Source organism: Panthera pardus, unplaced genomic scaffold (genome assembly GCF_024362965.1).
Source record: "Panthera pardus isolate Hobbes unplaced genomic scaffold, ASM2436296v1 HiC_scaffold_26, whole genome shotgun sequence".
Classification (NCBI taxonomy): Eukaryota; Metazoa; Chordata; class Mammalia; order Carnivora; family Felidae; genus Panthera; species Panthera pardus.
Window position 1 is genome coordinate 4,320,886 of NW_026526832.1, and position 144,179 is coordinate 4,465,064.

The window sequence follows — 144,179 nt, forward strand, 5'->3', positions numbered from 1 at the left end:
TATGTATGTATGTATGTATGGATGGATGGATGTCTTATTGCCTTAGCTAGAACTTCCAGTACTATGTTGATAATAACAGTGAGGACAGACATCCTTACCTTGTTCTTGACCTTAGGTGGAAAGTGTTCAGTCTTTCATCATGAAGTTTGATGTTAGCTATGGTTTTTTGATGGATGTTCAAAGCTGAGGAAATTCGCCTCTATTCACAGTTTTCTGAGAGTTTTTGTCATGAGTAGGTGTTGAGTTTTGTCAAATGTTCTTTCCGCATCAATCGCTATGATCATGTAATTTGTCTTCTTTCACCTATTGATGTGGACTACACTGATTGGTTTCTGAGTATTGAACCAACCTTGCATCTCTGAAATAAACCCCACTTGATCATGTGGTATTCTTTGTGTGTACTGCTAAGCCTGGTTTATTGATACTTTGTTAAGAATTTCAGCATCTATGGGCACCTGGGTGGTTCAGTTGGTTAAGCGTCTGACTCTTGGTTTTGGCTCAGATCATCATCTCATGGTCCGTGAGTTTGAGCCCTACATCGGGCTCCGTGCTGACAGTGCGGAGCCTGCTTGAGATTTTCTGTCTCCCTATCTCTCTGCCTCTTCCCCATTCTCTCTCTCTCTCTCTCTGTCACTCTCTTTCTCTCTCTCTCTCAAAATAAATAAGCTTTAAAGAAAAAAGAATTTTAGCATCTGTATCCATGAGTTCTATTGGTCTGTGGTTTTCTTTTTTTGTACTGTCTTTGTCTGATTTCATATCAGGTAATACTAGATTCATAAAAATCAATTGAGAAGTGTTCCCTTCTTTTCTGTTTTCTGGAAGAAATTGTGGAAATTTGTGTTAATTCTTTTTTAATATTTGTTAAAATTCCCTTCACTGAAATAATCTGGGCCAGGAGGTTTCTTCTTAGGGGGTTTTAAAATTAAGAGTTAATTTCTTGATTAGTTAGTCTGTACACTGACCTGCTTCTAAGCCTAGAATCACCACGGGTCTGCCAGCTGTAAATGCAGACCGAAGCAGGGACATGGGGCCGGTGACTGACACGCCTGGAAAAAATGTGTTTGTGCCCTGAGTGTGCAGACTGGAGACTGGACCTTGGGAAGGTTTCAAACAAATCAAAGTACTATCTTCCCTTGATGTATACAGTGGTTGACTCCTGGCAGATTCAGTGTATTTGAAACTGTAAAAAAAAAAATACACAATGTTTACGTGTCAAATGGAGTTCGGTTCAGGCTCAGGTAATACTGAACAGATTTTCACCTACACGGATGTCAAGGAACATGTTTAAAAATCATGTGGGCGGTGGTGGGATTCTCTGTGTTATGAAGGAGTGTCCCCAAGGAGACCTTACCCCCTTGCTAAAACCACTTGCATGAATGAGATATTTTGGAAAGCATAAGAAGTGGGCTGCAGATACCACAGCCTCTGTTGGGTAAAGGGACACTTCTCTCTTTCCCTCTGAGGACACGTGAGCATTCTAGAAATCTAGACACTTGTTTTTAAAGTTCATTTATTTATTTTTGAGGGAGAGAGAGAGAGAGGACAGGCAGGGGAGGGGCAGAGAGAGAGGGGGACACAGAATCTGAAGCAGGCCCCAGGCTCTGAGCATAGGTCTCTGTCAGCACAGAGCCCGACATGGGACTCAAACCCACAGATGGTGAGATCATGACCTGAGCCAAAGTTGGCCGCTTAACCAACTGAGCCACCCAGGCGACCCCCTCCTTTTTTTTAAAGTAGAAATCTAGACACTTCTGAGGCCCATCCAAAATTAGTTATTTTGAAACACAACATGTTACAATGGTTTTCCTGGACAGGTGATGTTTTTCTTCTTATACTGCTCAAAATAAGAAAATGACTGTTGTGTTCCAAAACAACAACCAACGAAAACACCCTCTGAAAAAATGGGTGCTTTAGATGGCCAGCTGCTCGTAGCTCCAGCACTCATATAAATGCTGCCAATTTTTAAATTTGGGGGTGTGAAATATATGTTTTACAAGCCCCAATCACCACATGGGCAAAGGCAAAATTCTGTCTTTGGCTTCCTTGGGTCACCCTGTGTTGTCAAAAAACTTCTGATCCAGCATCTGGCTGCAGGTGGCATGACAAGAGAAAGTGCTCAGGCTCATTTGCTGATCAGCAGTTCTGGGAACCCTGAGACACTCTGATCCATAGGGTTTCGAGTGTGAAAGGATAAGGGGACCCTGTCCTTGGCCAGGCTGGGATATGTGCCCATCCTCAGTAGGTGTCCCCAGCAGGGACTGGGGACAAAGCTGGGAGACATTCAGCCTGCAGCTTCCCAAACTCCTTCCCAGCCAAGAATCCAGACCCTCATCAAAATCCTACAGGAGAAAACAGGCAGCAACCTCTTTGACCTCAGCCACAGCAACTTCTTCCTTGGTATGTGTCCGGAGGCAAGGGGAATAGAAGCAAAAATGAACTATTGGGACCTCATCAAGATAAAAAGATTCTGCATAGTGAAGGAAACAATCAACACAATGAAAAGGCAACTGGCAGAATGGGAGAAGATATTTGCAATGACATATCAGATAAAAGGTTAGTATCCAAAATCTATAAAGAACTCAACAAGCTCAAAAAAAAAAAAAAAAAAAAAAAAAAAAGAACTTACGATACTCAACACCCAAAAACCAAATAATCCAGTGAAGAAATGGGCAGGACGTAAGTAGACATTTTTCCAAAGAAGACATCCAGATGGCTAATAGATACATGAAAAGATGCTCAACATCACTCATCATCAGGGAAATACAAATCAAAACCACAGTGACATATCACCTCACACCTGTCAGAGTGGCTAAAGTTAACAACTCAGGAAACAACAGATGTTGGTGAGGATGTGGAGAAAGGGGAACACTTTTGCATGGCTGGTGGCAATGCAAACTGGTGCAGATACTCTGGAGAACAGTATGGAGGTTCCTCAAAAAATTAAAGATCGAACTACTCTCTGACCCAGCAATTGCACTATTAGGTATTTATCCAAAGGATATAGGAGTGCTGATTCGAAGGGGCACATGCACCACAATGTTTATAGCAGTGCTATCAACAATAGCCAAAGTATGGAAAGAACCCAAATGTCCATTGACTGATAAATGGATAAAGAAGATGTGGTATATATGTACAATGGAATACTCCTCAGCAATCAAAAAGAATGAAATCTTGCCATTTGCAACAATGTGGATAGAACTAGAGGGTATTACGCTAAGAGAAATAAGTCAACCAAAGAAGGATATGTGATTTCACTCATACGTGGCATTTGAGAAGCACAACAGATGAACATAGGGGAAGGGAAGGAGAAATAAGATAGGAACAGGGAGGCAAACCATAAGAGACTCTTAAAGACAGAGAACAAAATGAAGGTTGCTGGAGGGGAGGTGAGTGGGGGGACAGGTTAAATGAGTGATGGGCTTTAAGGAGACCACTTGTTGGGGTGAGCACTAGGGGTCATATGTAGGAGATGTATCACTGGGTTCTATTCCTGAAGTCAAGACTACACTGTATGTTAACTAAACTTGAATTAAAAACAAAACAAGAATCTAGACCCTCTGGGAGCTGATTCTTCCCCACCAAGAAATTAGTTTGCATAATAAAAGTTCAGAGCTTGAGTTTAAGGGCTTGGCCTGGTGATACCTGGGGAGGAGAATATGTAAGGAGCGGGAAGTTGGTTGCTCACAGGAAAACACCTTCAAGTGATGAAGTCCTCCTGGAGCATCCATCAGCCATGGGCTGTGCTTTTGAAGCACGCCTAAGAGCGACAGCTACCTGTGCTCCAGCTGCCAGTCCTGGCTGCTTTCTGTACCACCCAGCTGCGAAGCCTGTGGTAGAGCTGTGCTTTCCAGAAACTTCCAGAGCCAGTGTTGTGAGACCTCCTGTCCCAGGGAAAGCCCTCACCCAGCCACGGGCCTTCCCCAGCATTGCAGATCTGAGTTCCATCAGGGGAGTTCCAATATTTCTCCTGTGTGAGGGAGTAAGAACCCGAGGGCCAACACAGGCCCCTCGGTGAAGCAGGCCCTGGGCCGAGCCCAGCAAGTAGGGAGAATGGGTTGGTGCTCAGGCTGAGAGTGGAGGCTGCATGGCCCTCCTGCACCCTCATTTTCGGTCAGAAAACCTGCCTGAATCATGTACTGTCCTCCTGGGGCTCCTGAATCGTGTACTGTCCTCCCAGAATGCTTTGAAGACAGAGGTGGCCCTAAAGGGACTTGGGGGGCCTTAGACCACCCACATACTCTCCTTCCCATCAGTGGCCTGGCACATCTGAGGGACACTCACTGGATAGCTGCAGCTCTCCACTTCCTGGTGTGGCAAGCTGGCATTTCCTGTCCTGTGGCAGGTGGGGCATGTGACTAGTTCTGCCCGGTGAGTCATGAGCCAGAGCGAAATAGTTAAGTATGGGTGTGAGACCCTCCGGGTGAGTTGTGAGCCAGAGTGACACCGTTAAGTATAGGTGTGGGGCCTTCCGGAGCCCTCTCTCCTCCAACATTGGGCCACATTGGAGGTCAGGTCCCTGAGTGGTCCCAGGGAGCACCAGAGGTTGGGGCTACAGTTTCAAAATGAAGACCCTCCCAGCCCTAGGTAACTATGGGGTATTTGGCAGGGAAAGCCAAGCCAGAAGAATTGGGCGTGCAATATTACTCAGAGTGATGAAGCACCTTGCCAAAATGTGACGTGGCTAGAAGGTGGGGAATCAGGCTTTGAACCCCAACGTTGCCAGAGGACAGGTGTCCTGCCTCCCAGCCACTGACCTGTGGTCCCCAGTGCAAACAGCTGTGAAGTTGTGATTAGGAAAGGGCCCCGGGGTTGGTGACAGAGGCTGCTTTCTGGAGTGCCCAGCTCTCTGGACACATAGTGGGTCTATACTTATTTGGGGGCAGAAGACACGCCTGGCAGGAGGACTGAGTGCCATTGAGCACTGATTCCACGCTTCACCTCAACTCTGTGCAGGCAGCACTCGCCCCACTGTGTCACAGAGAAAGCCCACAGGTTGGAGCGTAGCTCAGACTGGGCCAGCCCATGTCACCTCTGCTCACTCTCTGGCTTCAGCCCTGCACCACAGGAAGTGGGAGCGACTTTAGGCAATCATTGCCTGGGTTAGGAGATTCCTCTCACATGGCTAGCTATGACATGGGTCTAATCTATTATCGAGGCTCTGCCTGGGCAGGAACCCAGGTGGGGCTGTGCAGGGGAAGGGTGACATGTTTGGGGTGGTTGGCAGGGCAGAACGAGTAGCTTAGGCACGTGGCTTCCAACACGCTGCTCAGCTCTGATGTGTGCATGGATTAGCTAGAATCTTGTTGAGAGGAAGATTCTGGTTTGGAAGTCTGGGATGGGGCCTGAGACTCTGCATTTGCTCCAAGCTCTCAGGTGGTACTAATGCTGTTGGTCAGCATCCCAGTTTGAGGAGGGAAGGTGAGGTGTCCCGAGCTCCTTCTAAGAGCGGTGAGTGCTGGTGGATGGAGAGCCAGGCGCCTCCCTGCTGCAGGTCCCCGGTTGTCCCTGGAGTGCCACTGTTGGTTTGCAGTGTTCTAGTGATGGTAATAGCTGGTAAGAGACTTTAATGCTAGGCCCTGCACAAACAGGTTTCAGAATAGCCTGGATTTTATTCTGGTCTCTGAAATTTCTCCAATTTGGCCACAGAATAGGTCGTCAGCTCCAAAATAAGTTTCATTTTCTGGCATATTGAAATAATTAGAAATAAGGGATCCTTTCCTGCTCTTTTTTTTTCTTTAATTTTTTCCTGTTTTTATTTATTTATTTATTTATTTATTTATTTCAACGTTTTTTATTTATTTTTGGGACAGAGAGAGACAGACAGAGCATGAACGGGGGAGGGGCAGAGAGAGGGAGACACAGAACCGGAAACAGGCTCCAGGCTCCGAGCCATCAGCCCAGAGCCCGACGCGGGGCTCGAACTCACAGACCGCGAGATCATGACCTGGCTGAAGTCGGACGCTCAACCGACTGCGCCACCCAGACGCCCCTGTTTTTATTTATTTTTGAGAGAGGAGAGACAGAGCATGAGTGGGAGAGGGGCAGAGAGAGAGGGAGACAGAAGCCGAAGCAGGCTCCAGGCTCTGAGCTGTCAGCACAGAGCCCGACGTGGGGCTCGAACCCACGAACCATGAGATCATGACCTGAGCTGAAGTCAGCCGCTTAACCAACTGAGCCACGCAAGCACCCTCTGCTCTTATTAAATAAAGACGAGAATGAAGTAGGTGATCCAAGGCCAAGGCATTGTGGTAGGGGGGAATTCTAAGATGGCTCCTGGGATCCCTGTCCCTGATGCACACACCTTGTCCAGCTATTCAATCCAACACTAATCTAGGTGCTACCATGACAGGGTTTTGAGGATGTAATTAAGGTCTCCAATCAGTTGCCTTTAAGGAGAAGAGATTATCGCGGGTGAGCCTGGACTAATCAGGGAGAGATTTGATGTGTGGGAGAGATTCTGTGTGACGGAGGTTCTCCCTTGCTGGTTTGAAGGTGGCAGGTGTGTGTGTCTGGGGTGTGTGTGTGGTAGGGATGCGTGTGGCATCTAGGAACTGAAAGTAAGCCCTGGCTGACAGCCAGCAAAGAAACAGGGACCCTCGCTCGTCCTGCAACTCATTCATCCATCAGCCTGAATGAGCTTGCAGGTGGAATCTTCCCTAGAGTCTAGAAAGAGATGCTGCTGTCTAATACTTTGCTTTCAGTCTTGTAACAAACATCCCGGGGCAGAGCACCCAGCCACTCCAGCCAGGGCCTTCTCACCTGGTAACCTCTAAGCTGACACATGGACGTTGCTTAAGGTATGAAGTTTGGGACGATCTGATGTACTGAACTAGAGAACGAACGCAGCCACAACAAGAGATCTTTAGGACCTTAAGAGCACATATGTTGTAGAGCTCTGTGCCCATGTGAGAGCAGTGCTCACCTCTTTACACTGACTTTATGGGTCAAAATTGTCACACATCAGGTGCTTGAAATCTGAAAGGCATAGTTTTTCTACCTTAAAGCTAATTTTTATTGTAAAATTTGCTCTGTGTCTCCCTCTTCTTATATGGGTGCTAACCACATCGTGAGGCCACCACTCTCGTGACCTCACATAAAATTTACTCACCTCCTGGGGCACCTGGGTGGCTCAGTCGGTTAAGTGTCTGACTTCAGCTCAGGTCATGATCTCGCAGTTCATGAGTTCGAGCCCCGCGTTGGGCTCTGTGCTGACAGCCCCGAGCCTGGAGCCTGCTTTGGATTCTGTGTCTCCCTCTCTCTCTCTCTGCCCTTCCCCTGCTCACACTCTGTCTCTCTCTCTCTCAAAAATAAATAATAAACATTAAAAAAAATTAAAAAAAAATTCACTTACCTCCCAAAGACCACACCTCCAAACACCATCATTCTGGGAGTCGGGGCTTCCACATATGAATTTGGGGGGAACACCAACATTCTCTGTAGAAACAGTTGCTTAGATAAGAGGCATACAACAGCGTTAATGCCCAGACATGTTGGGGGTAGCATTTCACACAATGGCTCTGAGGAAAGACTCCTCAGAGGCACATATGTGCTCCTCTGTGCTCCCCACACCCGTCAGCGGAGATCTCTGACCTGCCTGATATCAGACTTTCAAGACTCTGAAAACGTCTCAGTGATGGGATTTGAATGGATGATCTTGTCAACCTGCAGGCTCAACACAGTTTTCAAGTAGCCCAATATCATTTTTTGTTATTGCTGCTTCATAATTACCATGATAATTATGTGTTTAAAAATGTGTATTTATTTATTTTGAGAAACAGAGAGAGAGGGAGAGAGAACATGCATGTGCATGAGTGGGAGAGGGGCAGAGAGTGAGTGAGAGGGAGGGAAAGAATCCCAAGCAGGTTCTATGCTCAGTTCAGAGCCCGACATGGGGCTCGATCCCACGACCATGAGATCATGACCTGAGCCGAAATCAAGAGTCGGACACTTAACTGACTGAGCCACCCAGGCGCCCCAATGATTTATGTATTTTAATGGGGGGCCAGATGGCTGATTTTGGGGAAAGTCCATGTTTTAATCTTTAATTACAAGTTGAAGTTTCCCAAAAGAACTGGCTTACTTTTAGGGAGAATACTTCAGCCCCTCTTTGCCACCTGTAAGTTCATCTTTCTTTAGTCCCAGTTCTCTGGCCTATCAGAGGAAGTTAATGACCAGACCTAAATTTAGGGGGGGTTAGTTGTGAGGGATAATTTCAGCAACCCATGTCCGGTGCTTGATTGCACATCACTGAGGGATCTGTCTAGACTCATCTTCAGGCAGAAGGCTGGGGAGAAGTTGGGAAAGGAGTGAGCAGACATGCCTCAGCTGGGAGTGACGTGACCCAGTTGGAGAGGTAGCAAGTCCCATCTACAGCGAGGTGCAGAGGCCTTGCTGATTTAAAGGACCGCAGGGACTGGAAAGCAGGAGCCCCACTTCAGAGAAGGGAGCCTGGGGGGCCGAGATGAGGGCTTCGGTGGTGGACTGGAGGCAGGTGGTGACGAGGACGGAGGAGGTGGCCTGACTGCAGGGCCTCTGGCCAGGGGCCGTGGGCAATGGAGAAATAAGGAAACACAGCAGAAAGGTGTGGCTGGAGGGGGCTTCAGTTAGGCTCCAGACCTGGTGTATCGGATGTGCCGGGGACAACCAGCTGGAGAGAGCTAAAGTCTGTTGCGAAAAATGTCTTGAGCCAGGGATAGAGGTGAGGATGGGCTATGGAGAGTCACTGGTGACTATACTTTCTAAAACTCATTTTCGTTATCCTTCCCCGCGGACCCTCCCCTTCTGTATCAGTTTCCTGTGGCTACTGTAACAAAACACCAGACTTGGTGGCTTATAATCACAGAAGCCACCTCTCATGAGAGGTCAAACGACCTCTCATCATGACCTCTCATCGTTTTAGAGGTCACAGGTTTGAAATGAAGTGGGCCATAGGGCCATCTTGGCCCTGAGGCCTCTAGGGGAGGATCCTTCTTTGCCTCTTCCAGCTGCTGGTGGTGGCCAGTGATCCTAGATCCTCCTTGGCTCCCAGATGCACTACTTGAATCTCAGCCTCTCTCTTCACGTGGTGTTCCTGTGTGTCCTTGTCTCTTTCCTCTTCTTATAAGGACACTGGGCCTATTGCTTTTGGGCTTCCCCTAAGGCAGCATGACCTCATCGTAACTATTATGCCTGCAAAGACCCTCTTTCCAAAAGGACACATTCTGAGGTCTCATGTGGGCATGAATTCAAGCCAGTACACCTTGCTTACAACTTACATTTCAAGCTCCACATCAGCAAAACGTGGCTACTAATTTTAGGGCCATTATTGCACAACTACATGATAGTATTAACATTTGCATGCATAGCGCCAGGCAATCTTGAGGTGAGGATTGCCCGTTTGTGTGATAGAAGAGTAAAGAATGTAGGTTAGGGGAGCCTGGGTGGCTTAGTCGGTGAAGCGTACGACTTTGGCTCAGGTCATGATCTCACAGTTTGTGAGCGTCAGATCCTCTGTCCCCTACTCTCTCTGCCCTTCCCCTGCATTCTCTCTCTCTCTCTCTCTCTCGCTCTCAAAAATAAATACTCTCTCTCAAAAATAAATAAACATTAAAAAAAGAGTAACACAGGTTGGCTCTGATACTTTTTCTCCACCTAAGACCAGACACACAACTCAGTGCCTTTCCAGCTCCCCCAAAAGGAGCCAGTCTCACAAAAACATTACGCACCACAGAAATTCCACCACAAATCCTCTGGGGAAGGTATGATCCCCAGTCCCTCGCTGGCCCATTCACACTGGTCCCTGCAGCCTGGTTCTATTTCTGACCCCACCCCACCCCAGCCTGGCTTTGGCGGCTGGTCTCATCCTCCAAGACTTCCCTCTCCCTGAAGAGATTCTCACGTTCCTCTTCCGTTGAGTGGAGTTGGGACGGGAGGCCATGTCCCTGGTCCCCCTTGCATCTAGATGGGGCTCCTTGGCCGGTTCTCACCAGTGAGATGGGAGTGGGTGAGGTACGGGGTTTCTTCTTGACTCAAATGGTCGTCTGCTGGCCAGAGGCCGCCACAAGTTGGAAGGATCCTGGACACTGAGATGCCACGTGGAAGGTGGCCTGCTGAACGCTTTCATTGAATGGCCTGTGAGCAAGGAAAATCTCTGGTGAGAAGCCGCCGAGCCGGGAGGCTTATCAGCCACAGCACTGCTGTTCCCCTCTCATGCCACCCCCTGACATGACTGGCAAGTCTTCATGCCTCGGTTAGCGGGGAGTGAGTCAGTTCCGCCCCCACACAGCCCAGCCCCGTGGTGCTCAGAGGGACGCCCCTGGAGCAGGCCTCTCCTTAGAAGGTGCCAGGTAAGAGGACATCACAACTCAGAACTCTTCTGGAGAAAGTTATACTTAGGTAGATATGGCGCTTCAGGATAACTGGGGATGTGCGGGGAGGGGACAATCCTACAGCCTCAAGGGCCGGAAGACTGCTCTGCGTGACCCAGTCCTGCTCTTCTCTAAAGCTTCCAGGGTTCCATCCTGTCCCTCGGAAAATACCTGCATCACCTTTATCCCTAATGTGACCTGATGTGACTAATTCCATTCTCTAACGGAGCATGGGCTGGAGTATCTTTTTATTTATTTATTTATTTATTTATTTATTTATTTATTTATTTATTTAATTTAAAGGCATGCTTCATGTTCTTCACCTGCCCACCTGAAACATTCAGTCCCAGGTACAAGACTACGGTATGTGAGCAAGGCTTTCCACCCCATCTCATCTGGACCCAGGATCCGTCCCAGGGGGTGCTGTGTCACCAAGAAGCCTCTTGTCAGCACTGCAAAGCATCACTAATGCACACAGCGGGTGCTCGTTTCAACACACCGCTGTGATTTTTCAAAAGCCTGTGGTTTTGGATCCCAACGTCCATTTAACATGACGTCCTCTTAACGGTGGCCGCTTTTCCTTTACGCCAAACGGTGCTTTAATATATTTTATAAGGCGTCAACCAGTTCTGCGGGCAATTTTATTCACTGGTTCATGCATTCAGCAAGTATTTATTGAGCAGATAGCTTGTCCCAGGAACTGTTAGAGTCCTGGGGATCTAGCAGAAAAGAAACCAGACTGCCCAAAGGTTGTTTTCTCCTCCCCTACTTTGTAATTAAGTTGTAACGAAGTTTACAGTAATTCTTCTTACCTTCCTGTTTGCATTCTGCAGCTGTGTTTGACACCGTGAGAAGGTGACTCCTTCAGAGCCTGGCAGGTGGGGCCTGGGATTGCCCCTCTACTCCTGGGTTTTCCGTGGGTGCTGCTGCGGCCTGTCTGTGTATGCCAGGTGCCTCGTCAGTGAGAACCAGCCAGTGAATGACTTGCTTTTTTTAAAATTTTTTTAACGTTTATTTATTTTTGAGACAGAGAGAGACAGAGCATGAATGGGGGAGGGTCAGAGAGAGAGGGAGACACAGAATCTGAAACAGGCTCCAGGCTCTGAGCCATCAGCACAGAGCCTGACGCGGGGCTTGAACTCACGAACCGCGAGATCATGACCTGAGCCGAAGTTGGACGCTTAACTGACTGAGCCACCCAGGCGCCCCAGTGAATGACTTATTTGTATCCATAATACATGACCACTTTGCATTTTGCAAATCAGCTCATGTCAGTGCAGAGTAATCACACCGTGTTTGGTTTATCAGCTACTTAAACCAGGTGGCTCCGTTTCCAAGGCAACAGCATCCTGGTCCCTCTACCCCTGAGGCTGCTTCTTCCTGTTCCTCACCTGTCCATTCATGACTCAGCATCATTAGGTAGAAGGAAAAACATGCTTTGGGGCAATGTCCTGTGAGCCCTGCCTGACTGCTGAGGACAAGGGAAGCAAAGGACTAGATTTGGCGGGGAAAGGACAGTAAGGCCACCCACCAAAGCCCAAGGCAAAGCTTCTATTTGTTTCCATTTCAGAACAGAACCACTGTCATGAATTTTCCTGAGGCCCGTCCTCACTCTTAAAGGGCTGGAGTGTAGATACGCTGGCATTCTCACATTTGCATTTGCTGATTTAGAACTGAAAAAGATGTATATACTTTTAAAAAACAGAATGTGATTATTCTAGCTGTGATTACACAGCCAAAACCATTTTTTTCCCATATGGCTGGGACTCTGTCACGGGGCACCCCTGGTAGATGGAAAATGTTTTTGTGAACTTGAACCGACTTGGGTTAATTTGTTGCACCAATGCTATTTTGCAGGCACCTGGTTCTATATAGGTGACTAGGGTTCCAGTTCCCCTTTTATATCAAAGTGTTAGGAAGGAAAGGTAAGGAAAATCTTGCTGCCATAAAAATTACTTCACTCACTTTGAATTGACAGGTCTTTATTATATTTTTTTAGGTTTACATTTCCTGATGATGCACACAATGCATGTCTACCTTTCAAAATATGAAAATCAGCGAAGCACCAAGAAAAAGGTAAAAATCTCATATAACCTTACCTAGGAGTTGCATTCTTACCCATTTTATTTGGGGCTCCCTTAAATCATTGTTTTTCACCTTCCCCTCTATCCCTTTAGAGTGATAATTCTTTACCTTTTTCTCCTTGGAAGTCTCCTGACTGCATTTGCCATCTCGGCCAATTTTTTAAAATGTTTATTTATTTCTGGGAGAGAGAGAGAGAGAGAGAGAGAGAGAGAGAGAGAGAGAGAGAGAGAGAGAGAAGGGAAGGGGCAGAGAGAAGGAGACACAGAATCCGAAGCAGGCTCCAGGGTCTGAGCTGTCAGCACAGAGCCCAACGCGGGGCTCGAACTCATGAAAGTAAGATAATGACCTGAGCCGAAGTCAGACGCTTAACTGGCTAAGCCACCCAGGGGCCCCACGCTTGTCATCCTCTCTTAGGATGTTCTTGCTGTTGCAACTCAGGGAGGGAAGTGACTCCGAGGCCTTTCCTGCAGAGGTGAGCTTTAAGCTAAGTCTATGTGGAACCCCCTCCCAGACTCCCAGGGAAGGCAGACCTTGTTATAAAAGGACATTCAGGGCAGCTCCCAAGGACAGAAAGAGAGGATGCTCAAGGACCTGGGAGGACACACCATAATAACAGATGGGGTCTCTGGGAGGCAAGTGCTGGTTTAAGTGCTTGACAAGAATGGACTGGATGACCCAGCAGGTACTGTGATTGTCCTATTGCAGGTACCATGGGGAGGGTGTGAGAACGGCTGGGCACCCAGGGGGACCTCCAGTTATAGCCTTTGGCTGGCTGGGATGATGCCCTGCCTGTGAACCCTGGTGTCAACACTCTGGTATGGTACCTCAGTGCATGGCAAATAGTGAGGACCTGATGGTCATTTAATGGCTAAATGTATGCTGTTTTTAAATATCATCAATAATTGTCGTGCTTGGGTGGCTGAGTCCATTAAACATCCAACTTTGGCTCAGGTCATGATCTTGCAGTTTGTGGGTTCGAGCCCCATGTCGGGCTGTGTGCTGACAGCTCAGAGCCTGGAGCCTGCTTCAGATTCTGTGTCTCCCTCTCTCTGCCCCTCCCCCGCTCATTCTCTCTCTCTCTCTCTCTCTCTCTCTCTCTCTCTCTCTCTGTTTCAAAAACCAATTAAAAAATATTGGATGGTTTGAGAACATGCTTGCGACTTAAGTTTAAATTAAACAGAAGATACAAAATTGCTTCTGTTAAAACCCCAAAATGCCCCCACCCCGTGTCTGCTCACACATCCCTGCAGTAGCTGAAACACTAAAATGCTCACTGTGCTTGTCCACCGATAGTAAGTCTAGGCATGATTTAAATTAAAAAAAAAATTTTTTAATATTTTCCAAAATGTCATCAGTAAGTATGTGTTGCCTTCATCACATGAAAATCAACCTAAAGTAAACAGAAAATCAAATATTGCACATTTTCTTTTGTGAATAAAACAGAGAGTCACAAAAGTCAAATAAATAGCGGAGAAGAGTGGGACCCTCAAAGGTCGGGAGTACTGGGCCCAGAGCGCCCACGTACATGACTTGGTGGTTGGAGGTGACGTAGGGGAAGAATCAAGAGGTTTATTTGGATTTTGGAAGCACCAAAAACAGGCGCAGGTGACTCCTCTAGCACGGCCTGGCCATGTGTTGGACACACACTGCTCCTGCAAGTTTGGTTCTGTACTTTGCAGCACATTCTAGGTGCAACCTACCGAACTATGCACTGGGCATCTTAGCCACAATCTGTTCAGAGTGAAATGTAAGGCAAAAGTCAGTCTCGGCTGTGAAGTTTCTAAACACTGAGGAAAAACAAGCCTTGTCAGGCATATTCATGCATGGCAGCAAGACCACAACTGATACTGTCCTCTGTGCCTAATATGGCTCAGAAAAGGCCATTAAATGGAATTCTTGGATTCCTCTGGCTGATTTCAAACTTTTGTTCCAGAACCGCACACTGGAGAGAGCCAGACTGGCTGGAGTCTGCCTCAGGCCCATGGGCTGTGGTGTCAACAGCTCCAGAAACGTTGGTGTGGGGGCCTCAGTTCTTTGTGCAGATGCCAGTCACCGTGCCTTGCAAGGTTGCTAAGAGTCAGTGAGGACTCAACACACAATAGCTTTCTTATTTCCTTTTTCTTCCTGGATAGAGCTGGTATCTAATTGTAGGGGTTCTTTATACCCTACTCGTCCGCTTTCTTTCATATTGAAATACCTTTATCCAATTATTCTTTTCTTCTAATATGTGCCTTTTTGGGCTTAGGGATAGCCAAACAGAATTTTCTGGATCAGTTGTTTCCTTGCAGACATGAAAGTCTCAAGTTACATTTATTGGGTATCTACCACGTGCCTTTGTCTGCCTGTATACCATTGAGGAATACAAAAAAAATTGGGAGATGATGCTTTTCAAAAAGGAGTTTACCTTCTTATTTTCCCTACCATAGTGCCTGAAATTAATACCATTTCAATAAACCCTTGGTTCAGTAATATTGTCTATAACTATTGCTACTGTCACCACCGTCACCACCTCCACCATCATCACCGCCATCACCATCATCACTGCCATCATCTCCGCCAACACCACCACCACCATCACCACCGCCACCACCATCACCGCCGCCATCACCTCCGCCAACACCACCCAACCATCACCACTGCCATCACCATCACCGCCGCCATCATCTCCGCCAACACCACCACCACCATCACCACCGCCACCGCCATCATCTCCGCCAACACCACCATCACTGCCATCATCATCATCACCGCCATCATCTCCACCAACACCACCACCACCATCACCACCGCCACCACCATCATCGCCACCATCATCTCCACCAACACCACCACCACCATCACCGCCGCCATCATCTCCGCCAACACCACCACCACCATCACCGCCGCCATCATCTCCGCCAACACCACCACCACCACCACCGCCACCACCATCATCACCACCACCACCACCATCACTGCCATCATCATCATCACCGCCATCATCTCCACCAACACCACCACCACCATCACCACCACCACCACCATCATCGCCACCATCATCTCCACCAACACCACCACCACCATCACCGCCACCACCATCATCGCCGCCATCACCTCCGCCAACACCACCACCACCATCACCACCGCCATCACCATCATCGCTGCCATTCACTTCCGCCAACACCGCCACCACCATCACCACCGCCACCATCATCGCCGCCATCATCTCCGCCAACACCACTACCACCACCACCACTGCCACCACCATCATCATCACCACCACCACCACCACCATCACTGCCATCACCATCATCACCGCCATCATCTCTGCCAACACCACCACCACCATCACCACCGCCACCACCATCATCGCCGCCATCATCTCCGCCAACACCACCACCACCATCACCACCGCCACCACCATCATCGCCGCCATCATCTCCGCCAACACCACCACCACCATCACCGCCACCACCATCATCACCATCATCACCGCCATCACCATCATCACTGCCATCACCATCATCACCGCCATCATCTCCACCAACACCACCACCACCATCACCACCGCCACCACCATCATCGCCACAATCATCTCCGCCAACACCACCACCACCATCACCGCCACCACCATCATCGCCGTCATGATCTCCGCCAACACCACCACCACCATCACCACCGCCATCACCATCATCGCTACCATCACCTCCGCCAACACCACCACCATCACCATTATCCCCCCCACCACCACCACCATCACCGTCATCACTGCCATTATTACCACCACCATTACCATCACCATTATCTCCACCACCATCTCCACCTCTACCATCACCACTATCACTCCCCCTCCAGCCACCATTACCATCACCACGTCCACCACCTCCACTAGAATTAACAACCACCACTATTTGTCATTACCGCCACTATTGCCGTCACTTCCACTACCATCACCTCCATCACTGCCTCCATCACCAGGGCCATTAATGGTAACACCACCACCACTAACAACACTGTCACCACCCTCATCCCACATGTGGATAAGACATCATAGTAAAGGTTTCCAAATTAAACCTGCGAAGACCTCAGCCTCTGATGAACCCCTGAAGGGTGGGGTAGAAGTGGGGATATGCAGCTCACTAAGCACATGGGGTCCTGGGCCTTCCTCTTCCACTCACGCTTCCATCATGAGCATCCTCATTATTTGCTTTTCATATTCGGATTCCTCACAAAATGCCCCCTGAAGAGTTCCAGATTTTAAAAACTACTTTAAGTCATGGCAACAGGGGTATGGTAGATTTGTTTATCGTTAGAGAGCAGAGTTGCCTTGGGTGGTGTGGGGAGAGGACAGGACTCCACGGTCTTTGTTGGCATCATAGATGGCAACTGGAAGGATGTGAGAGGGGAAAGGAAAACTGGAAGGCAGCAGGGTCAAACATTGTCTTGTTTCCAAGTATATTCTGGGTGAGATTAGGTTAGTCTAAGTTCAGGAAGAACAGTTGAGGAGGCTAGGAAGTTTTCCTGCAGACTCTGTGTGATGACAAGCATTCTCTCCCCGTATGCAGCCCACTGCCCAGTCACTCCCTTCCAATGCCAGGCCCAGGCAGACGTCTCTGGGAGGTTTTATGTCTCAGCACTCCCTTCTGACACATCTTACCTTAGGGATCAATGGCATGAGTCTTCTCTCTTTTGGATAGTTAAGTGTTGGAGAGTCTTATTGGATAATTCCCTCCCTTGAAATTTTCCTCTCTGGGGGAAAATATATACTCTCATTAGACATGAAACATATCAAATCCAGCACAGAAACAGGTCTGAGGCTTACAAACAGGCCTAGCGCTGATGATAAATCCTTCATTATTAGTCAATAATAATTCCTTGCATTGCTGTGTCAGACATGGAAACTCTGTGTTGGCATTCCTCAAATTCCAGATGCTAGCTGATGTTTTCTTTCTTTTTTTGCTCTGGGGGACAACTAGATGGATATAGGGGTGAGGATAGGGAAGTTGAGGCAAGAGAGGGATATAAAATGGAGAGAACCAAGCTCCAAAGTCTGCTTCTGGGGGGTGCGAGCTCACGTGCCTAGAGGCAGGTGGCAGTGGCAGTGGGCACCTCTGAGGGCTAACTGTCAGGCAGGGGGGACCAGGTGCTGTGGGGGACACAGAGCTCATGCCCCATATCAGCGGAACAAAGCCACTCAGCTCCAGCTAGGCTTTGCTATGGGAAAATGAGAGCCTATTGTTTCCAGATTTTCTGACCCCTGACTCCAAAGCTATAATCAGAATTTTTAAAATGCAAAAATGCCTGATTGTAAAACGTTGACCACTTATAAATTAAAAAAAAATTATAAGACTATGCAGGTCAAATGAACACATTTGGGAATAGTATCTGGCCTCCAGGGGTCTGGTTGGCTTTCTTTGTTCTATCCAATGAATGATTTCTTGTCTGCAAGTGAAGGTACAGAAAGCATCTTGGAGTATCTTTGTCTAAAGAGGAGTTGCTTGATGAAGATCTATTTTCCCCACCAGCAAACCTTTAAGAATCTGTTGAGGAGGAGCCCTGGTCTGAGATGGTTCTGGTAGGCTGGAAGTTCAAGGCCCTTTCCCCAGGGCAGAAAGCAATTTGTGTTCAGACCACTGGCTGTGGGCAGGGTGCGGGGAGGAGGGAGCATTTTATTTTGTTAGTTTTATTTTATTAATTTAATTTAATTTAATTTGTTTAGAGAGAGAGAGAGAGAGAGAATACCAAGCAAGAAAGAGAGAGAGAGAGAGAGAGAGAGGGAGGCAGCCTCAAACTGCTTCCCCCCCCCCAGGCCATGGACAGGCTTATCAACCTGTAGCCTGTCTCTTCCAGAATCTTCACTCTATTTTTCCTCACGCTCTTCTAAGAGCCAAGCTTCTCGGGACACACATTTGGGCAGATGCCTTTAAAGAAGAAGACTTGGCCAGGGCAGTTTCCCAACTTAAAAAGTAGAGTGGAAAATTCAGACCCCCTAGGCAAATCCTCTCCAAAGGTAAAGCGTATTTTCCTGGTTCATTCCCCCTTCCAGTAAGCAGAGAAATACAGCTTAAGGAAGTCTGCAAGAATGAGAGACATGGTCTTGAAGGAGGCACGGGTCCAGGTACTGCTTGGCCATCATTCGTTAGTGAAGATCCCACGTTCAGTCCTTCGGACGTTGATGGAAAGAACGAGAGGGATTATGTCCTGTCTGGCAAATAGGGCCCTGGGGAGTGACGGTTGTGTTCCATGTAGTTCCTCCTGCTGTGCGTCTGGCTTTCACAAAGGTATCGACTCCAGGAGGACGAACGTGGGGAGGACCGACAGAAGGAGACAGCGTTTGGAGTGAGTTCAGTGTGTGCAGGCACAGGGCTCGTCACCCACAAACACGTACTTTTGTGCAGTTACAAATCACAACTGTCCTTTTGCTCTCTGTTCTTCGTCCTCCGAGCTGTTGTGATCGTGATGAGGAGAGCAGCTATGAACAACGCTGTAGGCGGATTCCTTCACTGAACCTTCATATGACTCTCGAGCAAATCATCTGAGGACCCCCCAGGATGATGGAGCAGCAGAGGTGGGAGGAGGAGATTGGAGCCCCCAGCCCTGCCTGTCGCCTGGGCTGTGCTCAAAGCCACTGATGCTCTTATTATGCCAATTCCTGTTTATCCTCCTGGTGAGTAGTATTTGTGGAGGGCTCTTGGTATCCCTGTCCCGAGGACCGCCTCCAGAATCCTTGCTTCCTAGGGGATGACTGCACACATGAAACGTGGCAGGGGTGGCCTTTCGGGGTGGCTGCGGCCTGGATTTCCCTGAGGCCTCTCTGTCCTCACTGCCAGTCCCGGTCCCGGTCCCAGGAGGGTCTGCACTTCGCCCTCATCAGGGCTGAGCCCCGTAGAGGTTCCTGGTTTGCCCTGTCAGCTCCACCTTCTCTGGCAGATTCTGGGTTGACTCAGAAGCCGAGTGTCAGGGCTGTGAACACCAACAGTCATCTGATGGCCCCTCCCTACGGACTGGATGTTTGTGCCCCGCCCCCCTTACATGCAGTAAAGCCTAAACTCCAGATGCCATGGTATGAGGAGGTGGGGCCCTTGGAAGGTGATGAGGTCGTGAGGGTGGGGCCCTTGTGAATGGGGTTAGTGTCCTTTTCAGAAGAGGCACAGGGACATGATTTTGCTCGCTTTCTGGCATGTGAGGACAAAGCGAGGAGATAGTTGTCTGCAAACCAGGGAGAATCTTCTCAACAGATACCAGATCTGCTGCTTCAGACTCCCAGCCTCCTGAACAGCAAGAAATAAATTTCTGTTGCTTGAACTGCCAGTCTATGGTATTCTGTTACAGCAGCCTGAACGGGCTGGGACACCCTGGGCTCTACTCTGCAGGAGAGAAATGCAAACCTAGGTCCACCTTTCGCTTTCCATGGGCTCTCTGGGACCTCATCACTCTTGGAGCTGCAGGAGGCAGCCACATGGACAGTGACTTCTCCAGGTGCCAAAACCTAAGGGAAAGAGAAGCAGGTGCTGGGTGAGAGCCTGAGTCCTCTCTGGGACTCCTGGGAACCAGAGGCTGCCTGGGAAGTCAGGGAAAGAAGAAGCTCAAGACAGGGTAGGAAGGGGCTTCCCGGGGCTGGAGGAGCTCTAGAAACTAGGAAGCCAGAGGACAGTAGCGTTGGTGGTTCAAGGCCTCGGCCCAGCCTGGAGTTGGAGTCCAGGTGGGATGCTACAGGAACCTTCCAGCAGCTTGGGTCTGTGGTTCTGAGCTGATCCATTGCTCTCAGATGTTTTCTCTGGCCTAAACCGCATACTGTTTTGCACAAATGACACAAAGCAAGACTTAGAAATGATTATCCCTGAGAAAAGAAGTTTGTCTTTCCCTCTCCCATCCCTTCAGCCACCCTCCCCAAATGAGCACCATCTCGTGCTCTGTGATTTTCTTTGGAAGAGCACATGTCACAAATGGGAGAACCCTACAGGGGCCCTCACCATTTTCAAGTTGAGGTGGGTTTGGTGACCACCTCCTTTAATTCCTTTATTTCGTAGAGGGGCCTTTGAGGACTGGCGGGGCAGGGACACTGACCAAGGGCACACAGTGAGTTACTGGGGAGAGGAGCCGAAGGGTGGAGTCAGGCACTCACCTGGGGTCATAGCTGTGCTATTTATTAGTTACATCCTCTCGGGAAAACCACCTGAGCTCCCTAAAACTTGCTTCTCTCAACTGCAAAATGGGAGTAATCATGGCATCTACCCTAGCATTTTGGTGAGTATTGAATACGTAAAAGCATGTTCCATGCTTAGCACTCTGCTTGGAATAGTGATAGTTCTTATTCAGCCGTTCTTAGTGGTTTCATTGCCTTACTCATTTAAACCATTGGTTACTCCTGCTTATGGGTTTATGACTCAAACAAATATTTACTGGGTTCATTCTGTGCATCTAGTAATTTGTCCAAACACATGATGAATTGAAAGCCTTAGCCTGGCCCCTGGAAACCTGCAGTTTCCACCCGGAAATGGTGGTCAAAGAGATGGCAGTGGTGTGGCTTGAGTGTAGAGGGGCAGAGAATGAGCTGGACCTCTGGTATGAGGAGGTGCCAGGGAGGGAGGCTGGGAAGGAGTGATCCTTGCATCAGGAGAGCCAGGAGAGAGAATGGAACAAGAAGGCAGGAGATTTGAGAGGCAGAAGGAGGAGGTCAGGAGTTTGAGGAGTGGGTAGAATAATGGGTTTGCCGCCCACTGACTTGACTCTATCAACCTCAAAAGGAAGGATAGTAGCAGAAAGGTACCAGAGGAGGGAAGAAACTGACACAGACATGGAAGGTGTATTCTCACACCATCAAGTCAAGATTTGTTGTGTTATCTCAAGGGAACAAGGCAGGGTGGGGCTTGTCCTTAGAGCTTATACCCTAGCTGGGTACCCAAGAGCCCTTGGAAGTGGCTTTATGCGCTTGGGGGTAGGAAGCCTGGCTCAGCCTCTCACTTGCTATGTGGTCTCAGGTAATCTCTTTGGCTCCTTTGAACCTTAGTTTCCATACCTGTAAAGTGGGTCACTAGTAGCACTGGTTTTCTAGGATGTTGAAAGGACCAAATGGGAAAATACATGGAAATGACTGCAGCCCACGCAGGATAAGTGTTTTATACATGCCTGCTACCACTTTTGAGACTTCAGTGTTCTCATATTTAAAAAGGAAGATTACAATAGCCCTTCTGCTCTGGAAAGAAAACAAAAAGGGCTACGTGTGTGAAAGTCATTTGGAAATGTAAACTTGCAGTGTAGTATTTTTGTTGGAGGAACCTTCGGTTCAGTTTGTTGGGGAAATGGAGGGAACATTAGGGACATGGGGAATTTTACGTGTTGAGTTAAGAAAATAAGATAGAGAATCTCATGCTGGGTTTCAAAAGAAAAAAAAAAAAACAAGGTCTTAAGTAAAGCTGTGCATTTTCCCAACAGATTTGTGGAAAGAACACAAATCCCCATCACTGGCCTCTAGTTTTATGAAAGAAAGGGAAACTGGATTTAAGGGGCCCGCTGACCCCATCATCAATGTGGTTAACATCGGTGAGAGTAGAAGGGAAGCATCCAGGGCGAACTAAACTTTCAAAATGGGAGCAGGCTTCCCGTGTCTTTAATTCATTACCAATGTGTGCTAATCTTGAAAGTAATCCATTAAACATTTGTGAAACGATGATGCTAGCAGTGATGGTCAGTGCACATACTACTGAATGAGGCTCACATCTGTTCTGCCCATCATGTTATTTTTTTATTTATTTAGAAAAAATTTTTTAACATGTATTTATTTTTGAGAGACAAAGAGAGCATGAGTGGGAGCGGGGCAGAGAGAGAGAGAGAGAGGGAGACACAGAATCCGAAGCAGGCTCCAGGCTCTGAGCGGTCAGCACAGAGCCGGACGCAGGGCTCGAACTCATAAACCGTGAGATCATGACCTGGTGTGAAGTTGGATGCTTAACCGACTGAGCCGCCTGAGTCCATCCCATTGTTGTGATGAATCTTTCAAGACTGTGTTAGGTTATCTGCCCCTCATGCTAACATTGCCCAGTTAACACCCTCCTTTTAACCATCTGGCACCATGTTGAACACAACCAGGAAGCATCTGAGCTGGAGAAGGTGTGTGGTGGTTACTATTGCATTGAAAAACAGGTGTATGATCAGAAAAAGTGTTGAAGTAGAGGCTAAGGCACAGGATTGGGATACTTCATCCAGGGGCTGGGAAGGGTGGAGGGCAGATCCATTCTAACACAAATTCTCTGACACCTACTAAGTGTCCTACAGTTCAATCTGACATTACCCAGAATTAGTGCAGACCTTACAGGTTCAGGGGCTCAGTTCCATGGGACTGCCCACCATTTCAGATACCAGCCACAAGTTCCAGCTCGCTAGGGCACTCACAGTTCTGTCCAACTTGGCTACAATCTGGGGGTTCCCATGGTCCCTCCTTCAGGTTCCATAACTTGCTAGAATGACTCACATGGCATTGCTCAGCAAAGTGCTACACTTACAATCACCATTTTGGTATAAAGGATACCACTCATCAGGCAGGTGAAGAGACATACGGGGCAACAAGGTCTGGGTGCTGGGGAGGTGCAGAAGTTTCTGTGCTGGTAGAGTGAGGACGCACTGCCCTCCCAGCACATTGATATGTCCACCATCCAGGAAACTGCCTCGTGGCTTCAGGTTTGGTCTGGAATTTTACTCCATAGGCACGCCTGATTAAATTACTAGTGTGGGGACTGAACTCAGTCTTCCACTTCTCCCTGGAGATAGGGGGTGCGGCCAAGAGTCCCTACTCTACTCGCATGCTGGACAAGGCTCTGCCCTTTCTGAACCTGGCAGTCTTCATGGGTAAGGTGAAGATGGTGATAGGACCTGTCTTTGCGGGTTGTTATCCAAATCTGAGGGTTAAGGCTGGTGAGGGCTTTATATATCGCTTGGCACTGTAGGAGCTCAAGAAATGGCAGGATTCAGGGTGGTGGCAGTGAGGGCAAAGTGTAAGGACAACATCAATGCCACCTTGTCGATTCATCTCTACCCCGGCCCTGAACGGTCTAAAAAGGTAAAATTGGGACAAATAACTTGGTCAACATTTGGAATTTGTTGCCTTGAGAGATGATCAAAAATCTAAATAGTTTGGAGATCAGTAAGAATGACGATTGCCAGCACTAAGACAGACCTCCCTGGCGATCAGGGAAACAAGGATGCTTTAGGGGCCACCTCTGTAAGCTTTTGGTTCTGAGTGGCCAGGTCCTTCTGTAAACATCTCACATCCAGGACTATGAGTGTCATACCCTGGTTTCTATAGCCCGTGGGCTTGACCTTGATGACGTTTCTTAAGTTACTATAATTGTCTTTATCACATTCACTGTTTCCCAGTAAGAGAAACGATCTCTGAAGATAGCTTTGCCACATTTCATTCTTAGGAAGTTGAATTGTAGTTGTGATCAGAAGTCTCTCTTGGACATGATGTGTATGTCAGGTCGCACCAGGTTTTCTCTTATTTCATCTTCACGTGGGCAATGTCACTGTGGAGACCTTTGGCAAAGGAATCTTTGCACAGCTTGGCCAACAGAGAGGGCAAGGATGTAAGGAGGTGTGGCCCCCAGCCCCCGCCACACCTGGGCATGCCTGAATACCCTTGGAAAACAAATCTCCAATTTCTGGGCTTTGGTTCCTCATTGGAAATGGAGAGGATCCAACAAGATGACATTTAGTCTGTTGTTTTCCAGTTCTCACCTCCATGAGGTGGATGATCCTTCCCCTCCCTGGCCAGTGATGTTGTTTACTGAGCATCTACTATATGCCAGGCCTGTGTCGGCCCTTTTCACACCCAGTCTTGTTTCTCCCTGGCAACAACTTGAGGAAGCTGGTCATGAGGGAGTTGGGTTGGAATCCAGTTGTGCCTGAGTCCACCAAATGAGAGAGAACAAGCTAAGGAAGAGTTAAAGAAGAATTGGCTTCATAATAGCTGAAGACTGATGTAGGGATGCCCCAACGGGAAGGGCAGGGTTGATATAAGACATATGGAAAGACATAGAAGAAAAAGGAGTGAGAGAGAGCCCCCCAATCTTTAGGATAAGAGGCACACCTCCTCCTCTGCCTGGCCCAGGGCTGGCCATGGGCGTCCTGGTCATTGTCTGCCCAGGAATAAAGGATGGTCCCATAGTTACTTGGGAGCCATGATGATGACCCTTCAAGAAGAAACCATTTAGACCTTTGCCCTGTGGCTGATAATAAAATAAAGAAACATTCAAAGAAGGTGACACAGAACAGAAGTGAGAACGACGGCAAGGTTATCCCGAGAAAAACAGAGCAGGTTTGTCTGTTGGCCGTGGGAGGACAGAGCACTAAAGATTGCTAACCTGCTCTCTGCATGGCTTGTCTGCCAGAATTATCTTGAAGGCAGCAGGGAGGAGAAGGAGCGGGGAATTGAAACCATTTGGTCTCAGGGCTGAGATTGTGTTTTGCGGATTTGGCAAAGACATTTTTAGGCATTACTTTTATTAACCCTTACTCGGAAAGCAAAGGGCAACTTACTTGTGTGCGTTGTCCACTTCTGTGGAGACCCAGGTGGCGGACGAGGAGCAGGTACTTGCCGCCCCTCAGGCTACGCCCAGAGCCCCACCCAGCTCCCTCATCCAGGAGACACACGTCCATTTCCTTGCCTTTTTAGTAGATGCCAATATTGTGTCACCTCGACTAGAAGGTAGGCCGAATATGCAGATGGTTGCAAAAGTTAAGACGTGTCCTCCTCAGTTTTGCCTCTAGAATGGCTTACTTCCCTAACTCATGTTTCCCAACATGGCACCCCCCACCCCATCCCCTGACATTAATCACCTGCTTGCCAACAATAAACGTGAACCGAGCCAGGAATAGTTGCACTTGCAGGCTCTGTATGAGGGTTTGGGCCAGCGCTGGCCTACATCATGCAGAAATCTGAGTGCTCCCTGGAGGTGGCAGACCCTAATGTCGCTGCACTGGGGAGAACCCGAATCCAAAGCTGGTGCAGTGGTAACCTCAGAAGCACATGCTGTGGTGGTTGGTAGCAGCTTAAAAAACATAAAATAGGGGCGCCTGGGTGGCTCAGTCGGTTAAGCATCCAACTTCAGCTCAGGTCATGATCTCATGGCTCTTGGGCTCGAGCCCCACATCGTGCTGACAGCTCAGAGCCTGGAGCCTGCTTCAGATTCTGTGTCTCCCTCTCTCTCTCTGCCCCTCCCCTGCTCATGCACTGACTCTCTCAAAAATAAATAAACATTAAAAAAATTGAAAAAACCTAATAAAATAATAAGATCCCAAAGTAAGATTCTTGGAGGAGTGATTTATCCATAGCTTTGTAGATAAGCATTAATAGAAAAGAGGAGAAAAGCACAGGTGTCTTTTTTTAAAAAAAAAAAATTTCATCTTTAATAAAATTTGTGAAACTCCTCACCAACTGGAGACTGTAGGCGGGCGAGGGGCTTGAAAAACTCTTATGAATCATGCGAGTTGCATCCTGAGATTTTCTTTTCTCTCTTTTGGTAGAAAGTTCTAACGATCTTACATGTTTTGCAGCATATGCTGATCAGATTTGGGGGAAAAACTCAAAACTGTTCTCTTAGGTTGACTGACTTCTCTTTCTCTTCTAAAAAAAAGGAACTTTTGCTCACCAAAAGTTGGGGCAAAATAGAATCAAAAGGGTGATGGCAGTTCAGAGAGACATCCAATGACAAATGGAAGGTCCGTGGTTGACAGCCAGTGTCTGTTTAGGAAGAAACAACAGATGCCGTGAAGCAGCATCCCTGGACCCTGGGCTCTCCTGAAATAAAGCAGAGTGGTCTGAGGCTGTTTCCGCAGGTCAGTAGAGAGTACATCTGTCCGTGTTCTGGGCCTATTTGCGCCTTTATTGACCAAGAATCACTGACACATCATTTTTGAACAAAAATAAGTACCAGAACTGTGGTTTCCCTGTTTGGAGACTGTGGTTGTGCAGGTGGGAGTGGGTAAGGGGCGAGTTGGTGCAGGGCTGTTAATGGAAGCATCCTGGGCGAGTTCTAGTTACATCCCCCCAACATGTAAGAATGGGGTCTGTGCTAGTCACTGAGCTAGCCTCATCAGGCTAATGTATTTAAATCACTCAACAGCCCAGTCAATAGATCTAAGTAGCCAGGTTTACAGGTGAGAAGGGTGAGGTTCAGAAAGTTGAGCAACCTCTTTGAGGTCACCCAGCTGTGAGGAGTGAAGCTGGGACTAATCTCAGGTGGTCTCTCTGTTTCCCGGGCTGCTGGTCAGCATGTACCGAGCCCCCACCTTCCCTGCTCTTAAGGCAGGGTCATCAACGACACTGAGGGCAGCCAACCCAGGCAGATACTTAACCCTTGGGGTTTGGTTTCCACAGTTGCCCCAAGGACTTGATGCATGTTTGGGTCTCCAACACCAGAGCAGGGGAATGTGGGCAGGAACTTTCAAAGATGAGAATGTGATTTGCCTTCGTTTTCATGGTTCAGGACTCAGGGTGGCTAGCATGTTCCGGTGTGGGAGGCAGGCATCAGGCTCTAACAAGATTCTGAGTGTGGAAACTCTGTAGCGGTAAATGTGCATCGGGATGAAGCATCAGAACAACGGTTTTAGGTCTTGCATTGTTTTGGACGACGTTTTTCACTTACACAGAACTTTGTATTGTGATGGCTGAGACATGAAATTTTGTAGACACGGTCTAGAGAGGACTATGGGTGTGTACCAACAATGGAGACCCATCTTCCCTTCCCTGGGAAGGTGATCCGTGAGGCAACAGTCGTCCTCCACTTCAGGTATGGCATCACCAGCCCCAGATGCTCAGCAACCATATTATCCGTTTATTTCCTTGTCCCGATGCAAGCGAGGACTTCCAGCTTTAGCATATAAAGCAGCCGTTCCCTTTGTGGCCATGCTTTTTGATGGAGCTGGTTCCGTCAGTTGCAAATTCAGGGTGACTGTGGGTGACTTGGGAGTGGCACTAATAGATGGTGCACTAGAAAATAATGGGATTACTAACCGCAACGCAACCGATCTGTAACGTATTCCAAATTGTGCATTCGCTTCTTTACCACGATTGAAAGTTGGTATCTTAGAAATCCCCATAAATGATAAAGACAAGGTCCCTTTTGGAAAAGAAACAGCTATCCCCGAATGCAGAGCATCCCAGTTTGGAACAGTTCAGGGTCTAGTGATTTAGGGTGGGATCCCTGGGCCAGTTTACATCTGTGTTCCCACAGTCCAGCCCTCAGAAGAAGCAAGGAATACTCATGTGAGCCCCCATCCATCAGCCTGCTTCTGGAATGCTCCAGAGAAGGAGGAGGGAAGAGGGCTTCCGAATAGTACCAGTTAGGAGGACAGTTCTACCATGACACTGATAAACTGCTTCTGGAGGCAGATGCGAACAGCGTCAAGTGGTTGCGGCATCATCGACCAGGGAGCCACCGTCCCACGGGCACGACACCTGGATGGTGGCGAGAAACACCAACACCGGCGATCCTTCTTACCTACTGACAACAGTCTGCCTGGACAAGTTCTCCCTGAAAACCCTTTTTTTCTAAGGCTGGTGGTAATTGCATTTTATAGAACAAAGAGCAGGTCTTGTGGCTGGGATTGAATAAAACTTTCCAAAGCCAACGTGAACCTCTTGAAAGGAACATCATTTATCGTTGGTGAAATTTTGTGTTTGTGGTCATTTCCATAAAAAGCTTGCCACTCGGGCGCCTGAGTGTCTTAGTCGGTTAAACATCTGACTTTGGCTCAGGCCATGATTCACGGTTCGTGGGTTCGAGCCCTGCATCAGGCTCTGCGCAGACAGCTCAGAGCCTGGAGCCTGCTTCCGATTCTGTGTCTCCCTCTCTCTCTGCCTCTCCTCCGCTTGCGCTCTGTCTCTCTCTCTCTCTCTTAAAAATTAATAAACATTAAAAAAAGCACTTGCCACTCATTATTTTATTAGCAATGTGATGTCTCTTGCAGGAATGGGAGGGAACTGCAGCATCTTTCTCTGGAACACACCTTTTCTCCTCTGTGCATGGCTTACGTGCACTGGATTTGAAGCCCTGAGGAACAGTTCTCCAGAAATGAACCCAGTCTTGCAGAAGCTGACCTTGGGGATCTGTAGAGGTAGCTTGGACTTGTGTTATCAGGACGTGGTATAGTGTAGATGTGAAGCATGTGTATCGAGTCCCAGCTCCGTTAGTAATTAGCAGTGGAAACTTGGCCAGTGCCTACATTTTTGTACCCCGATATTCTCATCTCTAAACTGGGGATAATGATGGTAAAATATGCTTCATAGGCTTCTTGGGGGGGATTGAACAAGTTCATAACATTTAAACTGTGGAGAGCACTGCCTGACGCTTGGTGCACACTCAGCTGTGCTCCTCAGCGGTGACTGTCGAAGAGGTTGTGACCATGCCAAGCAGTGGCGGAGTCGTGTGCTCGAGTTTCGGTGTTGTCCGCTTGCCTTCCGAAAGCTGCCTCATATTCCCCCCTGGTCATGTTCAGAGACGCTTTTTAGTCAATTCTGTGTACATTCCTGCCTTTTGTGCTATCAGAAAGAAAGGAGTTGGAGATGGTTCAAAACCATGGGGAGGAGGCAAATGAGATAAAGTTTTCCATGTGGACAGAGTCAGGCCTTCTAAATGGTCTGTCTCTGATCCTCGGAGAAGCAGCTGCTCCATCTCAGCGGGACCAGCCCGTGATCCCTGCTGGCAAAGTTGATGAGAGGCGAGTCTCAGTCTTGCCTTCTGACTCCGCTCGTGAGTTCTGCTCAGCCTCACTCTCACCTGCACCGCCTTCTACTCACACTCCTCCTGCCGGTGTCTGGATGGCCTCTCCGGTGATTTCTTGGCGACCCTTAGAGTTTAAGTAGAACATGCACAGGGAACAGTGTGCGCAGTGTGCTAAATTATTGCGGAGTCAACACGCCAACTAGATAAAGACGTTGAGCCTTACCAGCACCCAATATGCTCCCTTCGTGTCTCCTCCCAAGCATCACCTCCTCCAGAGGTTACCACCCGTCCCAACTTGCCTCACAACAGATTTATTGTGCCTGTTTTATTACGCTCTGGGTAACTGGAACCATACAGCAGGTAGTCTCTTGAGCTTGGCTTCCTTTGCTTAATACTCTGTGAGATTCCTCTGTGTTGTTGAAAGCGGCAATCCTTTCTTTTCCATTGACATATAGAACTCCCTCGTATAAGATTTTTTCTTTTTTTTTAGAGAGAGGGAGAGAGTGCATGTGGGGGAGAAGGACACAGGGAGAGACAGAGAGAGAGAGAGAGGTGGGGGTGGGGGAGAGAGAGAGAGAGAGAGAGAGAGAGAGAGAGAGAGAATGAATCTCAAGCAGGTGCCACACTCAGCATGGAGCCCGAGGCAGGGCTTGATCCCATGACCCTAGGAACATGACCTGAGCAGAGATCAAGAGTCTGATGCTCAACCAATTGAGCTACCCAGGTGCCCCGTCCATTGTATACATTTTTTCATGCAGCCTACCTATTCATTCATCTATTCTCCCTTGATGGACATTTGAGTTCTCCTCAGTTTTGGACTATCATGAATAATGGTGCCATGAACATATCCTTTGGCAAATATATGTAGGCATCTTTGTTGGGTATGCATCTACGACTGGAATTGAAAGGTCACAAGGTATGCTTACCTTCAGCTTTAGTGAATATTGTCTAATCGTTGTCCAAACAGTTGAAAATTTATATCACCACTAGAAATATATGAGCATTCCTTTGTAGAACATCCTCACCAATGCTTAGATTACTTTTTGGACTATGTGTAACAGTATCTCATTGTGGCTTCAATTTGCATTTCTCTGATGATTAAGACTTTGATTGTGTGCTTTTTAGATGTTTTTTGGCCCTTTGGATATCTCTTTTTGTGAAGTTCCTGTGTACATCATTTGCTCAGTTTTATTTTAAATGAGAGAGAGAGAGGGAGAGGGAGAGAAGAGGGCATGAACAGGGGAAGGGCAGAGAGAGGGAGAGTGAGGGAGGAGAGAGAGAATCCCAAGCAGATTCCCTGCTCAGCACAGAGCCTGATATGGGGCTTAGTCTCATGCCTGTGAGATCATGACCTGAGCTGAAATCAAGAGGTGGACGCTTAACTGACTCAGCCACCCAGACATCCCTATTTTCTCAATTTTTAAATTGGGTTGCTAGTCTGTATCTTATCATAAGATTTTTTTTTTATATATCCTGGATATGAGCCTTTTGCTAGACATGTTTGCTACACCTATCTTCTCCCACTTTGTGATTTACTTTTTCACTTTTCTGTGCAATCTTATAGAAACTTTATTGTTTCATCTTTCTCATTTGGGTTTTTACTACCCCTAGAATTGTTCAGTTTATTTCTGGAATTTCAAGTCTAGTCCATTGATTATTATATCTATATGTCTAGTCCTATGCCAGTACCACACTGTCTTGATTACTGTACCTTTTTTTTTTGATTATGTAGATTTTGAAATTTGAAAGTGTGCTCCCTCCAGACTTGTCCTTCTTTTTCAAGATTCTGTTGGCTACTTAAGGTATTTTGAAATTCCCTATGAATTTGTGGATCAATTTGTCTATTTCTGGAAAAAGGCAGTTGGAATTTTGATAGGAATCACATTGAATCTGTAAAGGAACTTGGGGAACATTGCCATATTAACAACATTAGGTCTTTCTATCCATGAACACAGGATGTCTTTCCATAATTTAGATTTTTAATTTTGTCCAAGAAAGTATTGTTTTCCACATTTGAGTTTTACGCTTTTTTTGGTGACTTTTTTCTTTTGTAGTTTTCTTTTCAATACTATTGTAAATGGGATTGTTTTCTTAATTTCATTTTTGAATTGTTCATTGCTAGTATATACAAATATAACTGCTTTTTGAATATTGATTGTGTATCCTGTAACCTTGCTGAACTTGTTTATTAGCTCTAATAGATTTTGTTGTTGTTGTTGATTCTTTAGGATTTACATAAGATCATGTCACCTACAAATAGATAACAGTTTATCTTCTTTTCCAGTAGGATAGCTTTTATCTCTTTTCTTCATAAGATTTAGTTGATTTTCTTGACTGAAGGATTTCTGGATTATCGTAAGCCTTTGGTTAATTCCCAGAGTTCTGAAAAAGTTGAGTTTTGAGAAATTTTCCCTGTCTTTTTATTTTTTTATTGCTTTTATGGAGGAACAAACTTTTGGAGGTCTTTACTCCTTCCTTTTTTGCTGATGTCACCTCAGGATTTTAACTGGAACATTTGTTTTATTCCCATTTTAGATAACTATAGCCATCTTATAATTTGTTCTCTATTTGTGTCATCTGTTTTACATTTCTTTTTCTCTCCCTTCTTCCCTCCTTTTGTATGAATCAAATATTTTTATTATCCAATTTCTCCCTTTCCATTAGTTTGTTAGTTTTATATTCTTGGCCTTTTACACTTGAATATAAATGAATATTTTTATTAGTTTTCAGACAGTGTTACCACCTTAAAACACTAATTTTCTTTATACCTCTCATGCCATTTGTGCTATTACAGTATTCATGAATTTTAATTCTACATGTATTTTAGTTTCCATAAGTCATCATTATTGTTTGGTGCAATTAATATTTGTTTACATTTACCCACATGTTTGGCTTTTTGCCTAGGTCTTCTTTGTTTCTGGTTTGAAAAATATTTCACTGGGTATAGAACTCTAGGTTGTGAGCTATTTGCTTTCGGGACTTTGAAAATCATTCCATTGTTTTTGAATTCCATTGTTTCTATTAGAAAAGTAACTGTCAGTCTCATTGATGCTCCTTTGAAGGTCATATGTCTTCCTCGCTGTGGCTGCTTCCAGAACTTTTTTTGTTTTTTGTTTTCCATAATTTTCATAAAATTCCAAAATTTTAATTTCCATTATTTACTAAAGATGCTATCGACGCTCCACATGTTTTCCCTTGGGTCCTTCCACCAATAGGTGATCAGATTGAGATCAAAGTAGAGACATACCCAATGACAAAAGCATTACAACACTTCTCATGATTAATAAGTTTGAAATAGCATCAATTAAGGTTTATTTCCATGTGAACATTACATCCTGTAGTTCTAGAGAAATGATGAGCCAAGTCCAGTTCTTGGCATATAATTAGTGCTTGGTAAGTATTTCTACAAATGTTTCAGTAAATGTTTCAATGAATGAATGAATGAATGAGTGATTGGACGGAAGAATCAGACCAAATTGGGGATCAGACCACATTGCAGATCGGTGGACTTCAGCTTTTCATCTGACAGTCATCTAGTTTTCTTGTACAGGTCCCTGAAATGCAATTTGGACCATTTTCTCCAGGTCACTTGCTTCACCTGTACAGGAGGGCATAGATGTGAAGCATCTTTAGGCTCTCTTGTAGCTCAGCAGGTGTGCCAGATGTCTGGAAAGAAAGCCTCTCTGTGCACGGAGCTCTGCAATCAACCATCTCGGTGGCTTCTGAGCTTGTCTCAGGGCTTCCAGAGAGAAACTTGCCTAATTTGTAAGATTTTCTCTATGATCTCCTCACCTCTGGGAGTTAGGAGACAATGCTGGCTGCCTTGCTCCACCCTAGATCAGACATTTCCTGTGCTCCCACAGCTCTGAGTCAGCACCTCTGCTGTGTCACACAGCTGCACAGCCATCCTCATGTGCTGCTGTCTTCACCTCTGCATGGCTCCCAAGTGCCTGGTGTGATGTCTGACACATGGTGGGCACTCAGTGTGTCATAAGGGAAGGAATGATGTTATTATGTAGCTTCTGTGAAGGGAGGAGCTCCACAGTCCAGTGTTTTCATCAGATGGAAACTTCTTTCTCTTCTCAAGAGGTAGTTTGTATGTAATGGTGGGAAAGAGATTGCTTTTGTTTTGTTTTTGTTTTCTTTTTCCTCTGGTGCAAAAAGGTGGTTTTATTAAAGCATGGGAAATGACTGCTTTAAAAAGAAAGGTAACCAGAACTGCTTAATAGCTCTTTCTTGCATGTAAAGTACTGACTTACGGAGAAAGGGGAGAAGGTGCTTGGCTCAGCTGCCTTCCTCTGATTATACTCCTCCTCATCTCTTCCATGCCCTGCATTCCTGCTCTGGACACCAGGTATCTCATACTCAGGAGGCAAATGGGTTCCTGTACTTATTTGGGAGAGGGCTGTGTGCAGGTGCAACTCGGGGCCAGCGTGGGCTCTTGTCAGCTCACCCAAGAGAGCTCACCCAGCCCCTTATTTGCAGCCTTCAGCAGCGCCTGTTCCTCTTTTGGCTTCTTGCATTTTCCTTGTTCCAGTCCCCTGACAACCTGAGAGACCCATCTGCCCCATCAGTTCAGCCTACCCGAGGTAACCTGGTGGCTGTCTGTCACCTACTTTTCAAGTAGGAAGTCCTCTGAATGGCAACCTTTCCCTACATCCACTTTCCTCAAACTTGCCTCATTTGAGGAAAAGAGTGTGGTTTTCAACTTCGTGGCTCCAGCCACCCCCATCCACACGAATGACCCTTGGTAATCCGTGACAAGGATTCCTCAACTGTAACAACTATAACAGCACCATACAGGTGAATGCTTCTGGCCCCTGGCTTCAAACCTGGACCTCATGGTCCACTAACTGAGGCACGTTAGGACAGAAACCTGTCTTGGCCTCTGTTTCTCCATCTGGATAATGGGAGCTTATGCCATTGCCATGAATAATAAGTGAGATGATACATGTGATGGGCATAGCAGAGAGCCAAACTCAATACATGGTAATGGCTGTTATTTCTATGGCCTCTGAGACACGGTATGTATTTAATATCTACCTCCTCCTTTCTCTCTGACCTAGAGGTGTTTGATAACAAGTCATATTCTGATTTCTCTCTTTATTTCAGGAATCCCAGGAAGAACGTAAGTGCGAAAGTCATTTCTTCTGATGCTCCCAACATCACGTGTTTCGCAGCCAAGGTTACCAGCAGGGGCCTGATGGAAAAACCATTACACTCTTTTGGGAACTCTTTCTTAATTTGTTATTTGCTGAACTAAAAGGTTCTTCATTCCTGGGATTGACTACATTTCACATAAATTGTGGATGTACTTCTTTTAAATAAAAAGAGATGTTTCCTTTGGAGACCAACAGCCGTGATATTATGGGGCCATTGTATGAGTCTTCATAGAAAATGAAGGTCCCTCCCTGGGCCATGGCTGCTGTGTCATGACTGCTGTTTGCAAAAGGAGGAAATAACACCAAATATGAAAAACGAAAAGTCATTGAGGGATTAACATAGGGTGAAACCCCTTTTGTAATTCAGTAGGTCACACTCTGAAAAACCATGGTTTATTACAATGGTTCTTATTCCATTTTAGAATTCTGAGAATTAGTGACAAAGAAATGTCACAGCCTGTGCCTCTTTGTGTCAAATCATGATTTTTGTGATGTTTGTAATCTTGATCTTCCTCAGATAGTAAGAGAAACCACACCACCCATTAAAGACTCTTTTATTTTCTCCCTCCAATTAAGCAAAGACTTTAGATTTTAGATTCTTACATGCTTTTCTTGACTTCTTAAAAAAGGATTTTTAGGATGATTTGTTGAAGCCAGTGGCTTAGATCTCCCATGGGAGGGAGTGGCAGGGGGTGTGGACTTTGGTTTAACCCTTTCTTAAGTGGCACAACCTTTCCTGTGGTCCTGGTCCCTATTGGAGCTGCTAGTTTATGTCAAGCGTTGCCAGCACCTAAAACCAAACAGTTCTAAATGATTGCATAACCAAACCAATGGGAAGACATTCCTATGTCAAAGGTACCTGGGGCCACTTGGCACAACCATGGAGTAGCAAAAGATGGCCAGTGAGTCACTACTCTGTGTGTGCATGAGTGTATGTGTGTGTGCGTGTGCGTGTGTGCATGCTTTAGGGGACCAACAGTTATTTTGCGGCTCTGTGTGGGTCCCTGGGCCCTGGGGAAGCACCACTGCAATGTAGTTTATGGACAAGCTCTGAAGTCTGATCGGTTTGGAGTCCAGTCCCAATTCCCCTCTTAGGGGCAGTGTGATGGTGGGAAAAGGACAGAGCTTCCCTCCTCCCATTCTATGAAATGGAGATGATGACACCAGTTGCTACTCCCCAGGGCTTCAGTGAAGATTAAACATGATCATGCGTATAAAACAGCCAGCACAGGCCTGTACCATGCACGCATCACTACCATCTGTATCCGTTTCTATTTCTCATATAACAAACCACCACAGACCCTGTGACCTAAAACAATACATGTTTATTTTCTTACAGTTGGAGGTCAGAAGGGCAACATGGGTCTGACCAAGTGGAAATCAGGATGTTGGCAGGGCTGTGTTCCTTTCTGGAAGGTCTAAGGTAGAATCTGCTTCCTTGCTCATTGTGGGCTGTTGACAGAACCCAGTTCCTTGTGGTTGTAGGACTGAACCCCCTGTTTTCTTGCTGGCTATAAAGCGAGGGCCGTTCCCAGCTTCTAAAGGGTGCTGATCCCTTGACTTGTGACATCTTCTTCTATCTCAAAGCCAGCAATGGTGGACTGAGTCCTTCTCACATCACATCCCCAGTAACTCTTTGCATCCCTCTTTTGTTTTTATTTTTTAAAAATTTTTAAATTTTTATTTTTTTCTTTTATTTTAGAGAGAGAGAGAGTGTGTGTATGAGCAGGGGAGAGAGACAGAGGGAGAGAGAGAGAGAAGAGCTTAAGCAGGCGCCACACTTAATGTGAAGCCCAACATAGGGCTCAATCCCATGACCCCGGGGAGCATGACCTGAGCCGAAATCAAGAGTCAGATGCCTTATCAACTGAGCTCTCCAGGCGCCCCCCTGTTTTGTTTTTAATAGTTCCTGTGACTATATTGGATCCTCCCAGATGTGATTAGCAACCTTAAATCCTGCATTTTTCCATGTTGTCATATTCAAGGTTCTGGGAATTAGGAGGTGGGCAGCTTTGTGGACTGTTATTCTCCTAGCACACCATCATTGCTAACAAACCCACCCAGGGGTTTGTTTAAAGGGGGTAGATGCCCACAGGACTCAGCGTGTAGAGGAGCACAGATACTCAGCGATTGGGGGCTTTTTGAAACCAGCAGAATAGACAATGTTGGGGCCTGTGCTGGAGGTGGGGAGTGCAGGGATGGGAATCAGAGGCAGGAGTCTGAGGCACAAGTGGGAACTGAGTAAAGCCGGTCTTTCTGGCCTACATCCTCCACGCTGCCCATCACTCCAGCTTTGCACACACTTCTCACCTTGCTCCCCCCACTTTTAATGCCCTCCTGGCCTTTGTCTTGGGAGGAGGTAGTGTTGCTGTTCTTTATAGTGGTTCTGCTTAGGGCCAGCCTTGTAATGGCTGCTTTGTCTATACCACTTCACAGCCTGTCTACATTCACACAGACTAATATGCTTAGCCTCAGATTATGCAGTACGTTAGTTAAGGTTGTGATGGCTCAGGCAATAAACAGGGATTTACTGGAGGGCTGTGGAGCTCATTTCCAGATTCTTGGGGAAAGCTGAAACCAGCAGGCCTCGGTAGGAGCAGGTGTCTGAGGCCTTGAGGAGTCTTGTGGCACAGTGACAGGCCTTCCAGCTAGAATGCTGCCGGGAGCCTGCCTGGGGTCCAGGAGGTCCCTGGCTAGGAGCTACGCCAGTCCCTTCGTATTCCAGGAGTGGGACCTGACAGCCATGCCCTTAACATGTTCATGTGAGGCTTTTGGACACTTCTGAATCTGGTTCAGAAGCAGATAAAGCTTGGGCTTGTACTGGGATTCCCGTGAGAACAATTCATACAGTGAAAAGGAAGGTTTGCTACTGGCTAGTTGTCATACTGTGAAGGTGGTTGGCCAGATGTTTCTCCCCAAATTCCATCAGCTATGGCCAGAGAATGGGTCACAGAGCCCCTGACCCCTGGGGGAGGTGGTGTGACTGGGAAGCCACCCCAGTGATGACTACCCTACAGCTAGTGAGGGGGGAGTAGTAGTTAAAATTTAAAACTTTTCAAGAAGTTGAGCCCCCACCCCCCAGCTCAACTTCTTCCACAATTTTGTTGTCCAGAGGAAAGTCAGTGTGATAGGCTGCTGTCCCCTTATTAACTAAGCTTCTGGTGCTTCCAACTAGTATTTTCATCATGAAGATGACCGTAGGAAGAGGCATCTGATGCGGGTGGGGTTCCTGACTCTGGGGCTGCTGGGGGGTGGGTGGGTAGGTACCGTGCCTAACTTGTTACCACAGTAGATGAACCATGGTCAACTTTCTCTACAGGAAGGCTCAGGAGGAGGGGAGATCCCGGTTGTGGTGCAAGAGAGCTGGTGGGCACTAGCCTGCAGCTGCCCCCAACACAAGGTTGGCAAGTCTGGACACCGACTACATGACTAGATTGAATATAAAAACAAATTTCCTGGAGATGGGATTGTGCAGGCTTGTATGGACTGAGAAGAAATAGCATTTTTTGTTTGTTTCTTTAATTTGACGCTAAAAAGGGGGCAAACATAGCCAGAAGTAGAGGAAGGTGGGGAGAGGGCTGTCTGAAGAAGCCTGGAAATCTGGTGCTAGCTGAATCGACCTGGGTTCAAGAGCCACCACAGCATATGGAAAACTTTGCCCTAAAGGGAAGTATGTGTGTAGGGGGCTGGCTTAGTCCCTTCATTTTGGCACCAGTAAAGACGGTGTTCCTGTACATTTAGGTGGTGAGATGCAAAGAGATGTGGGTCCAGAACCCACCCCCTAGGTGGCTGGAATGATGCATCCCCAGGCTGGTTGTCATGGCATGGACTTCACTGCTCAGTCCTGAGCCATTCTGGAAGGACTTGCAGATAGCTTAGCTGGCATCTTTATGTGTGAAAGTTGACTCATTGGACACACACACACACACGCACAGAAAAGGGCCTGATTAGGAAATACGAGTCATCTAGAGGAGTCTGAGATTGAGTACAGAAGGTGGACAAATTATAAATCTACAAAGTATGCTTATTTCAAAGAACTACCAATATCGTGCTCTTAGTAAGTGTCAGGCTCAGGGCCAGGTGCCCTCTGTGCATCAGTGCACTTAACATGTTACAAAATCCTGCAAATATTTCCCCCATTACCAATGAGAAAACCAAGAGGTAGGAAGGTGAAGAGTGGAGGGTGTTGTTAAAAGTCCTACAGCTTGTAAGTGGTAGAACCGAAGCAGAGCCTTTGTTGGGCACAAGGAAGAGATGACCTTAAGATACAGCACAAAGGATTTAGGTTAGAAATGATGCTGAATTGGGGAAAATAAAGCTCACAGCAAGCCTTTGCAGTGGGCCATCTTCTAGATGCCTTTAGAAAAGGCATAGGATGACATTTGCAATAACTGAAAGATGGAAGCAACCCTAAGGTCCATCCACAAATGAACGAATAAACAAAATGTAGTATATACATAGAATAGGATATTATTCAGCCTTGAAAAGGAAAGAAAGTTTGAAACCTGCTGCAATATGGGTGAGTCTTGAGGGCATAAATAAGCCAGTCAGGAAGAGAGATTCTGTATGATTCCGCTTACGTAAGAGCTACCTAGAGTAGTTGAATTCATAAAGACAGAAAGTAGAACTGTGTTGCTGGGGGCTGGGAGTGGGGCAGGGATGCAGGGAGTGACTGTGTAATGGGTCCAGAGTTTCACTTGGGATGATGGGAAGAGTTCTCTGGGTCGATGGAGGGATGGTGCGCAATAACATGAATGTACTCAATGCTACTGAACAGTACCCATCAAAATGGTCGAGATGGTAAATTTTATGTCCTGTGTATTTTACCACAATTAAAAATGAATAAGATGGTTAGATTCAGTACTTCCTGAAAGTAAGGGCTGGTCTCTAGGACAGGCTGTTGTGCCCTCAGATGCCTTGTGGCTGGCGCTGAGTACTGATATAACTGTCATGTCTTCCCCTGGTCTGGCCCATTCCCCTGACGTTCTCTTGAGTGTTAGCTGTTAATTCTGCCTCTTCTGCTTAGTTCTTAATGTCTCATGTGGTTGAGCACCCACCACCAGGGCTTGGCGCCTGGGCCCCTGGGGGTGGTGTTTTCGTGGGCAAGCCCAGGTCTGTGGTTTCTAAGACGTTGGCTAGGTTTCATGTTGCAACTCTGGGATTAGAAAGCCTGGGTGCTTTTTGCATGAAAACGTTGTGGCCTGATTCATACGTGGGGAAGTTTTCAAGAGTAATTACATGTAAGACTCAACTGCAGAATGTGTGATCCCAAAAGGAAAACAAAGTGTGATTGTATTTGTGATGCAGATGGAAACTAAAGAGCTGTGCTGCTCTCAGAGTTCCAGCAGAACTTTGGAGGCACAACACAACTTGTTTTGGATCAGAGACCCTTTAAGCCCCGATTCAAATTTTGGGGGGAGATCCTTGGAGAAAGTCTCCTTTCGGCACATCAAAATTATTTTCCTCCATCACTACTTTGCAAATATCCTAAAAAGGTTCAAGTGCAAGGGTTTGTGTTTTTCTTTGTCCTCTCTCTTCCCTACAAATAGGTGGAGGTAGCAGGTTTCAGTGAAGAGATTAGTGAGGCTGGCATCCTTTTTTATATTCAGCGCCTGCTTATATTTCTCTTTGTACAGATTACCAATTCACCTCCTCCTGTTGAAAAAAAAGGGGGGTGTTACCCTGTTGTAATATATATACAAAAGTTGGTAAAAGTGTAGATTCTAAGAGTTCTCACCACAAGGAAAACAAAATCTTCCTTCCTTCCTTCCTTCCTTCCTTCCTTCCTTCCTTCCTTCCTTCTTTTCTTTTGAATTTTTGTATTTTGGGGGTAAATACCCAGTAGTTTTATTCCTGGATTGTAGGGTAGATCTATTTTTGAGGAACCTCCACACTGTTTCCCATAGTAGCTGCACCAGCTTGCGTTCCCACCAACAGGGCAAGAGGGTTCCTTTTTCTCCTCGTCCTTGCCAACACCTGGTGTTTCTTGTGTTTTTGATTTTAGCCAGTCCAACAGGTGTGAGGTGATATCTCATTGTAGTTTTGATTTGCATTTTCCTCATGATGAGTGATGTTGAGCATCTTTTCATATGTCTGTTGGCCATCTGTGTGTCTTCTTTGGAGAAATATCTGTTCATGTCCTCTTCCCATTTTTAATTGGGTTATTTTTATTTGTTTGTTTTGTTTTGTTTTGTTTTTTGTTTTGTTTTTTTTTTTTGGTATTGAGTTATAGCCGTTCTTTATATAGTTTGGATACTAACCCAAACTAACTCTAACAAATCATATAGCATTTTTTGGGGGGATCTATGTCAGACCGACAGGAGGCTTCAAATATTACTTTGCATTATGTAGAAATTAGGATAGTTTCTCATATGGGACATTAACTTCATGTGTCCACAAAGTAAAGCAATCTGCAGAGATTGTGTTCTAATCAAGCAGGGGGGCACTTAGAACATGATTACAAAATCATTTTAGAAGTTATGTGTGGTGAGATCTGCATCTCTATGCAGACAACTGTTCATCTAACTCTCCAAGACTTTCATTTTCTATCAGCATAATATAGTCAGGGGACCTGTGGGTTTTGGAAGGTGTATTTCCAGTAGTATGGAAATAGTGGCAAGTCTGTGTAGAAAGCTAAGGGGAAGGGATGATAACAATCATGGAGCTGGTTATGACCCTCCTTGTGTGGAAAAAAAAGAAGGATTGTTACTTTTCTCTGATTAAATTATTTATAATTCTGGATGCTAATTCTCTGTTATGCACGTTGCATATATTTTGATCCATTCTGTTATTGTTAAGCTATATTTTCATGGTGGTTGTACATAATTGAGAAACGTACATAGTCCTTTATAGCCTTTGGTTTTTATTTCTAGTCTACCCTCAATTTACAAAAATATTAGATATTTTGTAATGCCTTTATAGTATTTGTTTTATGTTTCTTCTTTGATTCCTTTGGAATTCAATTTTGTGTGTGAGGGTGTATGGCAGGTATCTGAACTTAATTTTGTTTTGATAAATTTTATTGATTGGCCTAATAGAATTTATTTAATTTCCTGTCACCTTCATATTCACTTGCTTACACATGCACTCACTCATACACACAGCTAAATTCTAAATTTTTTTTTTTTCTTTTTTTTTTTTTAGGGAGAGAGCCTGTGAATGGAAGAGAGGGACAGAGGGAGTGAGAGAGAGAATCTTAAGCAGGCTCCACACTCAACACAGAGCCTGATGCGGAGCTCGATCCCATGACTGTGAGATCATGACCTGAGATGAAATCAAGAGTTGGATGCTTAACCCACTGAGCCACCCAGGTGCCCCTAAATTCTAAATTCTTGACTCCTTTTTAAGAGTTATTTATCTAACTAATGATCTAGGTTTTAAGAAAAGAATCTTTGTTTTCATTGGGCAAACATGTATTTATGCTTTTGGATTTATTAATTCTGCACTTCTTTGTTACTTCACTTTTTTGTCTTTTGCTTCTTGAGTTGCATGCTCAATGGATCCATTTCATTAAACTTTTCCCCTAATATTTGCATTAAAGACTGTAAATCTTTTTCAGAATACCTCTCTGACTTCAGTTTACAGGTTTTTATTTTATTTTATTTTATTTTATTTTATTTTATTTTATTTTATTATTAAAGACAATTTATTGTCCCATTGGTTTCCATACAACACTCAGTGCTCAGCCCAACAGGTGCAGGTTTTTAAAAATTTTTTTTTAAATTTTATTTATTTTGAGAGAGAGACTGCACTCACAGGAGAGGGGCAGAGAAAGAGGGAGAGAAGGAATCCTAAGCAGGCTCAGCACTGCCAGCGCAGAGCCTGACGTGGGGCTCGAACTCATGAACCATGAGATCATGACCTGAGCTGAGATCAAGTGTCAAGATGCTTAACCAACTGAGCCACTCAGACACAACATTCACTTTCTGAGTTAGAGTACCATTCTGATCTTGAAAACCATAGCAAATAGTTTGGTGAAGCAAGAGTACACTAAGTCCTACATATATATTTTTTTATTTTTTAGTGACTGCACCTCCTTGTTTTAGGTGTAAAGTTAGAAAATTTATGGTACATTTATCGTACATGGCCTACTGTATCCTAAGTTCTAAGCACACTCTTTCCTCAGAAGTTTTGTATTCAACATTTTAAATCTAAAGAGAGTTTGATGATACAGGTTTTACTTTAAAAATTTTTAAAAATATGTATTTATTTATTTTGAGAGAAAGAGAGTAAGGGGGAAGGGAGAGAGAGAGAGAGAGAGAGAGAGAGAGAGAGAGAGAATCCCAAGTAGGCTCCACACTGTTAGCACAGAACCCGACATGAGGCTCGATGTCACCCACCATGAGATTATGACCTGAGCCAAGATCAAAAGTTGGATGCTCAACTTCTTTTTTTACTTCCTTGAAAGCCCTTTTAGAAGAACTAGCAAAATCAGCAGTCTTATTTAATTGAAAAATCTTAAATGCACAAAAGAAGGGTCATGTAGAAAATGTGCCATAAAAAGATACTGATTTTAAGAGTAAAAGAATTTGACAAGCTTCTGTTATGTTCTGTACAGCCAAGTTACTTCCACAAAATTTCAGTACTATAAAGATAAGCAAAGGATACCCATACCCAAATACCCTCTGACCATAATTCTCAATTAAGAACCAGCATACTGGATGAAGAGCAAAATTGTTGCCTAAAAATATTCATATCCGATCATCTAAGCAAATCCAAAGGGATAGACATTCTAAGAGGAGAAAAGAAAGACCACTGAGCAGCGGTTGATGTTAAGAGCCGCAGTCCAGGCGGAGAGAGTGAATGATTGCTGTGTCTGTTTTTCTCAAGTTCTTTTAAAGTTCTCAGATGAATTGAGGTTTTGACTATTGCTTTGCTATTAATTTATATTTTATGGAATTGTGTTCAAGGAAGGTGCCCTATGAGATTTCTGCTTTGAGAAACCTGTTGGGATGATCTTTGAAGCCTGATAGCAGCCAGTTTTTGTGAGGGTTTTGTGTGTTTGAAACTCATGTGTGTTTTCTGCTTGTTGGGTACAAAGCTCTCTATTAAATCATTCCTGTTTATTAGATTATTCATATCTTCTAGGTCCTCACTTTCTTGGGTCTGTTTTAATCTGTTGAGTTTTGGAAGAGGTGTGTTAATGCATCCATTGTGAGGTAGATGTGTCCTTTTCTTTTCTTTTTTCTTTTTTGTCTTTATATCAGTTTTTGTATCCAATATTTTGGAATTAGTTATCAGGCGCAGCAAGGTTGATGCCTGTCATATAGATTTTACTTTTTATTAATTAGATATATTTTTTTCTGTGGCCTCTTTGATGCTTTTATCTTAGAATTCTATTGTCTGGAATTGATATCGAGTCAGTATCTATTTGTTAGTGTTTGCCTGCTATGTTTTTTTAAAAATCCTTTTCACATTATTTTGTTTCAGGAGTGTCCCTAATTTTAAAGTTTCTGCTTTTACAGAAGAATTTAGCCTTGAATTTTTACTGATCACTGATGTGTTTGAATTCATTCCTGCCATATTATCCTATGTTTCATCTGTAAAATGCTGCCTGTTTTTTTTTTTTTTTTTTTTTTAATGAAAAAAAAAAAGTCCTTTTTGGGGCACCTGGATGGCTCAGTTGGTTAAGCATCTGACTTCAGCTCAGGTCATGATCTCACAGCTCATGGGTTTAAACCCCACGCAGGCTCTGTGTTGACACCTCAGAGCCTGGCGCCTGCTTCAGATTCTGTGTCTCCCTCTCTCTCTTCCCCTCCTCCCGCTCATACTCTCTCTCTTCTTCAAAAATAAATAAACATTAAAAAAAATCCTTCTTGCTTCTAGTTGGATTGTTATCCTTAATTTTCTTGCTTTCTTTTTTATTCTAATAGATTGAAAGTAATATATCTCAATTCTATATTTTTCCCGTGATTACCCTTAAAACTTTAATTCATACATTGACAGTTATTTTCCCTGATCAATGTTGATTTAATCACATCTACATCCCTCATCCTTTCTTGTACCATCTGAACAAGACAAGAACTTTAATTTCCTTCCGCTACCATCACCACTGCTCATTTGGAGATCATCTGGAATGGTCACCAAGATTATTAACTTTTTCTTATAACCAATACCTATAGAACTATATATTTTATTCTTTTCTTACTACTTTTGTTGTTGTTGTTGTTGTTACTTGTCTCTTGGATTGTACTGTATTTTGCTGAAGGAGATCCTCTGGTAATTCTTTCAGAGGAGGGGACTGAAAAATTCAGTAAGCTTTCTATGTTTGTCTATTAATTTGGTGTTGCTGCATTAATGCTACATAGCAATTTACCCATGGTCTTGTGACTTATAATGACAAACATATATTTTGCTTGCTTGTGGGTCTGTGGATTAGCTGGGGTTTGGCTCCTTCTGGTTAAGCTTGGCTGGGCTTGGCTCCAACTGTAAGTTGGATTTGGATTGGATCCACGTATCTTATTATGGGAGAAGCAGCTCCCTGGGGCATACTCTTTTCATGGTGAATCAGAGGAGCTAGAGAGGCTGGGCCAGACAAGGCAAACACATTCCAAGTTTTTGCTTACGTATCATTAGTCAAAGCAAGTCACATGGCCAAGCCCAAAGCCAATGGGGTGGAGGGGGGAGTATACCCTCTTCTTTCTGTGCTGGGAGGTACTTCAAGGTACCACAGCCAAGGAAGGGAGTGAAGAACTGGGAACAGCAATCCACTTTACCATGACGTAACTGGAATTATTTTTTTCCCCTCACACTTGAATGATAGTTTGCTTGGGTATAAAATTTTCTGTTTCTTCCCTCCTCCTTCTTAATGAAACCTATTGTTTTACACCTGGAAGATTGTACTTATGTTCTTTTTAGTAGTTTTTACTTAAAATTTGTAAAATTTCTGTTTGTGAAAGAATATGTACATGCAACTACCATAAAATTAATTACATTTATTTTTAGGTCTTCTGCTTCCTGTTAATTCTTTTTCTGGGGAATTTATTCTTCCACTCATGAGTTCAGTTCTTCCTTATGATCATTTTAAATACTTGTCCTTTTGTGGATATGTTTTCTGGTTTTGTGTTGGAGGTTGGCTGAATGCTGTATCTCCTTTGCTACAATCTAGTGATGGGGTGTGGTGGGGACAGGGCAGGATGTGTGGTGAACAGGCCCACTCTGGATGTGGTCTCTGACCACATCTCTCTGATCTCATCTCTCATGGGGTCGTGTAAGCTTCTGGTCTTCTGAGCACCCCTGTCCCTTCTGGTTATTTAGCACAGTCAGGAATTGTTTTCTTGTATAAAGCATACTTTATTGTCATCTCTAGAGACGTGGGATGAGACAGAAGGCAGGTATGCATGCTCTGGCTAGTTTATTCTCAGATGCTTTTCTGGGAGCAAGTTTTATAAGGGTATGAGAGCCTAACGACCCAGGAAAGAGGGTCAGGAGAGGAAGCCAAATGTTAAAATCTTCTACACATATCCCTTCCTGATATATAGCTTAGGCTCTTGGACCATCACTGGGAAGGGGTATGGGTAAGGTATGCTCTTTCCCTTCTCTTCCTTCTGCATTTCCTAGCCTCCTACTCCCCCTTGCTAGGGCAGGTTGAAGGGTAAAGCTAGCCATGGTTCTGGACCTTTCTCCCCTGGTTTTAGCTGGCAATGAGCACCCTCTCTTTGCTTGGTTAGCATTCACATTGAGGGTGTGCTTTTTAGAGAACCCAGAAGACCCCTCAAATGCACACTTCCCTGATGTGGGAGATCCTCTTGGGTTCAAACACTTTAAAAACTGTATACTTGGGGGGGCCTGAGTGACTCAGTTGATTGAGCATCTGACTTCAGCTCAGGTCATGAACTTGCGGTTCATGAGTTTGAGCCCCACCTCAGGCTCTGTGCTGACAGCTCAGAGCCTGGAGTCTGCTTCAGATTCTCTGTCTCCCTCTCTCTCTGTTCCTCTCCTGATTTTACTCTGTCTCTCTGTCTCTCTCTCAAAAATAAAGGATAAAATTTTTTTTTAATGTATCCTTTATACCAGAAAGGACCTGGAATTCTTTGCCACCTGAACGATGCATTCATTTACTTATCAAACATTTGGTGGGTGTTACATGCCAGGGATTTAGGTGAAACACTGGGCATACGAAGATATTTTACAGAGGTCCTGCCCTGCAGGAACTTCCATCCAATAGAGAAGGACCTTCATGTAGGGTTATAATAATTACAAAATATACAATATGTGTCATTTCTGCTTGCTGAGGTTGGGAGATGGATGGTCAGGTTGGGAAAAGTTTTATAGGGGTTAGGAGTCTTAACTGAGTCTTGAAAGGTCAGGGGTATTTTCTGAGTGGTGTAAAGGGAGACAGGAGCCTGGGAAGTGAGGCTTTGAGATAGATGGTGGGTCCAGACCCCCATTCTAGGCAGTGAGGCAGTAAGTCCTCAGACACTTCTGACCAGGGGAGATGCCGTTCTTCTTGGTTTTGGGGTTTCTGAAAGACCCATCTGGTTGCCTGGGAAGGAGAAATTGGGTGGAGCAGATCAGATGTGGGGGCACTTTTAAGAGGCTGTTTACAGTCTTGAGAGCTGGTCAAGAAAAAAGTGCCCATGAAGGCATTCCTGTTTGGGAACCTCTGTGCACATTCACATAAATGTGTACACACACACACTCACACACACACTCACACACACACGCGCGCACACACACATGCATACTCGCCCACTCTAGATGCAGACACTGCTGGACCAGAATCACTGTTCAGGCTGGTGCCAGGCCACACACACTATGGAAGGGCAGAGTTCATGGAAAAAAACAGCTCCTGAGAGCCAATTTCCTTAAAAAGTGTCCTTGGAGCCCTGGGGACAGAGACCTAGATGAGCCCGAGAAGTGTAGTAGGGCCTCAGGATGATGTAGTTGCCCAGCTCATTTTGTGGTAGGGTGGGAAAGAGGCTTCAACGGTCAGATGATCATCTGGACAGTTCAGGATTAATCCGTGTACTTGGAAGGGACTGCTGATTCACATAAGGAACACTTTTTTATTGTGCATCCGAGGGAGACAGACAGGAGAAGGAGGGAGGTTTGTCCAGTCCTGATGTGTGTGCTGTTAACAAAGATTTTATGACCTTGCCCAAAGGCCCCTAGGAAATCAGGGTACCTTATTATTTCAGGGACCCATCTTGAGTCCAAACAAGTGAGTTTGAAGTATTTGGCAGTCATTTATTTTTGTCCTGTTAAGTCACACATGTCTGCTTACCAGTTAGGCTTACTTCCAGGCCTGCAGAGTGGTCTTCCAGGTTTCCTTCTCAGTGATAGAATGTCCCTGGCACAAAGCCTCATCATTAAAATCTGGGTCCAGGATAGGAGTGTTCTACATTTTGGAGATGGTGTTATCCAGTATATAGTTAATGCTTGTCACAGTTGGCTTTAATTTCCAACAAAACTCAACTGAGAGCCCCTTTTCGCCTTCAGACAATTAAGGTACCCATGGCATTGTCAGATTTGATTTTGGGTTGAAATGTCTTATGTTTGATTTTGGCACAGAAATGATTTCTTTGGGAGAGTGTTTTAAAGAGCCTTTCAGCTGTTTTCTTGTCATAGAAAAGTAGAAAAAAAATCTTCATGTTAGTGTACGTTATCGCCCTGCCCACAAAACAAAAAGACTTATTGGGTCTATGTCATGAGCTTAAAACTCTTCGGTGTTATATGGGTGGGTGGGGTGTTTACAAAACACATGCAAAAATGCTTCATTTTGTTCACAGTCCACTTTTCTAGCAGCCCCGACTGTCTGGAATGCTACCGACAACAAGAATGTAGTAAAAACAATCACCGAACTGCCAAAATATTATCAAAACTCCCAAGTACCCAAGCTCTGGCTGGTAACGCCTAAGTCTGTTAGGTGCTCCTCGGACTTCATTTACTCTTAGTTTAGGTGCAGTAAAAACAATCTTGGCCACATGATTTCCTTGACCCTCAGCAAATCCTCAGTAAGGATTGAAAGGAGGAGCCTTCCAAAAGTAGGTACCCTGAAGTCAGAGGGATGGTCGGCAGGTGAACAGCAAGGCAGGAGGAAGGATGGCCGTAAAAGTGGGCGTACTGAGCTGGAAAAGCAGGAGACAGAAAGAAGGACAGCAAAGGATGGAGGGTGGCTGCAAGAGGGGCTCAGGTCATGATCTCTTTAGTGACGGTGTGATCCAGAGACCACTCATCCTGCGATTAAAATAATGTCCCCCTGGGAACTGCGGATTACAGGAACATTCACTTTGGTGAAACTTAATCTTTCTCAAGGGCTCCAGCTGAGACACTGACAGACGTGTCGCAGAGGCAACCCATCGGCGTGGTCACAAAGTCCATGGGGGTCTGCCGCTCTCTGGTTGGTTGTGGAAGTTGCACAGAATGGGCATGAAAAATATATGTTAGCTCTTCAGTTCCAGAACAAGATGGCATATACTCACTTTCTCCTGTTCCTCCCCTCTACATATGACCAAATACACAGGAAATTCTTTTTTTTTTTTTTTTAATGTTTATTTATCTCTGAAGGAGAGAGAGACAGAGCATGAGCAGGGGAGGGGCAGAGAGAGAGGGAGACACAGAATGTGAAGCAGGCTTCAGGCTCTGAGCTGTCAGCCCAGAGCCCGACGCGGGGCTCGAACTCACGAACTGTGAGATCATGATCTGAGCCAAAGTCGGGCACGCAACCGACTGAGCCACCCAGGTGGCCCTAGAAATTCTTCAAAAGACGATCGTACAAGGGCTCTGAGGGCTTGAAGGACGCCGTAGGTGGGAGGGGAAGCACTGGCCTCATTACCACCAGGCTGTGGTAGAAATCCTGACTCCCCACTCTCCACTGAGACTGCCAAAGCAGGGAGGGAATCCAGCCTTCCCAGTGGTCTCCACTGACACCAGGTAGTGGTAGGGGTGCTCCTTATTGCTCGGTGAGGACAAGCGTCCCGGCTCTCTACTCACTCTTCTCTGACACCATGCTAACAGGGCATTAGGGCACCCACTTTCGGCCCAGTGAGGGTAGAAATGTAGGCTCTCCATTTGATCGTTGGTGTGGGTAGGGATGGGGCCACAGTTTTTTCTATGGAATTTGGTTGGAGTAGGGTGGTTATTGTCTAAAAGTGTTCTGTCTTGCTAGATTGCCCTTTTCCTGGTCCTTTGGCTATCGATAGAGTAGGCTTTTGTTGAGGCTGTTTTTGTGTGTGTCCATTGGTGTTTCCAGTTTGCTGGTTTCTTCAATTCCAAGTGTGGGTGGGGTATGTGGGCCAAAAAAGTTAACTCAGAAGACTCATTGTTTTGTTACTTGGGTTCTGAGTTCCCTAGCTTATTTCCTTCTCTCAGACCTTTCAGAGTCTCTCATTCTGTGTCTTAGTGTTACCCTTAATGTCCTGGTTTCTTGTTGGACTTAGCAGGAGGCACACAGAGACTCATCTTCTTGTGAGCTGAAATTCTGGCATCACATTTTTAATTATAAGAAACTTGCTCATTTTAACTTCCTTGTGGTAGATTGCCATGTGGTGGATTATTAATTTTATAAACGTGCTCAAACCCCAAATACAATAAAAACATCATTGATGGGGTTGGGTTCTATATATCATGCACCAATTACCCTGATTTTTATAACCGTGACCAGCTTCTGTGAACACATGTTCTAAGTCCACACCTTCACTGTAGCTTTCTTCTTAGAAATCCATGTTGAGAAATGCTCTACTCTACTGGGCTTAAAAGCGAGACTGGCATCTGAACATGTTGCTTAACAAAGCTCTATTTCTACACAAACTGCCTTATATCAGGAAATCTACTTGACATTTCTTAAAGGAACACAACCAACCAGCGAATTCATGGCAAGCACATACTTGGTACACTTGAGTTAGCAGAGGGAGAAAAAAATCATTCAGTAAAAATGGTGAGTCTGTCCTATTAGGTGCCAGAAGATGGCAAAGGAGGAGTCCCCGATCCAACAAGTCACTGTCTAATGGGAGGAAGATATGCAAAGAAATGGTTCCAGTGCAGTGGGACAGGTGCCATAGTAAGCTTATTTATTTATTTTGAGAGAGACAGAGAGAGCGTGAGCAGGAGAAAGGTGGGGGGGGGGGGGGCAGATTTCAAGCAGGCTCTGTGCATGGTCAGTACAGAGCCCGACATGGGGCTTGAACCTGTGAAACTGTGAGATCATGACCTGAGTTGAAATCAAGAGTCAGACGCTCAACTGACTGAGCCACCCAGGTACCCCGACAGGTGGTATAATAGAGGGGAGAAGAGGTCTGGAAGCACCATGAAGGGGTCAGCTAAAAATTTTACAATTTTTATTTATGTTTTCTCCGCATATCTTTTTTAAGCCCTTACCAGAATTATCAGCCCTTTTGCGATTGGTATGATTCCTTTAGAGCTACACTGGGAACCTGCTATGGGTTCAGCTGGATGAATTCTTCCATGTGATCTAGAGTGGACCATGTTCCTGGCATGCCCCAGGATCGAACTTATTCCAAGTTGGTATCATTTGACTCTGGGCTATTCTCTCCTATTGCAGACTCAGTATTTTAAGTGAGGAGAGAGCTGAGCCAGCCACGGGGGGCGGGGCGGGGAGAGAGGGGGGCAGCAGACGTAAAACATACACTTTACAGGAAATGGTGCGCTTTCCTTCACTGACTCTTTTCTCACACATTCATTTTCCTTTTCCTCTTTCCCTTGTCTCCTACCCAACCCTCCTTATTTATTTTTTAATTAAAAATTTTTTATTTTAGAGAAAGAGAGAGAGTGCAATCAGGGGAGAGGGGCAGAGGGAGAGAGACAGAGAATCTTTAAAAAAAATTTTTTTTTTAACATTTATTTATTGTTGAGAGACAGAGTGCAAGCAGGGGAGGAGCAGAGAGAGAGGGAGACACAGAATCTGAAGCAAGTTCCAGGCTCTGAGTTGTCAGCACAGAGCCTCTGATGTGGGGTTCACACTCACGAACCGTGAGATCATGACCTGAGCTGAAGTCAGACACTCAACCGACTGAGCCACTCAGGCTCCCTGAGAGACAGAGAATCTTTTTTTTTAATGCAATTTATTGTCAAATTGGTTTCCATACAACACCCAGTGCTCATCCCAACAGGTGCCCTGAATACCCATCACCCACCCACCCCTCCCTCCCACCCCCCAGAAACCCTCAGTTTGTTCTCAGTTTTTAGGAGTCTCTTATGTTTTGGCTCCCTCCCTCTCTAACCATTTTTTTCTTCCCCTCCCCCATGGTCTTCTGCTAAGTTTCTCAGGATCCACATAGGAGTGAAAACATATGGAATCTGTCCTTCTCGAGACAGAGAATCTTAAGCAAGCTCCATGCTCCGTGTGGAGCCTGATGCTGGGCTTGATCCCACAACTCTGGGATTGTGACCTGAGCCGAAATTAAGAGTTGGACGCTCCACCACCTGAGCCACCCAGGCCCCCTCTCCCTCAGCCCTGCTTATTAATAACAAGGGCAAAAACAAATACTAGCCAACACAGTGGATATTTGCAGTGATCGGGACAACGTGGTGCATATTCAATCTCCTTAACAGCCGCAGGAGTGACTGGGGCGCCTGCCTGAGCTTGTGGAGTGTGGTACTTCTGACTCCCGAGCCTGGGTCTTAGGGATCTCATTTGTGAAGGCTCCTTTCACCAAATAGTGCCCCCCTCCCTCCTTCCTACCAAGATGTTTGGGGATGTCGGGAAGCTATGACTGTGAAAAAGGTTCCATCACAAGTGAACTGTCATAGGCTGAGCGTGCCCAGCTTGCCTGATGCTTCTGCACCACGGAATGACCGCCCCTCCGACGCCCATCACGGTAGGAAGCTGCAGCTGTTCTTGAACTCCTTGTAAGTGGGATCAGCATTGTCCTCTTTTACATCTGGTTACTTCTGCTCAGCATCTGTAAGATCCATCCAGTGGTGTGCTGGTAAGTTGGCTCTCAATAAAAGGAAAAAGAAGAAAGGAAAAAAAAAAGAGAGAGAAGAAAGGAGCTGTTGGTAGTGTTTGCAATTTCAGGGGTATAAACACTCCCACCATGGCTGATTTCAAGCCACCAATGATTTAATACTCAGCTTGAAAAATTCCAAAATATTTCAAAATCAGCTCTTAGGAGCCGGTATGAGCCGGCCCCACTCAGCCGCAGGATTCATTCATATTGTAGTGTGTAGTTGTACATCGTTCATTCTCGTTGTTGTTTAATATTGTTTGTGTGAACAAAAGTCACCGGTTTTCAGGAAGAGCCTCTTTGGGGGATCCATTTACATAGCTCATTGCTGCTGGGCGGTGGAGACATGAGCTCTGGAACCAGAAACCAGCATTTCCTGTCCCATCTCCTCCGGTACCTCTCCTGACCCAGGTACATAGCCTCAGCTCTGTGGACCGGAAGAACCATGCCTGCCTCATAGGCTGTGAGTGCACTTGGCACTCAGTAGGTGCTCAATAAATGCTTCCTCCATCCCTTTATTTCACTTGTTCATCTCAAGGAGGGTGACCGTACTTTGGGTGAAATCATGAAGAGGAGGAGGGATCTGTGTTTGTGCACAGATCTCTGGGAGTTTTGCTCTGGTGCCCAGAGTACCTGCAGGATCCCTCCGCGTTATTTCTATTTGGTCTCTTTGAAGAAGAAGAGGAGGAAGAGAAATAGAAGGAAGGGAAAGAAGGAAGGAAGAAGGGAAAGAGAAGGGGGGAGGAGGGGAGGAAGGAAGATAGGAAAAAGGAAAGAAAGAAGGAGGAAAGGAAGGAAGGAAAGAAAGAAAAAAGGAAGGGAGGGAAGGAGGAAGGAAGGAAAGAGGGAAGGAAGAAGGGAGGAGGGGGGAGGAAGGGAAAAAGGAAAGAAGGAAAGAAGGAAGGAAGGAAAAGGGGAAGGAAAGAAGAGGGAAGGAAGGGAGAAGGGAAGGGAGGAAGGAAGGAAGGAAGGAAGGAAGGAAGGAAGGAAGGAAGGGAAATAGGAAAGAAGGGAGAGAGGGAGGAAGGAAGAAGGGAAGGAAGGAAAGAGAGAAGGAAGGGAGGAAAGAGGGAAGGAAGGAGGAAAGAAAGAAGGGAAGGAGGGAGGGAAAGGAGGGAAGGAGGGAGAAAAGAGGGAAGGAAGAGAGGGAGGAAGGAAGGAAAGAGGTAAGGAAGGGAGGGAAGAGGGAAGGAAGGGAGGAAGGAAGGGAAGAAGGAAGGGAGGAAGGGAGGGAGGGAGGAGAGAAGGAAGGGAGGGGTGAGAGAATGAAGGGAGGGGGGAGAGAAGGAAGGGAGGAAGGGAGGGAGGGAGGGAGGAGAGAAGGAAGGGAGGGAGGAGAGAAGGGAGGGAGGAAGGGAGGAAGGGAGGGAGGGAGGGGGGAGAGAAGGAAGGAAGGAGCAGGTAGGCCTGTTAGTTTTGTCACCGTGGGCCTGGCTGGGAGGAAGAGCTGTGTTTACAAATTGCCAGCCTGATTTGGCTGGCTCTGATGGGCCTGAGAAATCTGTTCGCATTCGGAAATGACATCTACTATCCTCCAGAGCTGTCTTCCTGCTTCTAAATGATCACTATGGCCCAGGCGTCTTCTGGAGAGAGAGGCCCCATCTCCAGTGGACTATGAAAGGAAACCCAAGGAAAGAATGACAGATAAATAACACAAGCGCAAGAGAAAAGCGTCATAGACTCACAGCCCGGGTACCTACAAGGTTTCAGAGTGGAGGGGGGTGAAGACTGGACCGTGGAGGGGCCCCCGGGGGCCTCCTCTGGGGCCTAGTGCCCGGGGGCCTCAGGGCAGAGTGAGCAGGCTGACGTGAGCTTGCGGCCGCCCAAGGCCGGTGTCCACCACCGCGAGCTCTTCCTGAAGGGGGAGGCAAGAAACGTCTTCCATGTAGCTGGCACCAGCGAGCTTTCTGTCTGCGGCAGGCAGGAAAGTCATCTCTTGCCTCCCTCGCTGACGGTGAAAACACGTGGATCGTGGCCAAGTGAACTAAAAATGCCCCTCTCTACCTGCGAGCTCAGTCCGGTCCCTCTGACAGCTGGGCGTGATGGACCACAGCGTCTGCTTCCAAGCCCGTGACTGTTTGCTTTGGATTCCCCTCCAGCACCCCAGTCCCAGGACTTGGGGCCTCGCAGTGAAAGCGGCTGGTTTCTGCGACCTTCTGAATCGACTTCTTGTGTCCCAAGGGCAAAGACCATGTTCAGGTTCCCAGCTGAAGCCCCATGTCTCAGCCACCTGTCTTGGGTTTGTGCTGCTGCTATTTTCCCAGGGTTTGGGGGAAGGATAGTCTAGAAGAGACAGCCTGGTATAAGGAACAGAAAAAGTAATGATCCCAGAATGGGCTGGACCCAATTTTGAATCCTGGCTCTGCAACACGCCGTCTGGCTCTGCAACACGCCGTTTGGGTGACCCTGGGCAAGTGTCGGCTCCCACGTGTCAGGCCCAGTGTGATTCCTTTGAGAGTCCTGCAGGCTCAGGATTTCAACCCACTTTGCACGAGTGCAGGTGGAAATGGATTTGAACCTGTGTTGGTCTGGCCACAGAGCAAGCACCTTCTGTTTCCTAGTCCACACTCCCGGTGCGGGGGGCCGGGGATGCGCCCCAGCACTGGCACTCCCGTTAGGTCCCCTTGTGCTCTCTCGGTGGGCCAGGTGAGGGGCGCTGAGGGACCTTCTGTTGACATTGTGGCATGGTTATTTACACATTCTTTCACAGTTAGATCTCGAGGTTGCTTAAATTTTTTACTATCATAAACAAGGCTGTGTAAAGCATTCAAGATGGTAAGTCTTTTCTACACTCCTATTTCCTTATGAGACATATCTAAAAGCTGAATCACGAGGTCCCAGGGTATGAAAACTTCAGGCTTTAAGTAAAATACCTGTTGCCAAATTTTTCTCAAGAAGAGTTTCGGTGGCTTATACTTCCCTCACTCAGGGACTTTTTCCTGACAGCTGGAGGGCCTTTCTAAGTTAAGATCAGCTATTTTGATCCTTGGTTAATGCTGACAAAATACCCAATATGTGCATGTGTATGCTGGGGGAAGGGAGGGCTGCAAAATCATTTTCTATTAAAAAAGGAAGTCCTCAAATCCATCCTTTCTGTCCTCCTAAATCCCTTTGTACACAGGCGATGCACAAAGGCTATAAGGGAATTTGTTAAAACATTAAATTTGTTAAAAACATTAAAAAAAAACAGAAAGGAAAAAAAAGTATCTTGCCAGGATGGAAAGGTTATGGGAGGCTTTCCTTTTCCCGCCAACCCATTTTTACTCGAAAAATGGAAGAGGAGGGGTATCTTATCCTTAACCAGAAGATGAACCCGACTCTCTTAGACAGTAAACGTATCAGTAGAGACACTGCCTGTCAATTAACTTTCAGGCTGGAAGAAATGGAAGTCCCTTTGATCCACTGGGGAACCCAAGTCCAAATCTGGCCCGTCCGTCCTCTGGCCCAGGCAGGTTGGTGAGTTTGCTCTAGCCGCATGCCCTTGTGCAGGTGCCTCCCAGCTGTCCCTCTAAGCCAGCCTCGGAAGCCACGCTGGGATTCACCGCAGAGGAGGGGAGCTCCCGGCTGCTGAGGGGGCGCTCCTTGGAGCCCTGGTGCTTGAGCTCTGGCTGACTGTGCAAACCGGATTGGGAACGAGCCAGTAGTGTCTTTGAAGGACAGACGGGCGATGACCGGGGAAGCCCTGTTACTCAAAGCCCTGGGAGAGGAGGTGGTGGCCTTTACCAGATTACCTTCCGATTCTAGAGCCAGACACGGAGCTTGAACTCAGGAGCCTTGAGATCATGACCTGAGCCAAAGTAGCCCGCTTAACTGATTGAGCCACCCGGGCACCCCTAAAATCAATTTTAAAGTAATACATGTTCAGTGGGGGAAAAAAGTTGGATAGGAAAACTAAACAAGTACCAAGAAAAATGTAAAAAATGTAGTCTCTTCCATCAGGAAATCACTAACATCTGTTATGGCCTGAATTGTCTCCCCTAAAATTCCTATGTTGAAGTCCTCACCCCCAGTACCTCAGAATGTAAGCTTATTGGACATAAAGCCTTTGAAGAGGGGACTGAGTTAAAATGAGGCCATCAGGATAGGCCTAATCTGATCTCACTGGCATCCTTATGAGAAGAGAACACAACACAGAGAGAGTCCAGGGGCGTGTACGGAGGGATCACCGTGAGGGCATGATAAGAAGATGGCCGTCTGCAAGCCAAGGAGAGAAGTCTCAGAAGAGACCAGACCTGCTAACTCTCTCATCTTGGACATCCGGCCTCTGGTTCTCTGATCTTGAACAACCAGCCTCAGGAACTGTGAGAAACAAAGGTCTCTTGTTTAAGCCCCCCAGTGTGTGGTATTTTGTTATGGTGGCCTGAGCTAAGATGGCACCCCTCTCCTCTCTCACTCATGGTTTAATCACATGGGAGGCATTCTGTGCAGACGGCTTTCTACCATGTTTATTCACTTGCCTTTGCCCTGTGGGCACTTGCCTGCATCCCTGGCTCCCTGCTGAGCAGGAGGATAAGGTTCCATCTTTGTATCTGGGCGTTGGAGACATCCATGGATGGCCCTCGACCCAGTGAGTTTGCTAGACTCCTTCCCTCTCTTCTACTCTTGCCACCGGCCTCCCCTAAAGGTGCTTCCCCTGCCATCCTGACCTGCAGCTACGTCTCCAAGAAACCTACTAACAGTGCGTTTAGAAATCCACCTGTGTCCCCAGCACTTAGCATGGTCCCTCTACATACTCTGTTTTCAACCAGTTTTAGATGATAGTGACTTTTGAAAAAGTGAGGATTGAGGATTTGGGGCAGAGTTAAATTATTCATTAGCCTGTCTCCTGTTTCCATGGATATTAGAGAAAGGATACAAAATGATGACCAAGTTGGGTTTATCCCAGCCATGCAAGCCTGGCGAAGTGTTAGAAACAAAATCAACGTAACTCTATCAACAGAACGAAGGATTAAAATGATAAGATCATTTCAATAGATGGGAAAACCATTTCACAAAGTTTGACATCCTTTCATGGTGAAGACTGTCGGCAAATTAGGAGCAGTAGGGAATTTCCTCCAACAGTAAAAGACATTTTCAAAATTCCTACGGCCCGGATCTCACTTAGAGGTGAAAGCTTGAATTTCCTGAGCCCATTCACTCCTCCCTGGGAGTGAAGCTTTCCTGACCCCCTGACCATGTCATATGTCCATTATACACCACCCCCCTTCCCATTATTCATTTTCCTCCAGAGCAGTGGTCACAATGGTGATTGAAACCATGTTTGTGCTCCTATTTGGTCCCTGTTCCTTTTCTCATCTGGGCCATGAGCTCATTGATGATGGCATTCTGCCACTTGGCACTGAGCTGTGTCCACACCAGACTGAACGAGTGACTGAGTGACTGGTGGGCACGGGCCTGCTTGCAGAAAGCTCAAGGACTGGGGCAGAAGATGCAGCAAATGAGCACATTTGTATCCCTGTGAACTCTGCAAGAAAGCCCACACTTGTGGTTCGCTTGGGGCCGCTCCCCAACGGAGAATGGAAGCTAGCGCTTGACTTCTGGCTCGAGGCTGTTGGGGGTCATCCAGACCTATCACTGCCCGCCCCCCAAAGCAGATGACGTTACTGGGGCCCGGATGTGAAGCATGTTACACCAAAAGAACCACAAGGCCTAGTTCAGAACGAATAGTTGTGATAACTGCAGAGGGCGTCTGTGTGCAGCAAGTTCAAGGTGGTGGGTCTTTCTAATGAACACCCCGGGTGGACGTCTGCAGTTTGGAAGAGCTGGCGGGATGCGGTGACTCCTAGGACCCTGGGGCAGAGCCCCTGCCGCCTAGGCTGCCTGCCCACCTGCCTTTACCCTGGTTGTCAGCAATCTGGCTCCTCTGTGCACAGTCACCAGCCCAGGACACAGGCCCTGGCCTAACCCCTTCTCCTGTCTGGAGGTGGACTTTCTCTTTCTTTCCAAGAATGAGGAGGCAGCTCCACACTGGTAAAGGGGAGCAGCACCAACTCCAGGATTTCTCCATCCGATGGTTGTTGGGGGCAGGGGCAGGGGCAGGGCTAGAAGCTGAAGCTGTACTGGCACAGACTGTTCGAGATTGAGAAGCCGGCCGCTGTCCCCCCTGAAGGATGAGCGGCCAGGGCAGGAGCTGGGAAGGGCCAGGAGAAGCCAGGGATCCTTGGAGTGGCCCCTGGAGAAGTGTGTAAGGGAGAGGTGAGTATGGAAGAGGAGAGGTGAATAAGGAAGAGGAGAGGTGGACTCTGGATTAAAAGGTGAGACAGGCAGGCGCCCCAGCTGTCCAGGGCACGTCCTGGTAGGCTCGTGCCTCTGCTCACCAGCCTGGACATGTTTCTACTCTCTTCTTTTATTTATTTATTTATTTATTTATTTATTTATTTATTTACTTACTTACTGTGGTGTGTGTGTGTGTGAGTGAGAGAGAGAGAGAGAGAGAGAGAGAGAGAGAGCAGGGGAGGGGCAGAGAGAGAGAGAGAGAGGGAAAGAGAGAATCCTAAGCAGGTTCTGCACTGTCAGCACAGAGCCTGATGCAGAGCTCGAACTCACAAACCACAACATCATGACCTGAGCTGAAGTCAGATGCTCAACCGACTGAGCCACACAGGTGCCCCATTTATTAATGAGGGAACCAGTAAGATGCTACAGCCAGTCCAAAGGAGAATTGAAAACACCACAAAGTCATTGGCAGGTGGGAATGCTGAAGGGAATTTACAAGTGGATGCAAAACTGACACTGGCCCCTGGACGGAGTCCATTTGTGTGTCTATGGACAAGAATGGTGTGCATTCCAATGGGTGTTCTACAACTTCCTGAGCTGTCAAATAGATCCCAGATAAGGAAGGGCAGGGAGGGCCAGGAAGAGTATTCTTTCTTGTCCATTTTAAATCTTTTGCAGATTTGGGGAGGGGTGAGAGCAGAAGAAAATATGGGCATCTACTTCACCGAAACGAGAGAGCTAAGGCAGGAGGCAGGCTTAAGACAAACAATGACAAACCAGTGCACTGGACTCCCTGATATACGTGTGAAGAAGAAGTGGGCACTGGGAAGAGAGAAGGAAAGGGATAAATAGGAAGTAAGTAAGTTTGTAAATAAGAGTTTATAAAGGGAATAAATAAATAAAAAGATAAACAAGAGGGAAAGAGAAGAAAGAAAGAAAGAAAGAAAGAGAAAGAAAGAAGGAAGGACAGAAAGAAAGAAAGAGAAAGAAGGAAGGAAAGAAAGAAAGAAAGAGAAAGAAGGAAGGAAAGAAAGAAAGAAAGAAAAAGAAAGAAGAAAGAGAGAAAGAAAGAAAAAGAAAGAAGGAAGGAAGGAAAGAAAGAGAGAGAAAGAAAGAAGGAAGGAAAGAAAGAGAGAGAGAGAAAGAAAGAAAGAAAGAAAGAAAGAAAGAAAGAAAAGGAAATAGACAAGCAAATAAATAAGAAGTAAGAGGAGGCCTAGAGGAGGTAAGAGAAACACCATTTTGCTCATTCACTCCTTGGCTCATTTTCTCGTTCATTCACTGAACAATGTACGGGGGCAGTGTGTCCACCTTGGAGTACAAGTTCAACCAGGTGCACTTGACCCTTACCACCCACATCTTAGGGGGAAGGACAACACTGTGTGGTTGATGGGGTAATGGCCCCAGAGTTGTCCATGTCCTACTCTCTGGAATCTGTGAATGTTACTATACATGGCAAAAAGGATTTTGCAGATGGGATTAAGTTCAGGATCTTGAGACGGAAAGATTATTCTGCATCATCTGAATAGGTCTGATGTACTCACAGGGGTCCTGATAAGAGGGAGGCAGGTGATCAGCGTAGGGGAAGGCAAGGTGATAACAGAAGCCAAGATTGGCTTGATGTGGCCACAAGCCCGGGAGTTGTGGCAGGCTCTCAAAGCTGCAGGAGACAAGGAACACATTCTCCTCTGGAGCCTCCTGAGGGAACCAGCCCTCTAGCACCTCCCCTGTAGCTCTGTAGGACCCAGACCTCTGACGTTTAGAACTGGAAGAGTATACATTTGTGTTGTTTTCTGCCATTAAGTCTGTGGTGATTTGTTATGGCAGCAATAGGACACAGACACACACTCTGAACAAGGGCACTGTAGCACGATTGCCATCCAGAGCCCTCTGATGGGGAAAATGGAGCTGCCACCTGGTGTCCTGGAGCAGAAGGATCCCTGAGGGTTTTGGAGGACTTGGCCAGCAGAGTATCAGGCTTATTTTGGGTAGGGTGGGAGGGATGATGGGGTCCCAAAGTGTACCAAGGAGGGAATAATCTTGCAGAGGCCTGGAAACAATGTTCTCTGACATATCAGGGGCAGAGGGAGGCTAGAGGCAGGGACCACTAATGTGTGGTTGTGGTGGTTTGTGCAGGGCGTACAAGCCCAAACCCCATGACTGGGGTGAAAAGGCAAAGGGGAAGAATTTGCAAGAATTTTAGAAGGCCTTTGTAGGAAGGCGGGTGCTATATAAATTCAAGGTGGTGGTTTTAGACCAAGAGGTTAAAACCATTAACTAATCATTTGCAATAAGCATTAACTTGGGTGGGTGGCACCATGGAACTAGCTGGTGGCCTCCCCATGAAAGCAGCCCCAAACTCCCTTCTCTTGGTGTCCTTAGTAAAGGTGAACTTAGAGGCACCCACATTGCCTGACAGGGTCTGTTAATGACTGGGTAAAAAGAAAAGTCAAATTCACCACTGCCTTGATTCTGTGACTAGCCTAAAACTCTCTTGAAACATCTAGAAACCATTTTGTTCATCTATACATCTGACGGCCACACAGGCAGAAACCTTAGTAGCTGTGGACCAACTGCATACACCCTGTGAAATCGATGGTCATTGTGGACATCATGATTGGCCGAGTTGTGCTTCTTGGAGTATTAGTGGTCTGCCTGCCCATTTGCTACCTAGGGAGCATGTCTTTTGGCCAGCACATGGGGTACTTAGTTGTGATTGTTTATTTGCTCTTTAATGCTCAGATCTCCCATGATGAACGTTTGTGAGCCAAATTACTTGGCGGGAGACTTTGGTGTCATGGCCAAATGGGGAAAAGCAGAATCAGTGTCTTCTAACAACTCTCCTCCCATTGGCCCTCTCCTCTTTCTGCTTGCATAACATGTCCTTTCCACAGTCCTAGTGGCTGTCAAACACACCAGAACAGCCGGTCCCGTGGCTCAGATTCTCTCCCCTGGGCCTGATCCTGCATTGGCTCATGCTTCTTTCCTGGATGGTATGTGATGGACCCTTTCTCTTGATTCCCCATATTCTTCACCTAAATTTTCTGTTTCTTATTAATTTATCATTTGTAGTGTTGGTTCTGTTTGGGGGATGCTTGAAAGCTGCATCTGGTCTCACAATGAGTGAGGGATCCACACTGGAATCCTCATGGAAGTGAGTTTTGGATGATTTATAACCCATATAGTGGAAAAGTCCAGAACTGAGGGATGTAGGCCAATATGAAAGACCCGCAGCTTTCGGAGCCATCTGCCCGAGGGGTCATATCCCTGGGCGGCAAGAGGTCCCCACAGAAGTGCTTTGTAAAGTTTGCTCTAATCATTCTGACAAACATTTAATTTCAGTCTCTTATTTTTTTTAAGTTCACTTATTTATTTTGAGAGAGAGAGAGTGTGTGCACACATGTGTGTGCATGAGAGCAGGGGAGGGGCAGAAAGAAAGGGAGAGAGAGAATCCGAAGCAGGCTCTACATTGTCAGCACAGAGCCTGATGTGGGACTTGATCTCACAAACCGTGAGATCATGACCTGAGTTGAAATCAAGAGGTGAATGCTTAACTGATGAGACCATCCAGGCATCCCTAACTTCAGTCTCGCTTAGAGTCAGTACCAGGTCCTGAAAAATTTGGGAAGTGCCCACAAGCATCCTCTCCCTATGGCCTGCTCACACAAGGAGCTGAACTTGAATGCGTTTTGTGCACCTCCCACATTCTCAGCTTTCCATGTTGGGCCAAGTGTGTTGCTGATCATGCAGGGATCAGCCTTTATCTGGACATTGACACTCCTTACTCATGTGACAACTAAAGTTATTTTCCAAAATCAGTAAGCACCACATTCCTTCATTCTGCTTACTAGGCCATGCTCTTGTCCAGGGAATCATTGTTTTCCTCTCCTGGAATAGATTAGATTAGAATAGAGTAGGTCTTTCCATCTTCTATTTCCTCCTCCCCTGGGATGATGATAGGCATCAGGATGAGGGACTCTGCATTTTCACGGGCGTTTGTGTTCTGGTTGACACTGAGATGAGGTGGGTTCATGGTACCCCATGTTGAAACAGGTCTTGCTGAGGCTTGTTGGAAGTAGGTCGCCCCATATACCCTGGATTTGTTGGAGCCCCAATTTAGAAACAATTTCTTGGCAATGCTCTTGATCTCTTGATCATATGTGTTGTAATTAAGTAGGTACAAGAATTTCAGAGCCTTGGAGACCCAAGACCTTCCATAGAACGAGCATGCATATTGTCTCCTACATAAGGAATGCTATTGGGGGTCCAATGACTGGGGCTCATGATAACCAGATGACTTGAATCAAGAATGTGAGTCAGGAAGTGAAATTCAGGAGGGGTGGATTGACTGTGTTGGTCTGTGGCCTCAAACACAGGCCTTTCCTGTCTCTCTTCCTTTGACAGAAGGTCTGTCTGGCTATGGTTTCATAATGTTGGGTGCCCTGTCTATTGCCACATGAAGAGCCTGGGGGCTGGAAGCTATGGGCTGGAGAGGACTGTGGGGGGTCTCCAAGGCCCCGTCCACATACCCCACCTGCAGACCAGAGTGGTCAGGGCTTGGGTAGGTTGCAAATGATGGAAAACCCAAAAGGGAGAAGTTTGCAAGAATTGGGGTTTGCTCTTTCTGCCTGCGAGAAGTCTGAGTTGTTGGAAGTTCAGGGCTGTGTTGGAAGTTCAGGGATGCTGACGCTGAGGCTTTGATGGCTTCTTTGACCTTCTCCTTAGGGTCATCTAGAAGGTGGCTGATACGGGTGGTGTGGGTTGGAGGGAGCGGTGGGCTATGTGTCTGGCACACCCTCTCTACCTGGTCATTCTGTTATGCAGGCAACCGTTTTGCGAAGAGTTAAAGTGCACTCATGCCAACGGGACAGACTGGATTCCCAGGTGGGAAAGGGAAGTCCCAAGGCATGTGGGAGTTTTGGTGGGACTCATACTTCTTATGCTCCCGTGAGCTCCTCAGTCGTCCTGCTCAACAAGGCCAATGTCATCCTTTCCAACACAGTCGCCACCTGGCACTCTGTTCAACACCTAGATGCACCTGAGCCCTTGGCCTTACAGAGCTCACCCTGACTGCAGACAACACAGTGTTGAGGTGAAGGTGGAAGCAGTGGTTATCTAGGGAGGCCCAGCATCCTGACCTTTGGGAATTGCCATGGGACAAGACGGTGGCACGGCCCCCACCACTCGTTTTCGCTTACTGCTTTTATCTGTTTTGCCTTCAAAACTTTGCCTCTCCTTCTTCCCTCCCACCTCTGCCTTGACTGTTCAGTTCAAGCAGGCTGAGTCACCATGCATCGCCGCACCCCTGCCCTTCCCTTTCCCTTTCCCTGGGTGATTAAGGAGAAGCCACCGCAATTTAACAAGACTCATGTCCCAGAGGCAGGCACCAATCTCAGGCCCTGGAGTCAATGGCAAGAAATGCACCTTGGTTTTTCTTTCACATAATTTAATTTCTCAGGCTCCCATTCTGCACAGGCAGAGGAAGCTTATTCTTGGTCAGTCAGCATCCTCTGTCTTTCCTGAGCATGTGCCCAGTGCTGAGGGCTGGGCCGGTTGCCTGGCCCTGACGCCAGAGTCTCTCCACTTGAATTCGTAAGATGCTCTCCTGCCAGTTCTTGGTCATGGGGCCCTGCTGGTCACTGCTGTTGTCTCTTGTTCTTGCTTGATCCCGACTCTGCTTCAAGCCTGCTCTCTCTGGGCCTGGGAAGTTCTCAGGAGATCCCACCCCTCCTAGGGGAGTCGTGTGAACGTCACATGACCCAACTTCACATGTTGGGTCTGGCTTGCCAATTCTGAACCGTTAAATAGGTATTTATTCTGCGTGCCTCTCCTGGGGAATTTGGGGTTTGCTCCACCCAGGGCTTTGCCTTGGGGTCTGAGATTATCTTTCTGCTTCTTGATCACCAAAAGGGCAGGGTGAGTATGCATGGCACACACTTTGGGGCACAGGCCTTTCCCAGAATCCTCCCCTCTGCTCAGGTGACCACTGCACAGCTGAAGTCAGAGACTTACTTTGTAAGGTCACACATTCCTCCTGGACCCTTGTTTTATCCCGGGACCTGAGATTTAAACTCAAAGGGAAAGGGAAAGGCTTCCATTTCCTCTGCTAAGTCATATTTGGCAGAAACAGGGAACACGGAATGACCCCATTACATGACCTGGGAGAGGAGCCTTGGGAGCAGAAGAGCCCCATCGATACCTCAAGAAATTCCACCAAATCTGTGTGAGAGGAAGACAGAAAGGAGGGTGAAGAGAGGTTTTTCCCTTTTAATACAACACAGATTAAAGTTTGGGCTACTTTGGTCCTTTAGATGGCAGAGAATTTCAGAATATATGAGTAAAAATAAACTCACTTTTCAATGCTCTTGGGGTCCCTTTTTTGGATGATCAGAAATTAAGAAACTTAGTCACACTATTTTACTTAAAATATATTTGTTGAACTTGTAAAGTGATCTGCTAGGCTATCGAACTTTTTAGGTGCACCCAAAATAACACCCTATTTCTGAAACCACCGTATTTTACACTTTCACTTCCCACATGCACCAGCTCGGTGACAAGAAACCATCTGAACAATGTGCGGAATTGAGGTTCTCGGAAACACACCCGGGACCTGTTGTTCGCAGCGTGTCTGCTCAGCCGCTCCTTCTGTCCGACGTGTCCCCATCCTGTTCACCACCAGCGCCCCCCCCCACCCTGCAAAATGCTGCCTCTTCTTCAGGGACCAGCTCTGGCGTAGTCTTCCGACATCACCTGGCTGCCCTCCTCCCTCCTGCCAGCAGGAGATGCGTTCTCTGCCTGTGTTCTGTCCTCCATTAGAGCATCTCTCACTGGATTAGAGACACGGGGTCACCCGAGTGCCCCCTTCCTCTGTGTTGTTGCCGTCTATGGTTTACACACTTCTTAGGTGTAGTGCCTAATGTTTTAGGTCCTCAGAATCTGAAAGTCTCCCCTAACCCTACCTGTTGAAAAAAGTGTTATCCCAGTGTGCGTGGGTAGATTCTTTAGGTCCTGGGCATCTGAACTTGCTCTGGGCTAACATCTGTTTTGATGGGATCACAACTGTGAGAAGAGAGGGGCGTGCAGCCATCAGTTTCCCTAAGGGTAAGCTACTTCTTTCTCAGGGCCAGCTCTTTATTTCTCAATCTCCAGGGCTAATGTCATGCCAGACACGTAGTGTCATGGGCTGAAAATGTATCCCCCCCAAAATCTTTAAGTTGACATCCTAAATCCACATCGGAATGTGACCTTGTTTAGAAATAAGGTAGTTGCCGACGTGATTAGGTAAGACAAGATCACACTGGAAGTAGGGTGGGTCCCGAATCCAGTACAGTCGGTCCTTCTGAAAAGGGGACACCTGGACACAGACATGAGAAGACGAAGGCGGAGATTGGGGAGACGCTTCCGCATCCAAGGAACCCCAAAGATGGCAAGCAGATCACCAGAAGCTGAGCTAGAGGCATGGAAAATAGATTTTCCCTCAGGGCCCTCAGAAAAAAATCAACCTTGCCGGTATCTTGATCTTGGACTAGTGGGCTCCAGAACTGTGAGACAATAAATTTCTGTTGTTTACCCCCAGTCTGTGGTACTTTGTTAAAATAGTCCCATAAAGGAATACACCTCGTATATCTTCTGAGTAAATAGTAATCAAGCAAATGAATGAACGAATGAATGAAACTTTCCAGTAGCAAAGGCCCACTGAATAGCATCTCACGCCAATTCACACACCAGTCCACACTTGTCCGATGACCTTAACGTTGGGAGAGCCATGTTCCTGGGCAACTGGTTGAATTATGTGATGTGACTATGAAATATCGGGTATCCCACAAGCTTACTGATAATTAATGAGATGACCTTAAGGGTGTGGGGTAGCAGTGTGAGAATCTGTGCTTCTAAGAGGGTCTCGGATTTTTTAAAAATGGAGGATGGAACAAATGAGAAACTTTTCAGTCTGTGACGTGTATTAATATGAAGTTATTTTTGAACGTTTTATTCTTTCAGGAAAATACTTGTTTTTTCAGGGCAGATTTATTAAGGAGCATACCCATCAGGGCCTGAGTTGTGTTACGAGATCTCCCCTGACTCCAGCAGGCTGGTTTTGATCTGAGCCTCCAGGCTGCTGTATCAGCACTTGGCAGGATGGGGTGGGGTGGGGTATTTACAGGGTTGAAGACCAAGGTGGGATCTCACACCTCAGTCCTCACTCATCGGTGCCATTTAGCTGTTGTTCGCACCCTCTGCCCCTTGTACCCAGATGTAAGGAGTCCTCGTTATTCGTTTTTATCTGTGCCTCTCATCCAGTTCACTGATGCCATCCAAGTGAATGTTTTATGTTAGAGCAGTGTTATGGGTTACATTTGAAAGGTGTTGTGGGTTAACCCCTGAAGATGCTGCCGTCCTAACCTCTCGTACCTATGACTGTGACCTTGTATGGAAATAAGGACTTTGCAGACAATTCAGTTACGATGAGGTATTAGGGTGAGTCCTAATCCGGTATGACTGGTGTCCTTACAAAAAGGGAGAATGTGGACACACACACTCGCACGCCCACAGGGATTGCGTCACGTGAACATAAAGGAGGAGATCGAGACATGCGTCTACAGCCAAGGAATGCCACAGATTGCCAGCAACCCCCCACGAGCGAGGAGAGAGGCATGGACACATTCCCCCTCACAGCCCTCAGAAGGACCCTGACGACACCTTGATCCTGGGCATCCAGCCTCCAGAACTGGTTTCGTCTCCATGGTTGAAGCCAGCCATCTGTGGTACTTTGTTACAACGGCCCTAGTGCACTAATACAGGAAGTGATCTGAACGTTTCTGGCCACAGACAGTGGCTCATTTGGAAGAAGGTTGCCAATTGGCCCTTTCCCATATCTGAGCATCTCGCATTTGAAGAAACAATTCTGGGCTGTTTGAGGATGCTTGCAAGTGCCTGTCTTAGTCACAGACTTTTTCAAGTCACGCCGTGAAGAATTTATTTACATATATATATTAATGTTTATTTATTTTTGAGAGAGAGAGAGGTAGAGTGAAAGGGGGACAGAGGATCCAAAGTAGGCTCCAGGCTGACAGCAGAGAGCTCGATGTGGGGCTCGAACTCACAAACCATAAGATCATTACCCGAGTCGAAGTCAGACACTCAACAGACTGAGCCACCCAGGTGTCCCTGAAGAATTTGTTTTTAATAGCAGTCTTTTCTTTCCTGGCTTTATTCCCTTCTCTTTTGTTTCCTTACTTGCCTCTCATTCTTCCTGGCACATAGACTGCCTACTATTAATGACGAGAAGTGCTTTGGTCTGGTCCTGCCGAGAGGTGAAGGAGAAGCACAGGGTCAAAGCAGGTTGTTGCGGTCTCAGTGGCAAAATCCTTATGTTGAAGCCCAACCCGCCATGTGATGGTATTTGGAAATGGGGCCACTGGCAAGTAATTAAGTTTAGATGAGGTCATGTGGGTGGGGCCTCTTATAAGAAGAGGAGGAGACTAGAGCCCTCTCTCTTTCCTTTGTGAGAAAGCGGCCGTCTGCAAGCCAGGAAGAGGGCTCTCACCAGACACCGAACCTGCTGGCACCTTGATCTTGGACTTCCAGCCTCCAGAACTGTGAGAAATAAATGTCTGTTGTTTAAGCCACTTGGTCTGTAGTATTTTGTTACAGCAGCTGGAGCAGAGTAAGACAGAAGCTTTACTTTTTTGCTCCAAAGGGGCTGGCCCTCCCGGGATGGAGGAGAGAGTTGTGAATGCTGGGTTTTGAATCTGACCACTAATGACTGGCTGCTAAATCAGAGCAGGGACATACCAGCTGTGCCAAAAAAGAGACAGGGTGTTTTCCAGCCTCTGTTGAGTGGGTTTAGAAACTCAAACACATATGAATTCTCATAGCCCCACAGACTTAAGCTAGCTTCACCCCAATTGGAGAAAGCCAGTCCCCTGCCTGCCTTCCTCAAGCACTACCTCGTTCATGTGCCAGAGGGTTCTGGGACCTCAAGGATGTGTCATCGTTGGGACCCTGCAGGCAAGAAGCCCACCACCTCTTATGCAAGCATGCGTTAAGGGAAAGGGGGATGCAAAAGGTATCATTAGTGGCACAAGGGAGGGACCGTTCGTTTCTAGACACATGACATCTCTTCCAAAGATGTTGCTAGATGTTTCCTTCTCAGAGCCCATCCCCAGAACTTCAGTAAAGGTGGAGACTATGGAGACTCTAAAAAAAACTTGACATGTAGGGGCGCCTGCGTGGCTCAGTCAGTTGAGTGTCTGACTCGTGGTTTCGGCTCAGGTCATGATCTCACGGTTCATGAGTTCAAGCCCTGTGTTGGGCTCTGAGCTGACAGTCTGGAGCCTGCTTGATATTCTTTCTCTCTTTTCCCCTCTCTCTCCCCCTCCCCTGCTCATGCTCTCTCTCTCTCTCTCAAAATAAATATCTAAATTAAAAAAAAAAAAACCATTGACATGGATAAACTTTCCACAGAATTCTATGAAGTAGGTAAGTTTGCATCATTCCCCACACCCCATCCCTGCCAGCTTACAGCCTGAATATTTTGCTTTTGCAAATAAGTTTGATTCTGTTCAAAACCTGTCTATTCAGTACCTACTCTTTGTAAGCAGTGGGTTAGATCCCAGGGAAGATAATCACACGTGGGACATGGTACATGCCCTCAAGGGGACAGTCTTGTGACGGGGAGAGGCCATGCACAGAAAAATTACATACAGTGTGAGGCTGAGTGTCCAACACAAGTTACAGAGGATGGAGCAGGGGGAGGCCAGGTGCCCAGAGCACTGCCTTGGATGACACCTCAGGCGTGGCCTAGAGGATCGAGGACAGTCTCATCCAGTGAGGGCGGGGGGCTCCTCTGCATCTTGACAGGTGGGGAGATTTTAGAGAGAACTGGGAGGCCTTCTGGTTGTGCAAGAGGAGTCTGGAGGCAGCTGTGTGTTTGGGTTCGCTGGGGTGCTGGGAGCAGAAATCTCATGATGGGGTGTAAGACTTGAGATGTACACAGACAGAGATGGTTTCTGCCTTGGGAACAGATAGGATTCAATTTTGTCTTCCGGGTCCCGGCCGTGAGTAGCCTACAAGGTGTTTGGGGCCTAGAGGTGACATATCCCAAAACCAAGTTGTAGGGAGGTCAGTCGGGTGGCAGAGTATGAGAGCCAGGAGACGGGAAGGGGAAAGAAGAAACGCACGAAACATGCCTCAGGACTCAGGGGCTGGCTGGACGCGCAGACCTGGAGTGAAGGGCAAGGGGGTAAGCTCCCTGAGCCTCTGCATCCTTGACCAAATTCGACATGGATGGCATTAAAGCATACCGAGCTTGTCCCCTCTCGGTGCTTGTTCCCTTTCCATAAATATTCGTATTTAAAAACCCATTTCTTGGGGGCACCTGGGTGGCTCAGTCGGTTAAGCCTCTGACTCTTGATTTCAGCTCAGGTCATGATCTCACGGTTTGTGAGATCAAGCCCCGTTTTGGGCTCTGTGCTGACACAGTGGAGCCTGCTTGGGATTCTCTCTCTCCCTCTCTCTCTGCCCCTTCCCCGCTTGCGTCTCTCTCTCTCTCTCTCAAAATAAATAAATAAACTTTAAGAACAAAACAAAACAAAAACAAAACAAAACAAAAAACCCATCTCTTGCTTTCATAATGAATAGGGGCTGAATTCCACACCCAGAGGGGACTGTCTCGTTTATACTCGCTTCATGGTAAATGGCACTGAGGACATTTTTAAAGACACAGAAACTTCCTTTTCCATTTTAATCAGTAATAACTTTTACTTTGGCAAATGGAGGAACGATTGAATGCTATTTTCTCAAACCTCCCTGACAATGCAGAGATGCCCACTGGGGAGCCTGGGAATCTATTTGGCAGAGGGAGCATCTCCTTTTATTCCCGTACGGGGAGAGACATAAATTTGGGGAGTGCTTGCAACCTTCCCTAGGTTTCTGTGGCCCACGTTAACAATCTTCTCAAGTGCATTTCAAATTCTCTTTCCAATGAGCTGCAAAAGTACTTAAACCATTTATTTGCTCTGGTCCTGAAATCAGAGATACTTAGTAAACCCCCAAAGTGCCTGAACCATGAGGAGCCGAAGGTAAAATGACATGTTTAAAAGTTGCCGTAAATGCTGGCAACTGGACGTGATGATAAATCTGAGCCGTTTCACGTGGTCAGTTGGGTCAGTAATAAAAGACGTGAACTTAAAATATATTTCTTCTTGCCTTTCATGGCTATAAAGATCAATAAATTTTGTAAAATTTAAAGATAAAGCGTGAGACATTTTGGAGTTTATGTGAACGGCTTGCATCGTGACAGTAACCATGTCGTGGCCCTTGGAACAGGGTAATTTACAGCTGATGGTTTCTTGGCAAAATATATATGCATTTTGGAGGTAATATTTAAAAATCACCGAGTGCGTGGTTTCTGATAAAATGCATAACTTGGGTGCTTGGAGTTGTTTTATAGGAAAAATATGAATGCGCATCGTGCAGCTAGAGTCCGGGCACGTCGCCCCTCCCTTGGGAATTACAAGGATGGAAACCTGGCTCCCGACAGGGAGTGATAAAGTGTGCCTGTGGAAAATGAGTCCTGGATTTGAGCTCAGTGCCAGAGTGCTCCGAAATTCAGGGCTCTCCCAGGACTGTCTGCATTGTTCCTGTCTCCGCTGGGACCCCTTGAAGCTGCAGGGGCAGGCAGGGCAGGGGAGGGAAAAGATCCCTTCTCTTTGGGAGGGAAGACTCCCTGCCTGAAAGGGAGACCTTGGGGCATGTGCTGTCACCATGTCAGTGGGTGCACTGGGCCCCCAACCTCCACCCAGACTCGAAGCCTTGCTCTCTGACACTTGCTTTGAGAAGACCAGGGAGAGTGATGGAGATTGGCCTTCACACCCAAATTCTGCTTCACGTGGAGGCCCGTGGGTTCTCTTTGTGTAGGGCCGTGTGCCTGTTGGAGGGCTAATGCACGCTCATGCTAGTTGCCACAGCACTCTGCCCCTGTTTAGAACAACGTCTTTCCGGGTAGAGGGTCTGGGTGAGCCTGGAAACTGTGAGCTCTCCAATTAGCTATTCAGTGTTAACTGGTATTTCATCGTAATGCTGAAGATGGGTCGAGGGAGTGTTGAGAGTTGAAAACAAGGTGACTGACCTAGTTACATGGGCTGGGGGTGACAGTCGGGGAGAGCCTTTTTGAGATAATGGTACGTGATGTCTGAAGGATGCTGTGGGAGGTATAGGGAGGAGAAGGAGTCTCAGGCAGAACAACAGTGCCTGCGGTGGCCCTGGGGGAGGAAGGGGTTTGGCGTGTAGGACCAACGGAGGTGGGTGGGACACAGTGTGGGAGGTTAGAGGGGTGTAGTACAAGGCTGCGGAGAAAGGCAGGGGCCAGGCCCGAGAACGTTGGGTATCCAACAAAGGATTTCAGCAGGAGAGTGGTGTGAACAGATTTGCGTCATAAGAACATTGCTCTGGGTTCTGCATGGAGAAGAGATCGGGGGTGGGAGACCCGTCAAAGCCATAGCAGTAGACCCAACAGGAGGTCAGGGAGCCTGGACTCAGAAGGTGGCCATAGAGTCAGAGAGGATCATAAGAACATTGCTCTGGCTTCTGCATGGAGAAGAGATCGGGGGTGGGAGGGTCTAGTGACAGAAGCAGTGAGACCCGTCAAGTCTATAGCAGTAGACCCAACAGGAGGTCAAGGAGCCTGGACTCAGAAGGTGGCCATAGAGTCAGAGAGGAGGGGACATATTCAAGGTGTCTTTGGTGATAGCATTGACAGACGTGGTTAGTTCTTTTTTTTTTTTAATGTTTATTTGTTTTTGAGAGAAAGAGAGAGACAGAGAGAGAGCACAAGCAGGGGAGGGGCAGAGAGAGAAGGAGACAGGGGATCTGACAGCAGAGAGCCCGATGCAGGGCTTGAACCCACCAACTGGGAGATCATGACCTGAGCCAAAGCCAGATGCTCAACTGACTGAGCCACCCAGGTGCCCCAGATGTGGTTAGTTCTTGATCTGACATCGTCTCTATTCATCGCTTTCTTGCACCTTCCTTGCCAGTGACAATCACTCTAACCCGTGCGGCTTCTGGTTGTAGGAAGGGAAATGGTCACACATCCCCAAAGGTGTGTGCCCTTTCACTGCCTCACACCCACCTGCACAATCTCCCACAACATACACTTGCGAGCCAAGTTGCCGACGAAGGTTTATTCCCTCTTGGATTCCAGTATTTGTCAGGATAGACTGAGTTTTGCTGCAGTAACAGATTTTCCCATAATCTCAATAGCTTAAGAGAACAAAGGTTGGTGGTTGTGAATGTGTCAAACCAGTGCGGTGCTCTGCTCCACACTGTCACTCAGGGACCAAGGCTGGTGAGAGCACCTCTGCACTGAGAAGAGACACTCATGAGCCTCTTCCTTGTGTGTCCCTGCCACTCAAGGTTCTTCCAGAACTAACAGCCATGACCCCTGTTTTACTACAAGGAGGCTGGGAGGGGCACCTGGGTGGCTCAGTCGCTTAAGCGTCTGACTCTTGACTTCGGCCGAAGTCGTGGTCTCCCAGTTCATGAGTTTGAGCCCCATGTTGGGCTCTGTGCTGACAGCTCAGAGCCTGGAGCCTGTTTTGGATCCTATGCCTCCCTCTCTCTCTGCTCCTCCCCTGCTCACGCTCTGTCTCTCTTTGTCTCTCAAAAATAAATGAACATTGAAAAAAATTTAAAAAGAAAAGGAAGCTTTTCTTTTCAAAAGAAAATTTTTCTTTAAAAATTTAAAAAGAAAAGGACAATGTAGGGGAGCTCCTGCAATGCTGGATAATGAAATGAGACATTTGGTGGGTATTTCTGTTTCTGCCACAAGCCCAGATTCAAGACACAGGAGACCCAATTAGGGGAAATCCAGAGAGAAAAGGATTCATAACTTTGCACAGAGTGCAGGGGAGGTGGTTCTATTGCGGAGGGGCTAGTGTCCCAGAGCTTGGAAAAAAATGCATAGAAGAAGAAGAAGAAATAAGAATTTCCCTTTTTCTTCTGTCACCTCACAATATTTAGTAATAGCTTAGTTTGTTTACGACAGTACATAATGCCCCCCCCCCCCCCCCTGCCAAAGCCGTGTCTGATGGGGCCACCACAGGCCCTGTGGCCTGGGGTCTCGCCTGGATCCCCATCTACCCTTCCCCAGGCGCGGCACAGCATGGCTCCAGATGGCCCCCGGGGATTCCTGACTGTGGTCCCCGCCTCCAGGCTGTGCTGGATAACCAACGTTGTGGAGAAGACAGTGTGCCTCCTGAGGCTTGGTCATACAAGACTTTACCCCTTCTGCCATGCTGTGTGGATGGCACAGATAGTCTGCTCTGGGGAAAGCTGGCCGCGGTCTTGTGAGGACACTCCGGCAGCCCCTTCTGGAGAGGGCCACGAGTCAAGGACCGAGGCCTCGTGCTAACGGCCAGCATCCGCGTGCCAGTGCTGTGTGGGCACCTCCCCTCATTGGAAGTGGACCCTCCTGTGCCATCGGGGCTTTCGGATGACCGCAGCCCTTGCTGACATCTGCCCGCAATCTCAAGAGACACCCCGAGCCCGACGTCCAGCTAAGCCACTCCCGAATTCCTGACCCCCCCTAAATTTTATGAGACAACCAAATGTTTGTTGTTGTTAAACCTCTAGGTTTTGGATTAAATTACTATGTGGCAATGGAAAACTAATACACCCCAAATTCATCAGACTGCTCCTCTGCCCCTGCGGGCTTCCACCATAGGACATTTCCAGACTCTCCTGCGGACTTGGCTGCCCCAGCCTTTGTGTCCCCACAGCCTGCGGCTTTTCACTTGGCTTCACTTTATTTCTATTCAAAAAATTTTTTTTCTTAACGTTTATTTATTTTTGAGAGACAGAGAGTAACAGAGAATGAGCAGGGGAGGGGTAGAGACGGAGGGAGACACAGAAGCCAGAGCAGGCTCCAGGCTCCGAGCTGCCAGCACAGAGCCCGACGCGGGGCTTGAACCCACGAACCACCTGATCATAATCTGAGCAGAAGTCGGACGCTTAGCTGACTGAGCCACCCAGCCGCCCCTACCAGACTTCACTTTATTTCTAAATTGCATTGAAGTGGTTTCTTTCCTTGTCAGCCTTTTTCATGTGAGGACAGCAATTTGGTCTGGCTTACTCTTAAAAAATTTTTTTTTTAACGTTTATTTATTTTTGAGACAGAGAGAGACAGAGCATGGACGGGGGAGGGTCAGAGAGAGGGAGACACAGAATCTGAAACAGGCTCCAGGCTCTGAGCTGTCAGCACAGAGCCTGACTCGGGACTCAAACTCACAGACCGCGAGATCATGACCTGAGCCGAAGTCGGCCGCTTAACCGACTGAGCCACCCAGGCGCCCCTGGTCTGGCTCACTCTTAAAACCTCCTACTTGGTGGCATAATTTGATAATAGCAGCAAACACTCATATAGCTCTCAGTTCATACTGCATGGTTCTAAGAACTTTACGCATATTAACACGGTAAATCATCCCATAACCCCTGACCGAGGTACTGTTATTAGCCTCAGTTTTAAATCTGAGGAAACTGAGGCACAGAGAAGTTAAGTAACACACCTAAGGCTGCACAGCAAGTAAGTAGCAGAATCAGAATTATGAAACCCAGCAGTCAGGCTCCAGAACCCCTGGTCTTGCCTTGTTCTGCTGTCTAATTTGGATAGTGTTTCTTGGGAAGGGAATGAAACACTCTCAGGCGGACCAGGTACTCAAGGGACTAGGAAAAAAGATTTCTTAGAAAAAAGGAAGTAGTGAGAGTAGTAAGTCAGGGGATGACGGGAAAGGACTTGCTGGCCGGGTTAGAATCTCAGAGACATAAAGAGACTTCTCTTGCCTGGCAGAATAATTTTCCAGTTTCTAGATTAGAAGCTTGATTGCATTTGGGATTAAATCTATAGGAAACGCAGACAAGGGGTAGATCATGTGGTCTGTGAAGTTAGGGAAGTCTGAAATAAAAGAGAAATAGCCCAAAGGGCATCTTTAGTATTTCTGTTTGTTTCCATGTCTATCTGGCCGTGAACGCCTTTGGGTGGGTCATCCGAGGTCACTGCTTCCTCCAGGGCCCTTTCGAACTTGGTGCATCTGGGTAAGTGTGGGGAACAGACACAGAGGACCAGGTGTTGCTGTGGGTTTGCTGCTTCCCCGTGGGCACCTGGAGCGTGAGGCAGGAGGTGAAGCGCCAACCACCAGAGCAGGGGGTGAAGTTCAGGACCACAGAGCCGAAGCCGGCAGAGGAATTCCCCAGGAGGACAGACAACGCACGTCGGAAAAACAACCAAGGGCAAAAGAAGGTCCAACACAGCCTACTGTTTGCAGAGCATGAGTTCTTCCCGGGCTTCGTCCAGAGGATGAAAAGTCCAGGCTGTTAAAGTAGAGAATGTGTCTGCGATGCTTAAGAGGAGACGTAATTGTCATCACAGCCTGTTAGGCGTGCGCTAGGGTAGGAGATGGTTTTCAGGGCAGGACTGCGTGCGGGGAGGGGTCTGATCCTGCAGACCTCACCTGCTCCGGGGACCCCTGGTCCCCGGCAACATCCGCGGGTGTATCTGCAGCGAATCTGTTACCCATGCTCGGACCCCCTGCACCAAGGTCTCACTTTCTCAGCCACTGATAACAGTAAGGGTCGGCTTTGCAAAGACCCGGACGTCTGGATGGTAGAGTGAGGGAGGGTGGTCATCTGTCTCACCGGCAGCAATGGGCAGAGGGAAGAAAAGGGCCCGTTCCTGGTGTGGGATACACAGAGACAGAAAATTGTAGGAGCGCATCGTGGCCCTCCCTGTTTTGCTCCCCTTAGAACAGCTTGTCCTGCACAGCTTGGAAGGAAGAGCGGCCCAAAGAAGAGCCTCCCTTGTGCCTTCCTCAAGGATGCTGTTCATGACTCATCCACCGTGGGTGGGAGGGATGCTGAGGGAGGATGAGGGGGGAATGCCGCCACGGGTCAGCGCTCGTACGAGCCGCTTCTCCCAGACCATGCTTTCTTTGTGGCCAATGGACAGTCGAACCACGAGGCTTCCTGGGCCACTTTCTTCACGGTGGCTGCTGGGGCACCCGGAGCTTGTGGTGTCCACAGTGCGCATGGGCCACCTGCGTGACTTTGTCTTACTTTTCTTATCATTTCTTCCCTGATTGCTTATCCCGTTGTATTTTCTGTATTTTGATAAGCTGGCTTAAATTCACTTTGGAACAAGGTGGGGGATCGACTAAGAAATAGATCAGTGTTTGTAGCTTAGACAGTGGTGACGATGCAGTCCATCCTGGGAATGGGGATTCCATGGTTAGGGATGCTTGTCTAGTCCTAGGGGAATGAGTCAATCCCTTCTCTCCTTGGCTGGAAGTGTATTGTTTTTGGTGGATTCTTTGATTTGGAGGATACTTATTATATGCCAGGCGCTGTGGTATGTCTGGAGCAGGTGATTTTTACAGAGGGCTATATTCTGGTGGCAGGACACAGGCAAAGAATCTGTAAGGGGGCAGTGACAGTAGTTATAAACGAGGCCTTCCTTCCTTGAAGGAAGTAAACAATTGGCAGAGAATGAGAATGGGGTGTCTGAGCCATATTATGCTGCCATAACAAAATACCACAGACCAGGTGACTTCAACAGTAGACATTTATTTTTCATATTTCTGGAGGCTGGAAGTCCAAGGTCAAGGTGCAGGCAAGGTAGGTCACATTTTGAGGACTCTTCTCATGGCTTGAGGGAGACTAGCTTTTGGCCGTGAACTCACAGGGCCTCCAGTGTGTTTGCACACGGTGGTGATGGGGCACGAGTGAACTCTCATGAGTCTTCTTATTAGTGTCCTTACGCTAATCTTCTTGTATCAGGGTTCTATCCTTATGACCTCATTTAGCCTTAAAAGCCTTCCTAAGGGCCCCGTCTCCACATACAGTTAGTTGCCTTGTAGTTGGGGCTTCAACCTACAGATTTTGGGAGACACAAATATTCAGTACATAAGAGGGATGGGCTGGATCTACATTCTATGGGATATGAGGGAAGCCCCCTGTGAAAAGGGCAACACATAAGTTGAAAGGGAAAGGAGGAGAATGAGTGGGCTGTGGGAGAGGTGGGTGGGGAAGAGTGGGAGGGTGCAGAGGGAGGGCACAGCCAGAGCAAAGGTCCTGAGGCACCACTGAAGCGTAGTGTGACCGGAGCTGCTCAGCAGGTAAAGATAACACAAGTTGGGTAGAGAGGTGGGCAGGGCAAGATGGTGCAAAGTCTTGTAAAGCAGCCAAAGTAAGGAGTTCAGGTTCAATACTGAAACCACTGGGATGTCATGGAAGGATTTTAAGTGGAACAATGTCGTGACCTGGGTCGGACTCCAGAAGCTGTGTGGGAGGGTGATGGATTGGAGGGTTTGGGAGTGGAGGTGGGGGGCTGAGCGAGGAGACTGCTGTATCAGTTTGGGTCACTTGCCTAAAGTGAAACTCTTCCCGGGTGGGAACGAGTGCCTTCATGATAACACCTGGCACCTATCCCTGCTGACCTGCCATCGTCCTAAACATTTCACACATATGATCTCATCCTAGAAAAGACCCCGTGAGGCAGGTGTGTCTCCCGAGAAATGGAGGCACACATGGGTTAAGGAACCTGGGTTCTCCCATAGAGCGGGTATAGGGTGAGAAATTTGGAGGGCCTGGCCTGAGCCAGCACTGCCACTTGGCTTCTGGCTCCTGGGCAGGAGGCGACAGGAGGCAACTACAGGGAAGATGCAGCGTGGGAAGAGGGACAGTGGGAGAAAGATGCGTGTGGAAGGAAGGACAGCGTTGTGTGTTGAAGGCATCCGCCCTCCAGGATGGCGAGGGAAGAGGGCCCAGCACTGGACCTGGTTACCTTGGGAAGCACATGTTCTCTTGTCCCTAGGGAGAGACACAGGGGTTCCGAATGCAGTGTTTGCAGGTGTGGGCCACAGGGACTCGTGGTGAGATGTGCTGCTGTCCCCTTCCTGCTGGATGCTTCAGCGGTCGGCACCCCTTCGGTTTTACAGGGTGGAAAGGATGTGGTCCAAGAGTCCAGACGTTGGAGCGAGACTGGCTGTGGAGCGTGGGGAAGAGCATGTGACCGCTCTAAAGCCTTTGTTCTATTTCCTTGGCTTCTTAACAAACAGGCCTGGCGTCCCCAGACTAAGGAGGTGAGAGGGTGGCTGTGAGAAAGTAAGGAAATTTGTAAAAAAAAAAAAAAAAAATTCTTATGAGCGTCAATATCTTTTGAGCCAACACTTGAGGGACCTAATTTCCTTAATACAGTAATAACAAACATTTCCCTTCTGTTCATGACTTCATGTAAATATTTCTGTCATGTGTAAGCCACTGAATTGACAGTAAAAAAAAAAAAAAACGTTTAGGTACCCACTTTAATTTTAATAACTGACTTCGGGAGAAAGACAATATGTCACTGTGGGGTCCCTGTGTTTGGGATGGACTAGCTAAACCCTCACCTGGGTGTTTCTGATGCTGCTCTAGGCACCGAGCCGCGATTTAAAATTCTTGCAATGGCTTTAAAATTCCTAGTTTTATCAACCTAGGTGAAATAATAAACTGTTTTTAGTTGCTAAGGTGGAATTTATTTTAACCAGCAATAGTAGGATCGGTTCTGGAGTCAAGACTGCCCTTACATTTTACTCCCAACCCCACCAACGTGCCTCGGGGAGGGCTTGCTTCTGTCTTGCAGCTTCTGGTGAACTGTAGGCAAAATGCGTGTGATGGCTTTTCTCTCAGATGAGTCTTGAGGAGTTATAAAAAAAAATAACACATGTAGAAGCACTTGGATCAATAAATAGCTCTTCTTACCTTCTGTGTTTGTCCCCACCTAATAGCATTACCTAGGTCCAGAGTCTGCCTGGCTCAGGAAAAGGGGAGACCCAACCTTTCCAACTGGGACAGATTCCCTAGCTGTGTTTTGTATGCTGGATCTCCTCCATATCCTTTGGCCATGGTCTGTGTGGGTACTGAAAAGGGGAGATGAATTAATGCACAAGGGAAATGGAAAAGGACTAGTGTTTGGCAGGTACCAGGGCAGGGATGGGATCCTGTGATGCTGGCCAGGCATCAGCTTGAAGACTACACTTCCCAGCTACCTTTGCAGCTGGATGTGACCAGAGAGGAAGTGTTGTGTGGGAATTCTGAGGCGGCCCCTTAGGGGAGGCAAGTGAGCTGGGCACTACGATTTCTGTTTTGTCCCTCCTCTCTCCCCCTTTCTGGGATGTGGATAGGATGGCTGGAACCACAGGTGACTCTGGATAAGGAGGTCACGCGGTGCAGACGGTAGAACAGAAAGACAGATGAATCTCATATGTGTTCTCTAGATGAATCCAGGTTCCTTAAGGCATCTGTGCCTCTGCGTCTTTGGATGCAGAATGAGTATTGATATCACACCCATTTCCCAGGGGCTTCTCCGAGAGGAGAGAATATGTATCAACTGTTTAGGATAAGGCAGCCCACAGTGGTAGGTTAAGGCTCGGGTTCCCAGCTGACAAGAGTGTTTGTTTGGGCCGATTAGCCCCTGATGACCTTGTGAAGCTCCCAGATTAGCCCTGGATTGCCCACTTTCTGTCTTCGATGTGAGAGAATAAACCCTCATCTCTTCAAGTTGCTTTTTGTTTGTTTGTTTGTTTGTTTGTTTAAATCTCTCTTAACTGTAGGCTGAGTTTAATTTCTAACAAACATACCCACCAAACGGTTATGTAAGAGGTGAGAACAGGAGCAAAGCAGATCGGCTTACACCTCCCTTCCTCTCCAAGTTTTACCCAGTCCCAGGAGGTGGTGTATTTCTTCTCCACTTCTCAGCTACCTAGAGATTGCCGGCCAAAATCAGAACTGCTAGCCGATACAGGGTCTTTGCACAAATTAGAAAAAGGCACCCCTTTCCTATGACAGTTCCTTGTCACCTGCCGGAAAAATGTCTTCATGCAAATTGACCATGTCTGGGATGGGAGAGGAATGTGCCCTTCAGGAACATGATGTTCCTGCACCAGTGCCTGTGGCCTCCTGAGCCAGTGATGGCTGCCACACTGGGGTCGATGCTCCGGCCAGTCCTAGGTCTTGACCTTCTTTTCTGGGCCTTCCACCTGTACCTGGCCCAGGCCTTAGAACAGCCAGCTAGGGGGCTGGGAGCAGAAAGTAGCCAAAACGATGTGAGATGGGACAGAGGACAGGTTATAGCAAGTTCTTGGTGAGTAATTACTTTTTACATGAGTGGCTAATGTCTGTCCCAATCATTTGGACTAGTAAATGGGCAAAAGCTGTGATTGTGGTTCATATTCTGGCCCCCATTTCAAGCTTCTTGGCAGACTCAGGCCAAATATGCAGGGCTGCCTCCCTCAAACTCCCCAGAGGTCTCTGGGGCTCCTGAGCTCCCCACTTGCCCCTGTGGCTTTTATTGTGAACAAGACAGACAGGGTCAGAGACAGCTCTGTGAGATCTTGCTTACATAAGTACAGTCTCTGGAAAGGAAAGAAAACCCAGGCCTTGATTTCATGCCTTTTAGATGATCCTCAGTCCATGTTTCCAGGGCTGACTTCAGGATAATCCTTCTTTTCCTCTTTAGCAATTTCCCCACACCCCTGCCTGCCCACCCACGGTGGATTAAAGGAATGCAAGAGAACATCCTAAGCTCCAGACAGGAAGGTGCCAGAGCTCTGAGATTATTGCTCTTGACTCTATAGGGTGGCCAACACCAGTCTGAAGAAATATGGTCTGACACAGAAGTGCTCATGGGACTTCAGAAATTACCAGATTTGCTGTGAGAAAGTTAGTTGCCCTAAAAAAAAAAAAAAATTCTTAGTATGCCATAGTTTAAGTTTCTTTTGTGTGTGTGTGTGTGTGTGTGTGTGTGTGTGTTATTGACAGAAAATTTTTTTCCTCTTTTTAAAATATAATTTATTCTCAAATTGGCTTCCATATAACACCCAGTGCTCATCCCAACAAGTGCCCTCCTCAATGCCCATCACCCACTTTCCCCTCTCCCCCGCCCTCCATAAACCCTCAGTTTGTTCTCTGTATTGAAGAGTCTCTTATGGTTTGCCTCCCTCCCTCTCTGTTTGCAACTTTTTCCCCCTTCCCCTCCCCCATGGTCTTCTGTTAAGCGTCTCAAGATCCACATATGAGTGAGAACATATGGTATCTGTCTTTCTCTGACTGACTTATTTCACTTAGCATAGTACCCTCCAGTTCCACCCATGTTGCTCCAAATGGCAGGATTTCATTCTTTGAGAGAAAAAAAGATGTAAGTAGCTTTAACTTGTTCTGCAAAGAACGTGAAAGCTAAATCTTCTTTACACATAGGAAATAATATTATAGACCAAGGGAATTAGAACACATTTACAAACGTCCCCAAATGTATCCAATAAAATAAATGCTGTTTTCTTCAGAGAAGCCCCTTGGGCGATGTGGACATATTCTAACCAAGCTCTGGAAGGGACCTGACCCAGACTTGATCTGGAACTATCTTTCCTAAATTCCCTCAGAACCTCAGGATGGGCCACAAGGGCACCAGCTGGCTGGGAGCAGACATGCTTCTTATTCCTGGCCCCTCTTTGGTTTACTGTTTGACTTTAAACAACTTTAGACTGTTTCTAGAAAGCCAATCTACCTTCAGAGGACAATTTGCCACCATTTAGGTTATTGATGAGAAAGGCCACAGTTTTAAGGCATTTTCCCAAATGTAATTTAAAAAATTTTTTTTAATGTTTATTTATTTATTTTGAGAGAGAGAGAGAAGGAGGGAGAGGGAGAGAGAGAGAATGAGCAGGGAAGGAGCAGAAAGAGAGAGAGAGAGGGAGAGAGAATCCCAAGCAGGCTCCACACTGTCAGCATAGAGCCCGACTGGGGGCTCGATCTCACAAACCACGAGATCATGACCTGAGCCGAAATCAAGAGTCAGACACTTAACCGACTGAGCCACTTAGGCACATGTTGCAAAACATGTTTTGAGCAATGGAAACGACATTGTGAGTGAGTGTGTGACCTCCCACAGGGAGGACGTTGATGCGGGGGCGGGGTGGCACTCGCTGAAAATCTAATTCAGATGTATTTCCAAAAAGCAGCTTTGAGGAGTGCATCTGACCTGCCTCCTGTCGAGGTCTACACTTCCTGTGCCGAGTGGGAAGAACAGAATTGACGCTCCCTAGCCATAGGAGTTCGATTGCGAAAGAGGGAGCTCTCAGCCCCGTATGTATGTTCTAGATGGAACTTGAGTGGTGGCGGAACAGGACAAAAGCCAAACTTTTGTCAATACTAAAGGTGCTCTGAGTCAAGTGCTTCTAAATATTTCTTATCGGTAGAGGGAAAACTAATCACATATTGAAAACATCATGTTACATTAAAAGGCACATGTCCAAAAATAAAAGGCGGGCAGGGGAAGGAAACATTTTAACCCAAGACTTTCTGGGTTTGATTCGATCAAAGTGTTGGAGTCGCTGGGGGCATTTTCGGCAGTTTGTGCTGCGGTGTCTCAGCCTGTACTAGGTCCGTGGACTTAGGGTTCTGTATTTGCAAGAACAAGCTAAGTCAAGAGATCGGCAGTCAGGCCGCTGTGAGAGCGTCTTGGAGACCTGTCAATATGCCTGCTTAGCTCCCTGGGCAGGGCTCAGAGGAATACCTCCCAAGGGAATGAGCAGGTGATGGACGCCTTTGAAGACAGGCAAAAAACCTTTCCGACGCTTTGTGACAGGCTAGAGTCACAGGGCACAGCCTGTGTGGTTTCAGGGCTCCTGTACCCAGAGGTGCTCACGCCTGGTTCAATGCTCTGCTTTTGCTGTCTTGCAATGCCGAATGCTTTTTGCTCAAACGACCCCAAATTCTGTGTGCGGTGACTCCTGAAAATTATGTGACTGATCCTGATTGTTGTCAGTGACCCCGAAAATGACAGCTTGGGTACCTTAGATGGCTTCTGGTGGGTGAGAGAGGTCATGTGACTTCAGACGCTACCGAGTTTGTTATGAGGAAGTCACTGGCTCTCCTAGTCTCTCATCCTTAAAATGTAAAGGGTTATTCACGGTGCATTTCATCCACTGTGGACACTGTTAGTAGCTTCTGAACTTTAGCGGACACGTGTTACAGATATTAGCAAGCCTGATGATCTGACGGCAGCCACCACCCCCCAACCCCCCCCCCCCCAGCCCAGACATAGGAAGTGGGAGGCTGGTGGGTGAGAGGAAGATGTCCTTTTGGTCAACCCCTCATTTCCACAAGTTGCTAATTACTCGACTGTGGACAGACCAGCGGTCCTCAGACGGTCACTCACAAACCCGCCCTGCGTCTGGAATCAGTAGGCTACCTTCAAACCACGGACACAGGCAACGGCCGGAGGTGATCTACGGAGCTGACTGCCGAGTTCGGAGTGGCTGGTGGGAGACATGGAATCCGAAGCAGGCTCCAGGCTCCAGGCTCCGAGCCGTCAGCCCAGAGCCCGACGTGGGGCTCGAACTCACAAACCGCAAGACCGTGACCTGAGCCGAAGTCGGTCGCTCAGCCGACTGAGCCACCCAGGCGCCCCTCAAGTACAGATTTTTACATTTTCTCCCCTTTTGCTAAAATTGGAATCTGCCACCATCAGGTGACAGGGGTTCATCACTCAGGTGGTCTGGCTTCCACAGCTGAAAAGTATTCCTAAGCAGGGAATACTTTTGCCCAAAATGATTGATTGTGTTTTAAAAAATAAATCCCTGGGGCGCCTGGGTGGCTCCGTTGGTTAAACGTCTGACTCTTGGTTTCGGCTCAGGTCGTGACGTCACGGTCATTTTCTTCCATCCACTGAGATTGCATCCAGGGGGTGTGAGTCTGGAAGACGGATACTCCACAGAAGCTCCCTGTGGGCTCCTCCTCTCTGCACCTCAGTGTCCTCGTGGGTCAGCAGGCAGCCCAGGCATGCCCCGCACCAGGCTAGTGACCAATGGCACAGTCCTAGACTTTCCTGGGTACCTTACTCACTAACTCTCAGCAACAGGCTCTGTAGTCCCGTCCCTCTTTCTGGCTCTGTGGTGTTTCCAAGTGGGAATCCCCTGATTCCTGTGGTCCACATGGGGCAGAGATTTGGAGGTAGAGGCTCTAGACCAGTTCGAGTCCCGACTTCCACCATTCAAAAGCTGTGTGATACTGGGCATGTGCCTTAAGTTCTCTGTGCCTCTGTTTCTGCATTTATAAATGGGAAAAATAATAGTGCCCCTCTCAATGAGCTGGTTAATCCATGTAAAGTGTTTTAGGGCAGTGCCTGGCCCATGGCAGGCTTAAATGTTGGCCATCGTCTCTGGTTTTCTCATGTGGAATTTGCAGCACCGGCCGCTGGTGTCCAGCTCAGCTGTGGGCAGCCCGCATTTCAACAGCCCAGGGACCCGAGACAGCCCAGGGTGGACCCGAGTGCCTGGAGTATCCCTACCACACTCCCGTTGACTGCTTTGGTCCCACGCGTTGTCTGTGGACGCCTTCAGTGTAGAGGTGGAAGTGAGGAAAGGAAGCCTGGGTCCTTATCAGCAGCTTGGGACGAGCTCAGGTGTGACCAGAGCGAGGCTGCGGGGCTGGCCCCGTGTTCCCAGAATAGTACGAGTGGAGAGAACGCGTTCGGGGCGTGCGACGAAAGGGCTGATTGGATTGTCGGAAAAGGTTTCTGAAACTTAGAGTGTTTTTGAAGACATAGTATTTTCATGCTTTCTAATGTATATGGCAACTCATCTCAGAAGTCATTCTTAAATTGTAAATGACAAAAATAATGCTGCTGTTACTACTACTAATAACGAAGAGTGTGTTGACAAAGTGCTGGGCACTGGTCGTGAGGGATCGCACAGGCATGTATTTTCCCATCGGAGCCTCAAAAAACCTTTGTGGGTGACAGGTTAATGTTAAATGATTCGAGTTCTAAAATAATTGTGCATTTTGTTCGATCGATCGTAGCAGCAACGTCATTGGAGCAAATGCCTTTCTGAGTAATGATACATACTATTCATATTCTGCATGAACATAAATATGTGAAGTAAACCCATCAGAGTTTGTTGACATGCACGAGATATTCTAATGCGCTGTCCTGACATCCCTATTTGACAGAGGAGGACGGGGACTCTAGGGCGCTTTCCCCGGGTCACAGGCCCTTGGAGGTGGCTCGACTCCAGGCCCCCAGCCCTTGTGAGACCCGCCTCTCATTCTGCTCACTGCTTCTGTTGAGCGGATTAAATAATTTAACTAAGAACGGCTGTTGACCGCGTCACTTCTTAAGTGCTTGAAAATAGTTCTCCTAAGCAGGGAATACTTTTTCCCAAAATGATTTATTGTGTTTTTTTATTTTATTTCATTAAAAAAATTTTTTTTTAATTTTAATTTATTTCTGAGAGAGAGAGAGCGTGAGAGAGAGAGACAGAGCGTGAGTGGGGGAGAGGCAGAGAGAGAGGGAGACAGAGAATCTGAAGCAGGCTCCAGGCTCTGAGCTGTCAGCACAGAGCCCGACTCAGGACTCAAACCCGCAAACTGTGAGATCATGACCTGAGCCGAAGTCGGACACTCAACTGACTGAGCCACCCAGGTGCTCCAATGATTTATTGTGTTTAAAAAAATTCCCCGGGGCGCCTGGGTGGCTCAGTTGGTTAAGTGTCCGACTCTTGGTTTTGGCTCAGGTCACGATGTCGTGGTTTGTGAGTTCGAGCCCTACGTTGGGCTCCACGCTGCCAGTGCAGAGCCTGCTTGGGATTCTCTCTCCCTCTCTCTCTGCTCCTCTCCTGCTCTCTCTCTCTCAAAATAAATAAATAAACTTAAAAAATTCTTTAAAAAATATTAAAAATGTAAAAACTCCCCTAATTTGAAAGCATTCAGGGCAAGAGTCTGTATTTCCTGTGTATAAAACCTGTGCCCCACCCTGCACCTCAGCAGGCCTCAGGGGAGATGCCCCAGAAGGACCACACGCTGCCCAGGGTGCCCTCTGCTCCCTCCAGCAAGCGCCCACCTCCCTGAAGCTCATCGTGGCTTCCCTGGCAGCATCGTTCATTTTACCAGCGACACCTGCAGCCAGCAGCAGACTGGAGGAAATGGGGTGGCTCCGGGCCCCTGCCTGGTCTTCAGGTGAGGTCTGTGCTCAGGGCACAACGCACCATTGCACGCATGGCAAAGAGAAAAGCAGCTGTCAGCGCCGGTTGTTCATGGAGTTTAAGGTCATAGACAAAGAGGAGTTTGCGTTTAGACGGTGATCCATGGGATGTCAGAACGAGCTCCAGTATTATTTAGCATGCGTCACACTCGAGGACCTTAGGGACACCGACCTGTTCCCCGGGGCAATGTGTGAGCCTCGCCACAGTGGTGTCATTACCGTGAGTCCTCTGGCCGCGCACTGCTCGCTCTGCCCGGGGCCCCCCCGGGGCTGATGTGCTGTTGCCGCGGCCTCGTGAACACGGGGTCTGGCTGGTGCGATGCTGAGAGGAAGTGTAGGTGGTCTGGATGGCTGTGCAGGTTGACCTTGATGAAATAGCAGCTTCACTGCCCTCCCTTAGGCTCTGACTCAGGTCAAACCTGCCTGAACTTTCCGGATGATCTGGGAAAATGCCATCCGAGCCTGGACAGCTCACTTTTCACCCAGCAACAGAGAAGAAGGGGGCAAAGGGTTGCCTCCTTTGAGGCTCCTGCCCTCCAGCCATACCCTTGTCTATTACAGCCTTGAGGGCTTTAGTGCCACTTCCTCCAGGGAGTCTATCCTGACTACACTCTACCCCCACAGGGTTCCACACTCCCCTGTGTTCCTGTTTCCACTGCACAGCTGGTCCCTCTTCTCATCACATCCTACTGAAATTCCTAGTCCTGTAGCTGTCCCCCTTGGCCCTGTCAGGGCTGTATCTTAGCTGCCTTGGCATTCCTGACTTATAGGAAGGGTGGTTACTCATCTCTGCCTTTTTAAAAATGTTTATTTATTTTGGAGAGAGCGAGAGAGAGTGTGTGAGCAGCGGGGGTGCAGAGAGAAGGCCAGGGGCGGGGCAGGTGGGGGGACAGAAGATCTGAAGTGGGCCTTGTGCTGACAGCAGAGAGCCCGCCCGACACGGGGCTCGAACTCACGAACCATGACATCATGACCTGAGCCAAAGTCAGACGCTCAACCAACTGAGCCACCCAGGTGCCCCAGTCATCTCTGCCTTCTTACCCTGACCTAGTTTTCCTCAGTGGATGGAACCCTTTGTCCTGCTAGTTCCCTAGTCAGGAAGTCACGGGCAGTGGAGTCAGTCTTCGGCATTTTGGTGAGAGACGGCCCTTGTGACTTCACACCCCGGCTGCAGTATCCTTCTGGATCTTTCCCAGTGGGCATCACGACACCATAAGTATTCCGTCTGCACACAGCCACTGAACCCCGACTGTAGCCTGTAAGCAATGAGACGGTTTCTTTCTCTTCCTCTCCTGCCTTCTTCCGATTCCATTTTCTTACTATAAACTTAAAAAACAACAACAACAACAACAAACCCTCCTCCTTATCTGTATGTATATCACCTACTGGCATCACTTAACAAAAAAGCCTCAAGGGTCAAGTCCCGGAGTGTCAATAGTGGAGGCCCTGAGCTCACGGACTGCCAGAAACCTTCATTATATCATCTTAGCTCTGGGGGTATTGATGTTTTTTAAGTTCCACCCACTTATTCAGAAGGAACACAGGATCATTCCTCCCTCCAATCACACCGGAAGTCCTGCCATGCTTGATGACGCCCCCCCACCCCCCCAGCACCTTGCTGGGAGTCCAGGTGCCGTGTAAGCCCACACCCCCAGATGCACAGGTGAGCGGCTCCCCCACCCAGCTGCAGCCAGTACGATGTCCTGCTACATGACAAGCCCTCACTGTCTCATGGAATCTGGTGGACAGTTGACCCCGGAGCTCTTGCTACCGTCGCTTGAAAAGAGCCTGCCAATTCCTGAGAGTCTTTGCCCTCTTCATCTCAGTTTGAGATTTCACAAGGCAAAAGCTAGGTCTTTGAGGAGAGCCCACCCTTTAGCTAATTAAGGAGGGCAGAAAGAGTAAAATGCTTCTTACTAAGGGGGGAAAAAAGGGAATCCGAAAGGCAAGAAACCGTACCTTTCTTCTCCAGCCCCCATTTGGTAGGTCTGTAGAGGAAATACTGAACCTGCTGAGGCTTAGTTGGGTTGCGAGTCTACTGCTTATTCTAGAAACATCAAGGTTCCATGAGCATGTCCAAGCCTGTGGTTTTCTTAGGCACAGAAACAGGCAGCTGGTCTGACTCCCAGAGCCCAAACTCTTACCTCCTGAATCATGAGAAGGATCTGGAGAAAAGGGAAGAGCAAGTGCAAAGGCCCTGAGGCAGGAAGAAGCATGGTGTGTTCAAGGCACAGAAATAGCTATGGCAGTGAAGGAGAAGGTGGAAGGATGTGGACCTGACCTTGGCAGACAAGAGAAGGAGATGAATCCCTTTGTGGGGCAGTGGGGGCCACTGGAGAGGCAGACAGTTTCCCTCTGTGTGGCTGGAGATGCCTCTGTGCTCGGGAACTGCAAAGGCCACTGTCACACTGATGTCCATGAAAGGAGGGACCTCCATCATTGACTGGTGCTCCCAGGGGTAATCCACCCACTCCCTCTGGGCCTGGCCTGTGAACAGCGTGGGACGTTGGCAGGTGGCGAGCCCCGGAGTGGGGGGCAGCCTGTGGCTCTGACTGGCTTGCAAATGCTGAAGACAGCAGCCAAATCTGCTGGGATTTCCATACCACCTGCCTGCTTGTCTGCAGCTTCATAACCTTAAGGCCCCGCCTCCTGCCCCATCAAAAAGCCACACTGGTGCTTCCCAGCTCCTAGGGCAGGAAAATATCTTAGCACATCTGAGTGCAGTCATGGACGATCCCTTCAGGCCCTCTCCAGAAATAAATGCGGTGATTCCTGGGGATTGCCAAACAACAGCGATAACATCTTACACACAGTCTTCAATCGTTTTGCCATCGATGTTTGCTTTCATCTCAATTTTCTAAAAAAATTTTTTTTAATGTTTATTTATTTTTGATAGAGAGACAGAGCATGAACGGGGGAGGGTCAGAGAGAGAGGGAGACACAGAATCTGAAACAGGCTCCAGGCTCTGAGCTGTCAGCACAGAGCCCGACGCGGGGCTCGAACCCACGGACCGTGAGATCATGACCTGAGCCGAAGTCGGCCGCTTAACCGACTGAGCCACCCAGGCGCCCCTCAATTTTCTAGTAAACGTATCTGTGTCAAGGACCACAACGTCTGTACATAATTTTCTCTTTTCTCTTTATTGACAAAGTATTCTAAGGTGTATATACGGTAGAAAAGCTGCTGTAACCATATTCCGTCATGATAAATCACGTCCCCCAAGAATGACTTCTTAACTTAGCCATTTTTGAACAGAGAATATATTCACATAGTTTAAAAATGAAAACCATATTAAAATGTATGCAGAAACAAGTTTCTCTCCCATCCGTCCCATAGGCCCCATAACCACTTCCTGGTAACTGATTTTAATTAGTACTCACCTATCCTTTACAGTTCCCGTATGCGAATACAAACAAGCAAAAACACGAAACAAGAGGCGTCCTGTTTTGTGCCTTGCTTTTTCCCTGCACCAGGCCTTAGAGGTCTTTCCATAGCTCCCCCTCCTCTGTCACAGCTGCATAGGGGACCAGTGTCGGGATGGACTGTTTGCTTTCACCCTTCCCCTGTGAGGGATCCTGGCCGACACACTATTATTACAAGCCCTGCTGGGTAAGCCCACAATGCCCTCATTTCACACACACGCGGGCAGGGCTGTAGGATAGATCCTCAGAAGGGGAATTGCTGGGCAAAACGCAAATCTCAACATTGGTACATGTTGCCAAATTGCCCCTCAATGAGGCTCTATCATAATTCCCGCCCCCCACCATCAGCAGTGAATGAGAGTACCTGCTCCCCTCCCCCCTCAACGGCCTTTCTGATGTTGTTAACATTCGGGATTCTGCAGGGGACTGCTGGTAAATGCTTAACAGCCACCTGTCTGAAAAGCACCCCCCAAAACACGAGAAGCGTAAAAGCCCTGATTTGCAGTGTCTGCTGATTTCCATGGTGTAACTGCTCCCACTCAGGCTGATTTCCAGCTACCGCCACGAAGTCTCTGACCATGGATTTGGGAAGAGCTGGGCAATAGCACGCCATCGCATGCTGTTTGCACCACACAGACACAAGTGACGCAGGTCACACGGGTGATACTGGAATGTAGTAATGTAATCAGGAAGTTCTGGGTTTTACTTCCTTTGCTTTTAATCTAATGTATTAATTACAAGTTTATATAATTAAAATTGTAATAGTGGCTGCATTTAACGACTGGCTTGCTAAATTCCTGAAAATTTAATAATGGGCTCCTGTGAGCTAGTTAGAGCCACGAACCATGAGATCATGACCTGAGTCAAAATCAAGAGTTGGACACTCAACTGACTGAGGTACCCAGGTGCCCCTATGATGGGTCCCCTATTTAGGGACCATTTGCATTTCCTTTTCCGTGAAAAGTCTCCTCATGTTCTTCGTTCATTTGTCCGTTGGGTTTTATGCTTTCTCTTATTGGTTTCTAGGAGCTCTTTATACATTAAGGCGATTATGTCTTGTCTGAGTTAGGAGTTGCAATGTCTTACCCTAGTTTGTTATTCATCTTTCGTGTTTGCCTATGATATACATATTGTTTGGCCACAAAAAAGTTGTTTTTTATTTTTATTTTTTTAACGTTTATTTATTTTTGAGACAGAGAGAGACAGAGCATGAATGGGGGAGGGTCAGAGAGAGAGGGAGACACAGAATCGGAAGCAGGCTCCAGGCTCTGAGCTGTCAGCACAGAGCCTGATGCGGGGCTCGAACTCACGGACCGTGAGATCATGACCTGAGCCGAAGTCGGACGCTTAACCGACCAAGCCACCCAGGCGCCCCAAAAAAGTTGTTTTTTAAATGTAGTTGAATGTTTTCATCTTTTACAGTGTCTGGATTTTGAGCAATAGTTAGAAGGCTGATATAATTAAACAGGATGATACAGCAGGATGATATAATTAAATTTTTCTAATCCTGAGTCTCACACAAACAGTTTCTTGTTCTCTAAACAATCTATACCATTCCTGTATCCTGCGGAGATCCTTTAGATTGGACTTGGTCTTTTTCTTTTGAGGCAGGTCCTGGTTTTAAAACCCTTCTCACTCAGGGATATCACAAAGATGCCTGCTACTGTGAGGGATGGGCCTGGCACCCTTTATTAGCAGGAATTGCACGTCGAAACCATAACCTACGTATCAAGTGTTCAACTAGTTTTCGGACTAGTATTATTTCCAACACGGGGAGTATCTTCACTTCTATATGACTTCCCATGTCGGATGTCCTGCTCGATCCAGCTCTCTCCATCGTACACAGAGAGACAAAAGCTCCAAGTAGGGTGTTAGTGCGTGGTTTGTGTTCCAGAAACGTCAGCTGGATCACCAACTGCAGAGGTGAGGACCCCACCGGGGGATTTTCGCCTGCACCTTCAGCAGCCCTGACAATCTCCTTTGACTCTGCATCAGCATCCACGCATTTCCGGGGTCCCTTGAGAAGGCGCACGTGTGGTTTGTATGGTGTGATCTTAGAACGCACTCCTGTGGAGGGTTCTACTGCCGTGTAGCTGAGAGTCCCCTGACTGTTTACAATGAACTTTTATTTTCAGCCTCTCATTTTTGGTCCAGACGTTCGAAATGAAGAAACGGATCCTCAGATATGATAAGACGTTTGTCCAAAATTGCCCCATTTCTCCTCCAGCTTCGGGTACTGCTTTTCGGCACGTGCCCTGTCCTCAATGAAATGAGGAGCATTTGAGATGACGTGACTTTCCCAACTCTCATCTGGGTGCCCATGTCATGGTCCCATGACAGGCATGACTTAAGATGGCGGTCACGGGCTGGTTTTCTTCCCGAGGCGCTCTGCCTGGGTCGTCAGGAGGAGCGGTGATCATTCATGCGGTGCTCTGCCCTCGGATCCCAGTCTCCCTTGGCCAGGAAGCCTCTTTGTCACAACACTTGCCATTAGGGAAACATACGACAACAATAATAACCAGTAATTATTGAGGGCATTCCGTATACCAGTTAACGTCTATGTGTTTAATCCTCATCCAATCCTGTTAGTATTATTACTGTTATCTTCTAGACATGGAAATAGAAGCTCCAAGAGGTTATGGAACTAGTCCGAGGCCTGACCAAGGAAATACTTGAGTCAGGTGGAGATACAGATCTGTAGTAACCCATGGGGATTTCCCAGACCCACTTGGGATTTCCAAACACATTCTTGTTTTACAATCTTCAGACACAGAAGTCCTCACTCGACAGGAGGCCACGTTCTTTTACCTTGTAGGAAATGCAATGACAACGACTCACCGTTGGGGGAGAGCTCTGATCTCCCCTTTGTGGCCATCCCTGCTCTTAGGCTGGACTGCCCATTTTTGATGGAGACAGCCTTGAAGTTCTCTGTGTCTACGGGAAGGAAGGAGAGGGAGCCTGTTTTTCACTTTTGCTGCCATAACTAGTTTTATTTAGGAAAGCATTGTGTCTTTTGAGAGAGAATTGTAAACACCAGGAGAATAAGAGGACCTCAGAGTGAGCTTGTGTGTGCTCCAGACTTCTGCCAGCTCATGACGGCTTCCTGACCCCAGCAGACTGGCAGCTCCTGGGCTCACGGGACGGACGTTGGCCAGGGGCCAGTGTCTGAGCTGAATGGCTTGGGCCGGGCGGTGATTCTCCCCAGCCAGCATGGCAATGGGCCCACTCCTGAGAAGGCGCCTTGGCTTGGGAAAACACACTGTGGGTTAGACATTGGCATTCAGAGCAGGGGTCTGGGGCCAGAGACATGACCAGGCATCCTCTGGGAGGCCTGGCTTTGTGCTGGGCTCCTGCGTGTTCTCAGGAGAACCGGGCCCAGCTTAGGAAATGTCCTGTCACTCAAGAGGAAACCCGATGCCTAAGAACTGATACAGTTAGGAGACTGATAAAAATTAGGCTGAGAAGTGGAAGGCCTAAATGTGGAGCCATAATGTTTATTTTTCCTTGAAAATACCTTCCTTCCTGCTTATCTCTGATTATGAATATACAAGTTTTCCAAGAAAACTTGGAAAAATAAATAAAAATCTCTCATGATCCTTTCACCCCGAGATTTAGCTTCTGTTTTTTTAAAAGACTACATCCTACCAATCATTTGATCAGGAGCACAAAACCAGATTAATTGAGACCTCTGATTCGTGGCACTCAGTGTCATCAAATGCTTTTTTTTTTTGTTTTTTATTTTTTATTAAAATTAAAAAAAAATGTTTATGTGTATTTGAGAGAGAAAGAGGGAGACAGAGCATGAACGGGGGAGGGGCAGAGTGAGAGAGGGACAGAAAATCTGAAGCCGGCTGCAGGCTGTGAGCTCTCAGCACAGAGCCCGATAGGGGGGCTCGAACCCACGGACCGTGGGGTCATGACCTGAGCCGAAGGCAGATACCCAACCGACTGAGCCCCCCAGGTGCCCCTGTTTGTTTGTTATTTTTAATAAGGAGCATCCCCACCCAACATGAAAACTTTACAATGATCTCTAAAATTTAGGGGCTCAATTTTTGCCCTATATGTACACATCTCTCTGTCTACATGGCTTTTTTTTTTTTTTTTTTTTGGCTTATTCAAGCACAAGCTGTATACACACCTTTGCATGACTCTCAGGGGGGTTTTGGTGAGATTTCATCATTCAGGTTGTTTTCCACTGCACTGCCCTTTGGATCTCAAAATGGACTGCCCATTTATCTCTTTCTGTGCAAGGGCAGTCGGGGTTACGAGAGCCACCTGAATATGCCCTCTCATTTATCTCTGGGGCTGCAGCAAGACCACCCCCAAGCCCAGGCAGGTGTCGGGTCAGCGTGCCCTTGAACATCTTCCATAAAGGAGAGGCTTCAGTGTCCCCCGCGGCTTCCAGAAACCGCTGTGGTCAAGCATGAGTGTTTCCATCTGAACCAGCACCTCCTGATTATGGAATTCACATGGTTTTAAAATGACTTGGTAGAAATTTAAAAAGCTGTTATTCACCATCATGTGCTTCTCGGTCTTCTCCAGAATGTAGTTTGCTTTCTATGTTGTTTCTTGTCATTGATTTCATCCTTTGGCTTTTCTTCTCTGCACCCTTGATTTCTCTTTAAATTTCAGACCGGTATTTCGGGTGTGTTCGTACCCCAGCCTTCACTCAGGAGGCAACTTAGGATCGCTCAAGAGCCAGTTGAGCTGGTTCATAGACGTGGGAAGAATACCTCCCTTCTGCCCCACTCCTCATCCTCTTTTCCCCTCTGCTCCAGATTTTCCCAGTTCTTCCCCACCCCATGTCCCCACGCCTTGCCTTCCTTCCAGGGTTTGTGGTGCCTGATCTTGGATGAGTCACATGCTGTACGTAGTGAAAGTCTTGTCTTTTGGATGCACTTATGAGGGCAGGAACAACTTCGATGCTCATTTGATATTGAAAGATATCAGGCAAATAGTAAACATTGCACAGTATTGCTACAAATAAATGGTTTAAAAAACAGATCAAAATCCACAAAAGCAAACAACAGAGACAAAAAAACCCCAGCATGCAAACATCCAAAACAAAACCCTTTTGTAATGTAATTAGCATTTCCGCCCAACTTCACTTGGGCTTTTGACTTTCCAGACGCTCTTGCTATAGGTGCACAGGGCTCGGTTTTGTTTCTCTTTGACCATATGCTTTCCTTGTCCCCATCTTTGCACATGTGCTCTCCTCCTCTGAAACCAGTCCAGAGCCCCCTGTATAGGCATGTCAAGGTCAGGCCAGGCCAAGCCTGGGTGCAGAGAAAGGAACTGCGTGGGAGACCGTGAGGGGACTTTTGTTGGATGTGGGAGCCTGATACACAGTCCAGGCCCTCTGACATATCCAGAGGAGACAGACCTGAGTTCTGGCCCAGACTTGCCACTTACTAGCTGTGCAACCTTGGGACCGCCAGCCAAGCTGTCAAAGCCTTCGTTTCACATAGATCGAGTGAGGTGAATAATGGTTCCCACATTGTCACAATGTTGTGATGGATGAAACGAGATCGAGTATGTCATATGTCACCAAGAAGTGTTCACTTAATGTTGACCATACTTCTCCTTCTTCTCAACAATGATAACAACGCTGGAGGGAAGGGTTGGCCCCCACCGGGGCTCACAGCCACCAGGGACGTAGCACAGGACACCCACCCCATCTGGATGCCAGTCTCCTGGCCTCTTGCTCCTGCCCCTGCTTCTGGGCTGTTTTCTCCTTGCTGAACCTTTGCCCATGAGCCCTGCTGCTGCTTGTGCTTTCCCCTCAAGGTTGGCCTCCTGGATGCCTGCCCATACTGGCACTTTTCAGCCATCTCCTGACATCTCCATGCACCTTGATCTCTGGTGACTTACTCTGCTCTGTGCTCCCAGGCCCCCAGGTATGCATCTTTGTCCTTGCACATACCATGTGTCTAGATGGCAAGGGTGGTGAAGACAGGAATAGGGTACCCTCGTCTCATTCCCTGGTCCCTGGCAGGCATCTGGCCGCAGGACATACTCCAGTGCTTAGTAGCCGAATGCACGAAGCAACGAATGAAAGGAGAGGAGGTGGACGGGTAACTCTTCTTCCTTCGTTGAATCCAGCTTTAACAGAATTTTCCTTTCTGGTTGCAAGACCAGAGCAATTCATGTCAAACACTTGACTTGGACATCTTTGTTTCTCTTAGTGATCCCTCAGATCAAGGCAAAAATATATCTACGTGTTGATAGTTTCATGAATGTCCTTTCCAATCATTTCATTTGGAGTCTACACAATTCATCTAAGCAAATATTCACACAGTACCTATGGTATATTGGACATTATTATTATGCGCCCACGGCTGAGAAGAGGATGGTCAAAGTTCCTGCCTGAACGGAATTCACATTCTACAAGGCAGCGAGAGGTTGAGCACCTAACCAGTAAGTATTCCGGGTGATTTCATTTTAATAAGAGCTACCCAAGGCACCATTGCCGCCACAAAAGAGTCAGAGTGGAATGATGGGCCGTGACTGGTGGCGATGCGTGTATATGGAAGATGGGTCCCGAACGGGGAGGGTGGCTGCCCGGTGCGGGGCAGGGAAGAGCATTCTAACAGAGGAATGGCCAGTGGGAGGGCCACGGTGTAACAGAGTCAGCGTGTTTCAGGGACAGAAAGGAGGCCAGTGTGCCGGCGCACTGAGGAAGGGGGCCCGAGTGACGAAGTAGACAAGCATCTCGCTTGCATAGAAGTGCCTCATTTTCCGTTGCCCAGTACAGAGGAGGCTCTTTGTTCTTTTCTTTAACGTTTATTTATTTATTTTTGAGAGAGAGAGAGAGAGAGAGAGAGAGAGAGAGAAAGCATGAGTGGGGAAGGGGCAGAGAGCGAGGTAGACAGAGAGAAGCCCAAGCAGCCTCCACACTGTCAGCACAGAGCCCTATGTGGGGCTCGAACTCACGAGCCATGAGGCATGACCTGAACTGAAGTTGGAAGCTTAATTGCTCCCCCCTCTTTGGACTCAGTATGTGGGTGCTGAAAGTACCACGCATCCCAAAGCCATGGGCATCCTTAGCAGAGAGCGTTTCCAGGGTGGAATCTAAGTAAACAACGTGACAGTGAAAAGGATGCCGTCTTAAAAGTCTATGAAAATGGATAACAAATTGAAAACGCTGAAAAATGAGCCTGTTGGGGAAGCATGTTTCCTTCATTTGCCTTCTGTCATGATATCTGAAAAGCTACAAGGACATTAAAGCTCTGGGAGGGAGCGCTGATGAACGCCTTTGATAAAGTATCAATTATCTTATTTCAAATGAAAAGGAAGCAAAATCAGCACAGACCTTGTACCAAATTTAGAACTGGCGTGGAGTGCCAACATCCCGCGCCTCACCCCAGACATGCCGGGCATGCACCTAAGGCTCCAGACTCAGTGGGTGCCAACAGAGGAAGAATTTTTGTCGTAAAGCTCTCTAGCATGGAGGGTCAGAGCCCTCTTGGACAACAGCAGCAGCAACCACAAAGAGTTGTGTTTTCTTGAGAAGTCAAGCCCTTCCGGGAGAGCCAGGGGGAACAGAGCCGGCGCACGGGAAACAAGCTGTAATCTCCGAAAGTTCCTTTGTGGAGGGAGAAGACGCGGGCCCAAAGTACAACACTGCACCGTCCGCTGAGCAAGTGCTTTTTGTAAATTACTTTCTTCTGGAGCTCTGCATTGTTTCTGATGTGGATAAGCCATCTGGCATCCAAAGCAAGCTCAGCTTAAACCAAGAATCCAAACAAATGATAAGGACGGTGGTACCCAAGTTCAAATGCCTGTGAAAGCAAAGAACAAAAGGAAGTGATAGATGTTGCTTGGAGGAACATGATGATTTTCAGCCGGGCTTCGAATTTGCCTACACTGACATTTTGGATGGAGCGGCCTATCACAGTCAAGGTACTCTCTCTCTCTCTCTCTCTTTCTCTCTTTTTGTGGACTAAGGAAGAAACACACCTACAGAATGAATTTAAAAATGCAGGATTAGATATGTCACACACATGATTAAATTAAAAAAATGAAAACCAAAGACCAGCTACAATTATGACATACTTTTCAGAAAGATTTCTGGAAAAATAATGTGGTGTGGGTGAGAGAGCAAGTCTTTTGACATTAGAAAACCCAGGAATTGAGCAAACGCCTGTATGTATTCCAGAATCGCCCCCTACCCTGCGAGTAACAAGTGTTGCACGATGAATCCAGCTTAAGAAAAATGCTGTAAAGGAGAAAGTCCACAGCCTTCTCCACATCCTGATGAAGAGGGTACATTCTTGACGCTTGTAAATATGAAGTACTTACAAACAAAATGGCTTAGAAAAGCAGTAGGCGTCAACACAAGCTTCTGATTTCAGTCAGGATGGCAGTGCGTCTCTACCTCAAACAAAAGGCAGACGCTGTGCTTTCTCCCGAAAAGGAATGGAATTCAAAAGGACTTTTGTTCCACACCTCCTTTCAGTTCTGGTCTCACAGCCAAATGGGTTGTGGAAGACCACCTAAACATTCAAGCGAAAGACCCTGCCCCACATCCCTCTTAAGAAGCCCAGTGACTGTGCCCTTAGAACACGAATGGCTTACCTTCCATGAGATGTACTGGGAGGGGGAAATATTGGGAAGAAATAAAAAAGAAAATCTGAAGCCGAGTGAAATTAGACACAAATGAGACCTTCTTAGCAGAGATGATGAAAAGAGATCGGTAGTTCACCAGTGACTTCCTTGATGGAATGATTTCAAAGTAGCTACAAAAAAAAAAAAAAAAAAATCAGAATTTTAGGAGTTCACAAGCTGCGGGGAAAATAATTCTACATATGATGTTTTAGATATAAGGAAATTGCAGTCGTCGGTTGGCAATATTTTTTCCTCTTCAACTCCAGTATTTGCTGGATTTTAGTTCCAGCCCAAATGGAGTGATTCCATTCCTCCCAGGCCTTTCCTCTTACAACTAAAAAAAAAAAAAAATCCTTGGACATAGCATGGCCAACATAGGAAGTCTCTGAAAGGGGAAAAGAAGAAGGTGGACTGCTTAGGGACGGCAGGACTTGAGGAATGACACGGTGGGGAGCTCAGTTTGTTTGTTTTCCTTCTAAATGGGATAAAGTGCTGGAATAATTTGTAACTCAGAACCACCAACAGACACAAACAAACGAACAAACAAGGCTCCAAGAAAAGCCTGCGTCTCCTTAGCCAGAAGACCGGGAAGTGAGCTTCCTAGGAGAACAGAAAACCTTTGCAGGGTACCCGCCCTACAGCAGTCAAACACCAACCGAAAAACTGTCCCGGTTCCAGGATGAGAGAGGACTAATCTTCTATATGTTCCATGTCCTGTAGGTGGAAGCAGGTGGTGACTCTCTCATTCCCCTGTGGGGGGTGGGGTGGGCAGAGGAAGGCGGTGGGGGGAGAGGACACCCCCTGGTAGAGGCAGGCAGCACTTATACCCCCAAGCTGGGAAGCCATATGGGGAGTAGGTCTTTTACACTCCTACTCGGCAGACACAAAGGTGTGATACTTTTACCTCAACATTAATTTGTAAAAGTCCTGAGAAGTTGTCCCCATTTCCCACTTGTTGTTCTTCCTTCCTGAAGTGCTACACTTCTTCTGTTACCATTTTCTTCCTGTTTAGAGAAAATTCTTCAGTCATTCTTCAAAGATAGGCTGCCGATGACTGAGCCTCTTCTGCAGTCTTCCTTCATCTGCGAAGGTCTTTCCCCTTCCTTCCTGCAAGGTAATTTTGCTGGATATATAATTTGGGATTGCCAATTTTGAGGGGTTTGTTTTTGTTTTTTAACACTGACAGGATGTGGTGCTGCTTCGTTCTGGCTTCTGTGATTTCAGAGGAGGAGTTGCTACCGTTCACGTCGCTGCCCCCCTGTAAGTAATGCCTCATTTCTCTCTAGCCTCTTTCAGAAGTGTTTATTTGTCTTCAGTCATTAGAAGTTTAATGACGATGCATCTTGGCAGGTAAAGCCCACCAGTCAATCAACCCTCCTCGCCATGGGGATCAGATACAGAGCCTGCTTACCCTCCAATAGCAGGCTTCAGACCCTTGCCAGCCCACGGGGTTATTCAAACGCACCAATCACGTCATCCCACGGGATACAGGGGTCACCCCATACTCTTGGTACTGCAAAGTCTGCCTCCCATGCCCCCTGTTGGTTAGTGAACCAACTGTATTCCACAGTGCAGGCCCCATGTGGCCCTGACTCCTCCTTCCCCAGGCTGTGAGTGTCAGTAATTAACAAATTGCTATTAATCTCATCTGACCCGTGTTGGGTGTGAGGTCTTCCGTTATCCCTATAACATCAGGATGGGAATCCCTGACCAATGTAGTGAAGAGAAGGTATTCAAATGTGAATGATCTAGATTCAATAATTAAAAGACAGAAGTTGGCAGATAAAGAACAATAACAGCAACAAAAAAACCCCATAGACACAACTTGTCTTATATGCTCGTTTATAAGATAATCACATTAAATTTGACCATATAGGTGGATTGAAAGTAAAAGGATGGAAAAAATACACCATGGAAACATTAAAAAGGAAAAGAGTAGATATGTTAATATCAGATAAAGTAAACTTCAGAACAAAGAAGACTACTGGGGACAAAGAGGGACATTGCTTAATGAGAAAAGAATCAGTACTCCAAGAGCGTAGTAATTTCAAATGTAAATGCCCCGAACATCAGAGCTTCAGAATAAATAGAGCCAAGCTGATTACAATCAGGGGCTTTAATATGCCTAACTCAGCAATTTATAAAGCTACTATATAGACATTCAGCAAGGATACAGAAGAACTCAACAATGCCATCCATCAACAGGATCTAACTGACATTTACAACATTCCATCCAGCGGCCTCAAGATACACATTTTTATTTTCAACCATTCATGTAACATTTACCAAAACATTCTGGGTCATGAAACAAACTTCAACAGATTTGAAGCCATTGGAATCATACAGAATAAGATCTCTGACCACAATGGAATCCAATTAGAGGTCAGTAACAGAAAATTAACAGTACATTCTCAGAGCACTTAGAAATTCATTTGTCAAGGAGGTAACCTCAAAGGAAATTAAAAAGTACTTAATTCGGAATAAAAATGAAGAGACAAAATATCAAAATTTGTGGGAAGCAACTAAAGCAGCAGCACTGAGAAGGACATTTATAGCACTAAATGCTTACGTTAGAAAGCAGGAACGATTTCAAATCAGTAATCTGAATTCCTACGCTCCAGAGAAAAAGAACAGCAAAATAAACCCAAAGGAGACCAAAAGAACTGAACTCAGTGAAACTGAAAATCAACAATAGAGAAAAATCAAGGAAAGAAAAACTGGTTCTTTGAAAAGATCAATAAAATTGATAAACCTCTAGCAAAATTGACAACAGTAAAGTAGAGAAGGCACATATTACCAATACCAGAAATAAAATACCGAATTCAACTCCAGATCTTTCTGTCATTAAAAGATAAAAGGGGACACTGAAACAATTTTACACAATTCAACAGCTTTGATGAAAATGAACCAAATTCTCTAAACCACAAACCACACAATTCACCAGCATGAAATAGATAACCTAAATATTCCTAGAACTATTAAATACATTAAATCTATAATTTCAATCTTCCAAAAAAATTCCAGGCCCAGCTGGTTTTACTTGAGAACTCTAGCAAACATTTTTAAAGTGGCAGGGCACCTGGGTAGCTCAGTTGGCTTTGGCTCAGGCCATGATCTCACGGTCTGTGAGTTCGAGCCCCGCATCTGGCTCTGTGCTGACAGCTCAGAGCCTGGAGCCTGCTTGGGCTTCTGTGTCTTCCTTTCTCTCTGCCCTTCTCCCACTCACACTTTGTCTCGCTCTCTCTCAAAAATAAACATTAAAAATATTAAAAAAAATAAATAAAAAGTGGAACGTTGGGGGACATCTGGGTGGCTCAGACCGTTAAGCATCCCACTCTTGATTTCGGCTCAGGTCATGATCTATCTCACAGTTTGTGGATTCCAACCCCGCATCAGACTGTGAGCTGACAGCCAAATCCTGCTTAGGATTCTCTCTCTCCCCCTCTCTCTGTCTCTCTCTCTCTCTCAGAAAAAATAAAAATAAAGAAATAGAATAAGAAGTGGAATATGGATTTCAATATAAAATTAAAAAAGATAGGATCTTCAAAAGGAAACATAGGAGAAAATCTTTGGGACCTAAGGCTAGGCAGAGTCTTAGATATAACATCAAAAGCACCATCCACAAAGAAAAAGAAAAGAACCCAATATGTTGGAATTCATCAAAATTAAAAACTTTTGTGCCATGAAAGACTCTGTTAATATGATAAAAGGACAAGTTGCAGAGCATATTTTCAAACACACGTCTGACAAAGGCCTTCTATCTGGACTATGTAAAAATCTCTCAAATTCAACAGCAAGAGACAAAGAATCCAATTAGAAACGAGGAGAAGACACACACGTACATTTCACCAGATAGGCTATAGAGACAGCAAATCAGCACACGAGAAGAGGTTCACCATCACTGGCCTTTGGGGAAATGCACGTTAAAATCACAACACTTGTCACTACGTACCTTTTGAAATTGCTAAAATAGAAAATAGGGACTTATTGCGGTGCTGGCAAGGCTGTGGGGAACCTGGATCACTGCTATGTTGCTGGTGGGAATGAAAGGTGTGTTAGCCATTCTGGAAAGCAATTCGGCAGTTTCTTAAAAAACGAAACCGGCAACTACAATGTGTCCTAGCAATTACACTTCCGGGTATTTACTGCAGAGAAATGAAAACGTATATTTGCCCAGAAACCTGTACCGTCATGTTCACAGGAGCTTTATTCATAATAGCCAGAAAGTGGAAAACAACCAGATGTCTGTCGGTAGGTGAACAGGTAAACGAGCAGTGGTACATCCATCCCCTGGAGTACCGCTCAGCTGTAAAAAGGAACAAACTAGTAACACACACAACGACGTGAAGGGATCTTCAGAGGAGTAGGCAAGGTAAAAAAAAGCCAGCCCCCAAAGGTGACATCCTATATTATTCCGTTTATATAATATTCTTGAAGTGGCAAAATCCTGGAAAAGGAGAACAGATCAGTGGATGCTGGGGGTTAAGGAGTGGGCTGGGGGAGGGGGAGAGAAGTGGGCACAGAACGGTGACACGAGGGAATCTTGCTGGGATGGAAATGTTCTGTCTTGACTATATCAATGTCAGTATATTTTACTACACTTTTACAAGATGTTACCATTGGGGAGACTTAGTAAGGAGTACACGGGGTGTCTGCGTAGTGTTTTACAACCGCACAGGAATCTATATTACCTCAAATTCAAAGTGTAATTTAGAAAATGCTGAAAAAGAGCAGTCCCTGCCATAGCCTTCCCCCAGAGAGCCATTTTTATCTATTTTGGTCGTATTTCTTTGAAACTGACTTCTACGATATTCTGTATGCTTGGATTGCTAATCTCGGACTTGTTAATGGAAGGTAATTTTAGATCGATCTCCAGCTATTGGTACTTTATGGTGGTTATCGAGGCAAAATGGTAATTGAAAATTCAACGGCTGTTGTTTTGGAAGTCGTCCGCTTTCTGCATTGTCTATTTTCTCTGCGCCTCCTTTGTTCTGTTTGTTTCGGAGTTCTCACGGTGCTGGGTACCCCTGCCTCTGTTTTCTTATTTGTGAATCAGGGCCTACAATTTTGATCGGCGGCCCGGTCTGCCTGTGCGGTGGGGAGAGGGCAGGTTTGTTAGTAGATAGGCTTCCCTGGAAGGTACAGCAGCAGTGAGCTGGTCTTTCCTCAGTGGGCCTCAAATGTCAGAATTGGACATTCTCTGGCCTGGCCAGGGGCGGGTTTGGGGTGGATGGGATGACACCTGCTAGCTGCTCTGTGCAGGGTCAGGGTCAGGGTCAGGAACGGTTGTACTGGGTTCATCCACGTGTCTCACAGCTGATCATGACTGAGGACCACGGGCCATTTGCCATCTTCTGGTGGGGTGCCTGGCCCCGTGGGTTAAGGAGGGCTTCTGGAGGCTCTGCAGCTCGATATGCAGTCTGTCTTCCAGACCTTATTTCCACCACCTCCTCAGGAGGTGGTCCCCTCCTCCTCAGGAACCTGAGACCCCTGCTGCAGAGTCCAGAGGGTTCTACCACCTATTGGTGCCTCCTCTCTGCGGGCCTGTAGATGACAACTTCCTCACTCTCCTCAACATCTCCCTCCTGTTCCCTTTTCCATTTAGTCACTGACACCTTCGTTTGCTTGCAGGTTTTTTCAACGGTTTGGTGGGGTTTGGGAAAGGAGAGGAGATCAACGTGTGAGTCTATGATCTTCGTCCAGAGTAAGCTGAACAACGGTCACATTTCCTGCTTTCCAAGGTGCCATTGTTCATTTAATCACAGCACAGGCAGGGCAAAAGGAGCGGTCACCATGTCACGTGTTCACATCCATTCTAAGATGCGTTCCGATCCTAAAACAACAAAGTGTTCCGGAACAGGGGAGAGAGTGGTGAGTCCGAACTTTCCTCCATGTCTGAAATCCCAGTTACTTCGTCTTCCTTGGAGACCGGCGAGTGCGTCTCTGAAAAGGAGGGCAAGTGAGAAGAGAAGAGAGTTGGGAGGAATAAAGATGGCAGTAAGCTCTGTTCACACCACTGCTCGTATCCCTGCTTCACTGTGGAGTCCGTATTCCTTCCCTTTTCCCAGAAACAACAATCAACCCAAGTTTTAGGAGTTGATTTCAAATACAAAGAATCGAGAGTCTGGATTGGGCCAAAGCCAGATGTGCTGACATCTGAGCTTGCAGGGTGATGTCTGGGGGATCTGAGGGATGGCTCTGGGCAGGAGTCGTCCGGGGGCTTGGTTGACTTCAGTCCCCTGAGACCTGACCGCGTGACCCATACCCGTGGGACCTTGGGCAGGAATGTCTTTGCTTGGATCCTGGCCAATCCTCAGGCGCCACAAATGGAACGTTTAACATGTGGAGAATCTTCATATTGAAACGGCACAAAGGGCAAGGGGCACGTGAGGAGAGTGGGGGTGGAGGGCATCCGCCAGACCAGGGTCACTCAGTGTCTTACTTCAGCCCTAAGAGCAAGGCCAAGCCTGGGTCTAAACAGAGAAAGGAGATGTGTCTCAACCAGATGGGACTGTCACGTCAGCTTTGAAAAAGATGAGGTGGGGGTGCCCGGGTGGCTCAGTCGGTCCAGTGTCCGACTCTTGATCTTGGCTCAGGGCATGACCTCACGGTTCGTGAGTTTGAGCCCCGCATCGGGGGCTTGAGGTTCTCTCTCTCCCTTTATCTGTGCCCCTCCTTGCTTGCACTGTCTCTGTCTCTCTCAGAATGAAAAAATAAACTTAAAAAAAAAAAAAAAAAAAAAGAGGAGGTGGAGGGCAGCTAGGGATGGCCTGCAGGCAACTTCTGCGGAGACGGTGATGGCACATCCTGGGAAGAGAGTGTGGCTTTGTCCGTCTCTTGGTGCAGGAGAAAGTATCTCCAAAGAAGAGAAGCAGCACATCTTCCCCTTCGAAGTGGAGATCTCTGGGAATATTGATTTCAGCACCTTCTTAGCAAGAATGCCTTGTAGGGTTGGACCTATGGATGCCATTTTTTTGGCTTCTTTTTTACTTACTCGTAGTTTCTGCGTGTTATATCATGAGCACCAGATTCTTTGGTCACAAAAGAGCAAAGGAATGCGAAAAGGAATTTCAAATCTTGCATACCTCGCCTTGGTTGGGTCTTCGGAGCCCAGTTTTCTTATCTGTAACCTGGGGATGATGACAATGCTACCAGACTCACAGGCTGAGTGACAGGTGAACGTAGACACCTGGCACGTCACCTGCCCAGGGCAGAAACCTGTTGTTACAATTTCATGTTGATGTTGGTTGTCCTGGTGACCTGTCCTGAGCCATGGAATGACCTGTGCGCCTGGGGACATGTGGGATGGCAGGAAGGGCACGAGGACAACTGTACTATAAAAGCTTTGTCTTGCCTTTGAGGAAAGAGTGTGGCTAGGTTTCAGAGGGGCATATATGGGGATAAAAGAAACATACTTATAGGGTTGCCGGGTTTAGCAAAAAACAAACAGGACACCTAGTTCTATGTGAATATCGGATAAAGAATGAATAATTTGGGGTGTAAATATGTCCTATGCAATATATTTGGGATATGTGTATACTGAGAGTCATTTGTTGTTTATCTGGGTTTCAAATTTCACTGGGTGTCCCGTAGCTTATCTGGCAACCCTCCTGTTCCGCAGTGGCATTCACTTCCTGTGTCAGTCACTGCTGTCACCTCTGTGGGCTGCAGTGGAGTGATGCTTTGGGGCTTGCTGACCCTCTGAGGGAATCTAGCCTGGGCGTTTTCCATGTCCATGATTCTCATAGTGGGTCAAGGGCACAGCCAGGCTCGAGTCGGCCCCACCCCTCCTGGGCCCTCTTTCCCAAATTTGACCCTTCTGTAACCTTCTTGTGGGTCCTCTTTTGATGTTATTGGCCTCAGATCTGGCCGCCTTAAAACCTGGGCTTGCCACGAGGGCAGGGGGTAATGGTCTGCTAGACCATTGAGGAGCCTGGGGTCTTCTGGGCACACGTTCAGCGTTCCTCTTTCACAAAGGGGAGGCCTGTTAGGCAAACCTCAGACCCTGGAGAGTGGGGAGGCAGGGTCCAATGCTGGCCACCCTTCTTCCCCCATCTTCCTCTTCCAGTGCCTCCCTGCCCAGGACCCAACATTTTCAGCCTTTAGGAATTCCAACTAAGTCCCTTGCTCAAGGCTAGGAATTGAGTTGGCGGCTCTGGTTGATGGTGGGACCAGAATCACTGCCTCTTTCTGGGCCTTTCTAATAGGTTCTGCTGTCCCCATCCCCCCCTCCCCCACCCCGCCCCGCCTTGTTCTCCGGCTGCTGCCCCTCTAACACGTTCCCACAGTCAGATGCTTTCATGGCCTGTTGTAGCAACATCCCCGAAATTCCCGAGGGGCCTCGGCCTGGCCAGCGTGTTTCCTTTTCTCAAGTGTACGTGGGAACGGGAGCTGTCTGCCGGGATTAACAGTGCACATGATTTCCTAGACTCTCTCAGCGCCTGCTTCCTGTTGGGGGCCCCTGAGCTCTGAGCCATGTGGGTCCCGCGTGCCCGAAGTGTGGGCGTGGCAGAGCCCTGGGGCCCTCCCGGGCCCTCCAGCTGACGGCCACTCCCCTGCCTGCCTTCGCAGACACCCAGTGCAGAGGTGTGTGGAGAGGCGGGTATTGGCTCTTCTAGAGTTGACTGTGAGATCTTCAGGAAATTTGTGAGTTGGTTGTTGGCCCCAGCCCTTCTTAAAAATTATGTAGACTTGCAATTGAATAGATTATATGAAAAGCAAAGGTAATGAATAGTAATGAACTCAGAACTTAGCACTTCCTAGTTATTTCAGTACAGTTTTCCGTCATCGGTGCTCTTGAGTTATTTACATCTGTTGTTACGTGTGCAGTGGGAATACTCTACCGCATGACGGTGTGCTTCCCGATTCCGGGCTCAGTGACATTGTCACGTTGGTAACTTGACACGGACCCCACAGGAGTCTTTACACCACGGAAGTCAGCAAATCTTATAAATTAGTGCTTTGTTCTTTGGAGACCTGGTTATTTTGTTTTTTTGACACACACACACACACACACAGAGACAGAGAGAGAGAGAGAGAGAGAGAGAGCATGAGTGGCAGATGGGTAGAAAGAGAGAGAGAGAATCTTAAGTGGGCTATTCGCCCAGTACAGAGTCCCACTCGGGGCTCAACCTCACAATGGTGAGATCATGACCTGAGCTGAAATCAGGAGTCACACGCTCCATCCATAAGCCACCCAGGAGCCCCCGGAGAGCTGGCTGTTAAACTTTTATCGGCACACCGCCGCTGATGTGCCATTGGCTTGTCTATTGAAAATAAGCGATCACACCATTTGAATACGGTGCAAATGGGTGCCAGCCTGGCCCGCGACATCACTGGTTTAAATTGGAGATCCTCCCCTCTCTGCTGCCCGGACTCCTGAAGCTTTTCTGGACCTTGGCTCTCCCAGCTCGTCCTCCTCACCCCTCCCTGCCATGCCGCAGCTTGCTGCCTCCCCACCTGGGTAGGTTGTCTGCCTCTCCACCGTGACTCTCGAGCTTTTGTTACGTAGCTCCCCTTGGCCTTTCAGCCAAGTCCTTCTTTTCTTGCCACTATGCTCTCTTTCTCCGTTCTCCTGATCGCATCACAACATGCCCTGGGCACAGTTTCCTTAACGCTCACTGGACCCTCCTGGGCTACACTAACACACCATTAACATTACCAAAACCAGTGACAGCTGTCTATACCTGCTCCCATGCTACCTGGACAGGTGTGCCATATGCATTTCTTCCTCTATCCTGACACCTCTGGGAGAAATGAGAATTCGGGGATATGACTGCATTTTATCTGGAAGAGAACTTTTCAGACCGCCCTGACCAGCATACGGAACCTAAGGATTTTATCTGACGAGGAAGGTGCAGGTTGGGGGGGACTTCACCCACAGCCCTTCAAACTCCAGACCACAGAGAACATTTCGTTGTTGAGAGGTGGTAGTTGAGACTGTGAGCCTTGTGAGCAAGACAGTTAAGTAGCTTCACTGCTCTTACTGGCTGAGCGAACTGGGGCACTCTGCCTCAATTTCTTCATCTGAAAAATAGGATAACCTTAGTGCTTGTCTCATTGGGCTGTTCTGAAGTTTAAATGAATTAATACACACAAAACTCCTAGAACACCGCCCCGCTAATAAATGTTAGTCGTTGTGCGTTACTGGAGCTGTGCTCAGAATTATATTCGGTGAACTAATTCTGCTAAGGAAGAGGTTAAAAACCAGTGACGTAGCCCACAGGCTTTTGTTTTATATGTGACAAAATGAGGCTCAGGCCTAAGAACTAGACCTCCACACGGAGGCCAGAGTGGTCAGGGGCAGCCAAGGGGAGGTCTCTCTACAGCTTTATGTATGCCCTCCTTCCTGCACCCTGTAATATCCTCAGTATTACCAGCATTGTGCTCTGGGAGCTGGGCTTGACTTCCAGCTGCAGCCGGGAGTCTCCCTCTGTGATTTGGGGTGACAGTCACTTGTAGCACGAGTCATCAGGGGTTAGGTGAGCATACGTGTCCAAGATAGTGGAGATACCAATGGTGATGAATAACGCTGGGTGGGGTGTTTTTCTGTGTGCGCGTATGAAGCTCTGTTGTCAGAGAAGTTAGACTCTAGTAGGGAAAACAGACAATAAATGAACGATCGTGATATAATATAATATCAGGTGGCAATAAGGAAAAAATCACAGGGCAAGGGGCTGGACAGAGGCAGGGTGGTAGGCCAGGTACCTCTCAGGATGCCATCTTGCCCTGTGAGTTTGTGTCCAGCGCTCCGTGGGCGGGTTGGGGGGCTCACTGGCTGGTCCTTCGACAACCGCTATGCTGTCGTCTGAGCTCCTCTGTCTTCCCTTCCTCTAGGCGGGGCCCGGAGAGAGTCTCATTCAGCACTGCTCCTGGCACTCTCCTGGGGGGGAGATTAAATGTCTTTGCAAAGTCACAAGCCCTGGATCCTTGAGCTCCTAGGAAGACAACTCTCGCTGGGGTGCCTGGATGGCTCAGTCCGTTGAACCCCCAACTCTTGATTTCGGCTCAGGTCGTGATCTCACAGCTCGTGGGATCAAGCCCTGTGTCAGGCCTCATGCTGACAGTGAGGAGCCTGCTTGGGATTCTCTCTCTCTCTCACTCTCTCTCTCTCTCTCTCAAAATAAGTAAATAAACTAAAAAAAAAAAAAAAAGACAGTTCTCTCTTGTACTCCTGCCCCTCCAGCCATGCACGCTAGTGGGTGTTCCCAAGGGGTCCCCTTCCTGGGATCCAGGATACTCCCTGGGCCCCTCTGAGGGACACCATAATTTGCAACCATTTCTTTAAAGTTCAATAACAGAACTTTTAAGGGAAGTACCGATTTATAATTTTTCTCGGCATGCATTCACAGGTGCTGAGAGCGCTTCATGATGTAAAAAATATGTGATAATGGGGTGGCGACAGAGAAAAGGATGCACTTCGTAAGTTTAGGGGGAGGACTGCAGTATGTTTTCGCATACCACAGGTGCCATTTCCCCCCCACAAGTGACTCTGGTGCTGTGGTCAGGATAGGTTTTGTCAGAATGATTCTAGAGTGTGAGGGCTTATGCCGTCAAGGGCCTAGGCTGTAGTTGCCGTGATGAACGGGGACCCCGGCCCCGGTGGCTCCTGTTTTCTGCACGGGGGCAGAGCGCCAGCGCTGGTTGGCTGTGATGGATTGGGCACAGCCCGAACACGGATCCTGCCGAGGACCTCCTCGGGACAGTATAAATCACTCTAACTGTGGAGTGACCCTCAGCGGCCCACATCTCCCCCTCGGCAGCTGCTTCCCGGACACCCTGCTGGCTCTAGTTCTCAAGTGTGTTTTCTTGAGAAACCCCCTGCCCACCTCCTTCCCCCCTGACCCCGTTCCCCCCCCCCCCTTCTCTCTCCTCCTTGCCTCCTCCCCACACCCTTCCTTCACCATCTCTACCTCCATCCCACCCCAGGCTCCTGAACCTAAACCCCTGTTGCCAGCTCTTCCCGCTCCTCTGCTCCCCCAGAGCTGTCCACACGTCTCTGCAAAGCAGAGACACCCCTGGCCTCGGCTTGAGGCAGAGTAAGTTTCCAGCGGCTACTGGAACCCGATTTACACACGTGCCCCATATGGTGGGGACTGCCGCCGGGGTCTTGCTTTCAACCAGCTGTCTTGGCAGAGCAGAGGGCTGCCTCCCGAAGTGGTATGATTCCTCCCAAAGACCCCCTCCCAAGGTCAATAGTTACTTGCAGAAAGTTTTAGTGGAAACATGCAAATGGAGACGAGAAAGAATGAAACCCTCTTGGTCTGTAGCACATTCCACGGGAACCAAGAGCCGGCCCAAATTGGAGCGTGTTTCTGGAGTGTGACGGGGAAGGTGCAGGGTGAGGGTGACCCACGCAGGACCCATCCTGTAGCTTTTGCCCAACACATAGAAGGCTAGACCCGGGAGGCAATTAAGGCCATTTTGGGCAGTTTTACTGCCCAGGGTGGTGGGTGGGCTCTAAACCAAATGCCTGGCATGTCCACAGCTAACCCTGGTCAGGCAGCAGGTGCAGAACCAGCATCAAGTGATGCCCTCATATGCCTGCGTCCGGCATGCTGGGGGCAGGTGCACGGGGTGGCCGGGCCCTGCAGTGATGGTCAGGTTCTCTGGGGCCACCTGACTCCAGACAAGAAGGCTTCACACTTGACAGCGCTCAGGAGCAGGGCCTCTCCGCCAACCGAGGTACATCCTGAACAGGCTGGGTCTCACAGGGCAGCCTGGTGGGATGCTATTATCCTTGGGAGGTGTAGCTCCCTCAAACACCCCCGTCCTGTTCAGAGACGTTCCACCACGTTGGCTAGAGTGGGTGGAGTGACCTGGTTTGCCCAGACATGCTGAGGCCTGGCAGCCTGGGCCGACTTCTGGGGGGACACTAGGAGTACCACAGTGGGGGGCCCTTACTTGCCGGCATCCTGGTTGAGGAGGGGCCCCCACAGCCCGCGGCTGCTCAGCTTAGCAACAAAGGAGAATGGAGTGTGGCCGCCGCTGAATTCGTGCAACCAAATTTCTCTGAATTGGAATCATGGAGGTTTGCAACTTTTGGAATAATACCAAGTTTCTCTGGGCGAAAAACAAAAAAAAATCGCACAACTTCAAAGCAGTGGAGTTGTGGGTAAGGCTGGGGAGCGTGAACGGATTGCCTTTCGTTTCAGCGACTGGGCAGGTAGGTCCCACGGAGGTCCCTTGCTTTCTGGTGCAAACCACGCTGCTCATGTGCTATGTGATTCTTGGGCTTTTGTGGATTACCGCGCAGTCATTTTAACTTTTGCTGTGTTATCATCTTTAAAGCGGAATCAAGATCATCTCATTAGCCGAGGGATGATTCTGGTGCCAGCGTTGAAAACAACATACCCGCATCCAGTAACTTTGAGATGAAAGTTAGAGCAGATCGGATGTCGTGAGGAAGGCCCCAAACCCCAGGAAACACCAGTCTGCTGCGTTTAGGACAAGCATCCTAAGAAATAGTGGAGCTAATGCTGAAAATAAAAGTAACACTAAAGATCCACAAATAGCCCCTGGCCCCTTACTTTGCGGCCAGTGCAAGTGAAAAATCACTCCGGTGTGACCTAGGCTTCTGCAGCCCATTCCTCATCTAGAATGTTCCATCCTGCATCCTTAGAGTCACCCTCCCAGGGCAGATCATTTCCTGACAGCTGCAGCTGGATTAACACTAGATGGGGGTGGGGGGTGGGGGAGGGGGTGGCCTCAAAGAAGGGTGTGCACATTTTCAACCCCTTCAAGACAGGGGTCAACAGATCCACTCCCGGATCCGTGTCCGTGCATCTAGCCATTGCTGCACCCACTGATGCACATAGAAAATGGCGAGGAAGTGGCACGTGTGCGGCCGTGGATTGGAGGTGGTGAAGGGACCCTGACTTCTTCCCTATGCACTTCTGCAGCTTTTGATTATCTATAATGATCACATTGCCAGTTTTTAAAAGTGGCCAATTAAAAACAACGCGGGAAGAGGGACGGCAAGAAGGAGGTCAGTGGAAGATCCCCATACAAGGAGGCCAAGCGTCTGTCTCGCTGCTGGCTGTCCTAGTGCTTCTCTGTAGGATAGTCACCTGCAACAAGGACATCGCATGCCTCCCTCACACATCCTCGAGCCAACGTGGTCCTCACCTGTGCAGTTCCTGGTCTGGCCATGTGCAGAAGCTCAGGGGGAAAAGGGTAGCCAAGGTCTGCCAGAAAAAGGAGGGGACCCCATCTTTGTTCCAAGGAGGGGCCTCTGCAAAGAGCTGAGGCAAATCCCTTGGCACTGGAATTGCTTGGGAAACAGGATAGCCTTGGCCATCAGACCACTTCCAGGGAAATGACCAATAGCTGGGGATGTGGGACCTTTGTGACCCTAAGAGACAGGTGGATATTGAAGTTACTGCAAAGGGGTGAGTCAGTTCTGTACTAGAAGCGACTGAGGCAACATGCTGGGCATAAGCCAGGGAGAGGTCGGCAGACTCCAGACCTTGCCCTGTCATTGTGAGGGGCGCGGGGGTGCCATCTCATGGAAAAGGGAGCTAGGGGACATGTCCCGAGGCTACAAAATGCACATGCACTCACTTAGATGGGGAGGGTCCTGGGGGTTCACCCAACTCCAGCATGACCACCTCCAGGGACCCCTCTGAGGCTCCACAATGTCTACACGCTGCCTGCCGGGTGCTCAGCTACAGCTCTGTTGGGCGCTGCTCTCTAGAGTTGGTGTCACCTTAGTGACAGGGAAGGACTGAACGTGCAAGCCTGGGGGCAGCGTACACAGTTAACAGGCTTCCTGACTCTGACCGGTTCTTCCCCATCATAAATCCAACCATGACCTAATCGTGTTGAGCGTCATTTTGCTAAGAGTAGCATTTAGCACCTCGGGGCCACGCAAAGTAACGGTGTTTAAATGCAGACCAGGCAGCCAGCCTTGAGTCAGAAATGAGCATTTCTGCTGCCCACATTCGTGCAGGCGTTCAGGCCAGAAGGGGATCCTGGTACCTTTGCTGTCTGTGTATGTGGTCCACACATTTCCACTCGTCGGGACAGCAGACATTGTCAAGAGCTGCACTGTGAAACGAGATTATTTGCTGTCTTTTTTACTTTTTTTTTTTTTTTTCTTTGCAAAAGATAGTACAAAACAGAGGTTACCTTGAAACTGGAAAGAGTAATTCTGGGTGAGCATGCTCTCACGGGTTTTAGCTCCTGTCCGTGGGCAGTTTGCAAACGTTTCCCTCCTCCTCTCGCCATTCATTTATAAAGAAACCTCCTACTGGTGCTATTAAAATAAGAGCTTACTCATGTGCTTAGTCAGTACTGAGAAGCCTTTCTTTCATGTGCACCCTATGAATGAGTTCTGAAGTAGCAGGCCTAGAAAACGAAACTGCTCGGAGAGAATACGAAAACGATTTGAAAGGGTGCCAGAAAAGACTCTGGGTGCACATGGAGGTGGTGGGGGGACATCGGCTCATGGGAGTGTCCCCAGGCCTCTGGGTTGTGACTGTAAAGGAGCAACCACGAGAGCTGTCGTGGGAATACGTGGCCCAGGTTTACGCAATGGAAGACCCACCTGTTACATACACCACGGGGGCTGCTTCTCCTAGTGAACGAGCCACTTGTAGACGCAAGGACTCATGGCTGCCTGTTGATTACGTGGGTGTAATTAATGCCCTGACGTTGGGTCCTGGCTCTGCTATTTATTAGCTGTGTGGCCTGGGGCAAGCTGCCTAACTAGCCTGAGCCTCGGTCTCCTAGCTGTAACCTGCAGATAATAGCAGCATTTACCCCAGAGGGCACCCCCATCCCTACCCCTCGAGCTCCACAGTTAGATTGACCACGATCCTAGTTATAAGAGTCTCTACTTCTGATCTGTGTGTGGCTGTCTTCGTCATTTATTATATAATCAGTTATTTCCAATAATATAATGAGCTCCCGAGGACCCACCACCCAAAATGAAATCTCCGACGAGGACAGTAACCTACATCTCACTAGATAGTCCCCAGTGTATCCGTAACCCCTACTCTCCACTCCTGAGGTCACTGTCCCCTTGAATCCCACATTCTTAACACTCCTGATTCCCCTTATTTGATTTTTGGCTTCTGTAGTTTTGGAAAATATGTATATTTTTATTTCAATTGTTTTTAACTTCATAAAAGGGGCATGCTACATGGAACTTTGGGGGACTTGCTTTTTACGTGTGATGATAGATTGCTAAGATCCGTCCATAGTATTGTGTGTGTCTGTAATTCATTTGTTCTGACTGGGGCAGCATAGGGAATGGATACGCCAGAGTGTAGTCGCCACTCTCCCTGCAGAGGGGCACCTGGGAAGGGGGAGGTCCAGATCTGTACTAGTTAGAGCCGTGCTGTTTATACTCATCCTGTGCCCATCTGCTGCTATCAAAGGGGAAGAGCTTCTCTCCTGGCAATGAACCTTGAAAGGGAATCACGACAGGGAACAAATGAATGTTCAACATTAGGAGATATGCCAAACCTTTTTCTAGAGGTTTCTGCCAGTCCCCAAAGCCACAGACTTCAAGTTCTCCAACACTTCATGGTGTTAGACCTTTCACTTTTTTTTTTTTTTTTTTGCCAATTGGATGGGTACAAAATGTTATCTCATTGTGATCTTGACTTGTGTTTGTCTTCGTGTCTTCATAAATTTATTGGGCATATGCGTTCCCTCTTTTGCGAAATACCTCTTGGTGTCTTTTCCCCATGATTCTCTGGGGTTGTTTCTGCATTCTTTTCATAAATTGATTTGTAGCACTTTTACATATATTATGGATAGTAAATCTTTGTGGTAGATACTATGAATATCTTGTTCCAGTTTTTAGCCTGGGCTTTCACTTTTAATTGTTTTAAAGTTTTTATTTAAATTCCAGTTAGTTAACATGCAGTGTAATATTCGTTTCAGGGGTACAATTTAGTGATTCAACACTTCCATACGTCAACCTGTGCTCATCATGGCAAGTACAGTCCTTGAGCCCCATCACCTTTTCCCCCATCCCCCCACCCACCTCCCCTCTGGAAACCATCAGTTTGTTCTCTATAGTTAAGAGTCTTTCTTGGTTTGCCTCTCTCTTTTTTTTTCCCTTTGCTCATTTGTTTTGTTTCTTAAATTCCACATATGAGTGAAATCGTATGGTATTTGTCTTTCTCTGACTGATTTATTTCACTTAGCATTATACTCTCTGGCTCCATCCACGTTGTTGCAGATGAAGCTTTCACTTTTAAAGGTACCTCTTGGTGAATAAAAGTTCTTGGTTTTATTATAGTTAAATTTATCTTTTTAGAGTCAACTTTATGTGCTCACCTAAGAAAATCTTTAGGTACCAGAAGGTATAAAAGGTAGCCACCTGTATTATCCACTATGAATTTTAAAATTTGTTTTTGACATTTCATTTCTTAATCTCTCTGGGGTTATTTTCCAGATATGGTTTGAGGGAGATAGCCAAGTTCTTTTTCACACATAGATATCTATTTTTTCCGGCTCCCTTTATTGATTACTGTCCTCCCCTTGCTGACGTTCTTTATCATCTGTCACAGACCAAAATTCTTCATACACACGAGTCTTTTTCTGGGATCTCATTCATACCCTTGACGGGTTTTTCTGTCCAGCCTCATAAAAGTCCAGATGTCCCATAAGGTACATATCCCTTGGTCCCTTTACAGAAAGGTCTGGCTATTTTGGTCCTTTACTCTTTCAAATGAGTTTAGAATCATCTTTTCAGGTTCTGTTAAAAAGAGAACATAATGGGGGGCACCTGGGTGGCGCGGTCAGTTGGGCGTCCGACTTCAGCTCAGGTCACGATCTCGCGGTCCGTGAGTTCGAGCCCCGCGTCGGGCTCTGGGCTGATGGCTCAGAGCCTGGAGCCTGCTTCCGATTCTGTGTCTCCTTCTCTCTCTGCCCCTCCCCCCTTCATACTCTGTCTCTCTCTGTCTCAAAAATAAATAAAAAAGTTTAAAAAAAATAAAAAAAAAAGGGAACATAATGGGAATTTGGTAGGAATTACACTGAACGCATAGATTCTGTTAAAATATCAAATCATATTATCCATAAATATCTCTCCATTTATTGAGGTCTTCTTTAATATGTCTTGATAAAGCCTGGAAGTTTTCCTCATGGAGGCCTTTCATCTATTGCTAGATATATTCTCAGGGAATCGATATTCTCTGATACTTGTAAATGGTGTCACTTTAATTATGTTTCCTAGTTCTTTGACATATATATATTTTATATCTTCACCAAATGTTATCATTTCTAAGGATTTGTAGATTTTTGGAATTTTCTATGTAAGCAATCCTATCTTCTGCAGATGATACCAGTTTTCCTTCTTTCATAATATTATTTTGGGGGTGAATTGGGACTAGGCAAACAAAGCAAATTATGTAGCGGTTGAGCAGCCAGTAAGGGCTCAATAAATGTTTGCGCTTATCGACATGACGGTCATTATTAATTAATGGAAGAATTTTAGAAGTTGTCTTAACCAAGTTCCTTATGTTAAAGAAAGAAGCCGAATCGCAGTATAGTTTAATGATTCACCCCAGGTCCCATAGCAGTTCAGTGCCCGGACTGGCCTGGAAAACCAGGGTTGAGTTTCTAGGCTACAAAAGCAAGTATCCTTTCTCTTAAACCCGAATCACACATTGGGGTGCTTCTGTCTGGCACAAACTTCTGCAAATGGGAGCTTCTCCACGAGTGGGGCTTCTGCGCGTCCATGACAAGCATTTATTAAATCTGCAGCATGAATTAAGCTCTTCCTGTGTGTTGGGCTTTCCACACTGTGCACACTTCCAGGAGAGGAAAAATGTACACCCTACAACTCAGATGTACAGAAAATGGTAGTTTATTTCATTTAAAAAATTATCTATACCGATAATTTATCTATAGCTTACCTATCTGTATCTTATCATTTCCTGCTGATGGCAGGGGATGGAGGTCAACCTTAAATATGCCTAATGAAAGCAACTTGGGCCCTTTTGGGATTTTTTTTTAAGGTTTTAAAAAAATATTTTATTTTATTTTTTTATTTTAGAGAAAGGGGGTGGGGAGAGGGGCAGTGGGAGAGAGAGAGAATCCCAAGCAGGCTCCACATTCAGAGCTGCACCTGATACAGGGCTCAGTCCCATGACCCTGGGATCATGACCTGAGGCCAAAATCCAGAATTGGATGCTCAAGTGACTGAGCCACCCAGGCAGCCTGTGGACTCTTTTGGTTTAACTCACCGTCTTTTGGGTATATACCCAATTACACCAAGATACACATTTCCTTCTCAAAAGGTATTTCTTCTAGAGTCTCTGTCCCAGGTTGGCAGCCAGAAGAGGGAGAAGCTTATGGATTCTCGTGGTGTGAGGTGAGGCCCCTGAACTCCTCTACTCTTTGGGACATGGCAGGTGTTGGTTGGGCGGGGGCTTGCCTGGTCCAGCCTTTGAGCATCTGGGCACCACTGACCCTGGCTGGCCCTCCGGGTCCTTTGGGATTCCCATGGTTCACATCTCTCTGACCTTGCAGATTCTCTCAATCTCAGCCTGGTCTGGCGTCTGTCCCCAGGTCTCTTAAGGGTCAACTCATAGCTATGCCTGTTTTCCCTCACAGAGGACACACCAGGGCCAGGATACCCCTCCTCTTCTCCCTGCATCTGTCCACTGGAAAAGGGCCTACATCCCCTTCCTGCCAGACCAGGCTAGACTTCTACCGAAGGCTTCCAACTTCTCTTCATTCAGGCTTGTGGCAAACTTCATGGTCAGGTCGGCCAGGCCTGGGTCTTGACTAAGGGAACCTTTTAAAATCTAGAATAATGCGTGTCCTTTCTCAACCAGACCTATGTCCTTATGACCTCTAAAAATGTCAGTTTTGACACGCAATTCCCTTCTAAGCATTGTCCCAGTCAGCCCTGGTAATGGCTGGCATTGGCGCAATGAGTAAGACTGAAGTTGTGTGGAACAAGCCTCTTGGTCTGTGCAAGTGTCTGTCTTTATGGACGCAGGATCCTGTTCTCCCCTTCCTTAGCCCATCCCTGAACTAATGAAAATCTGATCCGTCTGTCCTCTGCTTAGTTACTGCCCAGGATGCTGGAACTCAACACGCCTCAAAGAATGGCCTCCGACTTCCAGCCTGCAGATCCCTGTTCAGCATCCACTTGATCTCCATCCAGCCTTTACCAAGGACTTACTATGGGTATGGCTCCGTGAGAGCCCAGAGAGGGTGGGACAGAAGAGCTGCCTGCCAGCTGCTTGAAGGAGTAAAACACGTGCATAAAGGAACGCGTAGCAGCCACGCTTACGCGGCAAAATCCAATATAACCGGGAAGACAGGTCCAGAGAATCAAGGAAAAGCAAGACCGTTGTATACTACGTTTCCTGGCTCTTATAAATAAGAAGGCTGAGCAATGTTTACCCTCTTGGCCCTAGTGGGTTGGAGCACACCTCAATCCTGAGATGCAAGTCGGTGTTTCTGCTGCTGTTCCTGCTGATGCTTGTAGCTTAATTACCTCCATGGTTTTCCAATGAGCGTTAGGGATACCTCAAAAACCATGTCTGCAAAGAATTCCGACTTGTTCATCGGTGGACAGTGAAAGGGTGTCCTAGGTGCGGGCAAAAGTGAGGAAGCACAGAAGTGTTCACCGAGGATGCCAATTCTGAATAAGGAAGGGATGCTCATTCTGAGACCAATCTACCCTATGTCCTCACACGTGTATTGTATTCTTAAACATTTTTATCCAAAAGTATTTGCTGCGTTGTGTCAATAGAATTGATAGCATCCTACTACGTTATCTTCTTAACGCCTTGTTATTAAAACTTAGGTGCTTGATGTGGTCAAAGGGAAAAACAGCTTAATGAGACAATGAACGTTTCCCGATGTTCCTGCTTTGTCGTCGTAATTCCCTTTTCCTGGAGTTTGGTGAGGATGAGGGAGCTTGTGTCTGGCAACTGGGGAGGATGCTCAGCAGTCACAGGGAACCAAGCGAGAATGGTGTCCGTCAGGCAGTGAGCTGTGTGCATTTATTTAAAAAAATTTTTTTTTAACCTTTATTTATTTTTGAGACAGAGAGAGACAGAGCATGAACGGGGGAGGGTCGGAGAGAGGGAGACACAGAATCGGAAACAGGCTCCAGGCTCCGAGCTGTCAGCACAGAGCCCGACGCGGGGCTCGAACTCACGGACCGCGAGATCGTGACCTGGGCCGAAGTCGGCCGCTTAACCGACTGAGCCACCCAGGCGCCCCTGTGCGCATTTATTAATACAAACCCCAAGATGCCAGGTAGCTTTCGTTACTGCACATGAATCAGAGAGAAAAGAGCTATCTCATCTTCTGAGGAAATAAATAGACGCACAAATAAAGGTTTGCCTTCAAGTCCTTTGTGCTGATAAGAATAGTAGCATTTTTGATCATTTATCGCTTGCCAGTCGTTGTTCTAAAGGCCAGGCGCATATTCGCTCATTTCTTCTTACTACACCCCGTATGGTCAGTGGTTATATTATTCTCACCCCCATTTGACAGGTAAAGGCACGAGTGGTGCATTAGCCTGCCTGGAGTTGCACGGCTAATAAGCAGCCAAGCCGGGACCCCCACCCAGCAATGCGGCTCCAGGCCTGCCTGCAAACCACCCCCTCTTCTTGGCAACTGTTTCCACAGAGGAATTCAAGAGGTGGGTGGATTTGATGTCATACTTTGTATTGGGCCCCTTTCCATTCACGTCCCTTGGAGTCTGCTAAGATTGGAGCTGGAGAAAAATTCCCTAGTTCTCTCTCTAAGTGTAGGGGAGTTTCTGGCGGCTTCTTCGGCTGGCTCAGGCTTCATCAGGGTGGGCATGCCCCCCCAGGAGCTCCCTCTCCGCCGTGGTCCACTCCGCCCCAGGCGTGGTGCTGCTGTAGCAGCGGGACTTGGGCAGGCACTGGTGGCTCATGGGAGGTGGCGTGCTTCATCCTTTACGTTCTGGGTCTCTTGATGTGGTTGTTTTCACGACTCTTCAAATCCTTTGAGTTTGGTTGTATGGGAAAAAGGCTTGTGTTTCTAATTTCCCTTTGGAGGCCATCTTGGGTCTGTGACGTGCAGAGGTGTGGACAGAGCGGCAGAGGGTGCCGGGACACCCAGGAAGTGGAAACCAGAACAGATCTCACCCCACCTCCGGGAACAGGCCAGCTCTAGCCTCTGGATGGGATTTCCAAGGAAAGGGGAAAGCTGATGTTTGATTCTGTGCAGAGACACTTAACCTGGAGAATACTTACTCATACTTTTTGATGTTTCAGGCAGAGAAGTTCATATTTACCAGCCTTCTTCCCTATACCCATCCCCCAAATCCACTGACCCTGCTCGGCCACCCCTCGAGGCCCATTCCCACGCCACTCCCTGGAGAGCCCTTCTTCTGTTCCCGAGGCTGAGATGTAGGCACCAGGCTCTGGGCTCACAGAGCCCATGGAACAAGGACCACATGTCACAGCCGTCCAGGTCAGGCCCCTCCCTGCATCGGCTGCCCCTGTACAGAAGAGGTGCAGCTAAAGCCCAGGTCCTCGGACACGGGCAGCTCAGGCAAATAACTTGCAAGTAACTTGGCTGTGGGTCTGCTTCCCAGAGGGGTCCTCTAACTCCGGCAGCCAGCGACTCCCAGGCCAGGCCACGCAGACTCCAGATCTTCTTAAAAGGCAGGTGTAGTGTGGGTAAAAAAGTAAGCCTAAAGGGAACATCTTCGCCTCACTGTTGGGCATGTGTGTGCCAGGCCCTATCCTAGGTGCTGGGATGCAGCAGAAAGAGGTGTGCGGTCCACACCCGCAGCACACGTCCCACGAGGGAGCCTCGGTCTTTGCTGTGCTGGGTCCACACCGTGTCCACAGGTCATGACCACAAAAGCAAGGTGTTCCCAACAGCTTCAGGAAGAATCGTCACCAGTGATTTAAGAATAGAATTCACTTTGCTGCTCTTTCTCAGTGACAAAAGCAGTTTCACACCCTTCCTCTCAGGAGAGCCCCCTTCCACCCCCCCTCTCACCCCGCCCCCCCCCCCCCCCGCCACCCACAAGTGAGCAAGGACACCTATGGCTGGTGAACAGGGAAGACTCCCCCAGGGATGTGGCCACCCATGAGGCAGGTCGGCTGGCCTTTGAGCGGAAGCAGATTTTTTTAAAAATTTTTTTTTAATGTTTATTTATTTTTGAGACAGAGAGAGACAGAGCATAAACAGGGGAGGGTCAGGGAGAGAGGGAGACACAGAATCTGAAACAGGCTCCAGGCTCTGAGCTGTCAGCACAGAGCCCGACACGGGGCTTGAACTCACTAACCGCGAGATCATGACCTGAGCCGAAGTCGGACGCTTAACCGACTGAGCCACCCAGGCGCCCCATGAGGCAGATTTTTTTAAATGAAAAGACACACAAAGGATTTTTAGGGCAGGGAAACGATTCTGTCTGATGGATACTGTCATCGTACGTTTGTTCAAAACCTCTAGAAAGTACAACACAAAGAGTGAGCCCTAATATGAACTGTGGACTTTAGTTCAGGGGCGCTGTTCATGATCCGGGTTACTGGAGTGGGGGGTGGGCAGAGAGCGTATGGGACTTCTTTGTACTTCTGCTTAATCATTCTACAAACCTAAAACAACTCAAAAAACAACTCTATTAATAAAACCCATTTAAAGTAAAAAAAAAAAAGTTATAAAAAAAGAGAAAGGAAAGAGGAAGGATGTAGGGCACCTTCAGTTCCCTAAGGAGCGCGCATGGGGCTTAACCACAGCGAGGCCTCATCAGGGAGCCCCCTCTGGACAGCGATCCACCTGTGAGCCCTGATTGCACTTGACATGGGGGCAAGGGCTGCTGACAGGACACGAGGCTGATGACAGATTCTCTCTGGCCTGTGGCAGCCAATGGGACTCCATACATGACCTTGATCTGGGGGCAAACGGGAACTGCCAGAAGGGAAATGTATGGCCTTGATCAGGAGAGGTCCTTTCCAGTCCAGACTGGCCCCTGCAACACTGCGCCTGAGGGTGCCCCGTGGAGGCACTACGGCCAAACCCAGCTGCCGGTCACCTCACCCCCTGTGCCCCTCGAGTGGGCCTCTGGTCCCCAACACAGGGGCGCTGTGCTCCCACTTTGCACCAAGACGCCCTGTGGGCTAGCACAGCCTGGGCGAGACCGGCAGAAAACCAGAAACGATCGATTCGGGTTTTGGACCACCCCAAAGTCAGGAGAGAAGCTCTCAGCTTACAAGACTTTCTGAAAATCAAAAGGAAAGACCTGAGAGTAAAAGTAGCATTTTATTCATCCAGAAATATTTATTGAGCACCCGCCCTGAGGAAAGCACTGTGTAAGGTAACTATTGAATAAAGAGCTGGCGGGAATGATTTGTAAAATGTGACCCCCATTGCTAGCATTTGGCCAGCTGGTTTCTAGCGGGTGTTGTCCACTGCAAATGCCCACTGAGTAACTTGTAGGAGGCGGGCATCGTGCAGGCCTGAAAATATGTGCTGGCTCCAGACTTGGAGGGCTTGCAGAGTAGGGGAGAGGCAGCCCTTGGCAACCTTGTTGATACTCTTGATAATTGCTCTGGGGAGCAGGCGGCGGGCGGGGGGCGGGGGAGCAGGTGCCAGGCGGGGGGGGGGGGGGCGGAAGGGCACAGACACTTAGTGGGGAAAATGGCTGCACTGTCAGTTTGGCAAGGTGAGAAGGGTGTGCAAACCCAAACCCACATCTCTCCAACATCACATCATACGCTCGCGGCGCTCGCCTCACACACACTGGCATTCTGCTCACTTGTTTGCTGTCTTCATGATGAGTCACTCGTTGTGCTTAGATAGCTTTGCCTAGAGTGCCCGCTCTCCATTGCCATCAGACAGGAAAAGCCAGAATTACTTGCCATTCATCGGCAATATTAGATCGAAGCATGTGATCAACCTTACACTGATAGACAAAGACCCCGCGGTAACAAAGTGATGCTGTTGATTTTCTTACCCGTGGGGGGCCCAGCCTCAGGCTTGTCCTCTCTGTGGAAAAGGAAGTTCAGCAAGAAGTTGGACCATTTAAATAGTCACTCTTTCTCCTTCACAGAGTCAGAAGGATTCAAAGGAATCGAGCAGGACAGCACTGTTTCTCTCCAAGACACAGGGCCCAGTAACAGCTAAATCTAGAGCAAAGAATGCCCGTGGGTGAAATCTTGTGTATTGCCCCTTCATTCATTACTGCGTTCCAAGAATGTCCTTACAGCATTTAGCATGTGTAAAACATCATGGCGGTTCAGTGGAGAAAGCAGAAAAATGAGCCAAGACCCTTATCCTCCGGGGACTAACAGCTCTAGTAAGGCAGGTAATAGCTGTACCCCCACTGTGGTCTAACACACATGGAGTAGGGGCCCTACCCGGGTCAGCACACACTGAGGGTGAGGGGACACTGACAAGGAAGATGCTCCTGTCAGGCTGAGTACGCTGGACAGGCTGGCCTTGGAGCTGAAGCCAGAGGACTAACTGGGATTCTACGCAGAGGCTTCAAAGCAGAAAGGGAAGTGAAGAATGCAGAGAGGGTCGAGTTGTTCCATTAGATTTTAAGGGCACAGGGATCGGGGCTTCCAGAGGGTTTTTAAGGGACTTTGGGTCAGATTCTGGACTGCCCCCAATGCCACCAAGGAGCCTGGGGTTTTGGTAGACAAAGGGGAGTCACTGAAGGTGTTTGAGCAAAAGGTGAGAAGGAGCTGATCTTTTAGGAGGTTATTGGCGGTTTGTACAAGATGAGCTGGAGCCAGAACATTTATTCAGGAGGCAGAATGAAGCAGTTAGGGACAGAGGATGACATTCTGTGCTCATATGTCCACAGGAAGAACACCCATAAATGTTGCCATGGGGTTATAACACACAGCATAGGCACCTTATATAACGCACATGCTTGTGTATATTTCATATGTACTTTTGGGAATGAACACATAGAACTTTGTGAATTTTCTTCATATTTGAAAACTCAACATATTGACACTTGAAACGTCAAACGACAATAGAGTTATTATGCTTTGCTGACCACCGACTGGATCCCAGGCACTGTTCTCAGCCCTTCAAATAATGTGCTAATCATTTAATCCTTACAATAACCCAATGAAGTAGGCATTATTATCATTCCTGTTTTATACATGGAGAAACTGATACGGGTTGGGTAACTTGCCTGAGGTCCCACAGATAACCTCAGAGTTCTCTTAGATAACTTGCAGCAGACTTCCTTTAAATAAAATTCCACCCAGACATTCAAAATGTAGTTCTTTTCGCAAAGTGGATTTTAGTTTTTTTGGAACAGAGCAGTGGGCACAGTGAATAAAGTACTCGACAGGTGGGGTACCACACTGAGACTTTTTCTGCAGGGCCTCTGGCCAAGTTCACTTTCACATCAGCCGGTCATTAGCCTTCCTTCCTCGTTTCTGTATTCAGCTACCCTTCCCTTCTGTTACATTGACCCAGCAAACAGTCTTTCTGGCTTTTGGCAAAGTTTCCCATCTACCTACCAGGCTATTATAGTCGGAATAAATGTTTAATGTGACACCCATCCTGGTCCCCGGGAGATGCCACCAACTTCTTTCTAGAGAGCTTGCTCCTTTAGGAACATTTCATTCTTTAGAGTTCTCGATTCAGTTGATAGATTCCTTTCAGTTGTGCTGATTTGTTTTAGGGAACTGCCTTTTGAGTTTGGAAAGGATGCGAAGGTCCCACAGAGAGCCCATGCAGGTCTGCATAAGTGATAGGAGTTCAGTTCAGCTCTGTTCACAGTTAGGCCATCTACCGTGTCCAGACTTGGCCAGTCCTGACCTTAAGGAAGGAGGGACAGTCCCAATGGGCCAGGGGCAGAGATAGGTGGGTTCCCTCTGTGTCTCTCCTTAGCAGGGTGTGTTGGTCTATTTTTTCTCATCCAAGAATTTGAAAATAAATACTTTGTTAATTGTCAGTAGTCGAGCTTTGTGATTGTTTCTTTAAAGGGTGTTTTCTAAGGTGGAGGCCAGCCTGCTCCACGTAACAGTGTATCTATCCGTGCTCAGTGAATAGCAGTTTGGGTGGGGAGGGCCAAGTTACAGGATTTCGGGAGTGTGTCTGCTCAATGTGAGGCCTTGTACTGACCGCCCCATCACCCGGATTCCCGGGGGAGAAAGCAGAGCCAAGAGGAGAGGGGAGGAGAGAAGAGGGGAGGTGGGGAGAGGTGGAGAGAAGAGAGAGCTGTAACACTCTGGGGTTTCTTTCTTGCAAGACAAAAACTGTGCAATGAAGATACAGGCAAACAAATTTAAAGAGTTGAAGGAAACCGAGCCTCAAAGTAAATAATTGTTGCTAAGAAAGACATTCCTTATCTGTCATAATATTGAATTTTTAACTTTGTGTTATAGAAAATCTCAAATATATACACAAGGCAATGTTATAATGAACCCCCATATATCCATTACCTGCCTTCAACAGTTACCAACTTAAGAGTCCATTTTGTTTCATCAAAAACCCCATTTGGCCACCGTCTGGATTTTTTGAAGCAAATCCCAAATATTGTATCGTTTTGCCTGTAAGTATCTCAGTGGGCATCTCTAAAACATATGAACTCTTGTTTTTCTTAAACATCACCGCAATGATTATACTTTTAAGGAATGATTTTGAGAAAAATTCATGAGGTTGGAAAAATAAATTTCCAGCATGCACACTCGTCTTATTACTTTTGGTTTTGAATGACTCTTTCTGTCCTTTAAAGCCTCCTTTGCAGCCTGACTCTGATCCTTCCGGAAGCTGCTCCTGGAGAAGTAAGAGGTGCTGTGTGAGAATGAGCCACTTAGGCATCAAGCCTCTGGATTCTGGGAAGAGTTGATCCAGAGCCCTGGACAGGGCTTTATAAATGCACCTGCCCTCTTTCTCGATTTTTGTCCATCTGACCCTCTTATGTGTGAACCATCTCTCTTCACGGCAGAAGGACCAAAAACAGCCATTGTCAAACAGAGCAGCAAGTTGAAGGTCAAGGGTCTGCCAACACTATCTCTTTGAAATGAAGACAAAGACTCGGCAGAACTTGAGATGCATCTGACATCCAGATAGTGTTAGCTGACTAGGTCCCAAATAGGAGTTGGCTGTCTACAGAAATGCCCTGTGTAGGTGATACGAATCTCAAGTACGCTCTGACTTGATTAATTTATAACAGTGAGAAAGTAGAAAGCTTCTTGTCATCATGCTCAAGTGGAATAGTTTGGTCTTTCCTGGGCAATTGGCTCTGGGATGTTATTACACGATTCCCTAAGGGTCCTGGGGGATGCTGTAAAAGCTGTCTTTATGTGGGTCCCTGAATTTCAGGTTGTGGGTGTGGAAAATGCCACCCTGGGGAGTTGGCTCAGCTTAGTGGGTCAGATCATTCTGAGAACCTTCTTCACTAAGGTTTACAGTTCAGTTTCAGAGGTGAATGAACCGTTTCAGATGATCAAAAAGATATGCTCCCTCATAGCTCCCAGAGAATACTCTTTCCTTCTGCAGTTACGTTAAAGCTAAAGGTTGCGGCCAGAGTAGGAGCCAATCCATTGTATCATCATCAATGACATGAATGTTTTGCTCAAGTTCAGATGTCTACCAAGAGTCATTTTCTTTCCGAGGGCGTGTTATCAGTTTCATGAATATATGCTCTGCATTTCATTAGGCATTCTTCTAGCAAAACACGATTCTGAGTCATTTCTGAAATATCTGCTCTCGCCTGCAAGTTGTTTCTCAGTTTTTACAAAAATTGCCTTTTCTACTTACTGGCAGAAAAGTTTAATGCTGCACAAGCCTAAAATGGGTATGCTGAGAAAAACACAAGCACACCTATGGAGTTGTGGCCGTAACAGAGCATCGTGCTCTGGGCCACAACCTCCATCAACGGAGGTTAATCCATCTCTGGGCACAGCCTTGCAAGGGAAGGCTGGGTCGGAAGCAAAGTTCTGGACGATGGATATTCACCACTGTGGTTTTCCCGGAGCGTAAGCCAGAATGAGGTTTAGCGAGCTTGTCAGAGAACGCCAAGTAAAAAGGTAAAAAGCTGCTCTATGAATCACGATCAGAGAGTGTTCGGGTCCCAGCCCCACAGCGCTGTAAACAACCACTCACTCATTGTCAGCTCCAGCCCAGCCCAGCCTTGCCCTGGTTCCCAGGGGACGCGTTCTCTAGAATGAACGAGAAAATATATCCTCCCTCATACCAGCTATTAATGTGTTTCTTTCAACTAGAGGTATATATGTCTCTAACTGTATCTGTTGTAAAAATTGTCCGGCTTGCCCCCCGGACGCCCACCAACCCAGAGTCCCAGTCTGCAGTGATGCACTACTGGGTCTCTGTCCAAAGTGATCCCATTCGGTTTAAGAGCTCGCTTTTGAAGGACACTCAGGGACAAGCATCGTCCCATAACTCTGCTCCGTCCCAATTCCTTGGGGGTGTAACCACTCCATCCTGTTCGAGGATCATCTGCTCTCTGAAGTACATGCCTTTGAGATGAAGGGTTTATTCTCCCTCTGCGAGTAGGGCTTTGACAGTGGATATCCACAAAAGATCCCCAAGAGCTTCTGGAAGCTTGGTTCTTGGAAGCCACCCGAACAGGCCTCTCTGTGTGCATGGACTTGCTGTCTATGCCTCTCTCCTTGACTGCACGAGTCCCCGGTGGGAATCTTAGCCTCTTGGGGCTCCGACCAATTGCTTTCAGTGCAAGAGAATTGTTCTTGCTTCTTCTCGAACCACTGTGAGAAACTGGGTGTGACCGCATAGAAGTGTTGTTGTGGATCCTGGGATTTGCAACCCAGAACGGATAAAGAAGAACATTCCATAGTCAACTCATTTCAACCACCCGTCTCTTTTTTTTTTTTCACGTTTGCTGTGGCAAACTTGTATCCAAAATGCTATGAGGGATACGATGTGATAAGTTATATCTCCCATTCCTGTCCCCGCAGAACAGAAAGGTCCAGCAGGAGAGATGAGCCAATAAGCCAACTCTAACCCAGGCTAAGTCAGATGCAGCCCTCCTAGAGTTTCATATATGCCTTTAAAATATATATCTTTTCATTAAAAAAAAACCCCTTTTTTAGTGTTTTTATTTATTGTTGAAAGAGAGAGAGAGAGAGACAGAGCATGAGCGCGGGAGGAGCAGAGAGAGAGGGAGACGCAGAATCCGAAGCAGGCTCCAGGCTCTGAGCCATTAGCACAGAGCCCAACGTGGGGCTCGGACCCACGAGCTGTGAGATCACGACCTGAGTTGAAGCCGGATGCTCAACCGACTGAGCCACCCAGGCGCCCCTAAAATATATATCTTTTCAAGTAAATACCCTTGAACCACCTTGGGCATTAATATACTGGGGCCTATAACAGGGACTAAATTAGTTCCTTCATGAGCAGGTTGGGAAGCCTTTCATGACACTGCTGCCCCTAGGCCACCAAAGTCCAGTTTCAGCAACGTCCTCTGAGTCAGGTTGGTGCAATTCTTTGAACAGCTTCTTGCATTTTCCTTCTGTTGTTTTATAAGAATGAACAGGAAACAGAATGGATGTGTATGATAGTAATAAGAAGCTTCACCTGGGTGCATTGAAAGAGGGGAGGCCACGCTGAAAATCACTGGAAATACTGAAGGCTTTCATTCAATCGTGCATGCATTTCCTCAGTAGCCATTGAACAGCTACAGTGTACAAACAACTTTTCCAGGCACAGACCAAGGTCCCTGTCCTCATGGAGTTGAATCTAGGGAACAAACAAGATACATAAAATATGGAGTGTAGACAATGAAAAGGACCAATGATGAAAGAGCAAAGCAGGGAAGGGGTGAGGAAGTAAAATCGGGGGACAGTATACTTTTAAAAAAAAATTTAAAAATGTTTTAATTTATTTTTAGAGAGAGAGAGAGAGAAAGAGAGAGAGAGACAGAGCAAGTGGGAGAGGGGCAGAGAGAGAGAGGGAGACACAGAATCTGAAACAGGCTCCAGGTTCTGAGCTGTCAGCACAGAGCCCGACGCGGGGCTCAAACTCGTGACCCGCAAGATGATGACCTGAGCTGAAGTCGGACGCTCATCCGACTGAGCCACCCAAGAGTCCCTGGGGAGCGGTATACTTTTAAAAGGAGGGCCTCTCCCAGGACAAGGTAACTTTTGAGTAAAACTTGAAGGAAGTAAGAAAAGGACATAGATACCAGGAAGAAGAGAAATCTAGGCAGAGAGCAGCATGTGCAAAGGTCCTGAGGCTGGTGCCGACAGTGTGGTAATGGCTTTCTCCTGGTGTCGATGTACGTGTCTGAGTCTGGGTTGGCCTAAGGGGTGCAAAGGAGCATTTACAACAGGTGCTTGTGTGGGAGAGCTGGGACATGAGCCATTCCTGAAAAGTGTCAGGTGGACTTCACTCAGAGATGACCCACAGCCCAAATGACCAATCTGTAAACGTTGAAAACCAATGAAGTTGGTTTAGCAATGAAACCACCGAAATGATTTCTCTTTCTCTGGTGTTCTCGCTCACTACTTATTCCCAGCGCCTCTAGGGCTGCCCATAGCTACTGCTCAATAAGGGTTTGTTAAATGGATGTTTCAGGAGGCCTGCGGGGACCTTCAGTGTGGCGGTTGTCAGGGAGCGTCCTAGGCCTTGGATGAGTGTCTGTGCGGGACCTGCACTGCCTAACAGCCATGCTTGGAGACCGTGGGCTAGTCGCCTGGGGGCAGTGGGGCTGGGGGCGAGGTTCTGACAGGACCTGGTCTCGAGAACAGCAGGAACAGCAGGAACATCACTGGCAGATCCAACCTGCCCATCTTCAGTAATTGAGTATTTCCAAAGCACCAGAGAGATAGTTATTCAATCCCGTGTATCCTGAGCATGCTCAGTACCACGGAGCCTCAGTTTCCAACTTTCCAGGCAAACTGCTCTCTCTCTCTCTCTCTTTCTCTCATCAACGTGTTAGAGAGGACTTGCTTCCAAAAGTGCCCTTGCTTTCAAGTTCAAGCCAAAAAGAAGCAATGTGGCTGTGCTTCAAGCTGATCCGTGCAGAATAACCGCAAATGCCAGCCCCGGTGACGGTTTCTAATTGAATGTGACTTTCTTTGTTAACGCCTGTCCTTGCCCCCAGCAGCAAACTGACAACCAGGACTTGCCTTTGTGAGCTGAAGTGATGTGGCTGATAACCAACAGCTTGTCTTAATTTTTTCCTGATAATCTCACCGTACTTTTAATGAGATCGGTGGCACATGCTTCATTTCTGGGGCAAATTAATTTGTCCTTGCAAAACAGGGTGTCAGCGATTTTTATTTCCTTTGTGTCTGCCACAGAACGGGTTGTGTTTTCAGTGGCAGTTGATGCAACCTAGTATTTCGGCTGTTCTGCGGGAAGGACAAGCTTTTGCCAAGAGCAATAAAGCCAGCGTGACCACCATCACACCTCAGAGGATCGACGTCTGGAAAGTGGTCTGCCGGCGTGTCTCCTTTCATTGTCCAGGTTGAAGTAGGTTGTGACTTAGCAGAGGGCTGGCGAGATGGGCGAGGGAGCCAGCCAGCCGCTCTGCCTCCAGGCAGCCTGGTCGTGAGAAGCAGCGTGGCTGCGGAATGTGGCCCTCTGTCCCTTCTGGGCTTTCACACCTGCGTCCCGTGTGGTGGTGACCTGGGCTTATGCCGTTGTATCGCTTGATCCAGGAAGGGGGAAGCTGCTCTGGTAGCTGAGCACGTGGTACCCACGTCTTCCGTGGTCTCATCTCCAAGGTCTTCTTGCCATCGGATCAAATCCTCTATCAGAACTAGAAGGGTTTGGGCCACAGCATCAGTCATTATGGCAGTCGCCACGTTCTTTGCGTGGAGTTTTGACCTGGGCAGGTCGCGGAACAACACTGAGAATTAGCCATCTCTTTCTCAAGCCAGACAGAAAACGACGGGGCCAACTAAGTTTGCAAATGCTGCTTTTACAGTTTTAGACTCCTAGAGTTTGACCTGGGGCATTTCATGCTGTGAGGGGTCCCATCAGAGAAGGGAAAGAGATGCTGGTATCTTCTTTGATGAGCAAAGCAATGGGGTCCTGGAGGCTATGAAAGTCCCACAGGGCAGGGTGGGGTCTTCCCATGGCCACCCAACGTGAAGAGCAGGTGGGGCTGGTCGATTTCACTACATCCTCTATTTAATTTCAAGAAACCAGTCAAGGATAAGAGAGGCTTCTCCCTTGCTCTTCTGTCCCGTTAGGGGTTGACCCTAGTTTTACGGCTGGCCGTGGATTAGACCACACCTACTAAAACCCGGCAACACACGGTGATTTTAGGTGTCTGCGACACCATGTAGGAGGGCCCACGGGCCAACTCTACTCCCTTCCAACTTACCGTTGGCAACCTGGAATGGCCAGTGGGTAGCAGGTGCCCAGAAGGTGAGCGTCCCCCTTGAGCTGAGGTCAGAGTTTTATTTTTCCTGCCTCGGAGTTAAAAGGAGCAAGTCATACAAGTAAGTTATCATGAGGCAGAAGGGACTAGAACCCACTGTAAGCAAACAAAAGCCGGGCATGGGTAGATGTCGTCAACACGGGCCTGGACAGTAGAGCCGTATGGCACTCCGTAGCTCCCCCGCGGGCACGGCTCTTGCAGCCTGTGTGTCCCGGGCTGACATGCCTACGTGCCTGATACAGTCATGAGTAATTTTGGCTCTGAAAAAAGTTGTCCAGTTCAAAAATCATGTTCAAAACCAATGTGCGGGACCGTGTCTTGGGTCACGAGTCTCACCCAGGAGCTTTGGTTAAAGTGATATAGGGGGAAGTTTGGGTCCTCTCAGATGCCCACAGGCCATGTGGATACGGAATCAAGTTAGTCTTTGGACCCGGGTGGGAATGTAGACCAACTGAAAGGTTTCAGAAGAGCCTGACAGCTGTTTCAAGCAAGCCAGAGTCCAGATGCAGCCAGAAGCCATGTTCAGTTCATTACTGCTTGCCTCTCAGCCTGCCCCAATTTTTATTTTTATTTTTAATTTTTTTTCTAATTTTTTTTTTAACGTTTATTTAGTTTTGAGACAGAGAGAGACACAGCATGAACGGGGGAGGGGCAGAGAGAGAGGGAGACACAGAATCGGAAGCAGGCTCCAGGCTCCGGGCCATCAGCCCAGAGCCCGACGCGGGGCTCGAACTCGCGGACCGCGAGATCGTGACCTGAGCCGAAGTCGGACGCTTAACCGACTGAGCCACCCAGGCGCCCTGCCCCAATTTTTACACCATGGAAACCCTGATACCCTCAGCCTGACCCTTCACTCAGGCAGCACGTTTTTTGTGTTCATGCGAACCTGCCAGCACCACCGATGGTAACATTTACAGCTTGGAATAAAAACTGATTTGTGGTGCTATGAATAGAACAGCGCATAATTTTGTTTTTTTCACCCGAGGCTATCAGGTTACTTAACGATTCCATACATCTTCATATTCAGAGGGAGGATAAAATAAACTGCTTCCCCTGCTCAGTGGCTTGGCCACCTGAAAAACCCAGCCTCTGAAGTCAGTTCCCAGTGGGAGAAATCGCGCTTTACCACATCTACCTAAATCAGTCTCTGCTGTTCCAGTTCTGACTCAGGATGCTGCACTGTAAACGGAACGGCCACACTGTAAATGTCAGGGTCTTTCATACCAGAGGGAGACTGAACTTCTTTTCTGGGGCACATGGAGTCCCATGATCTAAAAGACACTGCTTTGAAATAATGAAAGTGCTCAGAAGCAAAGAGTGAAGCTTGATCCTGCACAAGAATGATATTGTTTAACCAAGCCTCCAAAGTCTTCATTTCGGGGCTAGGTCAGGTGCTTTTGGAATGTCCCCAGCTTCACCCAAGCAAATCATATACATTCACTGGCACATCCATGCAAATGCATTTAATATAATATATACTCATGAATATGTACAAATAAATATCATGAACATAACCTAGCTAGCAAGTATACATGTTTTATATAAATATATTCATTGCGAAAGTATATTTAAAAAAATTTTTTTTAATGTTTTTATTTATTTTTGAGACAGAGAGAGACAGCATGAGCAGGGGAGGGGCAGAGAGAGAGGGAGACACAGAATCCGAAGCAGGCTCCGGGCTCTGAGCTGTCAGCACAGAGCCCGATGCGGGGCTCGAACTCACAGACTGAGATCATGACCTGAGCTGAAGTCGGACGCCTAACCGACTGAGCCACCCAGGCGCTCCGCGAATGTATATTTTTAATATAAATATCAATAATATGTTGTCAAATGAATGACTTCTTCCTTAAAACAGTCTGTGTCTTAAGTAGTCACCAAGACTCATATATTTCATATGAACATCCCCTCTGTATGTAAATCGATACTTACGGCACATTGCTTTTTATTTTGCCTCATAAAATGGAGAAATTGTTTTCTGATATTTTGGCTCTCCTAAATTTAAAATAGGACACTATTGACATTAAAAAAATAGAACAATATTATAATTCTAGCAGTTACAATTTTTTTTACCCCACCCAGAAAAGGAGTACTTTCCAAGCTTCTGGTTTCTTATTTAAAAACAAAAGAGAAAAAAATGATGACAAGTACAAGCAGAGTAGTATTCAAATTATATTTCAATTCAAAATTAATATTTAAAATAATGTTACTGAAAATCAGTTCCAGACACATGGCAGATTTAAACGTGAAAGATAAAACGATTCCACTTTCAGAGGACGACATAGAATATCTTCACAATATTGGCAAAGGCAAACATTTCTTAGTGAGGATACCAAAGGAGCACGAAAGGAAAAAGGGTTACAATAAGGATATTGATGCAATGTCGGGTACAGAAATGGATTCTCACCTGGGTGAAAAAGAAGGGTGAAAGGCTCAGGAAGAGGGGGTGGTGAGCCCCTTCCCTTATCTTAGAAAGACAGGCTTCAGAGGAGAGTGTGGAATGGCAAACAGGTGACAACTCCTTGGGGACAGAAAGGTTCACAGGCAGCAACACTGTCCAGCTACCACGTGGCAGGGTTCGTAATGTGCTGGCCCTTTAGACACAAGATCTCTTCCATCTTGCTGGTAGCCCAACGAAGCAGAGAGGACACTGAGGACATTGAGGCTAAGCAAGGTCAGATGACCAGCCCAAGGTCCGGCAGCTCATAAACGGTAACTGGGGAATTGGAGCCCACGTCGGTCTGGCAGGGCACCATGCTAGGTCCTCCTGGATACCGGGCACAGGGCTGGGTCCCCCACCAAGAGATTGCCCAGCGGTCCCCAAGCTCAGCATGAGTTTGTGTCTGCTCCTTTCCCACCTTTTTCTGGCAAGGGCTCCTATTTGGCCACACGTTCTGTGTTGTTTCATTCAAAATATGAACGAACTCTCTGATAAGAAAAATCGCAATATAATTTAATTCTAAACAAAGCAGGGATTCGAAGAAAAGGCGCTGTTGGCTTTTCTTATAAATTATATTTTCATCGGCAGTCTTTTCGGTTTGAAGATCCTATGATACAATTGGAGGACAGAGAACAATGAGAACAGCTCCTCCCTGTAAGTTCCAAGGTAATTCAAGGTGGCGGTTAACTATTGAGTGATTAGAGAAATGTGTCTTGGGACCTGGCCCGGACTCAACGTCCTTGCTTCTCCTTCCTTCCATAGCGTCTGCTACACTTCACGTTGCTGGCCGTCAACAGCTGTCAGATGTATGAAGAACGAGATAATCACACTCATTTTGGGGGCTCAGGCTATAGGAGCACTTGGGTGCCAGGTAGCATGTTGATATCAATTAAAAACGCCAATACCCACCTGCTGAGGTTAGTGGCATTAAGAGAGTCGGTTCGGTGCACATGCCTGGATATCAGGCGTTTGCTTCTAAGGGTTAATCCTGTGACTGAGACTCAAAAAGAAACTTCAAGAATTAATGTTCAAACTTCCAGGTTGAATGTAACACCCATGTGATGTAGGGTATGAAAAAAAATCTGTAGCGCAGGTTTTGAATAGATTCCTTCGTGTGTGAGCCTAAGCGTGTGTGTGTGTGTGTATGTGTGTATGCGTGTGAGTGTATTTGACCCTTGGCGATGTCAAGGACGTGCGCAGAGCTTTGTTGAGGTCCCAGTTTCTCTTCATGTCCCAAGTCTCCGATCAGGAGCTGTGCCTCTAATACCCATTGCTCCTTGAAGCTCGAGACCCTTGCTACTAGACGTGCAGACCTTGGATCGGCAGCAATGCGTCCCCAGGGAGCTTGTAAGAAATGCAGAATCCCCAGCTTCACTCCAGACCTAAACAATCAGAACGTGCCTTCTACCGAGACCCTCTGGGGACCCAAATAGCCACGGGCATTTAACAAGCTGAGAAACGCTGCCCTGCAGTGTGAATGCAGGTGACATTCTCTCCTCCTACTCTTTAGAGCATATTTCTACGGTTCTTCAGATCCTTGCTTTGGTGATTTTGTAATTAAACATGCTTAGGGACTGAATAGTTTAAAACTTGTTTGGCTTTCTCATGTTTGCTTGGCATCATGTCTGCAGTCTGGGGTTTCCTGGTCAGATGTGTTTTCTCACCACACTGCTCCCCAAGCTCTTCTCTGGAGAACAGAATTACAGAGGAACGGGGTTCTGCAGCCAGAGGAACACTGGAAGCTTGCAGGATCTGGTCTCCTATGGGGCCGTCCGAGGGATGTCTCTGGGACCAGATGTCATCAGCACTAATGGTAGACTAGCAGAATATTTGGAACTGAGCTACAGCCCAGTCTCTGTCCTAGTAGGTGCCTACATTTGCGATCACATTTTTTTTTTGTTTGCTAAGAAAACAACTCCCTCCCCAATTTAGACAAAAACATGTTTAAAATTCTATCATTCTATCTAAAATTCTATCATTCAATCAGCCACTTCGATTTTTTTACATAAATGACTAATGGATTTAAAGGCCAGGCAGTTTTTAGAATCTCTTTTCCTTCTTGGATTTACCCCACTATTCCTGGCTTGAGTGCAGTGAGTTTTCATGAAATTTGTTCTTTGTTGCTTTAGTGTGAACTCGTTGCAGGTATCACTCTCAGGCTCTGTTTTCCTCACTGCCTTTCCTTTCCAGCAGCCTCCATCTCTGCTTACTCACCCACATCTCATCCTTACTTGCCCCCACCCCGACTCCCAGGCCCCCAGCTCACTGTGGCTAGATACCCTGGGCCCCTACGTTTCTCACTGGGCCCTCAGTCTTATGTTCTACTTTTTAAAAATAATTTTTAAGCTTATTTTACTTATTTTGAGAGAGGACAAGAGCATAGGAGGGGCTAAGAGAGAGAATCCCAAGCAGGCTCCGCAATGTCTGCGCAGAACCCCACGGGGGGCTCGAACTCACGAACCTCGAGATCATGACCTGAGCCAAAATGAGGAGTCGGAGGCTTGACCAATTGAGCTACTCAGGTGCCCCAGTCTCGTATTCTAAAAGGAAAAGCCTGGGAACCTTGACTCCCCAGTTCACCAATAAGAGACCCCATTGCAACTTACATCCATGCTTTACTGTTTTTATGGCCCATTCATGAAAACGGCATTCATGGTGGAGGTCCCCATATCTCGCAGAGATCCAGCCACATTTCCGATCAGAAACCCACCCCAGCCTCACCGGCTCGGAGGCAGGGGACAGGCAAGAGGCCTTCAGGGACTCCAAGGTTAGCTGGGGCCTCCTGTCTTCTGTGCGGATCAGCGCACACATTCATGACGTGGCCCTGTGTTCTCAAGCTGTATGGAAATCAGTTTTTTTGTAAAGCCAAATAATATTTTAATTGCACTGGGGGAGAGCTGTCCTGCAGTGAGTCGTTTGCACGATGAAGAAGCCTCCTGCGATGCAGTTAACTTAATAAAAGCCTACCCTGGCATCTCAGAATTTCTTAAAACAGTGCACACACCACACGTGCATATAAATACATTGATCGACACACAGATATATTAGATAGAGTCATGCTAGCAGCTATACAAGTAACCCCAACACGCCAGTGGCTTAAGGCTTGGGGAACAATCTGGCAATGTCCCTCCTGGGTGTCAGGCCTTCTCCTTTCCCTAGTGATTCAGAGACCCTGGCTTCTTCTATCTCATGGTTTTCCACCATTCCGGAGGCCTTGGAGGCCTCTGCACCCGGGCAGCAGAAGACAACGGAGAAATTCCATCTGCCTCTCAGAGCCTTGGCCTGGATAAGACCCATGTCACCTCCTGCCATCTCCCATTGGTGACAACCGGACTCATGGCCACCATAGGCTGCAGTGGGCTGAGCCATGCAGCTTCTGGCCACAACTTGGCATGAAGAGGTTGACAAAAACGCCTTCTCTGCCTCCCCTTGAATGCTTATTCAAGGGTTTAATAAGCAAATTTCCTCTTAGATGTCTAACACTTCCTACGTGGAAGTTTGAGTGACTGCTGGTATCTTTAGTATATGGAAAGTGAATTGAGGCCCTAGGGAAATTTATTTGCATTTTTGGCAGGTGTGGGAGGAGAAGCACAGATCCTAAGGGCTTCCTGTGCTTTGCAAAGTCTGCTTTTTTCATCGTTACAATATTGATTTTAATTTGAAAAAAAAAAAAAGCAAGCAAGCGAGAGAGAAGTTAATTGCACAGAAGCAGCTTTGTGGTCTGTCACATAATGACACAAGACTCGGGGCTGTGGGGGACATGAGGCCTGTGTAGCTCACCATCTGAATTCCTTTGGGCCTGGTTCTCGGGGTTCCAGAGGAATCATTAACCCTTTGCAGGGTTTTTGCAGAACTGACCCAGGGCTCAAGCCTGCTTTGCACTGTTGATACTTCTCTGGATCATAGCCTTACTGAAACCTGGAAATAGTATTTGGGTTTTTTTCCCCCTAAAACATAGATGTACCAAGTTCTTGTGAAACCGTAAGTAATCCAGTAAGCAAAACACGGCCCCGATCTCATTTGTTCTGAGTGCGAACATCACATTAATAAGGGCTGGGAGGGATCCAGCCTTGTGCCTGGAGACACGGGGCCTTGGAAGGAAGAACCCAGAAGTGGAGACACATAGACTTAGGTGTCTCCTAGTTCTGCCACCTGAGAGCATCTGACCTTGGGTGAGAATCGTAGTTTCTTAGGCCTCTGCTGCCTTATCTATGAAGTGGGGCAAAATCACACACTTTGCAGAGTTGCTGTGTTGGTTGGAGACGCAGGGTACAGAGGCTGCCCCGCGAGTGGAGGGTGGGAGGTGATTTCCGTGGAATGCACTCCTCTCTCCGTGTTCCCTCCACCTCCTGGGGAAGGAGTCCCCCTCAGCCCCCTCCTCCCTGCTTTGACCATCGTGCAGGGCTGGCTCCAGTCCCAGTCCCAGATCAGATCTCGAACTAACCCGGTTTATTTGCCCTGAACCCCATGTTTGTTTCTCTGTGCAGCGCCTTCTCTTCAGGGTCTCACCGGCCCTACCCAAACATGTGCCCAATACTCCTCTCCTCTTTCCCCACCGGGCATCTCCTTCTGCCTCCTCTGTTCCCATCTCCTCCCGTCCTCACTGCTCAGGTGCCTGGACGGTACCTCTTCCCCTTCCCTCTTCTCTCTCCGTCTCCGATGGCCTCCTTTCTGCTTCCCCACCAGCCCCTGTTCTTGCCTCAGCACCTTCCGTGGCTCCAGTCTGCCCTCCACTTCGAGGCCAGTTGCCTCTTCCTACAGCTTCCTGCCCTTGGCAGCCAGTGCACCCCGCCTGCCGCCCACCCAGCAAGAGATTTGCTGGCGGCCATCCGGCTCTAAGAGTCCTGAGTCTGAAAGAAACCCTTCATCTGATGGCCAACGTCCTGCGGGCTAATCTCATCTTATTCCTCTAGCTCCTTCTCCTGCCCAGATGAAGTCATTCCAGTTCAATCTGCTTGAACTAAACGTTAGCCAATCAAAGCTATATATTGATATATAGATATATATTGATATATAAAGATATATATTGGTTATATTGGATGTTCATAAGAAGAATCCAGCTCTGTGTTCCCTACTGTAGTTTCCGAACTCACCCCCTTTCCCTTTCAGTCTTCCCTTGCCTAGAATATATCCTTCGCTTCCCACTCTCTTTTCTTTCTCTTTTTACCCGCTCCTTCCTTCGCAAAGTCTCTCACCCACGGGTGTTGGTGTGACAATGGGGGGTGGGGGGTGGGGGGTGGGGGGTGCGTGCTGGAGGGCAGTAGTGTGCATGGAGAAGACTGGGTCCAAATGAATGGGTTTTAAAGGGATGTTGCAAATAGTATTATTTTTTTATTGAAGTACATCAAACACAGTGTTGTATTAGTCTCAGGTGCACAATATAGTCATTCGACTATACTATACATTATTCAGTGCTCATCACAAGTGCTCTCCTTAATCCCCATCACCTATTTCCCCCCCGTCCCCCACTTCCCCTCTGGCAACTGCCAGTTTGCTCTCTGTGTTTAGGAGTCCATTTTTTTCACTTGCCTCCTTTGTTTGTTTTGTTTATTCAATGATACATAGGAGTGAAATCATATGGGACATGTCTTTCTGTGTCTGACTTAATTCCTTTAGCATTATACTTTCTAGCTTCACCCATGTTGTTGCCAATGGCAAGATTTCATTCCTTTTTATAGCTGAGTAATATTCCATTGTGTGTGAGTGTGTGTGTGTGTGTGTGTGTGTGTGTGCATCTTCTTTACCCATTCATCTATTGATGGACACTTGGGTTGCTTTGTATCTTGGCCATTGTAAATATCGCTTCAATAAACATAGGGGTGCATATTACTGAATTAGTGCCTTCCGTTTCTTTGGGTAAATACTTAGTAATGGAAACACTATATCATATGGCGTTTCTATATGTAACTTTTTGAGGAAACTCCATACTGTTTTCCACCGTGGCTGCACCAATTTGCATTCCCACCAGCAGTGCATGAGTGTTCCTTTTTCTACACGATGTCAGAAAAATGTTAGAATTATTAAACTTTCAAAAACTTAGTTTCCTTAAGCTTTAGAGTTCAACTTATAAGTTTATTATTTTACTTACTAGTCCTATTAATTATACCTCCCAAATATTTTAAATAGCCTTAAACATCTAATATATTTCATTGCCTTCTTAAGCACTCCCAATATCTGTGACAAGCAGAACTTTCCAGGCATTTAAAACATTTTGTAACTCCACTGAATTAAACTTACAACGCATATTACACTTGATTATATGTTTTATTTATTTATTTATTTATTTATTTATTTATTTTTAACGTTTATTTATTTTTGAGACAGAGAGAGACAGAGCATGAACGGGGAGGGTCAGAGAGAGAGGGAGTCACAGAATCCGAAGCAGGCTCCAGGCTCCAAGCTGTCAGCACAGAGCCCGACACGGGACTCGAACTCATGGACTGTGAGATCGTGACCTGAGCCGAAGTCGGACGCCCAACCGACTGAGCCACCCAGGCGCCCCGTTGATTATATGTTTTATAACCACCAGGCTAATCTCTTGGATTTGTCAAAAAAATTCTGAAATATTATAAACCCTTTAAAGGTGAGACATACCCCGATTGCTCACTTAAAATTAGTGTGTTAATTTATGGGCCTGATTTATTCCCTCATTTCTCTGCTCAATTATGACCTTGTGGGTTAAGAGGCACATGTCCAATGTCACAAGACCAAGCAAATTGGAGTTTCCACGTCAAGGACCCACTGGAAGGATTTGGGCTGAGGATCTGGGTTTGACTTTCCCAGCCATGTTTATATCTACTGAACCATAGGTGCCACCACTTGCCAAGAGATTGGTCCCTCTGACCATGGCCCTTCCATCGAAGGTGCGGTCATCCAACTCTGGGTCCCTTTGAACCTGCCACTGCCTGAATTTGCATTTCTGGTTGTCTTCTTCATCCCCGTTCATTCTGGCATTGGCAACCCTCCACTGCCCTCCAATCAGGCCTTCACTTCCTCCTATCAACCATCAGAACCTCTTTCACCTTCATAGGTGCTTTCTGTGGAAGGGATTCTCTTCTCTTGCTGGATAAGCCCCAAACTCTCAGGGATGTTAAACTGACATACAGAAGGTTCTGCATCTGTCACAGGCTCTGCCTCTGACATTGAAACCCTGCCCAGGATGGGCGCCTTGTCAGGATGGGGTCCCTCTCTTTCTCTGGGCCCGTTGAGGACCTGTTGTGCATGGTGTGAAATTGCCTGTCTGATCTCACATGTCTTTGAAACTGCAGTGGGTGCTGTATGATTCACATCCTCTCCTCCCGGTCCCCGTGGTCTGTAACATGTTCTAGGCAAGCAATACATAACTGTTGTCCTGCTGAATGCACTTACCCAGTGATGGAGGGCCAGATTGGGGCATGCTTAGCACAGGGTCAGACAGGCCACTGATAGCAGGGCCAGGATCCGCGTACCCACCCCCATCAGCTGTACCACATTTCACCTCTTTCCACTTCTAGCTTAGCTGCTAACATAAAACTAATGGGTCTGCTCTTATCCCCGTATTCTCAAGGTGGCTTTTAACGGTAGAAACACTAATTCATATACCCTACATGAGAGAGACGCTGAGATCTTAAAATGTCATCACACTCTTGGTCCCTGGGGTTGCAACCATGGTCCTTCACTGCAGTTGTGGGAAAACGTTCACGTCTCTGTTCAGCGCAGCTTTGTGAAGCTGTAAAAACTGCACGAATGCCGTCATCTGGCGGGCTGGCTAGCTTAGGCTGCCAAAGAGGGGTGTGTATCAGATCTTATATTTGCGAGGCCTTTTTGGTAGCAAGACAGAGCAAACTCAGAAAGACGGAGGTCCCACAAGAAAGAGGAGAATTTTGAGAAGATTCAGAAGTATCTTTTTATTTTTTATTTTATTTTTTATTTTTTTTTTAATGTTTTTTATTTATTTTTGAGACAGAGAGAGACAGAGCATGAACGGGGGAGGGGCAGAGAGAAAGGGAGACACAGAATCGGAAGCAGGCTCCAGGCTCTGAGCCATCAGCCCAGAGCCCGACGCTGGGCTCGAACTCACGGACCGCGAGATCGTGACCTGAGCCGAAGTCGGACGCCTAACCGACTGAGCCACCCAGGTGCCCCAGATTCAGAAGTATCTTATAGGATCAGAGAGAGGTTTGAACAGAGAGGCGTGGGAAGGGGTGGGACGCAGGTCTTGCCAGCCGGGTCCCTGCCGTTCAGAGTGAGCGGCAGGAACATAGCAGATGGAATCACAGGCCTGTGGATGGTGATGGCGATGGGTTTGTCATTTTCTAGATTTGCAGACTTCCTCCAGGTACCCAATTTCTTCACCGCAGGCTGAGCTGGCCTTAGGGAACACGCGGGTAGAACAGGAGGTTTGGTTCTCATGGAAAGGATTTCTGCCTCTGGAGCACGTGGTATGCTGAGTCACAAAAATGTTAGGAGGAAGAAATGGGAATTGACTGATACTTTGAGAGAGAAAGGGGCGTGCATGTGAGAACGAGTCTTCTTGGTCCTTGAGGAAAGAGACCCAGTCTGGGGGCTGGCTCCCTACACACCCCTTGCAGAAGTCCATCAGATAGTACTGGAGATTTCTTCCTGAGGCCGCCTAGACTGGAGACAGGGCAGGCTTCTGATCTGCTCTGTCTGGATCCATGCGGCCTCCCACTCGAGGACGAGGCGGGTCCAAGTTCCCCTGTGGTGATCAACCAGCAGAGGAAGGCCTGATATGGAGGGACAGGCAGGAGTGAGGCTGAAGTCACAGGAGCCTCCTCCCGCTGCCGCCAGCCATGGGGTCGCCCCAGACAAGCCTCGCTTTGCTTGCTCACCCGTGAACTGGGTGGTTGGGCTACATGGATCCTTCAGTTTTCCAACAGGCTTGGGATTTGACTATTGCAAATTAACGATGGGATTGGAACGTTTTTCTAAGCGAATGACTACCACCTCTCCAAGTAGTTCCAGGGAAATATGTGTTCACATCATATTTTTTTGCAGAGTTCTGGATTTCAGTTTACGTATCTGGAGATGCCACGTTTAGAAATTGGTGAGTACATTTGAGTATCCCAAGTCCGGGGAAGGGTCTGGCCAGATGGTGTTCAGAGGCTGAAGTGGAAGAACCTGAAAGACTCTCCTCCATCTGGAGCCAGGGCTGAGCCACATGTCTCTGCCACCGACTCCACCAAAGCAGCCCCGACAGATGGAATCAGGATTGAGTTTGGTGATGATTATGGAGCCTGCTAAGGGTCTGACGATCTTTGAAGACGTGGCATGTGACCTGATTTTTCTTTTTATCGTTTTTTGTTACATGTTTATTTATTTTAAGAGAGAGAGTGTGAACGGGAGAGGGGCAGAGAGAGATGGAGAGAGAGAATCCCAAGGAGGTTCCATGCTATCAGCACAGAGCCCGATGTGGGGCTCGAACCCACGAACGGTGAGATCATGACCTGAGCTGAAATCAAAAATTGATCGCTTAACCGACTGAGCCACCAAGGCACCCCTCTCTTTATCTTTTCATAATTAAAAATTTTTTAATTGTGGTGAAATATACATAACATAAAATTTACCATCGAGCCAGTTTTATTTTATTTATTTATTTAAAAAAATGTTTATTTTTGAGAGAGACAGAGACAGAGTGTGAGCGGGACAGGGGCAGAGAGAAAGGGAGACAGAATCCGGAGCAGGCTCCAGGCTCTGAGCAAGCTGTTAGCACAGAGCCTGATGCAGGGCTTGAACTCACAAACCGTGAGATCATGACCTGAGGTGAAGATGGACGCTTAACCAACTGAGCCACCCAGATGTCCCCCATCGAACCAGTTTTAAATGTACAGCTCAGTAGTGTTAAATACATTCATGATGTGGTGCAACCATCACCCCCATCCATCTCTAGAACTTCTCCCGTCATCCCAAACTGAACCCAGT